Below are 144,179 nucleotides of genomic sequence, written 5' to 3'. Positions count from 1 at the left end.
AGGAAAAGGGGGGGCTGCTGTGGACAGAACCTTTGCTGTTTTATTATTGGTGACCGGAAAGCAGTGAAATCCCCAAACCTGGCTGAGTTGCCCTCTTGAGACAAGTCACGGGATGTGGGGGATGGACCGTTCACGGTATCCAGCAGGCAGGGATTGGGGCAAGCACATCAGCCTGAGATGATGACCCCAGTTAAAACTGTGCTAATAGCACCCATGACATCAATTTATAAGAAAATGAACGCAATAGACAGCATATCTTAGTGTTCCTAAGACAGTCAGCTGACTTCTCATTTGTAAACAGAGTTTGAAAATACATAATCATAATTTCGAAAGCTCAAGAAAAAACTGTAAGTGCTAAGGTGAGCGGTAGCAGAAAAGAGGCTGGAGTAAAATGGCCTTTGAAATCAGACAGATCTGAACCGACGAGCCCCGCTGTACCAGAACTAGCCCCTCCCTAAGGGATCAGGGTCCTTGCCGGGTGTGGATGAGGAGGGTTGTGGGTGGCTGGGGTTCTCTAGGGGTTCATGAAGCCTGGTTGCTGACACAATCTTGTTTAATGAATAATCACTGTTAATGTTTTCCTTTTATGCTTCATTCGGTTAGATATAGCATAATTATTTTTAGAATTAAAAAAAAAAATCTCACGAAACAAAATAAAGGTGGCGAAAGATTTACAGAGAGCAAAGGGCAGACAGGCAGCCGCCCTTTAGACCCGGTTCCGGGAGGCTGACATCTGACCGACAGAGAAAGAGGCAGAGAGAGGTACTCTCTGCTTTCCCAACAGTGAACTTCCTGCCTTTGAACCCGCTCACCACACTCCCTTTACAGAGCTCAGGGAAACCCCAGAGCCACAGTGCAACCCCTCCCCACCCACACAAGCCCACTCCCGGGCCCAAGAATGTGTAGGCTTCTTACTGGGGCTCGAAACAGTGTATGTGGGCTCTAGTTCTCACCCACCGCTCTCAGCCGGGGCTTCCCCAGAATAAAGGATGTCATCAGCTCAAGGACAAACACAGAATTCATTTCTGTTGGTATTTTTCTTTCACCGTCTTTCCTTCCTTGCGCTTTATTTTAAATATTCTAAGTCATTCCATCAGACACACTGTATTTCACCAAAATGTCAACTTTGCACAGTAAAAGGTGATCCATAGAGTAAAAAGACCACCCATAGAACGGGAGAAAAATTTTGCAATTTGCATACCTGGCAAAGGACCGATATCCGGGATATACAAAGAAGTTCTACAAGCCACCACCACCAGCAGTAACAGAAACCAAAAGAAGGCAATTCAATTAAGGAACCACTTGTTTTTCTCTGTAAGTCATAAAAAATGGTCAATAGTCATGACTCAATGCAGGAGTCACAGGAGAAATGCAAATCAAACACGCAAATAGATACTACTTCACACCTACCAGAGCAGTCATCATCGTGCATGAACCATAACTAGTGTTGTAGGACGCCCTGGGCACTGTGGGTGGGAAACAAACTCTGTAGAATACAGTCTTTAAAGAAATGAAGGAAGGAAAGGAAAGGAAAAAGGAGAAATAGAATTATTGCATGGTCCAGCAGTTCCATTTCCTGGTATGAACACAATAGAATATTTTTTCTTTTTTTCTTTTTCTCCATCTTTAATAAATTGGATATTTCTTATTTACATTACAATTGTTATTCCCTTTCCCGGTTTCCAGGCCAACATCCCCCTAACCCCTCCCCCTCCCCTTCTATATGGGGGTTCCCCTCCCCATCCTCCCCCCATTACCGCCCTCCCACACACACAAAAGAATATTTTAAAGGTCATGGAGGTCAACAAGATGGAGGAAGGGCAGGATCTGGCTCTGTCTTCTGGGTCACCTCGCAGCCATTGGTATGCTGTGTGGTGGTGGTCACATACCTCAAGGACATCAATATTTTTTGGCATCAATCCTTCTTGAGTTGTTTTCGCCTTGGCTGGAAAACAACCATTTCTACCTCCCACAGCCCCACCAAGGAAGAGAGGGGAGTCTGAGAGCTGGAGGGAGGGTAACATGCCAGAATATTCCAGAACACAGACAGACTCCACTTCACACCAAAGTCCCCTTAAACCTGCCACAGGCCTCCACAGAAAGGTAAGTTGGAAACATGGACCATTAGAAAGGCCCTGAAGGAAAACACAAGGACAATGTCAAAAGTCTGTGTGTCCGGACCTTTGTGTCCAGGCCTGCGTGTGTCCAAGGCTGAATGTCCAATCCACAAATTTGCCAGGCACCACTATAGACGCACTGGGCCCAAGAGGAGGGCATGGGTTTGAATAAGACACAGGCTCAGCCCACGTTTGACCAAAGTGTAACAGGGAACTCAGACATATAGAGACGGATCACAGAACAGTGACGGTAGGGCATGTGTGCAGAAAACTGAACAAAAGCAAAAACAAACAAAACAGGAAACCCCTGAACTTAGAAGTGGCTGCAATTCAACCCCCACCCCCAAGATGTAAGTGTATATGTGAGGTCTATATGCAAAAAGAGGCAGATGCTTACTCCCCAGGGAAATGCAAATCCAAACCACAGCGAGATGCCACCTTGCACCCGCCCACCGGGTTAAGGGAAGGGACAGATCCTGACAAGTGTTGAGGAAGGTGGGACACTGGAAGTCTCACACAGCTGGCAGTCATAAACATGCAGCTGTGTTCAATAGTTACTTTTTTTAAATGAAAGTTTAGCAAATAGGAAACGAAAGTTAGGAAGGAGCCAGGGTTCTGAAAAGAAACAAAGTCCAAGACTTTACATTGAGAATGCAACGTTGTTCTTTCCAGCAGAAAAAAATGAGGCGCAATCCTATAGAATCGCTAGTCAGTTTATATACAAAATGCATGTAAACTGCACCGGACTTTTTATTATATTTCTAATTTATTTAAATATATGCTGAGAAGAAACAAACAGAAGAACTGTAAAATCAATAGTTTTTTTTTTAACCATGGGATTATTTGTCCTTTAATATTTTATTTAAATCAATGTTCTCAACCTGTGGGTCATGACCCCACAGGGAACAAAAGACCTCATAGGGGTCCACTAAGACTATTGTAAAACATAGATATTTACATTACTGTTCATAACAGAAGCAAAATTACAGTTATGATATAGCAACCAAAGTAATTTTATGGTTGGGGGTCACCCCAGCATGAAGAAGTATATTAAAGGGTTAGGACGGTTGAGAACTGCTGACTTAGATGCTTCGTTTTAACGGGCTAGGGGGTAGCTTTGTGGGCAAAGTGCTGGCTGCAAAACCATAATTTGTATTCCTGACTCTGTAACCTATTCAGGTTGTATTCCCAGCACCTACAAGAAGCTGAGAGCCCTGCCTGTAAGCCCAGCACTGGGCGGCAGTGAATGGTACCCAGAAAGGCCTTTGAGCCTTTCTGGGTACCAGCCTTTGAGCCCAACTGCCACCATCTCAGGAGTTGGGCCTCATTGCCAAAGATCCTCACAGCTGGGTTAAAAGAGGGAGTGGAGAGGGTCACTGGATCCTCACCTCAGTACCCAGCCTGTAATCCCAAGCAGCTATACACAATTCTTCCCTGGTTTCATGTGGTCTTGAGTTGAGGGAGCTAGAGGATCTAGGTGGGGAAGGATGATCGATAGGATCCATCTATGTACACAGAGTGATGGGGGGAAGGGGTCATCCCTGCTGGTGCAGATTTTATAGGATGGTGGCTTTAAGGTTGTCCTTGTTTCTCCCTATGATCTCTCTCTGTCTCTCACCCATGTTCTATACACACACACACACACACACACACACACACACACACACACACACTCTACAACCCAGACTCAAAAGATCACACTTTGCACTGTTCCATTTATATAAATGCCCAGAATAAGCAAGTCCTCGAAAAACTTACTGGTGGCTCGCTAGTGTCTGTGGGTGAAGGAGAAAGGGGTGACCGCTAATGGTCTTGGGTTTATTTAGGGGGTTTATTACTACTCGGAGAGTGGTAATAGCTATGCAGTTCTTTTGAGTATGCTAAAACCACTGAGCTGTGTATGCTAAACACAGTGAACTTCGACTAAAAGGAGCAAATGTTATCTAGTATGAATTGTTTCTTAGTGCAAAGAAAAAAGATACAAGTAACAGTGCCAAGGTAAAGTAACAAGCAGAGTGGTGGGGGCAGAGGTCTCTTAGTGAGGGTTTCTACTGCTGTGATAACTCACGACTAAAAGCAACATGGAAAGGAAAGGGCTTATTTATCTTACAAGTCCTAATCACAGGGAAGCCAGGGCGAGAACTCATGGCAGGAGCTGATGCAGAGACCATGGAGGGTGCTGCTTACTGGCTTGCTCCCCATGCCTTGCTCAGCCTGCTTTCTTTATACCTCCCAAGACCACCAGCCCAGAGGTGGCAAGGTGGTACTACCCACAGTGACACAGGCAATCTAGTGGAGACATTTTCTTAGCTGAGATTTCCTCTTCCAAGATGACTCTAGCTTATGTCATGTTGACATAGGAGCAGCACACAGCACCCGGGCTTTCACGGCTCTGCAGACAGTTCTTAAAAAGAAGGAACTAATTGGACCTGCTTGCCGGGGGTCATCAGGAATCTTCGGATGGAGTGGGGGAGAGGGCAGTGTGAAAGGTGCAGATGAAGGTGGGAAACGTTGTCACTCACTCTGTCAACTACAAGTTCTCCGTGTGTGCATTTTGTTTTTGTTTTTGTTTTTTTTGTTGTTGTTTTTTTGTTTTTTTTAAGACAGAGTCTCGCTCTATAGCCAGCCTCTCACAAAGCTTACTATGTATCACAGGCTGACTCGAACTTGTGATAATCCTCTCACCTCAGCTTTCTAAATACTGAGATCACAGGTATGGATCACACCCAGTTTGTTTTTTTGGTTTTTGTTGTTGTTGTTGTTGTTGTTCTGTTTTTGTTTTTGTTTTGACAGGATTTCTCTGTAAAACAGGCTGTCTTATTACTATTCTTTCTTTTGTCCTCCTCCTCTTCTCCTTGCAATGCTGGAAATGGAACCTAGGGCCTTGCACACCCTCCTTTTATTACTTGAGCGTTGAAGATGGCCCGCTTGGACTACCACACCCTGCATTCAGGAAGGGTTTTGTTTTGTTTCGTTTGTTTTGTTTTGTTTTGTTTTGTTTTGTTTTGTATCAGCAAAGCTTATGCCCAGCTGGGAACCCGGAACCTCTAAACTAGAAATGTCAGCCCCTTTCCAGTCTTGTTTAAGGTGGTGAGAGACTCCGAGGCTGTACACTGAACCAAGATTAAGCTTAGCCTCCCCGATCCGCCCAGGTACACAGAGGTGCCACTGCCGCTGTCTGGTATTTTGTATTTTTGTTTTCGTTGTTTGTTTGTTTTTCTGCCTCTGGAGCTGGACTGTCTCATATCCAGGAACCCAGCACTGATGATATTTGGCGGGGGTGACTCCTCCTTGGGTCTCACTGACAGCACACACCCTGCAGGAAGTGGACCCTGGCAGCCACTGCTGGGGACCTTCCCATATCCTGCCAGGGGAACTTTCTGGTCTCAGAGTCGGCAGTGCTGGGAAAACCGTTCCCCATTCCCCTGACCCCCTGAGGTTTGTGTTCATCCTAGTAAATACGTTTATCTGCTCTGCAAATCCCTAAAGCATCCTTCATCTTTGACCAACCAAAGACCCAGCAGGACTCTCAGAGTGAGTACTCGTGCTCTGGAAGAGTAAAAGGGGAGCGGGGGAGGGTGTTGATTTCAAAATGCCCAGCGTTGCGAATCACTGTAGTATCTGATGTGATGAACTCAGCATAAGGACCACTCCAGCATCCCTCACAGGGTCAAGGCGGAGACCACCTGTTCTTCAGTATTCTGACTCAGTGGCTGAGTCCTGGGAGCTGCTGCAGTGGTCCTGGTCCTCCACATATCCCTGCACTGCCTGCATTGGTTCCTACGCAGTGGTGTAGACTCCCAGGCCTCCAGCCCCACCTCTGATGCAGACACAGAATTGGGGGAGTTGTCAGACTCAAGGCACGGGAGTCAAGGTAGAAGAGTGGATCTGAATACGGTATAGAGTTACAGGAATCGTGGAGACTGGAGATCAGAAGCCAGACATTGGGGCTTCTCAACAGGGATGGTGGATCAAGGAGGCACACAGGCCAGTCCCATCTGCCTTTGCTGGGGTGGGGTGGGGTTGAGGTAAAACCACTTAGTGAAGACATTGACCTGTGCACTGAGGAGGAGAAATATTAGGTGGGGTTAGAGGGTGGAACTTCTGTAGGCAGGAAAGGAATTACAGGGCACTCAGAGTGTTGAGAGAAAGAAGGCCCATGGAGGATCCTGATTGGTAGGCTATTCCCTCCCTCCCACGCAGATGCCTTGGAGCAGGACACAGAGGTGAAAATGGCCTCTGGGTCAGCTGGTCTGGGGGTTTTACTTTGTAAAGAGGATGTTTATTTAAAGAAAATTGCTATGTTTACTCAAAGCTTGGAGCTGTGGGCCCTCAGTGAGGAATTATCAGTGAAAGCCGGGCTATTAATCAATGGTGGGACCTGGCTTCCCTTCCGGAGAGTGGGAGGGACAGAGGCGACAGGGAGGAAGGGAGAGAAAGGGCTGTGTGGGAATGACTGCTCCCCAGAGCAGGAAGGTCAGGAGGGAAGTGGCCTTGAGGTGGCGCCAGGGGCGGGAATGCAGTGGAGACTTGTGTTCCATGGCATGGCTGTCATGAGGTGAAGCTGGCTGGGAATCGCACTGTGGGATGCTGGCTAGTCAAGGCCAGGCTGCCAGAGAGGAAGGACAAGTTTCCTGGACAGACACTGGGATGCTGAGCTATGATGCTATCAGACAACAGAGTTTCTCCAGGTCATATTTCTGGATCTTGCCCAAAGCCTGAGCACAAGGCGTTTTGTAGATATCCGTGCTAGACGCAGAGATGAGGTCCACCTGCACCCTTGGACCCCTTCGCTGCTCTGCCCACGCCTTCCCACGCACCTCTAGCCTGGCCTAGCTAGCCTGGCTGGATGAAGCCGTTGGCCCATACTATGGGTGAGCAGGCTGGGCAGGTAGGATAGGCTCTGACAGCAATGCTTGGCTACAGGGCCTCCCCTGGAGGAGTCTCAGATAAGAGTTAGCCTATAAAAGCATGTATGGAGGAGGACCTACTCACATGTACACCTGGGACTTTGAGCAACTGAGGTCACCCACTCTGAAATGGCCAACAGAAGGTCCTTTTCAGTGGACTTGGACCAGGGCAGAACAGGTTTTTCTAGGAATCTGGACCATAGTTTAGGAGAAATAATACTGTGTGAACTCCAGAAGTGTTAGGTGAGTGGATGGGAGGATGGATGGATGGATAATGGGTGCATGAAGAAATAGATGGGTTGATGATGGGTGGATGGATGAATGGAAGGATGGATAGATGGATGGATGAATGGAAGGTGGATAGATGGATGGATGAATGGAAGGATGGATGGATGGATGGATGGATGGATGGATGGATGGATGAAATGGGTGGATGGGATAGATGGAGGAATGGATGGATGTGAATAGCTGGGTAGATGGTGGAGTAGTGGATGAATGGATGGATGAAGAAATTGGTGGGTGGGTGAATGGATGGATGGATGGATGGATGGATAGATGGATGGATGGACAGAGAAATGGATAGATAGGAAGATGTTCGAATGGATGGGTGAGTGAATGAGTGGCTAGGTATATGAATGAATGAATGACGGTGTGGGTGGATGGGTATATGGGTGGACAGATGGATATGTTCTAGTTTCATTTCTGTTGCTGTGATAAAATATCTTGACAAAAAACAGCATAGAGCTAAAGGGGTTTGTTTCAGCTTTCAGTTCCAGGTTATGGTCCATCACTGTGGAGGAAGTTGAGGCAAGTTCTTCAAATAACTAGTCATACCATATCTACAGTCAACAGCAGAGAGAGAATAAATGCCTTCATGCTGGTTGCTTGCACTCAGCTCAATTTCTTCACTCTTACGCAGTTCAGGACACCTGCCTAGGGAATGATACCTCCCACAGTGGGCTGGGTCTTCCCATATCAGTTAACTTAATGAAGACAGCCCACCATAGACATGCCCATAGGTCAACCCAATGTAGACAATCCCACATTGAGATTCTTTACCCTGGTTATTCTACGTTGTGTCAACTTGACAAAACTGTCATGGATGGGTGATTGGGTGCTCTTAATGATGGTATGAGGAGTAGCTACACTGTTGGCATGTTGGTGAAAAATGGCATTAGAGGTAGGATGTAGGAAGTTGATAGCACTTACCTCACACTGTCACCAGGGCAAGTGTCAGGCTATAGGGAAGCCCGGGACACTGTTCCTCCAGGGGTGGGGAAACTCAGTCTGAGGCAACAGACAGCTGGAGCTGGCTCGGGGGTCCCAGGCCTGCGACACGGCCGGGGCCGTCTGGTTCTCAGGTTCTCGGACACCTAGGTGCCACTGGGAGTCACGGAAGTGCTGAGAATGGAGTGGGAGCCTGCGGGCTGGATCTAGCCCAGGCCAAGTGGGGAGAAGAGGGGAGCTCCAGCTGGTCCCATGGGGAGAGCTTGACAGCTGGAGGCTTGAGCTTGTTTTGGTGGCTGGGAGCACAGAAAGGCCTTCTAGGCCTTCCCCATGGCTCTTCACAGCAGATCCCAATGAAGAGGCAGTCCATGGTTTTAAGACATTTATTGTCATGGCAGAAAGTGGATGTGTAAAACCATACCCCATTTCTAAGGGTGGGCCTGAGGTTAAATACCTTTTGTAGGGAGAAATGTCTGGGAAGGAAAGCTTATTGGCAAGACCCTCCAGGCCTTTAGGTACCTCATTAGCATGGAGATCTTTCTTGAGCCTACGTGACCACAGGTCATGTCCTCTACAAGTGGAGGGGCTTTGGGTGTTGCCCTTACATGACTGATGGCCACAAATCTGTGGGAGACTGCGGCTAGGGACAGGGCCTGGTGCCCTGGAACAAACGAAACGCCCACAGTCTCTTTCAGGGTTTCTGGGGTTTCAAGCCTTGGCTCAACCAGAGATGAGGCTATCTTTCACAGCCCACAAGTAGATGCATCACTCCTTCTGGGAGCTTGAACACAGAAGTCCAGGTTATCAGTAGAAGAGAGGGGCCTCCCACACCAAGTCAGCAACCCCAACCCTCCTACCTCCTTGGAAAGTCTCTTACCTCCTCCTTGAATGAGGTCATCTCATTCAACAAACTCCCCAGTGACTCTTCCTGCCCCATTTATCTATAACATTCTATGGACACAAAATAGCAAACTTAAAAATATGGCCCTGGCTCTGGGCAGGTGAGGTGACTCAGAAGTTAAGGGCTCTCACGGCCAAGCCTGGTGACCTGAGTTTGGTTCCTGGGGGCAGTGGTGGAAGGAGAGAATTGACTCCTACTTGCTGGCAGTAGCATGCAGGTCTGGACTGGTCTGGCTGCAGACCGTTACAACTTACGTAGGCATTTCTTTTCTTGTCCCTCACCCACTTGGACCCTCACCACTGCTCTGAACACAGAAAGATCCGATGTAGCCAGGCATGGTGATCTCAGCATCTGGGAAGCTAAGGCAGAGGCGAGATCTTGAGTCAAGATCTCCCTGAGGTATATTGAGAAACCCTGTCAAGGAAAAACAAGGAAGGAAGAGAGGAAGGGAGGAAGGCTAGAAATCAGGAAGGGAAGGAGGGAGGGTGGGAGGAGGAGAGGAGGGAAGACAGCAATGCAAAAGGCTCCTCGCCTCGCTGGACCCTGGACCGACCAAGCAACGACTAAGCGACCAGCACCGCCTCTTCTCTCTCCAAGTTGGGGGTGGGGGTGCCCCTACTCACGATTGGCTGTGTGAATGGGATCTAAGCTCCCTGTTTCCTTTAACCATTCCCTCAGGAGCCGTCAGCTGCCACTCGGTGTGTGTGTGTGTGTGTGTGTGTGTGTGTGTGTGTGTGTGTGTGTGTGTGTCTGTGTGTCTGTGTGTCTGTGTGTTTGTGTCTGTATGTATGTGTCTGTGTCTGTGTGTGAGTATGTGTGTCTGTGTGTATGTGTATGTGTCTCTGTCTGTGTGTGAGTGTGTGTGTCTGTGTGTATGTGACTATGTGTGTGAGTGTGTGTGTGAGTGTGTGTGTGTGTGTGTGTGTCTGTGTGTGTGTGTCTGTGTGTATGTGTCTGTGTCTGTGTGTGAGTGTGTGTGTCTGTGTGTGCATGAGTGTGTGTATGTGTGTGTGTGTGTGAGTGTGTGAGTGTGTGTGTGTCTGTGTGTGTCAGTGTGTCTGTGTGTGTCTGTGTGTGTGTGTGTGTGTGTGTGTGTGTGTGTGTGTGTGTGTGTGTGTGTGTGTGTGTGTGTGTGTGTGTGTGTGTCTGTGTGTGTGTGTGTGTCTGTGTGTGTGTGTGTGTGTGTGTGTGTGTGTGTGTGTGTGTGTCTGTGTGTGTGTGTGTGAGTGTGTGTGTCTGTGTGTCAGTGTGTGTGTATGTGTGTCTGTGTGTCAGTGTGTGTGTATGTGTATGTGTATGTATGCATGCATGCAAGGCTCTGTGCTAAGCATCCCAGCATGTTCTTTCATGGTGTCTAGCCATCCTGTAACTTCTAGATACAGATGTGAAAAGAGAGAGGCTAAGTAACTTGATAAGGCAACAGGGCTGGCATGTAGCAAAATTAGGATTCATACCTAGAGCGGGAATAAGGGAAAGACATCCTTTCATTTCTGACTGATAGGATCTTGTGTAGCCTGGGTTGGCCTCAAGTTCACTGCCTAGCAGAAATCATTGGAAAGAAGTTCCTTTCTGGATATATGTATTTAATTGTCTTGAACCTTCTTTCCTTCTTTCTCTCTTTATTTCTTAGTTTCTTTCTTTCTTACCCCTTCCTTTCTTCCAGACAGCCTCTCATGCTGGACAGACTCATGGCGCTTGCACACAGCCTCTCTTTGCCTTGTGTGGAGGGGGGCACAGGGAATGCCCACATTTCTCCAGCTATGGAAAATGTGGTCCCTATGCTCTGAAATCCATGGCTTTGGAAAGGAGAGGGCTAGGGCGGGGTCATGTTGTATGTAACACAAACTGACATTTGTGTTGTAACCCAAGCTGCCCTTGATCATGTGCCTGAGAATCCCTCAGATTCTCAAGTGCTGGGGAGAGGGCCTGTAGTGGTCACACCCTAAGACTTCGCTCAGCTGTTCTGACTGCAGCAGGTTTCTGCGACTGACTCCTTCCTGGGAGACAGCAGACTCCTTTACTTGAACATCCATCTGTCCGTCCGTCCACCCGTCCATTCATCATCATCCATCCACCCACTTCCTCTGTGTGTTTTTATGTGCCCAGGAAGACCTGAACACAGAGGATGACAGAAGATTCAAGGTGCCCCCAGCCTGGAGAAATGGGCGGTCACCATTCAGGCAGAGGAGCAGAAGTTTCGGGAGATAATGGGTCATAAACAACCAGGCAGAAGATCAGGGGTTTCTAGGTAAAAGTCAAATGAGTTTCTATTTCCCCTCTGTACCACTTAGCTCTCCTCACAACCACAGGGGGTTTTCTTTGAAAGGGCAACTAGCTTCTCAGGGGACTGCTCCTGCCCCATGGGTCTGAGTCAGCCCGCCCGGCCGGTGATGACACAGCCCTGGACTCTCCTAAGAAGTGCTCTGGGTCACTTCCCTGAGACTCAGAGGTAGGAGAGAAGAAATACCTTCTTCTGCAGCAAATGCCATTCAAGAGCAACCCTGAGTTCTCTGCCAGGGCCTTTCTGCATGTGACACAAAATGCTGGAACACCAAAGCTCTTCATGAACATTTCTCGAGTGTTGGCGTTCTCTTCGCTTTTCCTCACACAGAAATAAATTAGGCTGCACCGAAGAAACGTTGAGCTGGAGCCCAAGAGAAAGGAGGCAGGCACTGTGGTACGCTTGCCACTCACAAGGACAGCGCTGAGTCCACTGCGGTGTTAGAGCTGCTCCCCACCAGAACCCAGAGAGGCAGCTCATCATACAGACAAGACACTAAGAGCTCAGAGACGGCTAAGAAGAGCTCAGTTAATGGCCTCAGAAGCCCAGAGACAGATGGATCTGCCGCCCAGGACTTCTATTTGCAACAGGACAGCCCAGGTCCAGAGAACCCAGACTAGGAAGGGCTGGACTGCAAGCCACTCTAGGAGGAGGCCTTGTCTTCTTACCAGGCTCCTGACGCATGCCCAACTCTGCCCAGCCCTCAGTCCCATCAAATCCCCAGATAAATGATGGGTCCAGGAATCAGTAGACTTCTGTTTTCTTTTCAATGCTAAATACGATGTGGGCCTGTCAGAGACTTTCCCAGTGCCCCGCCCCGGCTGGGCTGGGTAGGAGACACTGTTTTATCTTCTCTCATGTGGAAATGGTCTAATAAGGGATTCGGTTTCTACTTGGGGTAGAAAAATAGAGCAGTAAAGATGCTTTGCCCTCCAAAGGGGAAATCAGATCAACCTCAGTGGTCTGAGTCAGAGGCCTCAGTGAGGAAGAAAGGATCACAAATTTGAGGCCTGGCATCAGAGTGCTAACCAACGTTCCCTAAGGCCCCAGGTTCAATTCCCGGTAGCAGTTTTGAAAGAGTTACCTTTAAAGGGGAGAGGGTGAGATGAAGATGTAACTTAGTGGTAGAGCATTTGCCTAGCATGTGTGAAGACAATTTTGAATCAAAAGCACATGTGCCTCTCATTGCCCGGTGAGTTCCTGTGTATATGGGAGGGGCTAGAAGCAGGGGCTAGCAGGGGCTAAAAGAGGCTGGAAGCAGGGGTTAGCCAGGCTAAAAGCAAGGGCTAGGAGGGATAATGGTTTCTACCAACAGTAATCACCAATGAAAGGCTCGATGAATTCCAGGCAATCTGGGAGGCCTTTGCCTGAATCTCATTTAAACCTTATAGCAGGAGGAAGGTGAAGGCCTCATATTGCAGATGGGGAAACAGGGTTAGGGGGACTACAGCCATTGAATGTCAGAGCTAGGGTTTGGAGTCTGTTCTGACTTCAGAAGTCTGCACACTGAGCCACGAGAGCAGGGTTCTCACCACAGTGAAGTCTAGATCAAAAACTGTGCCTATGGGTTGGGGGATTTGCTCAGTGGGAGTCTCCCAGGACCTGGGTTCGGGTCCCCAGCTCCAAAAAAAAAAAAAAAAAAAAAAAAAAAAAAAAACACTGTGCCTAGGGTCCTGCTCAAACTCACTAAATGAGAACCTCAAAGAGTGGGGTGAAGAAGCTGCCCCTGGCAGGCTTTCCAGTCTTCCTAGGTGATTTTTACACAGATAAACTTGGAGTCTCCTGCCTGTGTGTCAGCATCGACTGTACGGAGACAAGGGGCTGCTGGGACATGAGAACGGTCCTGGGCAGCTGGGGGCACTGTGCTCACCCTCGGGTTAGCCAGGGCCCAGCCAGTCAGCTTCCCGGCCCTAGCCTGAGTCATCTAGATCCACTGATCGTCCTTACATGAGGTATGTGGCAGTGTTCCTGCAGCCAGGACTGACCCCACCTCATCCTGAGCGTCAGTGGAAGCTCATCATCTCTGCTCGGCTGGCCTGCAAGAGCACACCACCGACCTCTCCAGTCTAACCTCCCTGGAGCAATGCTGGCATTACATGTACGGGCAGCCATGCCTGACTTTTCACATGAGACCTGGGGATCCGCTAGGCTTACACACCAAGCGCTCTAACCACTGAGCCACGTCCCCCTTGCACGGTATTTGTTTTTTATCAGACTTCATCTGATCTGGGCGGGCGGACAGAATTTGTTTGCACGGTTCCATTAGCAGGCCTGGGTCCTGTCCAAGCAGAGGAAGGAAGCTCTTTCCCTGATCTTCAGGAACTGGTTGATGAAGAGTTTGGGACCACCAGAAAGGGAACTCAACGTAGACATCTGCAAACCGATAAGTACACCCCACCCCACCACCCCTAACTCAACTGCGTTGCCACATTTTTCTTTGAAAATGACTATTAGTGCTACATATCTACCTTCCCTTCTCTTTTCTTTCCTCTTTCTTTTTCCTTACTGTGTCGCCCAGCCCAGCATTGAACGTGTAATCCTTCTTCTCCATCCCCAAGATGCTGGCTTTACAAGCTAGGAGCACATCTGGCCCAGCACCTTATCCTGCTGACATCTTCAGCCATGAAGGATACCAGCGCTAGACCCCTTTGGAAGCAGCCTGGATCTCTCTGCACCACAGCTAACGCCACCTCCTCCGCAGGTTGCCTCCTCCTCATGTCCACCGGGATAAGGAGGGTGCGGACAGACAGGCGCTCTGCTCTGTCGGTTTGGGGATGGCAGATCCAGACAGCCAGTTCTTTCTCCATCTGGCTTCCTTGGTGAACTTTCTGCTGAACTCCTTCCAGCCTTGTGGGCAGCTCTCCTGCCGGGAGGAGCCAGTGCGAGGGAGAACAGAATAATTGCCTCTCGTGTTGTGCATGCAGAACCCTTCATTAACACATCCCCGGAGTGGCATTTGCAGCCCTCTGTCAGAGCATCCTGCCACTGACTAGCACGCCATTCGTCACCCTCATATTCTCCACCGTCTCGAAAGAGCCAGTCAGCTTTCTGTTCCTGTGGGTGGTGCAGCCTCACTAGGAGAATCCCACCGTGATGGGCTGCTATTTACAGAGAAGAATATTCATTGGCCCGCTCACTCAAGGGCACATGTTAGTGACCAGGGCCCTCCACCCTCCATCTTTCCTCCTACCCTCTACACAAGGAAGCAATGTTTTTGACCTGTGGAGCCCAGGGATGCTGGGCTGGATTCTGAAATCAGAAGTCTTGGAGTTTAGTAGTTTAGTACATCTGTCAAATGTCTGTGTATTTGACCGTGAGCAGGACCATGTGCTTGCTAGGCAAGCGCTCTACCACTGAGCTAAATCCCCAACCCCAACAGTATGTCTCTGAACGTACGTTTTCTTCATGTACAAAGTAAGGGGGCTGGCACTGACACCCAGGGTCTTAGAATACAGCCAGTTTATAGAGAGAAAAACTGAGGTCCAGAGGTGGTCCTTCAACTCATCCAGATTTGGAGTGAGATCAAACAAAAGGTATGTGTGTGTGTGTGTTTGTGTGTGTGTGTATGTGTGTGTATGTATGTAAGTGTGTGTGTATGTATGTGTGTATGTAAGTGTGTGTGTGTATATGTATGTAAGTGTGTATGTGTGTGTGTATGTATGTATGTAAGTGTGTGTATGTGTGTGTGTGTATGTATGTAAGTGTGTGTGTGTGTGTGTGTGTGTGTGTGTGTCTGTGAGCCCCTGCTTCACAGGCTCTAGGGCTTACAGTGGCTACTTCTCTCCCAAGGGTAACTGCCCTTTGATGGGATATTTTTGGGTTGTTATGACTCGAGTGGGAGTGAAGGGGAAATTCTACCTGACTCACTTCTGTGCCCAGACATTGATCATTTTCAAAGGAGGATCCCTGAGCTGAGCTCCCATCACCCCCTCCGCTCTGCCACACTGGCAAACAGGCTCCCAGCTCATGCACATGTGGGGACGGACGATCCATACCCAACCCTCAGCAGGGTGGACACCTATATAAATCCTCTGGGTTCACCAGAAGTACTAAAGAGGCATGATTGATCTCTTTCTACAAATATCAACAGTGAGGCTAAAAGATGCCATGCTATTTCCCAGGTCATGTGACTCGTGAGAGGAGGGCTCTAGGGTTTAACTCCAACCACCTGGTGTCACATCCATGTGTCTTTTGACATTTTTCAAGCTCCCTGGAATCTGCCTGTATCTGTCCACCTCTGTCTCTACACCAAGAGGCAGCAGGAGCCACCTATGGTCTGGGAGGCTCCAGGCAAGACAAGGGGAGGTCACAGACTGTAATCTTGACTCCTTGGCTGTGGGAAGCTCTGTCTTGCACTATGAGTTGCAAGATACCTTCACTGGTGACAGGTGTGCTACCCAAGGTTGCAAGATGTCACATACTCTCAGGCCTGTGGGTTGGTGGCATCTGGAAGCCTGTTCTGTAGGTGCGTTCTGGTATCTTACACTGTCTCACTGAGTGGTCAGTGGGCGATCTCATGCTACAAACATCTGTTTATGAGAGGGACACTATCCTTCTCTCTAGCAGTGACAAGGAACTCTGGCTGGTTAGGAGGGTAGGTGTGGTCTGGGCTAACCCAGCAGAGGACCAGTGTGCCCTTCTGAAAGAGGCTATCCCCTTCCTTCCCAGCCAGGCTCAGCCCTGCTTGCCAAGGTTCTGACGTTATTTCCAAAACTTCTGAGGGGCTCATTCCTGTTTCACAGTGTGGCCACCCAGCCTCTAGTTCACCTTCAGCTCCATCTCAAGGGCCAGTTCTACCAACAAAGCCATCATCTTAACTATGCCTCAACGCCTCCATCTACAAAATGGGACCGTCGCTCAACTTTTTTAAGCATTAAACAATACAGAGAAAAACTAGCTTGAGAGTGTGCTCGGCTCTCTCCTCTCTGGTGGGGCAAGGTGGAAGAGGATGGGTGGGTAGTTGGGAAACGTGGGAGCGGAAAGTGGGTTGGAATGGGGATGGTGGGAAGGGCGGGCTTCGGAGTGAGCCAGTCCCTCCCACTTGTTGTTCCACCTGGAGTCCGTGGTGAAGGGTAATCTCCCCACTGATCGCGGGCAGCGTTGCTCAAACTCGCTCAGCCGTTCTTCTGACTAAACCTGCTGCTCTAACTGCCGTGTGGGCTCAGAATCAGCTCCCTCCCGATTCCATAAGGAAGTGGAACACAGTGTTTAGAAGGCTCCCGGCTGCCTGGCACAGAGGATCTGCCACTGTGTGGCCTCTGGCCAGTCCCTCCGTGTGCAGCCTCTGTTTCCTTGTTTGTTAATGTGGATTGTTAACCTCCTATTGGTTCCCTGGATTAAGTTAGATCCTGTATGGGCTGGGCTGGCTCAGAGCCTGACCTGTGGGCTGTGCTGTATGTAGCAAGCCTGCTAGCTATTCACAATTGTTGTTCTATCAGTCCTAACTACAGACGGTACTCTCAGCCTGGCTTAGTCTTGGAGGCATGTCCGCTGGACCCATCTAGATCCCATCACCTGAGGCGCAGCCAACCGCGCCAGCCTCACTGTGAGGAAAACCAGCCCGGGTGACAGCAAGGGCTGCAACGGTCTTTCCTGGCAGAAACTTCAAAGTAAAGGAAACCATTCAGGAAGGCAGGGAGGGCATTCCAAAAGGTCATCCCTGTGGCCTGTTAGGCAACCTTGCCTGAGGTCACAGCCAAGGGTAAGGAGGAGCAGTGGTTTGACTGTGCTCATGGCCAGTGGATGACAACGGGGAGAGGGTAGGCTGAGACTCCCCTAACTGTTAATGAACTGTCATGTGTACAGGGAAGACAGTGCAGAACACACCAGTCACTGCGTGTAGCCTCCAGCATGCTGCGGTGGCAGCAGTGAGAAGTGTCTCTTGCAGGTGAAGAGGCTCGTCTGCCTGCCGCAGTGTGGGTTTCGAAAGGGTTAAGTGAGCTTACGTGAGACAACCCATTTAGGACAGGGTTGCACGTTGCACGGTCTAACCTCATGATGTGCTCAGATGCTGCAAGATAGAGCCGTGTGACCAGTGGGACAAAATGGAGTCATTGGTGCTGAGGTTGCTAGGAGGTTGGTGACAGCTATTCCAAGGACTGGGCTTGAGAGACCGCTCAGTCAGAAAAGACTCCACAAGTGTGAGGACCTGAGTCTGAACCCAGAACACACATGAAAAGCTGCTGTGGTGGATGCTTCTAATCCCAGTGCTGGGGAGGCAGAGACAGGCAAATCCCTGGGGCTCACTGTCCAGTCAGCCCAGCCTAACGAGTAATCTCCAGGCCAGTTAGAAAAAAAAATCTCGAAATAAGGTTGATGAAACCCCAAGTTACAACCCCTGAAGTTGTTTTCTGGCTGACAAATGAGCACACACTTCACACACACACTCATACACACACACATTCACACACACACTCATGCACACACATATTCACACACACACCATATACACACATATAAACATATATACACCACACACATATTCATACACTCATACATATACACATACATACCACACACACATTTACACTCACATACACACATACACACACATTCACACACACATTTACACTCACATACACATATACACACACATTCACACACATTTACACTCACATACACATATATACACACATTCACACACACATTTACACATTCACACACATTCACTCACATACACATATACACACTCACACTTACTCATACACACACACATTCACACACACACACCATATACACACACATACACATATGTACACTACACACACATATCCATACACTCATACATACACACATACATACCACACACATTTACACTCACATACACATATACACACACATTCACACACACATTTACACTCACATACACATATACACACACATTCACACACATTCACTCACATACACATATACACACTCACATACACTTATACACACACATTCACACTCACATACACATATACACACATACACACCACACGCACTTGCACATATACTCACACAGACACACACACACACACACACACACACACACACACTCATTCCTATAGAGAGTGAAGCTTTGAATACAAACCATTAATGATTGGTGGGGAACAGGGCTGTAGGTAAGACCCAGGCTGACACCCTATGAGCCAAATATTTGGAAAGGGAGAACTGGACATGGACAGAAGTTCTACCCTGGAAGGTCCTGGAGGTTGGGCAGAGGTAAAGGAGACAGTAGTGGGGCGGGGCAGGCAAAGCGGAGCTGGAGGGCCATTTTGGACGGGAAATGGTTGCCAGGTACAGAAATGACAAGGATTGGCTTAGGCAGCAGGAAGAGGAAGTGGGATGCACAGAGCAAAAACGCACAGTTTCCCAGGCTGCCCTACACGGGAGAGAGAGGGAGGGAGGGAGGACGTCACCCACTGCTTGCTTCTGCCTGGGAGACCAAGGGGAAAACCTTGCTGTTCACGGAGATGGTGTAGCCAGGAAAAGGGTGAGACTATGAATCCTCATGAAGGATCTGCAAGTGCCGGGCATCATACTAAGAAGACTACCTCACTCTTGAAATGTCTCTAGGGTGAGCCTTAAACCCCTAACCAGGAACGGAGATCTAAAGAGTGTCCAAGGCGTGTCCGAGCTCAGACAGTCCAGCTATGAAGGCTCCAGAGCTCTGGCTTCAAATTCTTTATCACACTGCTTGTTCATCTCCCAACATCTCACAAATCAACCCCGAGGACTGGGCTCCAGGCCATTCAATCAAATGACAGAAGAAATGCTGTCCTGCTGAACCTACAAACGCCGTCACATTTGCCTTGTTTAGCTCAGCTAAGAACGGCAAAAGAGCATCACCATTCCTGTGTGGTTCGTTCATTACCCCTCAAAATCCTGAGATGGAGCCTGGGTGCAGGAAGTGAAGGGGTGAGCTCAGAGATAAAAATCTCTTTTCTTTTTCTTTCTTTTTAATAAATATATTTCTTTACATACATTTCAAATATTATTCTCTTTCCCGGTTTCCTGTCCATAAGCCCCCATCCCCTCCCCTCCCCCATACGGGTGTTCCCCTTATACATCCCCCTTACTGCCTCCCCATATTTCCCTGCACTGGGGGTCCAACCTTGGCAAGACCAAGGACTTCCCCTTCCACTGGTGCCCCAACAAGGCTATCCTATGCTACATATGCAGTTGGAACCCTAGATCAGTCCATGTATAGTCTTTTGGTAGTGATTTAGTCCCTGGAAGCTCTGGTTGGTTGGCATTGTTGTTCTCATGGGGTTTTAAGCTCCTTTACATCTTTCAATCCTTCCTCTAATTCCCCACAAGGGTCCTGTTCTTAGTTCAGTGGTTTGCTGCTAACATTGATCTCTGTATTAGACATGCTCTGGATGTGTCTCTCAGGAGAGATCTATATCCAGTCCCTTTCAGCATGCATTTTTTAGCTTCATCAATCTTATCTAGTTTTGGTGGCTCTGTGCATTTTTGTGTGTGTGTGTGTGTGTTGTGTGTAGTTTTGTATATATATATATATATATATATATATATATATATATATATATATATATATATATATATATATATATATATATATGGGCCACATGTGTGTCAGTCTCTGAATGGCCATTCCTTGAGTCACTGCTCTAAACTTTGCTTCCATATTCTCTCCTATGAATAGTTTTCCCGCTTTTAAGAAGGAGTGGGAGCATCTGCATTTTGGTCAACCTTCTTCTTGAGCTTCCTGTGGTCTGTGGATTGCATTTTGGGTAAATCGAGCTTTTTGGCTAATATCCACTTATCAATGAGTGCATACCAAGTGTGTTTTTCTGTGATTGGGTTACCTCCCTCAGGATATATTTTCTAGTTCATTCCATTTGCCTATAAATTTCATGAAGTCATTGTTTTTGACAGTTGACATTGTCATTAGAACAAAACACCAACTAAAATCTCTTTCCAGTGTGTCTTGAGAAGCTAGAGAGCTGGGTGCCCAGGGCTCTTGTGGATACCAGGCCTTCCTCCAATATGGAAGACTTAGTCACTCCCAGAGACAGGGAGAACAAACCATTGGCCAATCTGTCCTGTGCTGAGAGAAGGTGCCAGCAGGTGGTACTCCTACCGTAGAGCAGAGCCTGTGGCTTCAGCATCCTGGCACTCGGGAAGAGGAGAATTCACCAGTATGGCATTGTCCTTCAAGGCTGAAGAACCAGAACGTTCTAAGTCACATACACAGGGCATAGACTTGAGGACCTCATGGGTCCAAGGAGCCCTGCACAGGCACTCTGGAAGGATCTGTACCCAAGCCCAGCCCCCATGACATGCCGCTCTTCTTTTGTTTCTTTTCTTTTTTTAGGTCTTGGGTCAGGGTTGAAAACCGAAGGTGGGGTTTGCTGTTTTGCACAAACGACCTGTCTCGCACGTCATCCAAACACCAAGTTCCGTTTGCGGAGGAAGTGAGAGGTGTCCTATTCAGTCATGCAGAACACAGCTGGCTGGGCTGCCGGAAGGAGAGACGAGGCTTGCTGTTACTGTGAAGGTGTGGGCTCAGCTTGAGTCAGGGCAGGAGCCACTCCCGTGTCAGTACCCGGTATGGAGCCATTGTCCCACCGGCCTCAGCCACTCATTCAGGTCATTTCCTCCTCCATCTCTGAAATCCACATGAAAGGAAAAAGAGAAAAAGAAAGGAGGGGTTGGGGAAGGAGAGGAAAAGAAACAGGAAGCTGCCAGCCTGTCCAGCCTGTCCAGCCATCCATGGGTAACGTGGCCTAGGTTGCATCCCAAACCCAGGAGTGGGTGTTGTAGGCTTCATAAGGTGCAAAGACTTGCGGTTTGAACCAACCTTTAACAAAAAAAAGAATACAAGACTATGAAACAAAATGAAGTTAAAACAAATATGTATTGATGGGGGAAGGGAAGCAGCAAATCACTGTCACTGGGAGTCACCTTTTACCTGCGTCTCTCTGGAGGTAGTTTACCACAAATGAAGGATACTTCCAGTTTGTAGCTGACCTCCCTTCCCCAGGATACCCCTGCCCTTCTGTGCTGTCTGGGATCCCAACGCTCATATATCTTCAGTAAATGCACCTAGGATCCCATTATCGGAGAGCTGAACATTGTGGGCTTGTGAATGTCACCCTAACTCTTTCTGGGAATTGAATGACACCCCAAACCCCTTTCTGTAAGTTTCACATACAATTGGAGGGGTTCTTAAGCCCTCTAAAGCACACCTGCGAGTCCCAGGTATGAAGTCTTAAGCAGTACATCCCTCTTGTGCCACATATGAAGCAACACATGTATGTGTACGTGTGTGTGTGTGTGCATGTGCACGTGTGGCTTGCTCACGGTGACCTAGCAGGCTGGAATGGAATAATCAGAATGGGCTTGAACGTCAGTTCCTCCCCCTTTCCATGATGGCTGCTCTGCCTTTAGCACCAGGAGGGGTCTCTGAGGAAGGATATCCTAAATTAGACCCTATCCCCTCAGAAGGTCTTTCTTGTGTCTCATTCTCTTTTTCAGACCTGCATTTTTGCTCAGTGCAGTGCGTAGGGCAGCGACGACGGCATGGAAACGCACAGACAGGAAACAGGAATGCCCCTGTGTGCACAAACACATTAAGAAACGAGAGTGTGTGGGGGAGGAGGTAAGGAGCCTCGCTGCAGAAAAAGAAATGTAGCCCTGGGGAAGTCCCAGGAGAAATCTATCTGACCGAGTACAGCCTGAGTCCTGTGCTCTCTCCTTCCCTCCGGGGCAGCCTTGAGGTCGAGGCAGCCTCAGCGCCCCCACGCTGCGCGGTCTGCAGGTGCATGGAAACTCCTTCCCCTCCTCGAACCCACCACCCCGCCTCCCCCAGATTTGCCTACTTCCTCTTAGCCACCAGCTCAGCTTCTGGCACCTCACCCTTGGCACCTGGCCCTCTTCTGTCACAGCAAAGTGATTTTCAGTTTTGTGTATATCGGTTTCAGATCTGTGTGCCCGATCAGATGTGAGGCTCAGCGTGAGCAGGACCTGGATCCTTGGTGTCTATGCCTGACATGTGGGGCTCTCTGCAGTCGCTCATTAATGTAAATAAATGTCGGCATGGAGTAGTGTTCCGGTTTCCTAACTGTTGCTATGATAAAACACTGACTAAAAGCAGTTTCATGGGGTTGGGGATTTAGCTCAGCGGTAGAGCGCTTGCCTAGCGAGCGCAAGGCCCTGGGTTCCTCCTGGGTTCGGTCCCCAACGCCGGGGGGGGGGGTGAGGAGCAGTTTCATGGAGGGAAGGGTCTGCTTGGCTTACACTTCCGGGTCAGTGTTCACCATGGAAGGGAGTCAAGGCAGGAACTCAACCAGGAGCTTGAACCAGAAACCATGGGGGAATGCTGCTTGCTGGCTTATTCTTAACTAAACTTTCTTATTCCCTACACAGGGAATGATGCCACCCACAGTGGGCTGGGTCCTTCTTTATCAATTAACAATTGAGATCATTCCCCCCCATAGAGATGACTACCAGCCAATCTGATCTGGGCAATCTCTCAACTGAGACTGCCTTCTTGGGTGACTCTTGGCTGTGTCAACTTGATAGTTAAAGCTGAGACATGTGACTTTGGACTTTGGCTCCTGAAATAAATGCCCTCTGTCCCTCATTTCTGAAATCTTAGACAGGCCTGAATGTAGCTGGGTGTTTGCTTCAACTTCTAGGGCACGGAGGAGTGGTGCGTGGTGTCCAGTCCCTCAGAGCTGAGGTTCCATCCAGCAAAGGCACACATCCAGAGTAGACTCTCTGGAGTTCTAGGTCTTCTGCCGTTCTTTAACAGCCTATTGGATCTGCACCTTGCCCCCACTTCCGTTCCCAGCTAGCCTGCCCCCTAACGGTTGAGGGATTGTCAGTCAAGGTTATAAGCATAGGTTTCCCCAGAGGGTTGCAGGTACCAAAGCAGGATTAAGGAACTCGAACAGGTCCTTCTGCCTTCTGGGCTTGCCTGCAAATAATGGCGCTTCGCGGAGAGCAGTCTAGTATTCACATGATTTTCCCCCCCATTTAGTTTGAAGTGGAATATATTCTTTTTTTTTAACCTGACGCCCACAACTCCACGGCTGCAGCTGCGTATAACTCTCTCACACAAGGAGGGAACCCTGACCAAATTCTTCATCCTTCCTCTTATTTCTCTCAGTGTTGCGATGGTAGAGGTGGGGTGAAAGACTTATGCCAACAAAGAAAACAGTGAGGTACAACCCGTTTTCTCCTCCGAGGCTCCTGCGGGGGTTGGGGTTGTTGGGGAGCCCTGATACCCACAGCTGGGGACCAGCCTGCCCTTAGCATTCAGCATCTCTCCTTTCCCCAGCAGCAGCAGGCGGAGTCTGACCATGAACATCAGGAAACAGCAAGTGCAGGGGGCAAGTGAGTTCAGTTCCGTAGGTAGGTGTCTGCTCTTAGATACTGCCTGATTCCTCCTCAGTACGCTCCGCTTCCTTCCTCCCGCCCACCTCAGGTGAAAAGAAGAGCACGAAATTCTTTTGCCTCTTTGCAGCCGCCAAGTCTTTAATTTTCTGGCACCAGTCGCCTTCGCGGGAGGATGAGAAATGTACTGATAGGATATTCAGGAAGTTGAAGGTAGCTGATTGGTGCTAATGGGTGTGGGGCGTGCCTTGTCTCTGTCCCAGCCTCTCTACTTAATTGCAAGAGGCTTTTCAGCAGAGTCCTACAGCCTGGGCAGACTTGAGCCGTCCCTCACGGCCTGGCTGAGTAGTCTCAGAGCGTCGTGATAGGGGCCCACAAGATCCACTCCCACCTTACTCAGATGGTGACTCTAACTTAGATCACTGCACCGTGGCTTGAGCACTTTGTGCTCCGGAAGAGGTTTTGCTCTGTCATTGCTCTCCTCCTCCAGAGGCCAGTGCATCAAAAGAGAGTCAGCACCCTGTAAATAGTTGTGTTCCTAGGTGAGTGGCAGGTGTCACACACGCATGTGTTGCTTGCTGTGACGAAAATGCAATTCGTAAGTAAAAAGAAACAGTTGGTTCTTTGTTACAGCATTCCACACTGGGCTCCGTCCAGCATGACTCCATACCTTGGGCTGGGGGTGGGGGAACCATTGAATACCTAAGATTCCTAAAGGTGAGAAAGACTTAGGGGGGGCGGGGGGGGGAGTGTTTACGCAACCCAGTAGGCAATCTGCCTCTGACTACTATACACTAGTTCTGTGAACTCCAGTACTTGATCTCTTGTTATCCCTAGTTTCCTCATGAGTAACATGAGAACACAGTAATAACTAATCTTATGCGTAAAGCATCTAAAATGTTGGCTAGCACACCATAAGCATGGTACAAATCTGCTATTATGAACACTAAATGTCACTCTGAAGAGTCCCTTACTAATTGTAACTAGGAACTGTGATTCCTTTTCCTTAGTTTTGAGAGAGAGAGAGAGAGAGAGAGAAGAGAGAGAAAAAGAAAAGAAAAAAAAAAAACGAAAGAAAGGAAAATATTTTTATTTTATTTTTATAAGATTATTTATTTTTGTGGCAGGGTGTCATAGCACACACTTAATCCCAGCACTTGGGAGACAGAAGTAAGTGGATCTCTGTGAGTTTGAGGCCAGCCTGGTCTACGTAGTGAGTTCTAAGACAGCTGTGCTCTGAGGTCTACTTACCCAGTGAGTGGCAGTCTGCCCAACTTGTACTTGGTGGGAGACATCCCTCTACTCTTCCCCTGCTCTCCCTGTGGGAGACCCCAACTTAAAAAAATTATATATAATATATATATATAATATCATGTACATATATGTATACACACATGTGAATGAGTGTTTTACCTATATAGTGTGTGCACTACATGTGTGTGCAGTGTTCAAGGAGTCTAGACAGGCAGTTAGGAGGAGCCATATAAGTGTGAACTTGGGTTCTCTTTTTTTTAAAGATTTATTTATTTATTTCATGTATATGAATGCACTGTCACTGTCTTCAGACACTCAAGAAGAGGACATTGAATCTGCATTACAGATGGTTGTGAGCCACCATGCGGTTGCTGGGAATTGAACTCAGGACCCCTGGAAGAGCAGTCAATGCTCTTAACCGCTGAGCTATCTCCCCAGTCCGAACTTGGGTTCTCTAGAGGAATCCCAAGTGCCCATAGCAACTGAAACATTTCTCCAGCACCTGTTTTTATTCTTTTTAATTATGTGTATGTATGTGCGGGTATGTGCACATACGCATGTGTGTGTGACTGTGGAGAACAGAGATGTTGAGTTTTCCTGGAGCTGGAGTTAGAGGTAGTTGTGAAGTCAGTTCCAATTTTTAGACATTCAATCTTTGGACCCCAGTGGGGCCATCTGGTGGAGAGTGTCAAACGTGAAGCACTTCAGCTCTTACGGGTCTCAATTTCCACCATGACTACTCAGCTCTCCTGTTGGAGTGTGGAAGTAGCCTCAGACAGTATGGAAATGATGAAGGAGGCTGTGTGCTAATAAAACTTTATTGACAAAAACAGAAAGCAGGCCAGGTTTGTCCAGCAGGCCATAGTGTGCCCACTCCTGACCTGTTTTAATTCCTCTGACAGACATTGTCTCCATCCGTTCTTTACCATACCATTTTCTTCTGCCGTAAAGCTTACCTATGGGTCTGAGTGCTCACTTCCTCTAAGAGGAAATGACAAAACACACACAGAAGTGGAAACTTGGGGGGTGAAAACTGGGAAGAAATTTTTAATCTGTTTCCTCTTGCCTATAGCAGAGATATAACCCACAGAAAAGATGAGTCGGAAGCCAGGAGATAGGTGTACCGAAACCAATTCCTTCTGGAAGTTTGTCTTTCTTCTACTGGTCCATCTTTACTGCTAGTGTGGTGCTTCCGGTAGGACCCCGATTCCCAGAATTCCATTTTACTACCTTTCCTAAGAAGCTGGCTGAGACAAGCCCCGCCCTCCCCGGCGATATAGCTCCACCCACCCACCGCGGAGCTGAGGACTGAACCCAGGCCTTACGACTTAATGAGGTGACAAAAAAATCCAAGTTCAAGGCACGGGGCAGCCGCTTCATGAGTCTGAGCAAAGAGCTTGAGAAGTCTGTCGGGCTGGAAACGTAGGTGAGTGGGAGTGTTGGTGTAGCACGCGTGAGGCCCTGGGTTCTGTCCAGCTGGAATCGTATAGAATGGACCACAGTGATACATACGCCAGCCCTAGGTAGACAGATGCAGGATGACCAGAAAGAAGTTCAAAGTCACCCTCATCCAGCCTGGGAGAAATGAGTTGGTTTTTTTTGTGTGTTTTTTTTCCCCCCTAAGGAAAAGTAAAAAGGAAGGAAGGTCAAGTCTGGAGACTGGAGCATGTTTTGTTTGACTTGCTCTACAAGGTAGTTTGAAATCACACATGGATTTGACTAGCCAGTTGGCACTCGGAGTCCTGTCTGTCTGATATCCTATGAGTCCTCCTCCTGACGCCTAACACTGATCCTCAGTACCATCTAAGGCTTCTCTGGGCAACTGCTGGTCTGAGTTCTGCCCTGCTACTCACCCTGTGCAGCACTGAGAGACCGCTCTGGGGGGTGGGACGGTGCAGTCTGAGATGTGAGGAAGCCAAAGTTAGCTTCTGGGCCCCCAGTTGCCACTGGAGAACCACATAGAGAAGTCAGAATGAATTTTGGGTGTCCATAGGTCCACGATGGGGCGGGGACCGGGCGCTCCCAAATTCCTGGACATCTTGGCGTCTGCCTATTTGAGAGCAGATTCAGGGGCAGAGGGATTGGGGGGAACGGGAGCTCTGGCTTAGCTCAGCGGTGATGTCCTTAGCTTGGTGGCGGTTGTGGCTGGGAGCACAGTGAGGCCTTCTAGGAGTGAATTAAGCTGCAGCCAGTAGCCAATAGTCTAATGCCTTCTCCATGGCTCCCCATGGCGGATCTTGATGAAAGAGACAGTCCGGTTCTAAAGTGTTTATTGACTGTTCATTGTGGAAAATGGATGCATACCGTGCCAACTTCACAGGGTGGACCAGAGATTAAATCCCTTTTGCAGGGAGGAATGGGAAGGGAAGCTTATTGGCCAAACCTCCGGGGCCTCTAGGTACCTCATTAGCATGGAGATCTCTGTCCTGGGCCAATGTGACCTCAGGTCACATTTCCTTATGTGAGGGGTGTGGCACGTGTTCCAGGCCAGGAATTTGTCAGGGAGTGGGGAGTTTCCTAAGTCTCAGGTGTGTACCCACCAAGTCTCCCGGTCTCAACCCGCTCTACCCTACTAAGCTTCTTGGCGTAGTTTTACGTACCATGGGCAACTACCATCATTTTCTAGGGGTTGTGGTGAATGGATCCATTTTGATAAGGTCCTAAGAGGTTATTATTAATTATCTAGGCTATAGTGTCCCTGGACCTGTGACTCTTGTGGGAATGTTTTCTGTTTCAGTATGATGTGTTTCCCCAGAGATTGTTGGATATTTAATGATTGACCAGCTATATCCTCTGTGGGGATTAATATATTGCCTTGGTAGGGTTCAAGGGCCAGAGAAAGACCACACATGACTATTCTGAAATGTTCTTGAGTCTTTGGTGACAGGAGCTGTATGGAACTGCCACTGAAGGGGCCGAGAGGCAGTAACTTGTTGAGAGAACTCCTCAGCTCCAGCTCTCAGTCCTGTTCTGAGCATCAGGCTTGGTGAGTGGAGCGGAACCATGTGGCTTATGTTGAGTCCTTACAGAACACAGTCACCTTGTGGCTTATTCCCTATTTATTCCCATCGGTTAGAGTCACGGTGTACCCTTACCCAGAAAGGACTGATAATCATCTCTCTAGGGATCAGGGCAAGCCCGGAGACCACCACATGCTGACCCACACTCTGGACAGCCCTGGGGGAAAAAAAGGCGATTCCCACCAACCCTGCACTCAGGGAACCCATGTGAGTTAGCTGGTGGAGACCGGTATGGAATGCACAATACGGTCTGAGGCTGGCCCAAAGTAGGCTCAGCCCTAGACCGCCCATATACAGAGTGAAGTCCCTCCAATTGCTGTGTCAGATCCTGGAAGCCTGCCTGGTCTGGAGGTCACTTTCAGCAGCGGAGATGGTTTCCGATTGCTATCATTGGGTACATCCCACTTCTACTTAAAAATAGCAATGATTCTGAGTAGGTCAGAAAAATCAATGGATCCACAGAAGCCTCGGACAAAGCACAAAAGCACCAAAGTTTCGGGAAACAAGATAGAAAGCCATTCTCCCTATCCAACTAAACCACAAGGCCAGGGCTCCGAAGAAAGAAACGTGAGGAGGGGCTTCACGCGTGAACGGAGTAAGGAATTCAGAGGCGGGGTGGGGGTGGGAAACCCTGCTAACAACAGGAGATTGGAGTCAAAGGGCACCCGGAGGCTGGGAAACTTTCTTCTGCCTGAATGTGGTGGATACTTAAGACCCAGTGAGAAGGGAGCAAATGATGCTACAGAAACCTGCGCGCTGCGTCACTGAGGCATTCTGGGAAGTTCAGCTTTAGTAAGGGGCCGGATTTAACGAAGGAACCCCACTGTGCGCCATCCCTATTCAATAGTTCCTTCGGAAGACACTACCTTCATGCTGTGTTTACCCCGCAATGTTCCCATGGAGGGTAGTTTGGTTTGGAACTAAATCCAGGCCAGGACCGGCTCTACACAAGCACCGCACCACAGGGCTGTGTCCCCAGCCCCTGTAGCCTTAATATTGATCTTCTGGGATATAGTGAGGTCCACTAGGCATTAGGACTCCTCGTGCAGTGTCTCTTCCTGGGTTTTATCCATTTTTGTTGGAATCACCTTTCTTCCTCCCCCTCTCCTCCCACTCCTTCCCCCACCCCCCGCTTCCTACTCCTCCCTTCCCCTCCTCCCTGGATAATACATGCATCACACAAATCTTCACCTATCACTTTACAGCCTTTTCTCATCTTTTCTGTGTCTTTTCATAGAATCTTTAAATTCTTTTTTTTTTTCTTTTCCATTTTTCGGAGCTGGGGACCGAACCCAGGGCCTTGTGCTTGCTAGGCAAGCGCTCTACCACTGAGCTAAATCCCCAACCCCCAGAATCTTTAAATTCTTAACGTCTATTTTATTGCTTCTCAAACTCTATCAGGCAACAGATCCAGTTCGTTGGTTATTGTTTTAATTTCCATAGATGCAAACCGGTATGGTCTAACATGTAATAAGATATTGTAAGGGTCCACGGTCTGCTGAAGAATGATACCCTGACTCAAATAGTATGCAAACACAAAGAGTGTTTTATTCTACAAAAGTCCAGCATGCTGGGGTCTCCCCATTACCAAGATAGACAACCAAGTGAGCTTGCAGGCCTGATTTAAAGCACATTGGGGAATTCCAGGGTAGGTGACCTCTATGTTAATCTGTTGGGTCTATCTATGGACATTCAATTACTGGGGTGTGGGGGCTAGAAACTTCCTGGGAAGTAGCTGAAGTCTGGAAACTGCTGCTGAGAGGACAGGTGGCAGGAAGCTTCTGAGGCCTGGACTTTCCTGGAATTGCCCAGTTCTTGGAAACAGAGATTTAGGCATAGTCTCCTTAACTGCCAGTTTGAAGCCTGTCACGAAATCAGCCTGGCTTTCTCAATATTAAAATTAAAAAAAAAAATGTAAAAACTAAAAAGCGACAAAAAGTACTAAATTTTCATGGAAATCATCAGTGTCTTCCAATGACTTGGGTTTTCTTGAAGGGAAGCACCTGTGCCTCACACACATTTGCATACTCAACAGATGCTTTAGAGCCTAGAAGGGAGAGGATCAAAATATCTATCGCACAGGCCTGGGACCGGAAAATGGAGCCGAAAGAAAAGAAAGCGAGCTGGCAGCCGCCGTCCGTGAGGAGGAACATGGTAGGGACAACGAGTTCTCAGGAAGCAGAGCCAGCCTACGGAGGGACGCTTTCTACCGAGCGCATCTCTTGCCATTTGAGACGGTCCAGAACCTCGTGCCAGCCAGGAGCACGGAACACCGTGATCTTCCTCATTTACATGCCATTACCCAGAATGCTCTGTGGCCTTCTTATTTCCTTTTTGAAGAATGCAGCTAACGTCAGAGCTTGGATACAAAAACAAATTAATTTTAGATATAAGATTATCGATTCCACTTGCTAATGGGATTCTTCATTGACGTTTTCGGTTTATAATAATCCCTGACGTCAACTAATTTGTCCAAATGGTCAGGCAGCTTCTGGAATACTCTCTAAACTTAACAGTTTGGCTCTTGGGAGGTAACTCAGAACGACCCATTTCTCCTTTAAAAGCCATAGCACACGATAACTTTTTGTTGAGTTGCTCGCTTGTCCTATCTCCTTCCTCAGTCACTGGGCAGATAAGGCAGGAAACCAACATTGCAGCGGGCAGATGCCTCTTCTGGCTCCCCGCAAGTTGTCACCCTCTCAGATTGCTGAGCCATAGAGTCAGAGACATCACAGATACTGAGGCCATGTGACTCTCTGCATAAATGCTGAACGTGTAAGTGTATGTGTTGAACCTGCCCATTGCATATTATCTGTCAAGTATTATCAGAGTGTGCTGAGTATGGGTGTCAAGTATTACCAGTGTGTGTGTGCTTGCCTGTGGGTGCGTGTGTGCGTGTGCGCACGCACACGTGCTGATGGGTGTATCGAGGGGCTGTGTATTGATTGTGTTTTGAGTGTCTATTAAATGTCTGAGTGTGAGTGTGTGTGTGTGTCACTGAACGTGGAGTGTGTGTATGAGAGGATAGGGCCTGTGTGGATCTGTGGGAAAGTGTGCATATACACGTGTCCGTGGTAAAAAAAATATGTGGCAAACACACCAAGGGGTTAAAGTAGTCACTGTAGGTCTCACACGTTCCTGGAGTCCAAGGGTTGCTGCTAGAGGCTGGTTTCTTTTGTTTGGTTTGCTATGTCACAAACAAGACAAAGGGAAAAAAAAAAAGGACTGGGCATTCCTTAGTTGAGAGACTTTTTTTTTTAACTAATTAGTCAAAGCAGAGGCCATCAAGGCTGCTCCCCCGTCTGCTACCATCTCCGTCTTCACTGTTGCACAAAGCCAGCCCCTTCTGAGTTAAAAATAAAACTACTTAGGGTCCATCATCGTGACTCAGTGGATAAAGGCTCTTGTCACCAAGCCTGAGTTCAGTTCTTGGGATCCACGTGGTGAAGGGAGGGGAGCAACTCCCACACACATGCCCTTTGATCTCCACATGTGAGTCACGGCTTGCACCCCCCACACACACACAAGTAAATAAGTAAATGTAATACAGTTTCCAAGTTTTTAAAGGTGAATGCTCTCTGTCTCTGTGTCTCCGTCTCAGTCTCTGTCTGCCTGTCTGTCTGTCTGTGTGTGCGTGCGTGTGTTTGTGATCTGTGTTCAGGTGCCCACAGAGGCTAGAATCAGGCATCAGAGAGATCTGTTGGAGCTGGAGTTAAAGGCTCTTGGGAGCTAAGCGTGGGTCCTCTGCAAGAGTAGCACATACTTAACCAACGAGTCTCCAGGCCATAAATTTAGCAACCTTTGTTTTGTTTTTGTGAGACAGGCTCTTAAACAACCACTTATAAAATAAATAAACGGGGGTTGGGGATTTAGCTCAGTGGTAGAGCACTTGCCTAGTAAGCACAAGGTCCTGGATTCGGTCCTCAGCTCCAAAAAAGAAAAAAAAAAAAAAAAACCCAAAAACAAACAAGGGCACAGTAAATAATCACTGACATGTGACCTCCTCCTTTCAGACCATTGCTCTAGGTCATGGTTCCAGAGCCCATGGTCATCAGAGCCACTTGGAGAGAGTTCTAAAGCAGAGGTCTCCATGCAACACCCAGGAACCCAGAAATTCCTTACAGAAAGAACTTACTATTCAAAGCTCCCTGCCCTGTCATGTCCAGCCAAATTTGGGAACCCCTGGCCTTGGGTATGCCAATTCTGTCAAAATGTGTATATTCTGTGGTGTTTGTCCCAGAGGCCTGTCAAGATGCTCAAAATATGCCTCACAGAAGCCAGAGACTGGCTAATCAGAGATGCCACGTGCTGTCCGTCTCAGACCTTAATCTGGAAAGAACTTAAGAGTATCTGTCTACACTGAACTTAACCCCAGCCTCTGTTAGATCTTTCTGTTTTGGGTGGTGGTGGTGGTGGTGGTGGTGGTGGTGGTGGTGGTGGTTGCTGTTGTTGTTGTTGCTGTTGTTGTTGTTGTTGTTGTTGTTGCTGTTGTTGTTGAGACAGGGTCTCACTCTGTAGCCCTGGCTGGATTGTACCTTGCTATGTAGATCAGTCTGCCCTGGAAAACACAAGGATCCATCTGTCTTTGTCTCTTCTGATCCTTTTACTGAAAAATGAAAGGATCTGAACATGTAAAATTAGACTCTAAGTCCTCATGAAATTGTCTCTTGGCACCTTCTGGGGAAAACCTTCATGCCACCTAAAGAGGAGAGATTTTCAGTCTGGTCAGAGCCCAGTCATGGCCTCAGACCCTAGAGATGGGGACCTGGCTCCCCACAAGGACTAAGATCCATTTGCTTACTGAGAGGGCCCTAGGCTTTGAGCTGCAGGAGAACAGGGCTGTTTCCCCCACTCGGTCTTCAGCCAGCTGAGAAACCACGGAAAGAAAAGAACAGAGACAAGAACAAAGAGCTGGGGGTGGGAAGGCGAGGCCTAACCCCTATGGTCCCCATCCAGCCTCCAGGACTTTAAGGAACTGGCTCTCAGAGCAATCTTTCCCCCTTTCTCTAACCTAGAAATAGCACAATGGAGAGCAGTTCCATTTGCGTTCTTCCTGGGGAGAAGGGAGCAGGGAGTTCAGGGCTCCTTGCAATCCGAATCTCAGGAATGCAGGAGAAACAGCCCGCCTCCCTCCTTGGAGCTGAGCCTCTATTGAAATTTGACTCATCCTTAGTGGTTTATTGTGTTTTCTGCTCTCTTTCCTTGTGACACACAGCACTAGGTGAGTAATGCTCTCTGCCTACAGAGAAAAATAGATCCCCAAATGCCTTCCATTATGCTGAAGGCCTTGTCACCAGCTGTGGTGGCAGGGGGTGTGGTGGCTATCCATTAGCACAGGCAGATCCAGAACCCCCAACTCCCTTACTGAGGTTACTTATGATTCTGAGAGCCCGAGCAAGGATGGAAACCCACACACACAGAGAAGGCTAAAAGGCTGCCTGGCAATCTTGGTTAGCCAGAAGGGTCCTTAGCTGCAGGTCTCAAAGGCCCCCTGAAGGGACGCAGTTAGACCTACAGTCTGCTGCCTCACCTGGCCTGACCCCTTCTCATAGCTATAAAGACTACTCTCCCACCCAACTAGAAATAGCTAATATTTATCGAATTCCTGTTACATTCCAGGCACTGGGTGGAACATTTCCCATGTTGTTATGTTATTCACACACACAACAACATGGATGGACAGCCAATATATCCCTTGGTTATATTCGGGTGTTCGAGTGACGATCAAGCGAAGCGAAATGTTGCATTGTTTGCTTGGCTCTATAAACCATCAAGGTTTCATTCCAGAGCCAGTTCTCCTGACAGATGGATACGCTCCGGCTTCCGCAAAGTGATTTTGTGACTGTCAACAAGGAGGAAAAGAGTTTGCAGTCACTGTTAGCAAGATGACAAAAAGTACAGATAACAAATGTTTGCCCTGTGCACACTCACCCTCTCCCACCCTCAGGAAACTCAGGGTTTGGTTTAGTAGGTAAAGTGTTTGCTATTAGCAGGAGGACCTGAGTTTGGATCCCCAGGTTCCTCATAAGGTCTGAGAGCTCTGTAACTCTAGTGCTGGGAGTCAGAGGGCAGAGACAGGCAGAGACGGGAGAAGCTGGCCAGCCAGTCTAACCAAAGCAGCCAATCTCCAGGTTTAATGAGATCCTGTATCAGAAAATAAAGGGAGAAGGTATTGAAGACGCCTTTCCAGTGTGAAACCTCTGACCTCCACATATACTGGGTGGGTGAATACACAGACACACACACACAGACACACACACACAGACACACACACACACACACACACACACACACACAGAGAGAGAGAGAGAGACAGAGACAGAGACAGAAACGTGTTTTTGACAGAAGAGTTTTTAAAACAGGGCCTGGCAGAGAGAAAACGTGTCACTAATCCCAGCACTTTTTGTTTGGATGTTTTGTTTTTAAAACAGGGCCTGAGCTGGGAGATCACAGTACATGTCACTAATCCCAGCACTCAGGAGGCAGAGGCAGGTGGATCTCTGAGTTTGAGGCCACTGACTGCTCTTACAGATTGAGTTCAGGACAGCAACCCATGGTGGCTTACAACCAGATGGGATCCCTGTTTCTGGTGTGTCTGAACACTACAAAAAAACCAAAATGAATAAACAAAACAACAACAAAAAAAAAACCAGGGTCTGTAGGCCAGACTGTCCCCAAACTCCTTAAATGGTCAAGGATGATCTCCATCTTCTGCCCCGCCTCAAAGGCAGGCCTTGTGGGATTGTGCACCCTTGCTTGATTTATAAATGCTGGAGATGGAACCCAGCCCAGGGCTCCAACCCTGCCAGGCAAGCAATCTACCACCGAGATACATCCCCACTCCCGGCACAAGGACACACAGGCTAAAGTGCAATACAAAATTAAAACTAATAACAAAAACAACAAAGCGAACTCCCTCAAGCCCCGGTCTTCTCCCAGGCAGCTGAAAGGCTACTTTGTTAGTTCTGTTACCAGGAACCCTTTTCACCTTCTGGACCTGACCTATTCAGCGGGAGCTATGCTGGGAGGAAATCAAGTGTTTGTCTGGACGGCACTTTCTTATTCAGCTAATTGATTTTCCCCCAGAATAACAGCAATGCTTGAACATCCAAGAACCTAATTATCACCAGCCTTCCTGTCCTCCCTGTCATTAACTTCACAGCTGTCTTGGTGACAAGAAATGTCAGTTCCTGAGAGAAGGATCAGGAAAGAGGCTGGACTCTGATTGTGCCGAGGTCAGGGTAAGCCTCAGCTGGGCTTCAGCAGCACACGTAGGAGAGACCACTGTGGAACAGAAGAGGAAGGATTAGGCGCTGGCCATGTTAAGTAACTTGCCTAGGATCAAACAGCACCTTCAGTGCTGGAAGTGAAGCTCGGGCCTTCTGGTACCTTAATAATTCTCTGTTTTCAGCTGAAGCGTGCACACAGAAAAGTGTACACATCAGAGGTGTGTGGGCAAAGAAATCATAGTTACACGAACACAGGCAAGTAATCTCCAGCCAAGTCAAGGGGCAGCTCATCTGCAGTACCCCACACCGCCTCTGGTGTTCCCCTCCCTGCTTCTGTGAGAGCTCCTCCCAGGAACCACTGTCCCGGGACCACAGGTTGGTTTAACTTGTTCCTGTGCTTTCCACAGAGGGCTGGGCCGGTTCAACTGCTTCACCGCTATTCAGATCTGAAAAATGAACTTTAGGCTAGCAAAATGGTTCATCAGGTAAAAAGAGCCCACTGCCCAGCCTGGAAACCTGAGTTTGATCCCAGGACCCGCATAGTAGAAAGAGAGAACCAGCCCCTGCTAGTTATCCACTGACCTCCACTGTGCATCATGGCACAAGGGCACACACACACTGAAGTGTAATAAGAAATTAAAATGAAAAGCAAACTATTTTCCATGAAATACTAAAGTGGACACTAAGATCATGCTGGAGTGGGCGGGGCACTAAGCTTGTTGGAGTGGGGACAGCTCAGGGGTAGAGCATTTGTCTACAATGTAGATAAATTCAATCTTCAGCACTCAATACAAAGTAGCGAGTCAGTATAAAGTCCTACAAAAGTCCTACAAGAAAAAAAAAAAAAAAAAAAAAAAAAAAAAAAAAAAAAAAAAGCATATCCTCACAGAAAGCCCCATGCCACCTAAGGAGGAAGGCCTTCCTTCCAGGAAGATTGAACTGCTTTAAAGCAAATGGACATGGTGACTGCTGAGCTTCGACAGTGATGGGCATAACCAACTGTTTACTTGTAAATGATTAATTCTGTGTTCTGTAAATTTCATTCCAATTCAAAGACAACCACATCACTTAAGACATGTGTCCTGTTTGTAAATTTAAACTAAAAAAAAATGATCTGCCAGGTGGTGGTGGCACATGTCTTTTAATCCCAGCACTGAGGAGGCAAAGGCAAGTGGATCTCTGTGACTTGGAGGCTAGCCTGGTCTACAGAGCTACTAGTTCTAGGTCAGCTATACAGGGCTACACAGAGAAACCCTGTCTCAAAAAAAAAAAAAAAACTAAACAAATAAAAACTAAATAATATCCAATTCTTGGAAGACGATGGCTTCTCTCTGCCAGGGGCCATCGGTGCCTTTAAGGACTCCCCAACACCTGACCAGGAAGTCTTCTGAGACCCACAGAGTGCCTTCCTTTGGCTTTTTTCTTGCACATGGCTGCCATCCTCAGGCCTTCATCAAGCAGTACCCTACCAGGGGTGTCTTACGAAACTCACGGCTAGGTCTTTGTCGTCCGTCATCTTGGGCAGCAGGTGAGTGAGCGCATTCCTACAGGCAGCAAGTACCTCGTTCTTGAGATGTGTGTAGGCCTCTGTGACACCATATTGGCCTGTTTTTCATTTTCCTCCTTTTTCTCCATTTCATGATCCCACAACGTTCGTAACTATATCCACTTTGTCCTTTAGCTGGGTGATCTCGTCCCCTCCCACCCTATCTGTGTGTCTGTGACTTACAAGTAAGCTTTTCCAGACTAAACATCAGCCCTCATCGCCAGACATGCTCGCCCTGTCTTACGGCCGAGCATTTGTCACCTCTGCTTCAGTGTCTCACAGAGCTGAGACAGATAATGTGAATCCCTTCCTGCCCCCAGAGAGGGACTTCTCACTTTTGTAAATGATACCAGCATTCGTCCAGCTGCTGAGGTAATGTTGAGTCACACTTGAGTCATCCTTCTCCTCGTACCTCACTGCTAACCCATAGCACCTCCTGTTTTCTCGACCCCCAGTGTGTCCGGAACACTTGACTCTCTGCATCCACTTCTGCTCCTCCAACTCTGGTCTAACGTGCCTTATATTCTCTCCTAAGCCCTCTCCTACTCCGCACTCCCCTTCTTTCAATGTGACCATCACCCTTTAGGCAGACTCTCTTCCCAAAGGTAAATCGGGTCTTGGCAACACGCTGTGAGTGCCTCCCGCATTCAGAATGAAGTCTAACCTCACAAGATCTAGGCCACCACCTCCGGGCATCCCTCTAGCTCATTTTTTTCTCCTTATCTCCTCATTCACGGTGTTGTGGCCACAGTACCTTCTTTGTGTCCCTAACTCAGGCTGTTCTTGCTCCTACTTTGGAGTCTTCCTTCTGTTGGGGTGCTCTGCCCCAGTCTTTGAACCAGGCTCTACCTGTCTCTTCTCATAATATCGATACGGCCCCAACTCACCTCACCTCCACAGAAAAAAAAAACAAAACTCCCTGCTTTGATAGTTGTCTCCTGTTTAATCTTAAAACAAACAAACAAAACAAAAAACACTTATTTGTCTCTATTCTATGTTTATGACTGCTTTGCCTGGACATATTTCTGTGTGCCATGCCTACACATCTAGAGGCCAGAAAAGGGCATCAGATCTCCTAGAACTACAGGATGGTTACAGGTGGTTGTGAGTCAACATGTGGGTGCTGGGAATTGAACCCAGATCCTCTAGAAAAGCAGCAAGTGCTCTTAACCACTGAGCCATCTCTCTAGGCTTCTTACCTGCCCTGTTCCATCTTGACAGTTCATTTTCAGATTTAAATCTTCCCCGTGCCTTTACGGCTGACTTGTTGATGACAGTCTCCTCCTGCTGAAATATACATTCCTCGAGGAAGGGACCCTCCTTCATGCTCTCTCAGCAGTGCTCAGGCGAGCACCTCGTGGCAAAAAGCACTGTAAAGGTGTTGAGCTGGACCTCGACAACTCTGAGAAGATGGAAACAACGTCTGTGTGGGTTGTCACACACCTTATCAGACACCTCCTGCTCTTGTAGAGGTCACCTTTATCAGGCTCCTTTCTGTCAGCTGATGCCAACGACAAGAGCTATCAGGACCAAGTCAAAGGCCTTCCTTGTGGTTTCTCCAGTGCCCAGGTTTCACAGTTCTTGAACCTTCCTCAGATTGGAGGCCCTGGCCAGTGCTTAGCACCACTGTTGACCTCTCCTTCCTGGCCTGCTCCTTGGAATCTGCTCTCTGTCAGGCCAGATCTGCCTTCACTTTATTGTGACCCTTCCTCCCAGCGATGGACGCTGCCATTCCCTGGAGATGCTACAGGAGAGGCCATCCTATTGATCAGGCACACGGTCAATGTTAGAATGATCTTAATAAGAGTCCCAGGCAAAACTCTTTCTAAGGGACATTGTCACTCAGTTTAAGGGAGCACTGGATGGTCTTTAAGTAGAAGGCATCCTCACGTTGGCTACTTTACAGCAGGCAGAAGACCTGGGCATGAGTTGGGCCTATCTCTCTTGATCACTTCATATGGAGTCAACACCGTGCAGACCATCAGTAGCCTAAGCTGTTAATCTTAGCACTTAAGAAACAGAGGCACGATAATTGGGAGTTCAAGACCAGTCATTGCTACACAATAAAGCTAAAGGCTAACTTGTTCTAAAGGGCCCTGTCTCAAAACACTAAAGTAAAAGGATGTAAAAAGAAACAATGTTTTCCTAACTCCTTCACTTCACAGCTTCGTGTCTTAGGTCCGGGGGCTAAGATGTCAGATCAGGAGCGCTGTAGCTTTTCCTCTGAGTCATGAACCCAAGGGACAATGTTTTCTTCAAGATCTCAGCTGTCATTTCCTTTCTGTAACTTCGGAAAGTTATCCCAGGAGTCAGGTGAATTCCTGAACAGTGGGCCTGTGGTCCGACCTCTCATACTGGTGGAGCCTACTTGTAACTGTAGAAACGTGAAGCTTGTTTATCTAAAGACGCTGCTAATCTGACCAGCAAGGGAAGCTTTATTCCTACAAGAAGGAAGAATCCCTGAGGACAGAAACTTTGTTTCCTTGGCACTAGAACATCAGTCTTCAGCATATTAACCAAGCAATGGCTTACTCACTTAATAAATAAATAAGTTAATTAATTAATTAATTAATGTCTTTCTAAGCAGAACATTGTCAGGTGACACATGAAATAAGATGAATAAGGGACAAGGGACAAGGTAGCCAGAAGAATACTTTGGTTCCAAGTAACAGACTATCTTAATCAACTAGGCATTGTTGCCCATAAAAAGACAGCCGAATTCAGACAGCTCAGGTGTTTGTTCCACCCACTGTTTAGGACCCAGGTTCGTTTTGATTGGTATGTCTGTGGGTTAGCTCCTCCCAGTGGGTAGTCCAAACAGGGTGGTTCAAGTGTTTCTCCAGAGTGATGATCCCCTGGACAAGAGCCGTGTTGCAGATTCGGCTGCCCAGCAAGCCCTGCACACCTAGCTGTCGGCTAAGGCACGTCCGATGGGTGTGCAAGTAAGGGTGCGTGGTCCTGCAAGATCTATAGGAAATGTCAATGAAGAGATTCTCACAGAATCTGTTCAAAGGAAAAGCTCCCCACTGGGCAAATATGGGGGAAGGAGCTTGGGAGACAGCGGGCCTGAGAAGATGAGTAAGACTTTAGAAGACAGCCACTCGCAGCAGTGCAGCCAGAAGGGCACAGCATGAGCGGGGAAGGAAGAGACGGAACACTTGTCACATTTGTGTCATCTTTGTCAGAGGACAAGCTGATCTCTGGCTCATTGGCATATTTGCCTGTAGGAAAGGGAAGTTTGCTCATCTTGAACCAGCAACTAGAGAAACTGAGGTTCATTTCCAGAGCCCAGTGAACCAGCCGTTCTCTGAGATTCCTGATGCTTTGCCGAACTGTTCGCTAAAGCTTCCCCTTTGAGCACAAGGGGATTTTAAAAGCCAACACCGGGGCTTTCACACACTCGTGTTTCTAAAATCCCGTCCACAGAGTGGAAAAACCCTGTGATGTCATCCCTGCACGCCACCCAATCATCTTCTCAGACAAGACGGCATGGCTACTCTTCCTCAAAGCCAGTGAAGATCAAGAGTCAAAGACCAGGCTACAGCAGTGATTTGGAAGGACGGCGGGAACAGCACAAGGGTACGGGAAGTTGGTATAGGGCTGGCGATTGGATTCCATTCTAGGACTCAATCAGTTCAGATTCCTTCAGTGAGCCAGCATGCCAACACCAGGCAGGGACAAGCTTTGCCGATAACACAGAGAGTGATTCATCCAGTCCCGGCTCACTGAGCCAGGCTGGGACAAATGTCATCCACTCGCTTTGATGGATGTACCCCATTCACAGAAATATGTGAACAGATATTGATTTTTTGAGCTCCACCGTAACTCACTGTCCTTGGCAACTGACTTGCTTCTTTGGCTTAGCTTGGTTGATGCTATTTCTGCTGCTAACAAATTGCAGGTTAGTGAACTATGAAGGGGTCTTCCAGCAGCTAAACGAGAGAAAAGTTGGCAATAGACGCGCCATGTGTGGCATGGGATGGACTCAACCTGTGGGTCACAACCCTTGGGGAAGGGTCACATGACTCTTTCACGGAAGTTACCTCAAACTATCAGAAAACACAGATTTTACTTTACAATTCATAACAGTAGCAAAATCACAGTTATAAAGTAGCAGTGAAAGTAATTTTATGGTTGGGGACAACCGCAACATTGAGGAACTGTACTGAAGGGTCTCGGCATGAGGAAGGCTAAGAACCACTGCTCTAGAAAAACAGTGCCTCTCCCAGGTTTCAGGATCCTTGTTCCTGTATCTGTGAAGTAAGAACTCTGTGCCAGTCAAAAGGAAACTGCAGAGTGTTCTAGGGTGATAATTAGCTCTTGAAACAAACAAACAAACAAACAAACCATGTGTGTATCTTTTAAGTAAGAGCCAAGACATGGGCTGGAGAGATAACTCAGTGGTTAAGAGCACTGACTGCTCTTCCAGAGGTCCTGAGTTCAAATCCCAGCACCCGCATGGTAGTTCACAATTATCTGTAAATGAGATCTGATTCTGATGCCCTCTTCTGGTGTGTCCGAGGACAGCCACATTGTGCTTTTATATAATAAATAGATCTTTAAAAAAAAAGAGTCAAGACATAACCTCTGAAAGAGACAGCTGTCATCTGGGAAGACAGTGAGGAAGAAAGAAAGAAAACAAAGAGATTTCCAAGTACACTGCAAGACTCTTCTATAGTCTACAGAGTCAGTTCCATCTGATTCCTCACCTGGATAATTTTATCTGGGAAGGATTATTGTAGAACTTAGTGCCTAAGAGTCAGATAGGCTCCCTATGGGCGGTCAGTTCCAGCCCTGTCCCATTCGGGTTTTCACACATCCAACGAACTCCATCACCGTCTTTTTGCCATGTTTGGAAGTTCTACAGATAAATCAGATAAATATGGCCTGACCCTAAAGGACCATTGGTGGGGAGGACACCACCACACCACCACACCAAACACAGCATGAGTGAGCAGCACGGGTATCAGTGTTACCAAGGAGCAGGGAGGACACCCAGTCCCAGTGGCAGTGGTATTCTTGAATTGAGGTTTGGGGTGGAGTATCGAGAATAAAAACAAAAACAAACAAACAAACAAAAAAAACAAGTGTGTGGTGGACACGGTGGGATTTCTTGAATTGGAGACCAGCCTGGGCTACACATTTGGGGCTGGAGAGATGGCTCAGCGGTTAAGAGCACCCGACTGCTCTTCCAGAGGTCATGAGTTCAACTCCCAGCAACCACATGGTGGCTCACAACCATCTGTAAAGAGATCCGATGCCCTCTTCTGGTGTATCTGAAAACAGCTACAGTGTACTTATATATAATAAATGAATAAATAAATAAAAAAACAAAAAACCCCAAACCAAAAACAAACCGATCAACACCAATAAACCCCTAGAGGGCGCCACTTCAGCCCATTCCAAAGCAGTGCAGTGGACTGAGACAGGAACAATGTCAGGGATAGGGGCAGGGGACCGCTGAACAAGGTTAAAAAGGGACAGGATCAGAATTGGAGCTTAAAACAACCATTCTACAGTGGAAGGAGGCGAGAGCAGGGGGCTCCCAAGGCACAGATAATAAGGGGGTGAATTTCACAGCATCTGTTAAAGGAAAGATGGAGGGGCTCAGTCATGTGCTGGGGTCCACTGAGGAAAAGCAGAAAGGATGAGGCCAGAGGTGTTCCAGGTGCCCCTGACAGGAGGCTGTGGGAGGTGGCACTTTCACTGAGAAACGATACAAAATGGCGGTGTGGGGGTGGGAGTGGTAGGGGAGGGGTAGCGGGGGGGGGGGGGACAATCCTTTCTTTCCTTGACAGCACTGAGGATTGAATCTAGGACCGACCCTACAGAAGCTAGGCAGTGCCCTACCTGCACGCTGTGCCCAGCTCTGATCTCATTTTGGCCTGGAAGGTCTTCTGCTTTGTTTTTCGGTTTTTTTTTTTTGTTGTTGTTTGTTGTTGTTTTGTTTGGGCTAAGATTTTTTTGTTTTAGGAAATTTTTTTTTTTGCTTTCAAATAGTTTGCTTCTCTTCATTGTGGCAAACATGTTTGTCCAGGTAGAGTTTCAATGTGTTTGTCCTAAGATTTGCTAAGATTCTGGGGTCTAACTCTGTTCCAAGTTGGGAAATTTTTCAGGTTTTATCGTTTATAAACAGACAAACAAACAGGCTCAAAGACCTATTAGCTTCTCTTCATTGTGGATAGCAACTAACACATGTTTAAGATTTTGCTACTTGGGCTGGTGAGATGGCTCAGCGGTTAAGAGCACTGGCTGCTCTTCCAGAGGTCCTGAGTTCATTTCTCTTAACTTCTCCCCACTCCCTTCCTGGCTGGAGGAATGGCTCAGTGGTTAACCCTCTTCCAGAGGGTGGGATCTGATGCCCTCTTCTGGCATCCTCCAAGATATATATGCAGGCAGAACAGATCAAAAAACTTAATAAAAAAAAAACTCTGTGACTTAAAAGAAAATGAGCCTCAGTATATAATTTTTTAATTTATTTATTTTTTATTTATATGAGTACATTGGTTTCTTCTGCAGCTGTCTTCTGGTGAGGACACACCAGAAGATGGCATTGGGATCCTCATTTACAGATGCTAACTGATTAGGCACACCATGACCATCTGAAATCATGTCAGGAAAAACCTAATTAACAGACCAAGGAGAGGATGTGGGCCCCCACAAATTGAACTCAGATTCCACAACAACCCTATGACCTGCAATGGACCATGGACACCACCCCCACACACACTGAAACAGACCTCGGCAGCCATTTTTTGCTCCAGACCTGGCTTGACCTTTCACCCCAAGTGTCAATGCACTGTGTCTTGTCAATTTTGAGACAAGTTCATCTCCAGTTAAACCATTTCGGTCCTTGATGAGTTCTTGAATAAATTCACCAACTTTTCCTCACTTGTCAACTTCAGTCTTCTTGGAATTTCATCAGGTTGATCTCCTTATTTCTGATATTTAAGTAGTAAAATTAGAAGCAATGACTGGGGACCTAAATTATAGGCATGAAAACTATTCAACAGAAAGTGCAATGCAATGGGACAAGTGCGAAACGTGACAAAAAAGGTCAGGAACTTGAAGGAGAGCTATGGCAGGTACACATGCTAGGATGTTTGGAGGAGGAAGGCATAAGCAACCTTTTTCTATTGACCTTTAATAACGCCAAAAGGCGTATAATCTCAAACAAAAAAAAAACAAAAAAAAAGAGGATTGGTCAGTCCCTCGGAGAAGTTGGGAAAAGCCAGAAGAGAATAAAAGAGGAGTAAAAAACACAGTATTTTGGAGAAAAAGATCTTATTTTGTTCACTTCTTCTCCTCCTCCTGATCTCCACCAGGAGAATCATCTCAGTGCCCTCCTTCCATACCATTGGCTCCCCATCTCCTCTTCCTGGCTAGTGGAGGAATTCAACTCCACCCAGTGGTTCAGAGCACTGAAAGCTCTTCCAGAGGGTCCGGTTCAAAAAGAAAAATTAAAACCTTAGTGCCCTTGACATGGCAAAAGGCAAATGAATAGAAAAAACAGTTTCAACCGCCCTGTAACAGGTGTCCTGGAGGAATCTGACATCCTCACACAGATATATAGCTGTTTCTCTTAGGCATTGACTCAACACAAAGCACATCTTAAAAATAGCTAAAAAGGTAAAATGGTGTTTGGTATATATAAAAAAGAAAAAAAAAATTTTTGTTTCTCTTGGTTTTAAAAAAAATATGCTCCCCTGGACTATTGGCTTTCTGGATATGGAGGGGTATAATAAAAGAAACTTAAAACTGTAATTTAGATTCTAGATGTGACATTGGGCCACCCTAGTGAAACAGGTCTAAATTGAGCCATTTCATGGAATTCTTATGCTAGAAACCAGGCTTCTAAAAGAATTTAGGACATTGTCTAGAGAAAATTTTAGCCATTGCTCTCAAATGTAGCTGAGTCAAACTTTACAACATAATAGATAGACTTGTGGTGCCTTGGTCATTCTTTGTTGGAGTTTTGCTTTCCAAAGGTGTGGCTTGCCTGAAAGTTATCTGTATTCTTCTAATTTCCACTGCCTGGAGAACAGTCACGAACTAAGAGCTCAGGTGACCTTGTGGTGGTGGTCTGCTTTAAAGGAGAATTTAAGATTGTGATTGGATTTCAAACTTATTTTCAATTAAGGAAAAATCAGGTAGAATTGCATTGGATAGAGATTGTTACAGGATTTATAATGAGGTTTTAGAACTGATTGCCATTTCAAGAATTTAGAGGGATTGTTTTTTCCAATGCCATTCAGATAGATTTAGAGGATTGTTTTTACGGTTGTTTACATCCTGGCGATTGTTTTTTTTATTTTGTGAGCTTGCTTTATAATTTTAGAGAGCCCAGAGTGATATCATTAAAGGAGCCTTATATTATATAATTTTGACTTCTTCAATGTAAAAAGTTAGAACCTTAAATCCACAGTATATAAAATTTTTGACTACAAATCATAAAACAGAGACTCCAGAAAAGAAGTTGAAACTAATTTTAAGCTACTAAAGATATGTTAATTGGCTAATCCTCACCTTACCAGGACTTAGGTCTTTGTTATGAACATTGGAGATAAAACTCTGTGTTAATTCCTGGGAAGTATTTTAAAAAGAAACCTGGTGAAACATGAGCAAACAGCAATTTAATTGGTTATTACAAAATACTGATATTTGGCCTATTACATATACAAATTTCTGATGCTTTTGTATTTCTGGAGGCAACCCATGAGAAAATCGCTTCCACTGTTTTTATATGTTAAAAATCAAGCTTTCACTTCATGTATACTGATAGTCATTGTGTGGTTTTGTGGTTTACAATTGATTTCAACCAGGTTTTCTGAAATCAGTGATTCAGTGTAAAAACAACTCAAGTGCTCTGGCTCAGAGAACTAAACATAAACAGACCCAGCTCTTTGAAAATGATAATGGAGTTGATAACACACCCTCACGAAAAAGAGGAAGACTCCATTTCACCGGCCTCACCCTGCCAACTCAGATTTCTAAATAAAGGCTAAATCTGGAAGGTTGACATTTCTAACAAGCTTAGAGTAAATAGGTGCTGGGAGAGATGAGTGGAGAGCACTAAATACTGTTCCTTTATAGGACATTTAAGAACTCAAACTGGTTGCCTAGACTCCTTAACTAGGGAGGACAGATACCAGGATTCCACATAAGAAAAAAATTAGTGAAAAAATCTCATTTCTTTATATACAAAACAATAATGCTGGAAACAATAATTTGGTATGATATAAATTATAAATACAAGTGCTCAGTGTCCTCAATTTAATCCTGGACTTATCTTAATAAACCAATTTTAATAAATAAATGGACAATTTAAAAAAATTTGGACCACCCACACATACTTCTGCCTAGGTAGAGAATACATATTGACATGATCCTGTCCAGATATTTTATATGGGGAAGAGGAATGTTTGTGTTTTTTCTACAGGATGCTACAGTGCCCAGCTCCTGGGCGGTTGTTGACGTGATCCTCATTCATTCAGCTCTTGGTTCGGGTCCCAGATTCCTCTGCCCTGAAAGGAAGACGGAAGAGCCCCCCCTTCACCTTTGTCATCACAGAAACGTTGCAGTCAGTGTTACTGGCTGCGTGTGTTCCCATCCCTGACAGACTCTTTCACCCCAAGTGTACCCTGTCCCTTCATTTTCCTGGTGACTGTGGTAACTGGTGTTGCCATTTTGACTGTAGTTCAGAAAGCCACCTGTGTAAAGCTACAATGACTAATGTCTACAGATTCAGAATTTGGTTCCATTGTTTGCTTTTTCCAGAGAAAATGACTGAGAGTTGAAAAAGACCTTCATCTATTGTGCCATCTGCAGACAAAGTTAACAATCTATTGTTTTGGGTGAACTTTCTGGAGTAGTTACTAACAATTGGGAATTCTAAATTTCTGCTTGACCACAAGCATGCTAATGGGAGTGGCTCTGTTTGATGGTTTCATGCTGTGGATCAGTATTCAACCATGGTTTTGTTGAATGTGACAGGCCCGTTATTCACTCAAGCACTTGTGGCCATTGCACAAAGGGCCTCCACTGAATTTGGTTATCTTGCTCAGGACTTACTCTGTATTGGGTTCCCTGCTCCTGCACCCCAGGGACCTCTTTGGACCATTGCACTGGGAGGAGGGGTCTCTCTTTGAATTCTGAGTTCTCTGAAAGACCTGTGGATCATTGCACTGGGATTGAGAGAGACTCAGTGATTTCCTTTGATCAGCCCTCTGAGGTTTCCTCAGGTTTGCTATAAAATTTATAAAAAAAGGTGAGATGTAGAGGGCATAATAACATTCGCCACCACAGAGAACGTGGAAAGGCCAGGTCAGTCAAGATGGTAGCTAGCCTTTTGCGCAACCGGCTCCCTATGGGGAGACATGTGCAAGAGTGCCTTCCTGCCAGGTCTTTGCCCATTTCCGGGCGTGCCTGATGAGGTAATAAGCAAAATCATGAGGGGATTAAAGCGCCTGGCGAAGTAAGCGGGGCTTCCACCATGAGAGAGGAATAGGAATAAAACTCATAGTAAAATTTCTATGTCTGGGCTTCTTGCAGGAAAGTGGCGTGGGACATTCTGTAATAAGCATGAGGGTTTATTGGGGCACAGGACTGGGTTCGAGACTCATATCCCACGCAGGGGCACAGGAGTTCGACCCGGAGAGGCTGGGAGAAAGGGTATTTAAAGGAAGAAGCCACAACCCAAGGGGGCAGGGGTGGCGTCATTGGAAAATCACAAGGAGAAGCTTCTTGTCTCAAGATTGATTAACTTTATGGTCCGCTAGTTCCTAGAAGCTTCCAGCTTCTCAAGGTTGTTCTCTAAGATTTAATCTAACTTTATGGTCAGCTAGTTCCTGGAAGAAGCTTTCTGTTATCTTTACTAGGTCTGGAATCGCATATCTAAGGACCTTATCTTAAGTCCTTTTATCTAGTTCCTGGGAGAGCAGGCTCAAGAAATATGACCTTTTACTTACTTACAGGTAGAGGACAGGGTCTGGAATTTGAGGTATTTAGGGCTTCTTAGGGGTGAGGTTGCATTTTTAAACTTCTGACTTTTTAGCTGCATTTTTTTATTCTTTCAGGTTCCACACACAGAATAAGCCAGGATTGGGCTGGGCCTCCAATTGCCCTTTCCTACTACCCGCTTCTGGCAAACCTGCTCTTCTTCAAGCATCTTTCTGTCTGTCTGTCCGTCTATGACTATACCTACCTATGTATGCCTGTCAGTCATCTTCCCCATGTGTCTCCACATTTCCGTTTACACACAGGCCTTTCTTGACACGTCAGAAGCCAGCCCTCCCCCCTGCCCCAGCTCTGCAGCTGGCTGGCCTTGCACAGCTGGCCCTTCACCAGCACCCACCTGGCTCGTAATTCTTACCCAGTCCTTTTTTGGATGATACTTCCCTGACTGTTTGCTATGAAGTGAATATAATCTATTGTCTCCTTTTCCACCACCTCTCTCTTTACTCTCGCTTTTTTCTATCGAACTGGTTTGCTATCAATTACAGGTCTGCTTTTAGTTTCTCCCTTCCCAACATGTAAGCTCGCTGAGACATGGCCTTTCCAATGCTGTGCCCCAGGCCCAAGGAAAGAGTAGGTGTTCAGTAAATATTTTTCTAATTAAATGACCACTGAAGCTACTTGAATTAAGAGGGAGAATTGCTGGGTATGGTGGCCCACACCTTTTCTGTCAGCGCCCTCAGATCAGAGCTCTGTGAATTTCTAGGCCACCCTGGTCTACATAGCAAGTTCCAGGTTATGGATACATAGCAAGATCTTGTCTAAGAAAAAAGGGGTTGGGGAGAATCAGTGGGTGGGGCCTGGAAGCCCTGTGGTTCGGGTGTGTCAAAAAAAAGGAGAAAAGGAGAATGGAGGGCAGGGTGGAGGGAGAGAGAGAGAGAGAGAGAGAGAGAGAGAGAGAGAGAGAGAATATATCCTGGTGAGGGAGGAACAAGGTCTTATAATATGGACAGAAACCACACAGCCAAAGGTCTAGGGGAAATTAATGTCATGAAAGCCACAACCCATAAGGAAGATGTAAAATATTCAGAAGATTGGCTGAAGCGGAAACTGTAGTGGCCTTGGACAGTTACTGACTTGGTGACTTTGGGTATGACATTATTTGGTGATGCTGCAGAAAAAAAAGAGACCACAGTGGGATATGACGCAAGCAGCCAACAGAGACACGTGGCCAGGGGCTGGAGGAAAGGGCAGGAGGGAAGTCAGGCTGAAGCTGCGAGAATAGACTAGGGAGAGGCAAGAGTGGAAGTGATAATCTCAGAGGAAGAGGCATGGAAGGAGGCTTAGCTTTCTGTTTCATGCAGGGTCAGGGCTGCTACATATGGCTGGTACTGTCTATGCCCTAGGCCAGCTCTAGACCAACAGGAACCTTCTGTTCTCCAAGTCACAAACCCTGGAGAATAGACATGGTTTTCTAATGTAGTACAGAAGGCATTACCTCTGGCAAGGGAGTGCCTGCTGGAGGGTGCCATTTCCTACAATCTAGGGAAATGGCCTTATTTAGAATTCATATATTTTAGGTAAATAATGATGAGGATTTTAGTGAAATATTCCTCCTCCTCCTCCTCCTCCTCCTCCTCCTCCTCCTCCTCCTCCCTCCTCTTTCTTTCTCTCTTCCTCCTCCTTTTCCTCCTTGTCTTCTTGAGATAGGGCTTCTTTGTGTAGCCTTGGCTGTCCTAGAGCTTGCTTTATAGACTAGGCTGGCCTCAAACTCACAGAGATCTGCTTGCCTCTGACTCTGCCTCCTGATTGCTGTGATTAAAGGCAGCTGCCACCACGGCTGGGTTCTTTTATTTTCTTAAACATGTTAGGCATATGTATGTGCTGAACCATTCCATCTGCCCTCTTTAAGAACTTTTTTTTTTTTTGGTTCTTTTTTTTGGAGCTGGGGACCGAACCCAGGGCCTTGCGCTTCCAAGGTAAGCGCTCTACCACTGAGCTAAATCCCCAGCCCCAAGAACTTTTGATTGACATCTTCGGTTGTACATGTTAATAAGAGTTCAATATAGTCATTATCTCCATTTTTTTCTGCTAATTAACTCATTAACATGGTCTTGATAGTTTACGAAGGGTGATGTTTATTAAACTCATGATTCTGCAGGATAAGGAGGTTCAATTTCAAGGTCTGAGTCAGGTGCTGGTCTTCTTGTTGGGATTCTGCAGAATCCTGATGTGAAACAGGACATCACGTAATGAGAAGGGACTGTCCAGCACAGAGGGACAAACTGGCTTCTAGGGACCAAGTGGAGCCATAATTCATGGCTTCATCAGTTCCTGAGGGTAGAAACCTCACAGCCTAATCACCTGCTAAGGTTCATCTGGCCCAACTCCTTACAACTTCCAATAGGAACTGAAGTTCAACTAAAGTTTAGGTGGGGACATTCAAAGCACACCAGTGTTTTCATGTCTTTTCACGACTTTCTAGGGTGACTCTGCACAACTTTAGATGCGTGTGAGGGGAAGAGCAGACACCAAAACTCTCTGTATAGTGACCACTCTTCGCTGTGTAAGGCAAGAAGGAAGGGCAAATGTGTCAGAGACAGCCAGAGTTCTGAGCTTCCTGTTCCACATCAGATGCCTACACCTAGGAGCAGATGGGGTCAGTGGGAGGTGGGGGAGGGATGAGCTAGGATTTCATGTGTGGAACTCTGTCTTACTGGAATTTACTAGGAAAGGAAGAACAAAAGCCAGCCCTGCTGTGGCTTCTGGGGTGGGGGTAGGGATGAGTAACTGTCCATGGACTGGATCCATCAAGGAAGACAAAAAAGCTTTTCTATAAACTTAAGTCTTAGGGGTAGCAAGGAAACATTACTGAGGAAATACAGGCCTGCTGAAGCCACCGTCTCTCTGCTGAAGTGATCTCTGCTAGAGAAGAATCTATGCTAGGACTAAAGACCCCACCTGCATGCTGTGTTCTAGTAATGGAGGATGGCAAAGTGTGTATCTTTGATAGTAAGCTAGAGATCTGGGTGGTCATATGTGGTAGCCCACGCCTGTACTCCTAGCACTTGGGAGACTGGGGACCAAAAATTCAAGGCTGGTTCGGTCTACATAATAAGACTGTCTTAAAATCTTATTATATATTACTTGTAATGCTTAATTGTAGCTGCTTGTATTCTAATGCTAACTATGTTCCCCCAGAAAACTGTTTGCATGAAAAAGTCTGTGTAGCTTCTGGAAACCTGCCTCCAGTTGGTTCTGATAAACTTGCCACCAGCCAACAGAGGTCAGATGGGGGTGGGGGGGTAGGGGTGTTCCCGGGCTTGGGACCTGGGGGTGGGGGGAGGAGGAGGAGGAGGAGGAAGGAGAAGGGAGATCTGCTATGCTGGGAGAGTGTGAAGGGGGGGAGAAATGCTATGTCTGAGAAGAGTGGAGGACAGAGAGGTGTAGCCGCCATGTGAAGGAGCTCGGAAGTATGGATGGGAGGCAGTGGAGGTTAGGCTGCAGCCCAGCTATTGTGTGGTTTTATGCATATGTGTGTGTGTGCCTTTCATTCGGGAACATAAACCATTAAGGCAGGTAGCAAACTGGCCATCAGGATTTGTTAATTTAAGAAAATTACTCCATTTTTATACCATATAATGTCTTCAGATATTATTACATATGGTGGAATATTTAAAGTAACAATAGAGATAGCTAAGAACAATACACAGAAGAAAAAATAGATCAGTAACAGCAGCAGCAGCAGCAACAAGAGTCCATGGCTGTTGCAACTGTTGCTTATCTATGCAACCGTGCTTCTGGGCTTTTCGACGGCTAAAAGCAGTTAGTGCATTTACAGACATTTTCATATTCTTAGTCATGTGTGACACAGAGAGGTAAAGACTTGACCCTGGTCACGTTACAAGTCATGACAAAAAGCCAGCAAATGAACATGGCTTCCTATGAACCCCAAGACCACTAGGCACTGACACCACACACACCTTCCTGTCTGGGTTGCATTCTCCTTCAGCTTGAAGCCAAGGAAAACATGACAAAAGGGGGCTGCCTCTCACAACTTATTTTTTAGACAAAGATTTGTATTTTTAAAGATTTATTTCATGTCTGTGAGTAACTGTTGCTGTCTTCAGACACAGCAGAAGAGGGCATCAGATACCATTACAGATGGTTGTGAGCCACCATGTGGTTGCTGGGAATTGAACTCAGGACCTCTGGAAGAGCAGTCAGTGCTCTTAACTGCTGGGCCATCTCTCCAGCCACGATTTGTATCTTTAATCGTATGAATGGGGGTTCGTGCCCACAAACGTAGGTGCTGAGTAAGTCATTGAGAGCATCAGGGAGGTTCAGATGCTTGGGAGCCACCCAACATGGGTGCAGGGGAACTGAACTCAGGTCCTCTCCGATATGATGCTTAGCTGCTGTGCCATCCAGCCAGCCAAGCTTTCGGTTTGTAGAGTGAATAGCTCTGCAACAAAACTTACACAGGAAGGAGGCTATCTTGCCTCCTGTGGTGTCCACTACGGTCTGCTGCCCACATTTTCCTTCTGAGTGAACGGCTTGAGCTTCCTAGCACCAGGAGCTCTGGCTCTTCACAGAAGCAGTCCACTAATTGGTTAATGGATTAGGAGTGGGTGAGGGCTACCCCAGAGCTAGAGGTCCTCCTATGGGATTGCCTAGGGCTCCCAGAGCAACTGCCATCCCTGACTTCAGAGGACCTGAAACAGACATCTAAGTGAAGAGCCCATCAGGACCACAGAGAGCCTCTCAGGAGCAGCAGTTACAGAGGATGAGAAGGGTGCTAAGAAAATATCTATCAAATGTATTAGGGTCTCAAAGTGAGCCATGTGTCCTGTGTATATTTTAACAACACAAAGCTGTGAACCATATATGGTGATATGAAGGTTTAGTGGTCATCTTAGTTAGGGTTTTACTGCTGTGAACAGACACCATGACCAAGACAACTCTTATAAAAACAACATTTAGTTGGGACTGGCTTATAGGTTCAGATTCAGTCAGTATCCAGGTGGGAGCATGGTAGCGTCCAGGCAGGTATGGTGCAGGTGGAGCTGAGAGTTCTACATCTTCCTCTGGAGATTGCTATGAGGAAACTCCCTTCTAGGCAGCTAGGATGAGGGTATTAAAGCCCATACCCACAGGGACACACCTCCAAACAAGGCTACACCTCCTGATAGTGCCACTCTCTGGGTTAGGCATACTCAAACCACAATGGTTTAATCAAAGAATACATGAAGTGCGTTGAAGGATCACAGCAAACACATGATCTGTAATAAACCGCAGTCAGGACTGAGTGCAGGTGTGTGTAATCCTTCATTTAGTCAGTTACTATTTGTTAGTACTTGCCAGGGTTAGTGTGCTTATTTATTTTTTTCTTCCTCCATCTTCCCCACAAACTACCCTTTGGCAAAATTTCTACACCGTGGCACCACCACGTTAAAAATTTAATTAATTAATTAATTAATTAATTAAAAAAAAAATCAGGTATCCGATGCAGCCTGGATCCTGACTGCCACCTAGTGGAATTTTTGAATATTAATGTATTTAGCAATTGTTTTCCGTTAAATGGCTAAATATGGCCATATCAAATTAAGGCTACTGGTCTTGAACATGTGAAACTCTGAAGCTCATTCTGTTTTTTATAAAAACAGGAGTTGCTATGGTCTTGCTATTATCTTGAGAAGTTGTTTAGTACAGTGGTTCTCAACCTTCCTAATGTTGTGACCTTTTAATACAGTTCCTCTTGTGGTGACCTGACCCCCCAACCATATCTACCGGGGACCAGCCTCAGCTAGGGAGATGGTCCTGAGGAAGGGGTGTTTGGGAGCTGTGGAAGAAATGACTCGGAGCCGGTGATGGATACAAACTGATTTTCTCTGGAGATTTTCTCTCTTGCACACTGAAGTCCAGTCTTTTATTTTGCATAAACTACTTCCTTAGGAATTGCATATCAATTCAATCATTAACCACAGGTTCCCTTTTGATTCGCCCACAAATCATCATTTTATGACCATAGCCCCTTGATTCTAAAGACAGAGCCACAAGGCTGAAGCTGCAGAGTTCTGCTTGCTGAACTGGAACCTGACCCCACTGTTAATACATTATCACAGCTTTCTGTTTTCCAGCTCCTTCACTGTCTAAGCTTGGCTGTCCTGGAACTTGCTCTGTAGACAGACTGGAACTCAGAGATCTGCATGGCTCTGTCTCCTGAATGCTGGGATTAAAGGCATGTACCACCACCATACCTGGACCTAAGCTTTTCTTCACCTAGAATGTGCTCTGTCCCAGGCTGGCCTTAAACTCAGAAATCTGCTTGCCTTTGTCTCCTGGGATTAAAAGGTGTGCACCACCTTGCCTGGGCCTAAGCTTTTTGAGGCCACTATTCCTCAAGATCTGGATCAAAAGCTTGTGTCTTCCAGCCTTAAGATTTGGGTCACAAATGTGCCCTCTATTTCTGGATTGTGGTTCATTCCAGTGTGGAGAGCTTTTGTTTTGGGGCCCCTTGGTAGGAATTTGACATTGGACCAGGACAAGGAAGTAGGGCTACTCCAGCAGGAATTTGACATTGGGCTCGGACAGGGAAGTAGGCTCAGGTATGTTGGTTATCTTGATAAGCCCTTAGAAACAATAATCACCGGACTTTGTTTATTGTCTTGCTTGTTCCCTTATCCTAGAACTGACCTTATTACTTGCATGTAATTAAAATGGTAAAAAAGCAGACTAGGAAAAAAATAAACCCACCTCAGCCTCAGAACTGGCTGGGGTTATGCTACAAGGTTGTCTGATTGTCTATTTTCTTTTTAATCCTCACTCCTGCCCTGGAGAACCTGTTGACTGACTGAGCTGGCTTGGTCAGTCCAGTTAAAAGGATACTCTCGGGAGCTGTGATACAGAGGAACACAGTAACCACACTTTCCTTTCCTTTTCTTTTGTCTTGTGTGCATTAGTGTTTGACTTGCATGTATCTCAGTGTGAGAGTATGAGATCCCCTGGAAGTGGAGACATAGGCAGTTATGAGCTGCCATGTGGTTGATGGGAATTGAACCTGGGTCCTCTGGAACACTAGCCAGTGCTCATAACTGCAGGCTGAATGGTTAAGCACCAGTGACTCGACTTCCAAAGACCATTTTAAGGAGTTGGAGAAATGGCTCAGCGTAGGAGCACTGATTGCGTAGCTCTTCTGGAGTACTGGGGTTTGATTCCCAGCATGTATGTGATGGCTTACAACCATCTGTAATTCAGTCCTAGGAGGTCCTCTGCCTTTTTTGGCAACTGTTAGCACTGCATGCATGTGTACAGACATATGCAGGCAGAACACTTGTAGATATAAAATAAATTTAAAAACAGCCAGAGACCACCTTAAATAACTCTCTCCACCAAGTACTCACATTTTTCTACTAGCCTTCAAGGAACTCCTGAAAGATCCTAGCTCGAGTCTCAGGATGGCGCGCCCCAGGAAACACCGATCCCGGACGAGCCCCCAAATGAAAGATCCCCGAAGAGAGAGACCCTTATTCAAGTCTTGGGAAATCGCGGACCCCAGACACAGAGAGACCATTTTGGATGTAATAAGCAAAGGCGAGGTTTATTACGGAGATCTATTATGGAGATCTCTGGGCCGACACGTATCCTGCACAGGAGACAGAGGTGTCGACCCCGAAACTCAAAAGTCAGGGGTTTATATAGGGAAGGCTAGGGGGTTTGGCGCGGTTACACACAATTGGCTAATTTCTGGCGCAGCTATAACTGATTGGCTCATTCAAACATGGCAGTGAGATTACAGCACAGCAGAAGAGTACGTGCTGACTGGGCGTTCAGGATTTTAGAAGCTAGGGGAGTATCAGGGTTTGAAGGACATCTGGTTAAGGTGTGACTCTGAGTAAGCTGGGGGAGGTGCCCTTCTGTATCTTTATGGCCTGTCAGTCTTGGCTGTAGGGCAGGCCCCGCCCTGCCTGGACAGTGTTTAGAAACTTACTCTTTTAATTTTATATTTTAAACCTTAAATCTGTATAATTTTCTTTTCACTCCTAGTGTTCACTGCCTTCCCTGCTGTCTGACCCACCCTTCTGTCCTTGGTTTCTGAGGACCACATACTCATCTGTAATCTCTCACTTTCTGTCTGCACTTACCAAGCAATCCCCCAGAGTGTTCCTCCAGTCTCCTCCTATCATGGCCAACGCATGTGCACATGGACAGGGACACACACACACACACACACACACACACACACACACACGCACATGGACACATGTGAGAGGCCAAGCCCACTCCATCTTAAAAGAAAAAAGAGCCTGAGAACTTGACCTGCAGCTGAACCCAAGCTACACCCAAGTAACCCATGGCTTGTCCTTTGCTCATACCCCAGAGTTATTCCTTACTACTTCCTAGCAACAGTCAATCAAAATTAGTCTGGTTGTTTCAGATGTACTTTCAGACTGTGATTGTTCATGGTCGCAGGGCACCTACCTTTCGGCTTACAGCAGTCATTCAGTGAGATGCTTGCCAGGTTGAAACCCTCTTGATTGCTTGACACTTCCTATAAAACCTTGTTGCACAATAATAGTAGGAGATTTCAACAACCCACTCTCATCAATGGACAGATCATGGAAACAGAAATTAAACAGAGACGTAAACAGACTAAGAGAAGTCATGAGCCAAATGGACTTAACAGATATTTATAGAACGTTCTACCCTAAAGCAAAAGGATATACCTTCTTCTCAGCTCCTCATGGTACTTTCTCCAAAATTGACCATATAATTGGTCAAAAAACAGGCCTCAACAGGTACAGAAAGATAGAAATAATCCCATGCGTGCTATCGGACCACCACGGCCTAAAACTGGTCTTCAATAACAATAAGGGAAGAATGCCCACATATACGTGGAAATTGAACAATGCTCTACTCAATGATAACCTGGTCAAGGAAGAAATAAAGAAAAGAAATTAAAAACTTTTAGAATTTAATGAAAATGAAGGTACAACATACCCAAACTTATGGGACACAATGAAAGCTGTGCTAAGAGGAAAACTCATAGCTAATTTGAGTGCCTGCAGAAAAAACAGGAAAGAGCATATGTCAGCAGCTTGACAGCACACCTAAAAAGCTCTAGAACAAAAAAAAAGCAAATACACCCATGAGGAGTAGAAGACAGGAAATAATCAAACTCAGAGCGGAAATCAACCAAGTAAAAACAAAAAGGACCATAGAAAGAATCAACAGAACCAAAAGTTGGTTCTTTGAGAAAATCAACAAGATAGATAAACCCTTAGCCAGACTAACGAGAGGACACAGAAGTGTGTCCAAATTAACAAAATCAGAAATGAAAAGGAGACATAACTACAGATTCAGAGGAAATTCAAAAAATCATCAGATCTTACTATAAAGCCTATATTCAACAAAACTTGAAAATCTGCAGGAAATGGACAATTTCTAGACAGGTACCAGGTACCGAAGTTAAATCAGGAACAGATAAACCAGTTAAACAACCCCATAACTCCTAAGGAAATAGAAGCAGTCATTAAAGGTCTCACAACCAAAAAGAGCCCAGGTCCAGACGGGTTTAGTGCAGAATTCTATCAGACCTTCATAGAAGACCTCATACTAATATTATCCAAACTATTCCACAAAATTGAAACAGATGGAGCACTACTGAATTCCTTCTATGAAGCCACAATTACTCTTATAGGTAAACAACACAAAGACCCAAGAAAGAGAACTTCAGACCAATTTCCCTTATGAATACTGATTTAAAAATACTCAATAAAATTCTGGCAAACCGAATCCAAGAGCACATCAAAACAATCATCCACCACGATCAAGTAGGCTTCATCCCAGGCATGCAGGGATGGTTTAATATACGGAAAACCATCAACGTGATCCATTATATAAACAAACTGAAAGAACAAAACCACATGATCATTTCATTAGATGCTGAGAAAGCATTTGACAAAATTCAACACCCTTTCATGATAAAAGTCCTGGAAAGAATAGGAATTCAAGGCCCATACCTAAACATAGTAAAAGCCATATACAGCAAACCAGTTGCTAACATTAAACTAAATGGAGAGAAACTTGAAGCAATCCTACTAAAATCAGGGACTAGACAAGGCTGCCCCTCTCTCCCTACTTATTCAATATAGTTCTTGAAGTTCTAGCCAGAGCAATCAGACAACAAAAAGGAGGTCAAGGGGATACAGATCGGAAAAGAAAAGAAGTCAAAATATCACTATTTGCAGATGATATGATAGTATATTTAAGTGATCCCAAAGTTCCACCAGAGAACTACTAAAGCTGATAAACAACTTCAGCAAAGTGGCTGGGTATAAAATTAACTCAAATAAATCAGTAGCCTTCCTCTACACAAAAGAGAAACAAGCCGAGAAAGAAATTAGGGAAACGACACCTTCATAATAGACCCAAATAATATAAAGTACCTCGGTGTGACTTTAACCAAGCAAGTAAAAGATCTGTACAATAAGAACTTCAAGACACTGAAGAAAGAAATTGAAGAAGACCTCAGAAGATGGAAAGATCTCCCATGCTCATGGATTGGCAGGATTAATATAGTAAAAATGGCCATTTTACCAAAAGCGATCTACAGATTCAATGCAATCCCCATCAAAATACCAATCCAATTCTTCAAAGACTTAGACAGAACAATTTGCAAATTCATCTGGAATAACAAAAAAACCAGAATAGCTAAAACTATCCTCAACATAAAAGGACTTCTGGTGGAATCACTATCCCTGAACTCAAGCAGTATTACAGAGCAATAGTGATAAAAAAAACTGCATGGTATTGGTACAGAGACAGACAGATAGACCAGTGGAATAGAATTGAAGACCCAGAAATGAACCCACACACCTATGGGCACTTGATTTTTGACATAGGAGCCAAAATCATCCAATGGAAAAAAAGATAGCATTTTCAGCAAATGGTGCTGGTTCAACTGGAGGTCAACATGTAGAAGAATGCAGATCGATCCATGCTTATCACCCTGTACAAAGCTTAAGGCCAAGTGGATCAAGGACCTCCACATCAAACCAGACACACTCAAACTAATAGAAGAAAAACTAGGGAAGCATCTGGAACACATGGGCACTGGAAAAAATTTCCTGAACAAAATGCCAATGGCTTATGCTCTAAGATCAAGAATCAACAAATGGGATCTCATAAAACTGCAAAACTTCTGTAAGGCAAAGGACACTGTGGTTAGGACAAAACGGCAACCAACGATCTTTACCAATCCTACAACAGATAGAGGCCTTATATCCAAAATATACAAAGAACTCAAGAAGTTAGACTGCAGGGAGACAAATAACCCTATTAAAAAATGGGGTTCAGAGCTAAACAAACAATTCACAGCTGAGGAATCTGAGAAACACCTAAAGAAATGTTCAACATCTTTAGTCATAAGGGAAATGCAAATCAAAACAACCCTGAGATTTCACCTCACACCATGAGAATGGCTAAGATCAAAAACTCAGGTGACAGCAAATGCTGGCGAGGATGTGGAGAAAGAGGAACACTCCTCCATTGTTGGTGGGGTTGCAGACTGGTACAATCAATTGAACTGCCTGAGGATCCAGCTATACCTCTCTTGGGCATATACCCAAAAGGTGCCCCAACATATAAAAAAGACACGTGCTCCACTATGTTCATCGCAGCCTTATTTATAATAGCCAGAAGCTGGAAAGAACCCAGATGCCCTTCAACAGAGGAATGGATACAGAAAATGTGGTACATCTACACAATGGAATATTACTCAGCTATCAAAAACAATGACTTTATGAAATTCGTAGGCAAATGGTTGGAACTGGAAAATATCATCCTGAGTGAGCTAACCCAATCACAGAAAGACATACATGGTATGCACTCATTGATAAGTGGCTATTAGCCCAAATGCTTGAATTACCCTAGATGCCTAGAACAAATGAAACTCAAGACGGATGATCAAATTGTGAATGCTTCACTCCTTCTTTAAAAGGGGAGCAAGAATACCCTTGGCAGGGGAAGAGAGAGGCAAAGATTAAAACAGAGACTGAAGGAACACCCATTCAGAGCCTGCCCCACATGTGGCCCATACATATACAGCCATCCAATTAGACAAGATGGATGAAGCAAAGAAGTGCAGACCGACAGGAGCCGGATGTAGATCGCTCCTGAGAGACACAGCCAGAATACAGCAAATACAGAGGCGAATGCCAGCAGCAAACCACTGAACTGAGAATAGGACCCCCATTGAAGGAATCAGAGAAAGAACTGGAAGAGCTTGAAGGGGCTCGAGACCCCATATGTACAACAATGCCAAGCAACCAGAGCTTCCAGGGACTAAGCCACTACCTAAAGACTATACATGGACTGACCCTGGACTCTGACCTCATAGGTAGCAATGAATATCCTAGTAAGAGCACCAGTGGAAGGAAGCCCTGGGTCCCTAAGACTGAACCCCAGTGAATTAGACTGTTGGGGGGGGCGGCAATGGGGGAGGGTGGGAGGAACACCCATAAGGAAGGGGAGGGGGGGGTGTTTGCCCGGAAACCGGAAAGGAATAACACCAAATGTATATAAGAAATACTCAAGTTAATAAAAAAAAAAAAAAAAAAAAAACCCTTGTTGCACTGAGGACTGGAGGCTGCTTCACCCTTCGGTCCTGCTGTGTCAGGGTCAGTGGTGAGCAAGCTGAGCTTGAATGAGACCCTAGTGCGATTGCACTGGAGTCAGCTTCTTGGTGGTCTTTGGGGGCTCGTGAACAAGGTACAACCCATGCACATATGCATGCATGCACACGTGTATGCACACACATATGCATAAAACCATTCCATCTGGGCTGGAGAGATGGCTCAGCTGTTAAGAGCACTGACTGCTCTTCCACAGGTCCTGAGTTCAAATCCCAGCAACCACATGGTGGCTACAACCACCTGTAATGGGATCTGATGCCCTCTTGTGGTGTGTCTGAAGACAGAGACAGGGTACTTATAAATAAATATAAAAAAAAATTCCATCTATTCTTCCAGGCTATGAATACTATCCCCATATATTCATTTTGAAAAATGTCAAGGGGTTGGGGATTTAGCTCAGTGGTAGAGCGTTTGCCTAGCAAGTGCAAGGCCCTGGGTTCGGTCCCCAGCTCCGGAAAAAAAAAAAAAAAAAGAAAATTGTCAAATATTCAGGAAATTAGAGGTTAGTCCATGAACTGTTATATTATGTTATGTTACATTACTATAACATATATTAATGCTTTCCATTAAATTCACTATTTGTAAGCAGTTTGCTTTTTAAATTTCATGTGAACACTCATACATGTGTATATATATACATATATATATATATCTGTCTATACATGAGTTGTATAGACATTTTACATAATTTTTGTTGAGAGTTTCATGTAGCCTAGGATAACTTTGAACTCACCACATACCTGAGGCTGGCCTAGATTTCCTTATCCTTATAACTTCACCAAGTGTTGGGATTATAGACATGTGCCACCATACCCAGCTATGCCATATAGTATTTTGACCACACCACTTGTAGGTATCCCTAAATGCCTAAGCACTGGCCTTTCCCTGAAGCAACTATAAAATACATTTTAATACATTTTACACCTAATAAAACTAGCAATTTAGCATCATATAATTATCAAATCCTAGCATCATCTAATATTGTTTATGTTCCAATTTCTCTATCTGTGTGGATGTGTGTTGGCTTTGGTGCTAGGACCTTGTAATTGTCAGCAAGCACATTACCTCTGTGTCAATATCACCAGCCTGGCATGTCCACAATTTTTTAATTATCATTATTATTTTGTTTTTTCGAGACAGGGTTTCTGTGTGTCCTGAGTATTCTAGAATTCACTCTATAGACTATAGACTATAGACTAGGTTGGTCGTGAATTCACAGAAATCCAACTACCTCTGCCTCCCGAGTGCTGGGATTAAAGGTGTTTGTCCTGGGGTTGGGGATTTGGCTCAGTTTTAGAGCGCTTACCTAGGAAGCGCAAGGTCCTGGGTTCGGTCCCAGCCCCAGAAAAAAAAAAAAGTGTTTGTCCTACTGCGTGGATTGTCCACAATTTTTATAGCCTTATTTTTTTTTTTTTGGTTCTTTTTTTCTGGAGCTGGGGACCGAACCCAGGGCCTTGTGCTTCCTAGGTAAGCGCTCTACCACTGAGCTAAATCCCCAGCCCTATAGCCTTATTTTTAAAAATTAAGATTGCAATGGCTATTCCTGGTTGTCAACTTAACCAAATCTGGAATGAACTACAATCCTGAATCCAGGATTCACCTCGATCTCTCACCTGGATCGCTCACCTGCAATCCAGATCTCGAGGCTGGGAGAGACAAGTTTCTGACCTGGATCTTGGCATGGAGTTGAGGCATAGTGGCCATGAATCCCAGGAGACTAAGGCAAGGAGATCTCTGAGCTCAAGGTTATCTTAGGACAAGTCCCAGATGCAGACGTGGTGGTACACACATTTAGGCTGGGCCACACCTTGCTGGAGACCTACATAAGGACATTGGAAGAAGGAAGATCTGCTGCTCTTCAGCCGGCACCACCGTGTTCATCTTTTTCTCTTCTAATCGAAACAGTCCTTACTCCTTTTAATAGCGTTATTTCCTATTCTTGCTGTGATAAAACACCATGACCAGAGCAGCTTAACGTTTTTATTTTAGCTTGTGGTTCGGGAGTGAGTCTTTAATGGCAGGGCAGAGGCAGCGGGCCGAGGGCATGAGAGCTGGAGTAATTTGTTGGGAGTTGGAACCAAACTGCAAACACAAAGCGAGAGCTCAAACTACAAGTGGTGTCCAGGGAGTACCTCTAAGCCACTCCAAACAGTATTGGAAAGAAGTCTTCAAATGGCCAGGGTGAAGGTAGGCATTTCTCATTAAAATTACGTTACCCTTTTGAGTATTTAAGTCAAAAGAACACCACACATTCTGGATAGGTGGTTCTTTCCTGACACGGCCATTCAGTGTAACGCTTATATTTCGTTTAAACTGAAAGGCTTGATTATCCTCATAGATGACAAGTTACTTCATGTTGACCGTTACTCGGCCAAGAGGTCTCACCTAAAGTAAGGTCGTTTTACAATTACAGATGCTTAGGCTGATCACTGGGTAAGTGATCGCCAACTTTTCGTGGTAACTGTTTTTCTTTTGTGGGATATGCTTCATACTTGGGACACCTTGACAACCTCCCTTTCTCTGTTTTCTTTCACCACGTGGCTTTTAGCTACCATGGGTGATGCCTACGCACCTGAAATGGTCACTGTTCCCATTCTATGGCTCAATCTATCTTTTTTTTTTTTTAGATTTATTCATTTATTATATATAAGTACACTGTAGCTGTCTTCAGACACACCAGAAGAGGGTATCAGATCTCTTTACAGATGGTTGTGAGCCACCATGTGGTTGCTGGGAATTGAACTCAGGACCTCTGGAGGAGCAGTCGGGTGCTCTTAACCGCTGAGCCATCTCTCCAGCCCCGGCTCAATCTATCTTTATTGGCTATATTTTTTTTCTACACAACAAAACTTTCCTTCTCTTGACTTCAGGGTCTCCCTATGCAGCCTCAGTCTCAGACCTGCCTGTCTCTGCCTCCCCGTGAGACACAAGGAACGCGCCATCTCTCCCAACCCATTCGCAAATCTCCTTCTCATCAGGAACACCCCACAAGAGCGCGCCAGCCACCGTTCCCACTACGAGGCGGAACTGACGTAAGACGAACCTGCCTTCTGCTCCTGGCGCAGCGCAGACACGCCACTTCCTGCCCGTTAGACCACACCCACTCCCCCTTCCGAAGCCGCAATCGCAGTTTGCTCAAGAGGACGGCGGGGGTCACGTGATCGGGGGTGCCATTTCGCGAGAGTTTGTACATCTCGCGAGATCTCGCTCGCCTTGTCTTTTCTTCCTGCCTGAGCCCGGCTTTTCTCCCCTCCCCCCTCGCCGGCGGAGTTTTTTCTTTTCCGACCGAATCTCGTCGTGGTGGAAATTTCCCCTGCTGTAGCTGTCCCTGCCGCCGCTCGGCTCGCTTCCCCGACCCCTGCCCGCTGTCCCATCCCCAGTCCCACCCAAGGTAACGAGCTTCTGAGGGAGGGTCAGGCCTAGTCGGGCCTCAGGGCTGGAGTTGAGGCGGAGGCCTCAGCGGGGCCCGGCTCGGGCAGTGTGGGGAGCCAGCGGCTCTCGCACCCCCAGTGGGTGGCCGAAGCGGCGAACGTGGCCGTCCTGGGGAACCTGTCGGGTGGGGGAGACGCCCGCGCCGTTCCGACGAGGTCCTCTGTGAGGGTGCGGGGCTCGGCGGTTTCCATGGAAGCTGAGGTTTCCTGGTCCGAAATGATGGACGGAATGATGGCGGGCTCTGGGGTGCTGTCTGACTGGGAGGAGGGCTGGCTTGTCTAACCCCTCAGACTGGAAGGCTCGGCCGGGATTCCAGGCTTCCGGTGGGCCGGAATGTTCCGGAGGTGGTCCTCGGAGGACCCGTATGTTTAGTCTGCGTACACTTTACGGGACTGGTCGGTTCCCGAGGACGCCGAGCTGTGTTTGGCAAAAGGCAGGTTGCTAAGATGACCTCTGTGTGAAGAGTTTGCCTCCTGAGGAACTGCGAACACCTTTAGTGGGATGGTAGAGAGGAGTTTGTGTGCTTAACTGAAGACGTTTTGTCTGTGCTAGTTTTCCTGATTTTGACTTTCTCAACTTTTAAGAAGTGTGTCGCAGGCTTTATTGTCCGGCCGTACACTGCCTTCCCATAATAGTTAAAGGAAAAGCAGTTTTTTTTCCTTTTTTTTTTTTTTTTTTTTTTACTAGCATGATTTTGGGGGGGATCTTTTTTTGTGTAGAATGTACCAGACATGTTTGCAGTCTTCAGAATTTATTGCCTTGAAGTCTGTGGATTGGCTAAAGCGGAATAATGTAAAGATGATGGTGACGACCAAAACCACCTCAGTGTTGTAGCAAGAGTGGTTGAATTAGGCGGGTCAGACAAAGATTTTTGTAATTTGGTACTTGACTCGCCTTAATGGGCCTTCATTTTCCTCAGATGTCAGAGGATCTAGCAAAACAGTTGGCCAGCTACAAAGCTCAACTCCAGCAAGTAGAAGCTGCTCTATCGGGAAATGGAGAAAATGAAGATCTGCTGAAACTGAAGAAGGATTTGCAAGTAAGTATAGGTGGACAGTTGTAGTTAATGTTATTTGAAAAGAATATTTGTCTTTTTCAAATTACGCATTCAAAATTCATAGGCACTCAAAGCATCTGTGAGGAAGGTGCTCCCACTTTGTGTGTGTGTGTGTGTGTGTGTGTGTGTGTGTGTGTGAGAGAGAGAGAGAGAGAGAGAGAGAGACAGATACTGAGGCTTCTAAAATTATTTCCTTCATTTGGTGTACGTCAGAATCACCGAAACACTCAGGGTTTTGTAAATCTTGCGTGTGCTTATAGGATTTCATTAGAAGAAACCTTATTACGGAAGGAATATGCTTTTATTTTAAAAGACTTGACAAGGAAACTTAGTTCAAAAGGGTAACACTATTAAGGGAGTAATATACAATCGGACTAAGGTTCTTTTTAATGACACTAAATTATCTGAAAATGAAATGCAGCCTTGTTTTTCAAATCTAATGGGGTATACCTTTTATTAAGAACATGCCATGTGTTAAGAGATGACATTCTGCCTGTAAGAATGTTATATAGGTATTTATTAAGAACACGCCACATGTTAAGAGATAACATTCTGTCTGTAAGAATGTTATATAGGTATTTGGATTTAAGAGTAGGCTTTGTAGTTGTTAAAGTAGTGTGAAAAAGAGATTAACTTTTCATGAAACGTTTAGGAAGAACAAAACATCTAAGGACATGAATTGGGAGTTCAGGACTTTAAATACCCGTTGCTTCTCAGAACACCAGATTAAGAAAAGTACCATATATAATTTATAAGTATTGTATATGAAAACTTTGATCATAAGGATGCTCTTAAAATTCTGAACCTGATACTTCAGAAACGTTCAGGGTGTTTGATGATTTCTTGCTTATTCTGTGTCCCTTCTAAACAGTCACTCCTTATCTTTTTATTAAAGATTTATTCACTTATTTCATGTATGTGGGTACACTGTTGCTGACTTCAGACACATCAGAAGAGGGCATGGGATTCCATTACAGATGGTTGTGAGCCACCACATGGTTGCTGGGAATTGAACTCAGGACATCTGGGAGAACAGTCAGTGCTAATGACCGCTGAGCCATCTCTCCTTATCCTTTTGATGACTGTTAACACCATTCATGTTATTTTGCCAGCTGTGAATGTACACCTTTAGTCCCAGCCCTTGGAAGCAAAGGTAGGCAGAGCTCTTCTTGAGTTCCAGACCATCCAGGGCTGTATAGTAAGGCCCTGTTTCAAAGAGAACCCCACCCCAAACACACACACACACACACACACACACACACACACACACACACACTCTCTCTCTCTCTCTCTCTCTCTCTCTCTCTAATGTAACTTTAATGGGCTTAATACATTTGGGATTCTGAAAGATCTTACCTATAATTTAAAATGAGTTGGACATTTAGACTTACAATAAAGTATATGTGGTGTTTTGTTTTGTTTTGTTTTAATGCAGGATAATTTTACTTTGAAAAATACTGTCCCTTCAGTGTTTAGAAGCCAGGCCTATGGAGTGCATGTGCCATTCATTAGAGGTACTTAGGAAACCATTTCTCCCACTCCCAGATCGACTGTTCTGTAAGCAGAAACCCAGTGTTTGCTGCCTGCCCATTTGATTTGCTCATCTGTACTGAGTGCATGAAGGTGAAGTGACAGACTAACCTGCCTCATCTACCTCTGCGACTTAAAAGTAGTCCTTCGTTTTCTTTGAAGAAACAACATTTGTCTGTACTTCGTGGGCAGTGGAAGGAGAGGTCTCTGTAGAAATGGTAGAGGGAGCCTAGTTTCAAACACTATTACTACCAGGTCTTTCTAAATGTTTCTAGGGTAAATAATTATCTTTGGAGTATGGAGTCAGCTATCTTGATAGGAAGTCTATAATGGAAAGTATGACAGGCAGAAACCCTTAGGTTAGACCCAGTTTTTAATCTAAAAGACTTATCTAGGCCTCAGTTAATAATGATCTGGTGGCTAGAGATACAACCGCTTAGAATATACAGGCCTTATGGTTTAATTCCCAGCACTGAAAAATAAAGTCAAAACAAAACACAAAAAGCAAATCAGGCAGAGGTAGTAGGCAAATCTCCGTGTTTGAGGCCAACCTGGGCTACATAGAGTTCCAGGCCACCCAAGGTGACACTAAGATCTAGTTTCAATTAAAAAGCAAACAAACAAAGCACTAATGACTTTGAAGTCATTTGTTTACAAAAGTATCTTCCTTTCTGTAGCTAGTTAGAATAGCAGTGTGTGGCAGAGCTTGCTTTTCTGATGGTGAGCATGGTCCAGTGCCACAGCCACTGCCACAAGTAGCCACTGGATAATTAAATAGGGCTAGGGTAATTGAGGGGCTAATTTTTAATTTTTTGTTTTAAATAGCTATAATTGATTAAATATTGGATGGTACAGGTTTACAAGCTTAAGTACTAAGAATACCTTAAGTAGTGTCAGTATAGAATAGTTTATCTGACCAGTCTTCATTATTTTTTTCCTCTTACTGTATTATGAAAAGTTTGGTTTTGATTACCAGGTGTGGTTTGAACTTAAAACTATTGGAAGATGGAAATCATTTCTTAAGATAAGGTAAAATTACAGAAAGTATTTGAATGTATGTTTCTGACCTAGTTTGCATTGAGACTAGAGAGTGACTTCTGTTTCCGTGTGGGTCTCACCTCCACCCATCTGCTCACTCCTTTGGGGACATAACTATATCTTGTCCCACTATTTAAATCCCGTCTGATTAGATTGGTTATTCAGCTTGTGGCCTCTGCATTTTTTTTCCCAGGGGGACAGTATCATAATGGCTTCTAATACCTTATGTATATTTTTCCAATAAAGTTTCCATCTTTCATATGGAATGATAAATTCAGGCAACACATTAGTCTTTTGAAGTCCTAATTGCACTTTTTTCGACTTAGAAAAGAAAGTAGATATAGTAAAATCAGGCTAGCCAGTTTGTTAGTTCCCTGGGCAGTCTATAGTAATCACAAAAGTCAATTTATTAGGCTGTATTGCTGAATAAACTGGTTCTAAAGGAGGCAGGGGTCAAGTCACTTGTCTCATATATTACAGTGGCTCTCTGCATCCCCGAAACGCCTTCCTTCAGTAAGCAGAGTGCTTGAGTGCACCCCCTTTGACCTGCTGCTATGTAGATCACAACATCTGATGCTTCCTGGAACTGCCGATAACTGTAACTGCTGCCCATCTGTCAGTGAAGGAGCAGTTTCAGAACTCAGACTTGGGGGAGGAAAAGTAATTAATGGTATGTACTTTCAAGAACCCCCTCATCCATAAAATAGTTTTTCTAATACTTTGCTCCATATACACATGTGAAGACAAAAGTTGAGAAGTTTCTTCATAAATTACTGGGAGGGACATGTAAGGTGACAGAGTTATAGGACAGCAGGAGAAAATGCTCTGGATTTTGTTGTTTACAGAAAGGGCCATCTTTGCACAGGGTTTGGAAGATTGTGCACAGCTTTTCAGGACTCTTTCTTTGAATGTTATGAATGTGGTGGGGAAATATTCTGTCATATAAGAGGTTCTCAACCTGAGACTTCTTACAGTAGAGTGCATATTTGTGCTTTAAATATATGATCCCTGGAAGGGGATGCAAATAGTGATAAAGACTGTGGGCTCTGAGCCAGGCCTGTCAGCTAATATCCCTGGCTCTGAAGGTAGTTAACAGAATTGGTTAAATTACAATTGTTTAATTAAAAAATATTTGAGGGTTACAGTTTCGACAGTGTTGGGGCACTTTCTGGTTTGCACAGGACCCGAGGTTCGGTCTTCAGTGTGCAGAACTAAGCTGTGTGTCACCTCCTGTGACTTAGAGCAGGGGAAAGGTGACTACTTGGCCAAACTCAGAGGGGGTTTTTTGTTTTTTTTTTGTTTTTTTTATTTTCAACTCAAGTCTAGTTTGGTCTGTTTTGATTCACAAAGCTGACCCTTTAAGTATTTAATCTTTTTTCTTTTTTAAAGGTACAAATACTAGTTTTTCAAAAGTAGCCAGGAAGATTTAGAATCCTTAGGAGGGGTAATATTTAACTTTTCTTGGCTACTGAGCCAAACAACCATTACAAAATCTCAGTGCGTGCCCAAAAGAAACTAAATAAGAATTTAATTTTGCTTTATTTGTCCTCAAACATAGATAGAGTATGATGTTTTAAATGCAATATTGTGGTAAACCAGTAGGCAAGTTCTTTAAAAATTAGATAGTGGATTAGTGCAAGAATATAGCAGATGAGTAGTTAAGCACCTGTCTATATTATTTGTCAAGTTCTAAACTATTGAGTCAAAGACACAGAAGCCTGAATTAGAAAATATCTGCCACACAGGGGCATTATCTGCCGTGTGAGTTTTATTTTCTGTAAAACCAAGCTGTGCTACTGTGCCTGATAAATAGGGTTAGGCTATTTTTAAATCTAACCTGATGTTCTCCCTTAAATGGGGTGAAAAATTACCAGTTTATTTATGCTATAGATTATTTTGGCAGAAATGTGTATAAGTAGGGACTCTGCGTGTTAACGAGACTGTTTCCAGTGTTTGAAGTCTTTGTAGAAGAGGTATATTGGCTACACAGTTGAGTGTTTCTGCCAAGAAATGCCTATAAAACTGTAGTTGCATGAAATACACATGGTAGTTGTAAAAGTGACCTTGAATCAAATTTAGTCTTATTTCTCATCTGTAGAGAAATCTGTCAGTCACAAAAGGCATTTTAGAAGTCAGATGTGGCTGAAACTTGCCTACTTTATTTCCAAGAAGTATTTACAGTTAAGTTGAAGATGCCTATCTTCACTATTAGTATATAATGTTCCTTAGCCTCTATATGGGCATAGAAACAGTATTCCCAATATGACTAAGAACTGTACATGTAACGTGCATAACTGTGTTGTGATATAAGACCTATCATTAAAAACCAAAGAATGTAGTTGGTAGTATTAAAGTACAAATGTACAGCTCCTGTTCTCTTTTTTAGGAAGTCATAGAACTGACCAAAGACCTTCTGTCAACTCAGCCTTCGGAAACTCTCACAAGTTCAGACAGCTTTGCTTCTACTCAGCCCACTCATTCATGGAAAGTAGGGGACAAGTGCATGGCCGTCTGGAGTGAAGATGGACAGTAAGTGTAGAGAACCACCCTCTAACTATAACCTGAGTTAATAAGATGCAATGGTAAGACGCTTCTGTTCAGTCTGCACTTTAGTCATCTGTGTAGTGTGGTTCTTGGGTGGTTGCCATTAAGCTGCTTAATTTTAGGTTGAGTGTAAGTTTGAGGAGAAGAGTGGTTGGCTCCTAAAAGAAAAAAAGATGAAAGAATGTTTTCTAAAATGATGCGAATTGTTTTCTCAAAATTAAAAAGTGAATGACTGGTATTCTCATTGCACTCAAGTGCATGCATTGATATGAATCATTTAGGAATTGGCTTTTCTCAGAGATTTAGTACAGTGAGGGGATGTGTAAGACCTTTCTGTTAAATTTTAAATTAGGACTTTTAATACCAGGTGCCTTTTAAACCTCTCATTTTTGTTGAAAGGGCCATTTGATTGCAGAAGTTTATTTTAGAGACATGATAATTGTGTCACTGCAGTATAAGTCTTGTAGGCTGAGTACTAAATCTTTACTCACCTGCTTACAGCCATGATATCTTTACAGGTGTTATGAAGCGGAGATCGAGGAGATCGATGAAGAGAACGGCACCGCTGCAATCACCTTCGCTGTCTATGGCAATGCCGAAGTGACTCCATTGTTGAACCTCAAGCCTGTAGAGGAAGGAAGGAAAGCAAAAGAGGACAGCGGCAACAAACCCATGTCAAAGTAAGTGACTGTTTCCCCAGACTGACAGACTGGCTGTGTGGCACAGGCACAGGCCAGCTCAGACTTCTCATTCTTAGCTTGGTTTTTTGAGTACTACTCCGGTTATAAGCAAGGGTCTCTATATCTGGCTAAAGCAGCTGACTAACTTGAAACTTAGAGTTTCCTCCGTTTGGGTCCTTGAAGTAATCTGCAAAGGTAATGCACGTAGGCTGGCTGCACTGAGCAGAGTTCAGTACTGTTTAACATTGTTGTGAACAACTGCATCAGCGTGTGTGCCCAGCTAAGGTGGAGACTGTACCTTACTGATGCAGTCAGTAAAGAGGATGCTAGTATTAAGAGCATCTGCTGTGTTTTTGTAAGTCAGGTCCTAAGACTAAACAGTGAAGGCCATCTTGAAACTTGTTCCTGCTGAATCTATATTCAGAAAAGAACATATAATTGAGGAAGCCTTCTAGGGCTAAGGATATAGCTTATGTGTGGAGCCTTGCCTGGCAAATATAAATTCTTAGGTCCACAAAAGAGGGAGGGACCGTAATTACCAGAAGAGTTTCCTTAGGAAAATGACATCTGAAGTAATGATGGAAACAAGAGGTAGCAAAGTAAACAGTGAAGGCACTGTGACATTGCTTTAGAGACATATTTGTGCCTGACCCTTCTCTAATTGATGTTGAACAAACTTAACATCTGCCTCATCTGTGAAGTAAAATGTGTAACAGTTCTCGTACTGTTTGCTAAATGTCTCCTCTAAAGAGCACAGAAGCACTTCTGATTTTAGCAGTAACAGTTTTTTGGTAAAAATTTGGGACCATAGGTGGATAGACAGATAACAGGAGACAAAGTTCTGAGTCTGTGTGCTTTGCGTGTGTGCTTGTGTGATTTTTTTTCAAGGCTGAGCTGATAAATGTGTTTCTGATTTTGGAAAAATTTCCAAAATGTAAGTTGGTACATAAATATACTTGAATTTAGAAAAATACCACTTGTTAAAATAACTTATTTAAACACCCTGATTAAGAAAATCACATTTTAAAACCTTGTTTAATCTAATTTCTTGTTTCACTCTTGCTTTCTGTATTAAAAAACAAAACAACCCCACACATTCAGGCTGTAGGTTGGTTATTTGGTGCAGGGAATCAGGATTTGTTCCTTTTAAAAACCTTCCATTTCATCGGTTGCTGTTAGTAAGCAGAGATCATTGGTAGCTTAGGCCCTGGTTATACTTAGAATCCTACTTTTGACAATTCAGTTTCTGCTGTTGGTCTTGAGGATATGGGTAGGCCATTCATTTCTCTGGTCCTGGTTGCTCTCTTCCTCCAGTGTAGATGAAACAGTTTATAGTCATTAAATCACTTCATACAGTTTCTCCAGGTGTTACATACATTACAGCACTATTTTTAGAAATTGGTAAAGGTTTTGCCAGCCATTACAGTGTATGTATACAAAGTTTTTGTTGTCATGGGCAGAGTCATGGTCTTGGCATGCTTAACAAGAATGTTCTACCACTGAACTCTATCTACCTTTTTCTGAAAGAACATGTCTTAATAGTATTCAGTGAATGGCATTGTTTATTTTACATTGATTTATTGTATAGATTCATGTAGACATCAGGACAGCTAAGGAATTGATTCTCCTGCTACCTTGTGGGCCCCGTGGTTAAACTCAGGTTAGCTCATGAGCTTGGACTGAGCTATCTCTCCTCAGTCCTGTTTTTCTTCCTTAAAGATGGGGTCCGGTGTATACTAGACTGGCCTCCAGGTTGGCAAGCCTCCTTTGAACTTCTGATCCTCCTGTTTCTACCTATAAGTATGCTATATACTACACCTAGAGTTTGGCACCTAGAGTTTGGCATTGATTTTTAATGAAAAGTTGTACTCTCATTAATAAAACTAGTTAGTTTGTAAGTTTTGTTTTTTGCACCATTTCAAGGAAGTCATCTTGTAAATCTTAATAATTGACATTTACGTCTGTGTTTTCCACACAGAAAAGAAATGATTGCCCAGCAGCGTGAATATAAAAAGAAAAAAGCTTTGAAAAAAGCACAGAGAATAAAAGAGCTTGAGCAGGAGCGAGAGGACCAGAAGGTGAAATGGCAGCAATTCAACAACAGGGCGTACTCGAAAAACAAGAAAGGCCAGGTTGGTACATCCCTCATCACTTTGTTGGTCTGAAAATGCAGCTGCCGTGAAAATAACTTCAAAATGAAAAAGGAGGTGTAGATTTTCCAGAGGACATTATTTTAACCAATTCTTGATAATATAATTAATCTTTGTCGGTAGTCATTAGGCACTTTTTGCAATAAAGCAGGCTTATGTAAGGAATTGTAAGACTGTTTGGTGCCTTCAGACCTTTCAGGAAATACACTGAGCTCTGCTCTTTAACATATTTCTATTCTGGGTTTCTATTTAAAGGAACGTTTAAGTCCTTAATATGCTTTTTTTGCCTTGAAAATCACTGTAGAGTTCAGATATACAGATGACCTGACGCTCACCCATAGTTTAATTCTTCATTGCTGTCAGGGCAGCCAGGTCAGTGGATGTGGTTGCTGAAGAGTAGTGCTTCCTCCTGTCACTTTGTACCACAGCAGGTCTCACCATAAAATCCCTTACAGCCACAGTTAGCTCACCCTTTAAATGACAAGTAAGCTTTCTATTGGTGGTAATATGTAGTGTGGTATTTTCTACAAGATAATTTTGTAAGCAATGAAACATGGAGTATATGTTAACATTAAAATTTTGTTAGAAAAAATTTTTGTTAGGTTATATGTTACAGAAATTTGTTTTCAGAAACTGATCAGAAATGGTTTTGATTTTGTTCCCAGGTAAAGAGGAGTATTTTTGCTTCGCCAGAAAGTGTAACGGGCAAAGTCGGAGTAGGAACTTGTGGAATTGCTGACAAGCCCATGACACAGTATCAAGATACATCCAAATACAATGTCAGGCATTTGATGCCTCAGTAGTGAGGAACTGTTGGATTTCATCTCCGCAGGGCTTTACATTTACCTTTTTATCCTTATATTTTTCTAAAGGTAAATTATTTGTTAGATGAGTAAGGAAGATACGTTGTTGTCATTGTTTGGCTTTGGTAGGATGAAACTTGAAGACATTTGATAACTGCTACCATGTAACTTTCCATTGCTACTCACCACAGCTTCCTCAGTATGTTGAACAAGGCAACTTTTCTAGCTAAGTGCTGCATAAGTCGGCACGTAGATGACTTAGGAACGTCAGGCCACTTAACTGATGTTGTGTGGACAGTTTGTAAGTCCTAACTTGGGATTTTCAGATGCTTTGCACTTGATATATTCCAACAGTGCAGTGGAAGGAACATCAAGGCAAAACGCCAGCCTGCTGAAGAGAGCTGCTTCCGTTTACAACCTGGCACTGTCCAGACAAGCCCAAGTATAGGTTAATTTATAAACGGCAAAGTTTATTTTGAGGTTTTTTTCCTTGAATTGTTTCCTGGGACTATTAGGTCACCTCTACAATTGACTCACCTTGTATTTTTTGTCATTGAGTTTGAATTTTATATTAAAAAACCAAACAAACCATGTTTAGGATGTGCTCCCCTTCTCTGTTTATTTGGTGTTTTCCTTTGTTGACTTCACTTGTGGTAGTGGTACCCGTTTTGGGATGTGTAATGTTTATATGGGAAGACAAAGCTGATGTACAGCCCTGTATACAGTGTAGATACTATTTTTGTAAAAAGCAAAACAAAACCAAAAAAAAAAACAAAAACAAACCAAGGCTAAATTAATGAACAAGAGTACTGAATGTCTTCACGATTACATTTTCCTGTATTTCTTGTGCATTAATCTGACCATAACTTCCCTGTATATTATGTTCATGTAGCTGAGTTTGTAATTTTTATTAACGAGATCAAGTTGCCAGCATTTGTTGGCATAAGTGAAGCACCACAGCTATCCCAAGTTGAGTTTAAACAAAGCAAAGGTAGGGAAAAAGGGTCTTCCTGTTAATTGGAAGAAGATAATTTTTAGAGTGTGTGTTAATTTCAGTTTTGTATGTTTAACTTTAATAAATAAAGTTTGTAAAATCTCCAGTGTGTTAACAAAGGGGTGCAGTCTGCAGCTCCTGCCGTCTGGTGGAGTAAGCCTTAGACGTGTACACAGAACTCCATTGCTAAGAATGCTGAGTCTGGTAAATGGTTCATAAATCTGTAGGAATTCCTTCATTGGGTATAAGAAATGGAGTCATAAAGGATTAATTAATGGGCATGTATAAGATTATGTGTAAATTTCATTATTTTGTAAATTTTGTCTTGGTAAACTGAAATTTTATAGATAGTGGTGAGGTGAACTTTTCCCTTTAGGGTTTCGTGCTGAATATGTAGGACAAAAAAAAAAAAAGGCATGGGTTGCATAGAAAAGGGGCCACTTGGCTGCTGAGTAAAGTGTTTGCCTAAGGTGCTTACAGCAGTTAGCCCCCCCCTAGCAGAGACTTGCGGGGGTAGAGGGTATTCAATCCCGAGAACTCCTGCAGTCAGTGCTCTTAACCACTGAACCGTCTCTCCAGCCCCCCCCCCCCCCGAGAACTCCTAAATGCAAAGGTCAAAGTGGACTTAACAGTTGTAAGGAGATGCTTAGATGAAAACATAGTGACAAGTGACGTGGTGTGATTGTGCCCCCCCCAATGGTTGATCTGGCCTTGGTATGCTAATGGTATAGCCTTGGTATGCTAATGGTATGCTAGCCTTGGTATATGCTAGAGCAGGACTTTGGTTGATGCTTGCTTACATCGGCAGTTCTGTGGTGACTGAGACCACTCTGCCATAGCCTATGGGCATTCTTTCTGTGTGTTTTCCTTAAGGGCTTTGCCTTAGTAAAGGAATGGAAGTGACCTTATATTTGTTCTGAAAATCAGTATTTCAGTCTTGTGTCAGATCTAGAGGTGTGGCCCTTTGGGATAGCGTAGTGTTAAGCTGTTGGTTTCTTTGGACTAAACTGAAAGGGTTAGAGGAGCAAAGACTCTAGAACCAGGCTGTTCACTGCCTCCTGACTCACCACTTGCTAGTGTGCAACCTCTCAAGAATTGAGCTAGTGTGTTTTAAGAGGGACAGTATCTGACATATGAGTGACTTAAGGGATGTCTGCCATTTACTCTGGAAAGACAGTATCTGGTGTCCTTAAACAGCAGTGTATAATAGCTACTGGATGTCATCACATAATCCCTGAGCTTTAATCTTGACACTTGAACATCTCATGGGAACTGGTGAAATTTATAACAGAAACCAAAGAATTCCTGCCTGGGTCTCACCCCAGACTTACCTAGACCTTGGTGAGCCTGCTAAACATTCAGGTGATTCTGGTATGTAGCTGAAAACTATGCTGTAACTCAGATTTTAAAGTACTGGTAAAGGACTTCCGGCCATCTTGGTGTGGTGTGGTGTGGTGTGAGTGCTCAACTTAGCTCTCCTTAGACATACTTGCTGGGTGACAGACAGGTGACTTTCTCAGGACCTGTGTCAGGAGGTTAGGGTTGGTAATTTATAACCAGACCAGCTAAAAATTTACTCAAAAAGTTTGATTTGGCTTTTTGCCTAGCTCGGATAGTAACAAGTACTAAAATGAAAAGGTATGCTTAAACTAACAAGATTTTATATTTGTTTAAAACTTTTACAGAGGTTCAACAGGTCAGTGTTTAGTAATTTATAAACATTCTTTATATCTAAGGGTTTGAGGTGCAAATTAAACTTAAGTTTTTACTGCAATCGGGAGGGAAAGCCCAACAGGGAATTCAATAGTTTTAATAAGAAACCTAATTACTGAGTTCCTTTCCTGTCATTTTTAAAATGCACACATGTATGCACAGGCTTGGACAGAAGTGATTCTGAAACTGGTACTATAGATGGGACATATAAAATTTGGTCTAGCCAATGTTCAGTTTACCTTCTGTGAGGTTTTCCAGTTGACTTCTCAGCTTATGTATCTATGAAAGTGGTTCTTTTGTGCCTCAGTTCTGAGAATAGTAGGTCTGTAGTGGTTGACAACTTAAAATTAGCTAATACCAAACCTAAGCCTTGGTCATGTAGTTCCCACAGTAAACATTGGTAGCTTCTACGATGTATGGGTCTTAACAGTTAATTGTATGAACCCAGTGTGAGTCTCTGGAATATTTAGTTTATAAATGTTTCCTAAGTCAGTCTTAGAACATAGCCAGATGAACTCTTGATTAAACTAAACTCATCAGGTTGTTGTAGAAGCTGCTTTTCCAGCTTAGGGACCAAAGTCAAGATTATCAATTTGCTGGTTCAATTCCCCTTTCTTGGTAAAATTGATGTTTTCCTACCTGCCCCTTTCAAGCTGTGTTTATCACATTTTTTTAAATTCAGTGAATTTCTGACTCAAGAAAAGGAATTCAGACCGGGAGGAAATATTTGACTCATATCCTGGAAATCTAGAGTTGAACACCAAGATTTGCAGCTGGCCTAGTCTTTTATAAATGATATTCAGGTTTTTTTTTTATTATTTTTTATTTTTTTTATCAGAAGTAACAGGAAGGCTGACATGGTAGTGTGCACTCCCAGCCAGTATTTGGGAGGCAGAGACAGGCAGACCTCTGTAAGTTCGAGGTCAGCCTGGTCTACCGACCAGGTCCAAGACAGCCAGGGTTACAGAAACCCTGTCATGGGGTGAGGGGGCTGCAGGAAGGAATACCACATCCCTTTGGTTTGGCCTGGCATTTGTTCCTCCAAAAGCAGTTAGGATCGTGTGACCTAACTTACAAAGTGAGTTGACACTTCATTTACAACCTCAGAGTTGTTTTTAACTGTGTCTTAGACACCTATAGCCTGTGCTGCATTTTAAACAATGCTTTTTTGTGTCTGGTGTGAATACTTCGGTATCCCAGTTACTGCCTCAAGCAGTGTAACTTCTAAGCGCTCTTAATTCACTTAGTTTTTAAGTGAAGTTTGTTGGCTGCTGTCTTTGTTGAGGCAAGGTACCAGGTAGCCCAGGCTGGTCTCAAGCTCACTGATTATGGAAATGACTCGGTCTTCCTGCCACCTCCTCTCAAGAGCTGATTGCAGGCCTGCATCGTCCCGCCCAGCTTATAGGATGCTGGGGATAAAGCCCATGGATGTGCACTTGCTAGGCAAGCGTGTTAACCAGTCCAGTTGGCGATGTTTGTAAAAGTGTTAAGTCATGGCTGAGAAGGGTAAACAACCAGGTCAAGTCGTCTGGTATCCTTGTAACTGCACAGCTGCACTGGTGTATTGGTGGGAAGAACATTAACGGCACTTAGGTCAGCTTTAGCTTCAACCCCTAGCATCACAAGACAAAAAAGCAAGAAGGGCAGGCAGATCTGATGCATAAGTCAAGACCAGTCTGTAGTTGAACACATCACTGAATATTGACCAGGCACATTTAGTTATGCAGTGGTCGTTATCACTCGTACTCAGCCTTGGGTTAGGTTTCAAAACAATAGGTGCTCACTTGCCACCTATTAATGATAATTTATCTTCCAAAGTTAAGTAAGACAAAGTGAGGTCCATAGTCACGTCTATTTAGAGGTTGAGGGGGATCATTTGAAGGAAATACAAGTCCAAGTTTTTATGTGTATGAACCAGTATCTAAGAAATGGGACTTTTTGGTAAAACAGCCCACATAAATAGTTTGAAATTAGAGGTGGAGAAAATAGTGGGATTCGGGGCTGGGGGTTTAGCTGGGAAGATGGTTCATTTGGTAAACTATTTCCCTTGTAAGTACTGGGACCCAAGTTCAGCTTTAAACCTCATGTTTTGGTTTCTTTGTGTTTTGTTTAAAAGCCAGGGAGTCAGACAGGGTGGCACATATCTTTAATCTGCCTCTAGGAAGCTGAGGCAGGTGGATCTCTGAGTTGGGGCTACCCTAGTCAATAGCAAATTCCAGGACAGCCACTGAGACCCTTTCTCAAGTGAATATTAAAAAAAAGAAAAAACGGGGTTGGGGATTTAGCTCAGTGGTAGAGCGCTTGCCTAGGAAGCACAAGGCCCTGGGTTCGGTCCCCAGCTCCAAAAAAAAGAACCAAAAAAAAACAAAAACAAAAAAAAAAAAAAACAAGCCAGTAGGTTACAGAAGATGGTTCAGCTGTTAAGAACATTGGATGTTCTTCTGGAGGACTGGAGTTCAAGTCCCAGCATCCTCATGGTGGTTCAAAGTGGCTGGAACTGATTCCACGTAATCTAAGGCCTTTGGCCTCTTGGCATCAGGCATACACATGCAGGCATACATGCAAGGAAATCGTAAGTAAACAAAACTGTGTGGGTGAAGTGTGTTTGTAATCCCAACACCAAGGAGGGGGAGACTGGAGGTTCCCTGGGGCTTGCTAAGTTCCAGGCCAATGAGGGGCTCAGTCTTAAAGATAGATGGGAGCTAAAAAATGATGCCAGAGACGTTTGGCTTACAAACACAAGTGCACGTACCCGCACACGGGCACACAGTCACCTCTTCTTGATTTAAGCTTTTCTACATTTCAAGACTGAGTAAATCAGTAACTGTAGTAGGAAACGGGCTCAATGGAGAAACAGGTCATTTGCCCCAGGCTCTATCCCATGTTGGGGCTGAGTAAAATGGAAAGTTTTATTTTGTCTGGTTTTATCTTGGGAGGTTTTTTTTTTGTTTTTGTTTTTTTTAAGATAGGAATGGTAAAAGGGAAAGATAGTGGCTTTCAAGGGAAAAAATTGAGTATTTTAGGGTCAACCATTCCTCAGGATATATGAGCCAAGAAACCTTATGGCCCTGAGGTTAAGGGCTCTGCCTCAATTCTCAGCTTTTAAGAATTTTTGTAGTTCAAAACAAATAACAAAGTTCCCTTTACAGCCGTTACCTCTGCTGATCAGAGACTGAATCAAAATGACTTTGTCAGGCTCCTTTGGTATATAAACAGGTATGGGAATTAACCTGTACCTCTTCATACAAGAACATAGGTAGAGGCAGGAATTTCCCTAAAGTTGAGGCCAGCCCGTCTTAAAGAACAAAAATACAGGCATTAGATAGAATACCTTAATAAGGCGGTGGGAATGGGTGGGCTTCATTGCCTATGGTGGCTGAAGAAATCCCAAGAGGACATCTTTGTGATGCTTGAAAGCTGTTACCAGTTGTCAGCACAGGAAAATACTAGTCAGGTTGTATTGAACTAGGGTAGATAATTGTTAAATTTTACAATAGGAATGGTGGCTGAAGTTCATACTGCTATTATAATTTCTGATATAAAGGCAAAAATACATTTAGAAGGTAAGGGCACTCAAGAAATTTTACCCACAGAGGGTGCCAAGCAGGTATCTTTTATCTGATTTCTATTTCTTGCATAACTAGTCTTTAAGCCAGCCTGTCTTTTAGAGTTAATATTTAACCACACAATCTACCCGTGTGTCCTCCTTCCCCAAGAGCAAACTGGGGAAGGAGTAGTGTTGGAACATCTAGTTAATGTTATGTGCAGGTTTGTAATGAAGGCTTGCAGCCCATCATCCTATATAAACACAAAATGGCAGCATAGAGTTTGTCTGAATGATGTTCCAAATTTCAGTCCTGGGCCAAGATGACGTCAGTTAACACCATGAGAAAAGGAAGAAGCTGTAGTTGGACGGTAGTGGTGCACACCTTTAATCCCAGCACTCAGGAGGCAGAGACAAGTGGATCTCTTGAGTTCAAGGCCAGCCTGGTCTACAAATTGAGTCTGAGGGCTGCTAGGGCTAGAGAGAAATCCTGTCGTGAACCCTAGCTCCCCGCACCTTCCCCAACCCCTCAAAAAGGAATAGCAAAACCACACAATGGCTTCCATTTCCTTTCCATGGTAAAGACACACTTTAGAGAAAGCTCAGACAGCTAAGCCACAGAGCACATCTTACCTGGCCGGGAGTGACTGAGGGAAACCAGAGGGTTTTTCCATTCTCTCCTCAGCACCTGAAGGTTACAGCCAGAGTAACTGGAGGCATGCACTGTTTCACAACTACTTCAGAGGACTTCACTCAGACACAGCCCAAGCAAGGACGGAGTACTTTTTGCAGGTACAGAAAAAGCACTGGGTAGTGTGCTGGGCCCTTATGTGTGACCAAGACGATGCTTTTCCTGTACGGAGACGTGCTATTCCCGGAAGGAAGCTCTGACATTAACACACAACTCGACTGCACTGCTGAATATGGTTGTTTTTATTTTCTTTCTCCTTGCCCAGCCCTATCTAAACATAAAATAAAACTACAGGACTGAAATTAACAACCCATTAAAATCGGCAATAAGTTATGAAAATCATAAAGCTTTTTTTTAAGTAATTAAGGGTAGTTAAATTATTTAAAGAATACAAAGTCCGAACAGCTTGGGGTAAGGTATCCAGAAAGGCTTCCCAGAGCAAAGCAGTGGCCCAGAGGGAAACCTTCGAGTTTGAAAGGAGGGGGCACATGACATGGAGTGCGGCTGGAAGTCTCACCCAGAAGATAACATTTCTGCAGGTATTTGTGAGAGCAACAGTAGCACCTGCACAGTGGGATTGTGGGGAGGAAACTGCCTGTAGAAAATGCAGATCTTTACATTAAATGAGACAAGTGCGGAACGTAACTATGTTAACTAGGATAGTGTGCCTACCATGGGTATCAGACGGTTAAAAGCTGGTAAAAGGGAATGGTCCTAAAGAAAACAAAAACAGCATTGCCTTCGTCTACCCAGCCCAGACCTCGTCCGTCCTGCGCACTGAAAAGAGTGAGGCGTGAGGTGTTTATCATTATCAAATGCTGCATCAAAATAGATGATTTCCCCCACGTGTTTTATTCCACTATAAAAGACATCTATGTTTACTTATGGACAAGCTTTAAAAAGATGTCATTTTGGTTTTCAACACATACAAACAGTTATCAAAATCTCAAATAAAAATGCTGTGGTGGCTCAGACCTTGGCCTGCTACACTGCGTGCACAGCTCCTCAGATCCGCGCAGACACCGAGGCTCGCACACGGAGCTGTTCCTCCTGTGATTCAGGCTGTCATGCATGGGCTGCCCCTACGTGGCCGAAGGGTGGCGAGCGGGTGCTTGCCTGCTCTAGTGCTAACAATGCAGGTAAGGTTAGCTGGCTTAGCATGGAATCCAACAGAAAGCTGAGCTGCATGATGATCTCGTTCAAAAGGCTTCATGGGAGTCTCTCCTTTTGTAGAGCACGATATGAGCTTTTTAAAAATTCATTTTTTAAAAGAATTGATCATCCACAGGCTTCATGATACACAGAGGCTGAGTTTTAATAGCTCTTTAGCTATCCAAGATTAATGCCTGATTATCCTGTCTTCTCCTTACTCTAAGTTTGATTTTGTTTCTAGGGCCAAGAAGCTCAGGAAGGGTTCATAACCCTATCCTTAAATGTCTGCTCAACACGGAGTGAGCAAACTACAACAGGAGAATGGAGTCTCCATTGTCTCTTAAGTCAACCACGTCAACTTAAGATAACCACACACATTTCTTCTGCTGTTAGAAACTGTATTCTTTCCAAATATAGGAATATTTGTTCTACCAGGGAGGCTCTACCTCACTTTTTAAGTATTTGCTTAAATACAGGTCTTCTGACCCTTTTGTTCAAGTATAGTTTTTAGTTTTAAAGAGGAGACTGCGTCATGAACCCAATTTGAGAGACGGTATTGAACTGGCCCAGTGAGCACTTCGCCCTGCACTGTTATGTCATGCTGGGTTCTAGGACGTGAAGGAGAGTTTGACACTGGCACTGGAGTAGCCCTCGTCACTCCCAATACTCTGCAGGCTGCTGTGGTCGTCGATGTCGCTGATGCTGGTGGTACTGATGTTGTCCACTTCTCCATGGGAGAACTCTGTGCTTTCCACATCCACTTCAATCTCCTCTGCCGAGGGAAGAGGAAAGGAAAGGAAGGAGCGTCAACAATCTGTGTGCGCACTTGCAACAGTCAGGGTCACTCAGCGGAGCTATCAGTGACCTACGGGGACCAGGGACTCTTCCGCGGAGGGCAATCTGGGGCTCTTAATTTAGGGAGCAAGTTTACTAAACCCTTCGACGCCAGTCCGTCTGGACCTCCCACTGACAGCACCGGGCCGATTTGGGAATTAGTACTTAATATTAAATCCCAACCCAAGTGGTTTAACACCATCTGTTTTACATTAAACCAAAAACTAATTCCCAGTGCTGTTTATTAATCAGGGCTGCTTTCGAGAGGAGGTTGGGTTATGGAGAAATAAGATTAAAGACAGAAAGTTTACGTTTATGCATCCAAATGTTTGGTGCTCCCACTCTGTCTCAGCTCACAGATGCATTTCTACGATCCATTACAAATTCCGAACGGTAACTAAGGTTAACCGCAAAGGCGGTTTAAGGGTTTGCTTTAGATTCTCTTGCATCAAATGTAGCTTCAGACCATGTCTCTCTCCTGGTAAGAACTCCGTATTTTCTTTGTTTCTCCCTCCCTTCCTTCCTTAGATTTACTGTTTATTTTATGTGTGTGAGGACACTGCAGCTGTCTTCACACACACCAGAAGAGGGCATCAGATCCCTCACAGATGGTTGTGAGCCACCATGTGGTTGCTGGGAATTGAACTCACGACCTCTGGAAGAGAAGTCAGTGCTCCACTCCAGCCCCTAATAACTTGGCATTTTCTAAACAAAACTTTTCTGTAAGTTTAAAATTGTTTCTAAATAGAAAATATGTATATACATATGTGAAAAAAATGTGGTTCACAAAGGCACTGCCAGAGAATTTTAGGGTGCATAAGCCCACATTTGGGAGCTAGGAGTGTGCCAGGCAGAGCCCACGCGTGCTCCGCGCTGGCTTTGCTCTCCAGCACAAAGCAACAGAACCCAGAACTACAGCCTGGTTAACAGACGCAGTGTCTGCAGTCTCCCTACCCCTTTCAGAGACACCCGGTATTTTCTTAGAAACAGAACTGCCTACCTCGCTCTGAATCCGAGCGATCTGAGGAGATCGTTGATCCAATGCTGTCCATTCGTATCCGCTCCATCTCCTGAGGACCCTGCAGCTGTTCCAGTCGCCGCTTTAAAAATCTCTGTTCTCGTTCCAAGTTCTCAAGCTGGTGCTGGCTCTTCCTTTCGGCTTCTTCAAGTTTCTGAAATGGAGACATTTTATTTACATCTGCAGTCCAGTCTGAAAAAGTACAACTAACTTCTGCCTAGCAGTTTTCTTTGGCAAAGAAAGTATGAAGGGGGCATATACCCATATACATACTTATATGTGGGTACGTATGTACTCTTGTATATATAAGCACGGATAAGCACTTACTTTTTTTTTCTTTTTCTTTTCTTTTCTTTTTTTTCGGAGCTGGGGACCGAACCCAGGGCCTTGCGCTTGCTAGGCAAGCGCTCTACCACTGAGCTAAATCCCCAACCCCAATCACTTACTTTTTAAGCATAAAACCAGTTGTCTTTTTTGCGTGTGAACGCTACATTGCTTGAACGAGATGAACTATAAAAGTCTGTGAGGTAACCTCCACAAAGAGAAACCTCCTGCAGAGTGGTATTTGATGGAAAATTACTGAGAGAGAAAGCCAAATGACGGCGTCTCCACAAGGGGGCGCAACTGCCTTCCTTCTGGGCATCAGAAAGGTCACTTATTTCCCTAGCATTCTCAGGTCAAAAATACACTTTCATTTATCACATTGTGCTGCGCCATTGGATTGGCTGGTGAGACTTTACAAAGGTTTCTGTGGAGGGCAGTTAGCAAAGAGGACGGCCCAGTGAGCTGGACACAACACAAACAGGAAGCGTTGCAAAGATGGGAGCGAAGATTCTCACCTTGATGTGTGCTTTGGCTTTGTTGAGCAAACCAAGTGTTGTGTGCCTGGTGCAGTCTGGGCCCAGCGGGATCAGAACTTTTAAGCGTTCTAAACACAGGCGCAGGTGAGCTCGTCTGAGGAAGAAATCATCTGATCAGCACAGCCTGGATATCCACTAGACACACACGCTCTAACGACAGCGACTCTGAACCGTTAGCCAACAACCATCGCACTCCCAACTCTTCAAAGTACCTGCACCTTTGGGCCTCCCGCCCCACCGCTTTGTGCCCGGCAGACACAAGTCACTTTGTCATCCCCCAGGAACTCTGTCAGAGACCGTGTATCTGTTCTCTAGGCCCCTTCGTAAGCTCCCCACTGTGCTGTTAGAGTGAAAGGGGTGCCGAATGCCTAAAACACAGGCTGGAGGAGGGTGCAGTTACAGTACCTCAGAGGAGATAGAAAACACCAAGGTTCCTATCTCCTTCCACCTTCTAATTACACGTGCGTGCACACGCGCGCACACACGCGCACACACATGCACCCACACTGTTCAGTAACTGTAGCCATCCTACAGGCTTGGATGCTGTTTATGCAGTAGGCAGAATGACCTGAACACTTCCTGATCGTCACACACTGCAGTACTTCTAAAAAGGACAGTTCCATTGATCCAGCACAAGGCCTCCACTTGTGCTGGGAGCAGACTGCTGTCGGTTACTTTCTCCCTTTCTCTTCCCTTCTCACGACCTAGCCTAAGCTCTACACAGGGAAAACAGGTGACAGAATTACTCAAAGGCCTAAATTCTCTGACAGTCCATTCTCTGGGAAAACCAGAGGGCATTTTTTCCTAGAAATGTTTCCAGAGAGCCTCACGCACTTGCGCTCTCCAGCTGTGACCGCGCGTATAACGGAGACGTTAAAACACTGCGCTCTCCAGTCTGAGTCTGCTTTACCAAGCATTAACAGTTCAGCGGTGTGCGGCATGTGGACTCCTTTGGGGCTGTAACTGAACTTTCTACAACAGTCTCAACTGCATCAGGATAACGCAAGGCCCCCTCTTTCTCTCAAACGGGACTAGAATAGTCTCATTAGCTCACTGGGTCTTAATACACAACAAATGATGTCAAGTGACAATCTCCAATGTAGCGTTTGAGAGAGGGGCAGGAAAGGTGACAAGTGGCCAGCTGTGTCACTGACAAGCAATGGTGATTAAGGGCAGCGAGGCCAGAGGTTTGGCTGATGATGGCTGGGCCTTACAGCATCCACAGGCCCAGCCACGGTGATTGAACGATCGGAAGAGAATTTCCAGTCTTTACTGAGCCTGTCCTCTCAAGTCTAACACTTGACTCCAGGCTGCAACTGCATATACTTAATGCGGATGAAGGGACGTCTGCACTTCTCTCTGCTTAACAATTTAAAGGTCGCTCCAAACCTAATTCTCTCAGCCAAGGAGTTGCATTGCTCAGGTCCCTCTTGCTAAGCAGACCAGAATCAACACCCAGACCACACACACGGGGGAGGTGGCTTTATCTTCTATACTAGATCCCCGCGGTTTCTGCCTAACAACTTTCCTCAGGAGACATGGCTCAAGGGTGAGACACAGGCCGGCCATTCTCTTAAAAATTAGAGGCTCTGTTCTGAATTCAGCCTTCTACAAAAGTAAAGAGAGCAACCAGAAAAATTAAGGAAGTATGTTGGAGGAACACTTCTGACGATATTGTTCGAATTACTCAATTCCAAAAGTTCACCCATGCGGCAAATTATCTTTTAACATTTTAGGTTTTAAACCAGTCTTTCACTAGGCTAAGTCACATTTTTGTTTTGTCATGCTAAAACCTTTACCGAAATGACAAACCCGAGGATGTAACTCAGTAGTAAGTGCTTAACCAGCAAGGTCCTGTGTGATTCCCCACATGTCAAAATTTAAAGGAGAAAATAGCAAACAGGGTACTATTAACATCTCCCTCTTTCTCAGATTATTCGGTTGTGTATTTGCCATGTCTCTTTTGTGTACTCAAATTATTTCAGGTATTTCTTTGGTTGGGGAGAGCAAAAAATAAATAATAAAAATTTTTAAAAATTAAAATTTTTGAAGGAACCCGATTCCCGAGTGTCCCACTAGGCATACACCAAGCAAGCAATCCAGGTGTGGGGACATCCGCAGGGGGAGGTGGCAGACCTTTAAAAGCAGGTGAAACTTGCCTTTAGAGATTTAAGGGTCTTGAATCTGTCTATGAAGAAGCGAGGACTTTCCAGGTAATTAAAGGAGGAAAAGGGGATCTGACTTGAGATTACAGGCTGGAACCCAGGGTAAATGACCTCGGATCATGCACATGGTCCTAGCTCAATGCCCAGGGCTGCAAACAGCTAAGCAACAAAAACCCACACAAACAAAACCTGTGAGGTTAACAATGCCTCGGTTTCCCTCACACAGGAGAAAACGGCTGAGATGCCCTTCTGTAAGGAAGCACCATGTTCAGTTTCAGGGTCTTAATAAATTCTTAAATTTATTAATAAACCAAGTCAAAAGTTTAATGCCCAAAATGGATAGGCAAGGCAAAATTACATTCCGGAAGGGTTTTTCCTCGGCCACTGTGAACATTTCTTTAGGCAGTGATTATAAATGCACTCCAAGGTGCAGCACACGCCGAGAGGACACGCCTGTCTCTGTATGAAGGATGACCAGTGAACAGGGCGCCTTACTTACTAAGGTGTCCCTGTGGAAGCTAAGTATCACTTCCTACAGTTTTTGTGTTTCAAAGTGAAACACAGCAAAGGATTGGTGGCAGCTGCCAGCTGACCAACAGGGCTGTGCTGTCCCAAACTCCTCGTGCACGCACATGCCACTTCCTTCTAGGAGCGGCGGTGCACCCTGACTGTCAGTGTGAGGCGAGTCACCTGCTTTCCTAGGAGCGCCGGGTGGCTGTTGCACCTCCTCTGTACCCTAGCCCCACGCCTCTGCTGGTGACCGCAGACTGGCCTGCCTTTTGCCATCTGCTCTTTCCCACCTCCATTCTGGTGACCGGTGGCTCAAACCCTCCTGTTAGGGGGTTGCCCAATCACAGGCCACAAGAGACACAAAAGGTCTAGTTTGATCTGAAATCCATCCTCACTGAGGAAAACAGAATCAAATACATAGTGACGTTTTCCGAGGTCTCTACAAAGGACTGGTACCCAGAATAAGGATTTGCAAAAGGTAGAATCCCGCACGTCAGATTTTAAAATCAAGGGATTGGACTTGGCAGGTTTTTTTTTTAATGTTAATTTCCTGGTTATCGGTGACTTAACTTTTATTAACACACGGATACTCTGTAACACTGAGTTAGCTCCAAATATAATATGTTAACATCTCTGGTAGGTCAGCGTGAAAACAAATCCTGCGGAAGAGGCTGGCGCTAAGCAAACCCCGTCTGCCTGTTAAGATGGAGGCTGAAGGATGGAGAGACACAGACATACTCTGAGTTTCAAAGCCACTGTGAAGTCCGTCTTAAAATGAGATCTTTCAAGTACACAATTCCTAGCCAACAGCTCTTACTAGAAAGGTCCTATCAAAATGGCCCACATCTTCAAAATGGGAAAGAGGAGGTGGTGCCTGCCTTTATGTTGGTCGGGTGGGATCATTTTCCCTGAAGAAACCTTCTGAGCTCCACTGACAAACAGATATCACAAAACATGGAAGGAAGAGACTTGCTACAAAACAGGGCACTGTGGAGGGAAGACGCATCAACTAAGAGCGCATGCAGCTGTGGGAAGAATTCCCTTTCAGAAAAAGAAAAGCGTAGAAACCAAACCAAAGCTCCCACGGCAGTGCTTTTCAAGTCCTCTCTGGAAACCGATCCCCCGGCCCAACAATGAGAAGTCCAGCCCCGCCTGGCCCCACAAACAGTGCTGGCTGATGCCCTCGGAGGCCTGGCCCTTCATTCTTCCGCCCCGGGACACCGAGACTTTGCCAAGTAGCTAAATCAAAATGGAAAATAAGCGGAGTGATAGGGACAAGCTTGCCCTCTCCTCTCTGCTGTGTTACGCAACAGGCTGGGAGTTCTCCCAGGAGCCGCATTCTTCAAGCTAGGCTGGCCAGCTGCCAGTCCTCACTCCCTCCGCGCTCCTGCACATGACAGCCGTGAGCTGCTACCCTACACATTCTATACACTCAAGTTTCCACGCAGTTTAATGTATTGAGAGTCTCTAAAGATAGGCGAAAATCTGTCTGCTTACTTTAAAACATGGCATTAGAAATGGATCCAGATAAATCAAGCACACGGCTTTCTGCTCATGAATTTTATTTATGAAAACATATATGATCATATCCCGTTCACCTCGTTCTGTTTATCAAACAAGGGAGCTAGACAAGCTGCTCTTATAAACCAGTGTCTGGTAACTGTGCTTCCCCGGCAGCTCACAGTGGTAACCTGGCAAGGGGAATTTTCCCACTGTGAGACTTGACTCTGGGAGCCATGGGGCTCGGTGATAACAGAAATAAACACGGAGGGGCTGGGACCCTCTTCATATCTTTCAAAAGGAAGCTGCTTTTACTTCATATTCTTCTCAGTCAGTGTTGTAAAGTAACCACACAGAAGCGTGAACGAGTGTTGTAGTGAAGTCGTAGGCACACACATCTGACACACGTCAGCGTTGGCAGGAAAGGGCTCATCGACGTACGCTGGGACTTGCGATATAGCCAAGCTTGCCTCAAATTTATGACCCATCTGTTCTCCTACCCCCAACGCACTAAGGGCGCCAATATATCCACTGTGAAGTCCTTAAAGACCACTCTAAATCTAACGTTCAGAGGGGAGGATAATGTACATCCTGGAGGTACTTGTCTCAGAGAGCGAGAGGTTAGATACGGTGTCTTTCAAAAGTCATTATTTTCCTTAAACTGATCTGTAAAAATATTTTATATACAAATAAACAGACATAATACAAAATGAGCTTATAAAACAAAAGCTGTGGGACTGGAGAGATGGCTCGGGGCTTAGGGGCAAATGCTCTTGCTGAGGGCCGGAGTTCAATTTCTAGCACCGTGCTGCGTTGCTCCCCACCGCTGTAACAGGAGCTCCGGGGACCTAATGTTGACCTTTGAACTCCAGGGTATCTGCATCTACGTGAACATGCCCACACAGGGGGATCACGCATACATACAATTAAAATAGGTTTAATTAATAAAACTAAATATCTCAAGACCTCCAGAAATCTGCTACAGAAAACTGCTAGCAGTTCCAGCTGATAAGTAGGGTTTTTGGACTTAAGGATGGCATTTCTGACTCATGGCTGAGATTATGTATCCCCAAGACTTGGAGTATAGATGAGAATGGGCAGGGGAGCAGGGTCAAGAGGATGTGAGAAAGAGACAAGGTAAAGGGTGTCTATGTGTGTGTGAGTGTGTATGTGTGTGTGTGTGAGTGTGTGTATATGTGAGAGTGTGTATGTGTGACAGAGTCTGTGTGAGTGTATGTGAGAGTGTGAGTGTGTATATGTGTGAGAGAGTGAGTGTGTGTATGAGTGTGTATATGTGTGAGAGAGTGTGTGTGTATATGTGAGAGAATAAGTGTTTGTGTGTGTGAGTGTGAGTGTGTATGTGTGAGGGTGTGTGTATGAGTGTGTATATGTGTGAGAGAGAGTGTGTGTGTATGTGTGAGTATATGTGAGAGAATGTGTGTGTGAGTGTGAGTGTGTATGTGTGAGTGTGTATGTGTATGAGTGAGTGTATATGTGAGAGTGTGTGTGTGCATGAGTATGTGAGTGTTTGTGTGCGTGAGTATGTGAGTGTGTATTGTGTATATGTGAATGTGTATGTGGGAGTGAGTGAGAATATGTGAGTGTGAGAGTATGTACGTGGGAGTGAGTGTGAGAGCGTGTGAGCATGTAAGAGCGTGTGACAGTGTGAGTGTGAGAGTGTGAGTGAGTGTGTATCTGTATGTAAAGGAAGTGATATCTGAGTTCTCCACTAATTGTGACAAACTTGTACTCTTTTCAAGAAAGACTTTGTGCAGGCTGCAACGTTACAACTCTCAGGTGGGAAGAAAACAAGTGCCAGAGGGTCAGAAACAATGGCCCCCAGTAAACAGCTGCCCACCCTGTCACACCTCTGAGCTCATTCTAGAAAGATTTGTGAAGCTGCCTGGAGTGATCCTTGCCTCTTTGAAGATGGAATTCTGCCCTCTGCTTCCCGCCTCCCTGGCCACACATCCCATGATCCACACCCTCGTACAGATGATCCACATCCAGACTGCTTCTGCCTGTGCCCATTCCACAGAACGCCCTTATCTCCAGGGTCCAATGCTGAGCACTTCACTCACTTTTGTCTTTGGAATCCTGCTATATAAACCAGGCTGGCCCCTCTCGATCCACTGTCTCCTGAATACTGCAGTTTTAAGAGTGCCACCACACCTCACCAACTGTTATCAATTTAGCCCACTACTGTGTCCTTCATGTGACCTTCCTTACATATGCCTTCAGATCGTTAATACTATTTATATTAACTATGTTGTATTTTTAAAGGAAGACCCTGTGTGCGTGCTGCCCTTATGCATGCTGCCCTTACGTGCACCACCATGTGTGCAACGCCCACAGAGGCCAGAAGATGGCTCTGCATTCGCTGGGTCTGGAGTTAAAAACCACGTAGATCACAAGAACGCTGGAAATCAAACACCAGTCCTCTGCAAGGTCAGCAAGTTCTCTTAACCACTAAGCCATCTTTCCAGCCCCAATCATATCATATTCTAGTTGGGATTAAATTTGTACTCTTTATTATTTTAATTTTTCCAATATTCAACAGAATGAGCACATAGAAGGGAGAAGAAATACAATTATTTTTACATGCATCTGGAACACTCTGGCTTGCCAAAGTTGATCTGATAATCAATTCGAGAGTCTCTCAACAGTATAATCATATACTAGGATAATATCTGTGCGTGCCAGAACCCTGGACACCGCGTTATTCTGAATCTGTTGCAATTCTAGTCAGCAGCATATATTATGGTGTGATCTCAGAAAATGAGAAACTGACAGGCTTCAGCTGAACTCCTAATTAGGGTTGCGGTCTCTTTCACTAAATAGTAAAGTGGAGGGTTTAAGAATGGCACTCACGGCCGCACACTGTGGTGCACACATTTAGTCCCAGGACTCAGGAGACAGAGGCAGGCAGATCTGTGAGCCTGGTCTACAGAGTGAGAGCCTGGACAGACAGTCAAGGCAGAGAAACCCTGCCTTGGAAAGAAAACAAAAGAATGGCTCTCCTGACAGGCTGGTGGGCTTACTGCTCTATTAGAGGACCAGGGGTTCAGATACCAGCACCTACATGGGGGAGTTCATGGATGCCTGTAACCTCAGCTCCAAGGGGAACCCAATGTCCCCCTCTGATTACCATAGGCACCCACAGTCATATATTCATATTCATTCTCCCTCTCCCTCCTTTACACACACACACACACACACACACACACACACACACACACACACACACTCACTCACTCTTTAAAAACTTTACCAATGAACAAAGTATTTATGATGATTATGGGCTAAATAATCAGCACTGTTAAATGAAATTTAGAAATTAAAGTTTGTTAAAGTCCATTTTTGGTCAATTTCAAGTTTCTGACTTTGTACCTTCTAGAAAGTAGAAAATTAATCATTAACTTTGAAATTTTAAGTTCAAGGGCTGGAGAGAGGGCTCCAGGCACACATGTGGTGCACAGACACACGTGCACGCCAGGCACTGAACAGGTAAGACGTAAACAAACACATTTAAAAGAGTTTTAAGTCCAAGTAGCAGTGACCATTATAACGGCAGGAAGGCAGAAAACAGGAAACAAATAATTCAGAAACCCAGGCATAAGAGGACAGCCTAGAAATTCGTATTTGGTGATGCAGGAGGAAAACAATAATAAAACCTGATAGCTTTAATCTGACCCTTTTTCAGCTTTTTGTTTGTTATGTTTTGTTCGAGACAGGGGCTCTCTGCATAGCACTGGCTGTCTTGGAATTCACTATGCAGACCAGGCTGGCCTCGAACTCAGAGATCCACCTGCCTGTGGGTGTGTGTCGTCACGCCCAGATAATCTGATCTTTACATGGGGTTCACAAGGTAGGCGGGGAGAACACATACACGGTTACTCTATTCTTTTTAATGTTCTGTACTCATCTCTAAAGGAAAACAACTGGGGTATCTCATGCAGCCAATGCTGCCCTGAAACTCACCCTCTCTGCCATCAGGGAGCAGCTCGGTTTACAGACGTGACCCCCATGCCTTCGAGGCTTCACTTTAGACAGCCTGACTCGCTTGGGGAAAAAAATCATTAAGATCTTGTTCTAGAAGCAAATGCTCTTCAGTGGAACTCCAACCAGGAAGCTCCAGAGGGCTCCACAGAAGCGGCCCTCACGTGCGTTTCCAGCCAAGTCTACTTTCTATGCACGCATCCCCTCTTATCTGTTTATAAGGATTTCAGGGTTGTTTTTGGCTTTCTTTTCCTTTCTTTTCTTTAAACAAAAACAAAAAACTAGCTTCATCATTCATTCAGCATATTTCTCCAGTCACACAAGAACTTTCTGTATTCCAGGTTTCAAGGTCTGGGAAATAGGGCTATGTCGCCGGAGAAAACAGTGGCAATTTGTTCTAAATACAAAATAGCTTATTTTCTTTTGGCAACCCTCCAGGGATTTGGGTGGCGGGAAAGGATACTCCTCTCTGGGGAGATCAGCTCCGGGCCTGGACTACGGTCAAAACTTAGCCGTGGGTGGGAGAGAATTTTTTTTTTTAATTATCTTTCACATCAGTTTGGAAACAGATTAAAGATTTCTGCCTTATTAACAGTTTTCTATTCTTTAGCCTTTTTTTGTTGGTGTTCATCCCTTTTCTGGCAAGCCCGCATTGGCTGATTTAATGGTACCAAGGGGTTGAGAAGTATTACTGTCCAAAGGAAAAAGCATTCTCTCACAAGGACTGGGAAAGCAATCTGCAATCACAACAGTAGCTACTTGTTAATTTTCTATTTGAAACACAGTGATGTCAATAGTATTGTACCCTGCCAGCAACCATGGGGTAAAGTACATTTTGAAACCAAAACAGACTTCCTACGTGCTGGCAAGTCAGATGGGAGACACAGTGATAAGCTGCTGCGAGGCCCTGTCTTCTTTTTATACACAACATGTACACAAGAACTAAATCTCTTCCACACAAGTTTGTGTCCACCTCTCCCGCACCCGCATCCCCACCCCCACCGCTCCAATCTAGAGCCAGGTGGAGGTGTTTCATTGTTTTGAATTACTATTGGGATGACAGAGAAATGAAACTGTTACTGATGCCAATAAAGCCAAGATCCTACACAGCACAAACAACCTTGAAGACTGCTTTATAATTTAACTGCTTAGAAGCTGGAAATGAAAACAGAAACATGTATACTTAAAAACGGCCCCTCTTCCCAGATATGTTGGTGTAACCACTCATTTTGAGGGGTGTATAAATGTAGGAGGAGGCCCATGTTTTATTAAATGATCAAAAAAGCAGGCGGAGGAATCAATGCATCCTGGAAATGTGAACCTTCCGTATGCACTGAGAAAGAGCGAGCTGAAGGGAGAGCTCAGACCAACAGTGGGTGCCACGCCTGCCCCTCAGCAGATGGCAAATGCTTCGACACTGCTGGACCCCGGCCAGTTCAGTCATGCTAACTAGGGATCATTTTTAAAGATCCGTTTTATTGTATTTTTCCCCAAATCAAAATGTTGTGGTTTTGTCTGGGGAGAGCAGGCTGATGAAATTTGGGGCAGGCAAAGGACAACACAGAATGTTGTTGGCCCATGTGTTTGGCTTCATACACTTAAAGCATTAACCTTCCATTTAGAGCCTCTGGGAAAATCAAATTCACAGAACGTAAGATATGCCAGTCTTGGTAATGACATGGAACTGATGTTTTGATATACTGTCTCGTTTCTAAATTACTTAACTGTGTGAGTTTTATCTTTCATTGTCCTGTGTCCCTGCAGTGCGTGTCCCCTGTGCACAAAGAGCCCAAATGAAAAGTTCTTTCTGAATTTCTTTTGAGGGCAGCCTAGCATTGCAGAACACCTGGCAACAGTCTGGAACACTCCTTTGGTAAACCAGCTTGACAAGAATGCACAGAGAAACCTTGTGTCGAAAACACACACAGACACACACACACACACACACACACACACACACACACACACACACACACACACACACCAAAGAACTTAAACTTTTTCTGAAAGGAGGAAGGTGTTCAATGACCTAAAGATTTGAGTCAGTATGGGATTCAAAGCACACAGCCATAACACTGTGTTTGCTTCTGTTTGCATCTGTCTGAATCTTAGTAGGACTCCTCAGGGAACGTGAAATGAGGGAACGCTGACAGCTCCTGCTTGCACTCCGTTCTCAGCTCAATGCTGTTAATTTTCTGTACAATGTTTGCTTTATGAGGAAGATTTTCTTTTTAATTGACAAATAATAATTGTGTACTTTGATTACATCAAGAGCTCTGGAGAATGACATAGAAAAATTGATGTAATTCTATGGATTTGAGAAAAAGGAAAAGGCAAGTTGGGGAACAGTTGCTCCATTTGTTAGGGTAGCCAATCAAAATCCTCACCGTTTACCATGGGACACAATAGGGCTCTCTGGCCCACATACACCAAAACAACAAGGAATAAAACTACTCTTCCAACTAAAAAAGCCAGTAGGGCTTAGAGATTATGTTTGCTTAATGCTTATATTTCCTTTCAAATACTGTAGGAGCAAAACTCCTGAAACAGTATTCGGGGTCACCAACATCTCTTGTCTTCAAAGATATAGGCAGGATCCTTTGAAACGGTGAGAGATAATACTCAATATTTATTTATCTGGCTTTCCTTTTAAAACATCAGAATTTAACACTGTAAGCCAAGAAAGCCATGTTCCCTACCCATGTGACTCAGTGACACACAGCAATGCATTTCAAGTGCTTTCCAGAGCGCGTTAGCTTCCTTCCGGCTGCTTTAGAAGAATCCTCACCTTCACAATTCACTCAGCCCAGCCTGCAAAGGTGGAATTTCTAATTGAAAAAAACCCCAAAAACCTTAATCGGAAGAGACTCACTTTTTATAGCTTTGCAAAATACAAGCCATTCTATAAAGGAATAATTGTGAACTGTGCCAGACTAAAACGAACCAAAAGTTTAAAGACGTGGACATTAAAATCCTCCTCCCAGCAACAGTCCAAACGCCCAAGACTGCAGTGGTCTTAACAGCTCAGAGAGGTGCTGACCTGGCCATGACCACACATTATACACACTGTCTATCTTCTCTAAAGCCCCAAAACATTGTCTGAAAATGAATTTAAGGGCTGGAGAGATGGCTCAGTGGTTAAGAGCATTTACCGCTCTTCCAGAGGTCCTGAGTTCAATTCTCAGCAACCACATGGTGGCTCACAACCATCTGTAATGGGGATCTGATGCCCTCTTCTGGTGCATCTGAAGACAGCAATAGTGTATTCATATACATAAAATAAATAAACCTTTAAAAAAATGGATTTAAATTTGCTTTTACTTGTGGCAATAAGGCCTTTTATAGTTAACAGACACTGAATTAGGTAGGACTGTCCTTTAAAAAACAAAAACTGAAATTTCTCTTTTAGGCTTTAAAGTTTCCATGAATTTTAGTCACAGTTTTAGTGAAGAAAAAAAATCTGTATTCTTTTACAATTTACAAAATAAGTAGCAAACTGGACTTGAACTCAAAGGAGTATGCTGAAACAAAAGACTGGTTTTGGAAAACCCCTGGAGTGCCATGCAGACCACAGAAGTAAACATGTGTGACTGGGCTGTTTATACCAGCTTTCATCCACAATAGTCCCCCACCCACCCCGGATCAATTTACCGTAACTCCCGTCTGCTACACACAGAGCCCAGCACGTAATTATATTCTTTAGAGGGGCTTTGTAATAATATCTTTGTCTTCTACCTAGTTAGGTTATCATTGAGAGCTGGACCCAGGACTTCTGGTCTCTCTCTGATGACTAGAAGAGACCAGTGTCTGGTAAGTGCTTGTTGGGGTCGGTTTGTAATTGCCTTGAGCCGTCTGTCAGTGCCAGGGACTAAGGCACTTCAAATAGACTCCTGTTTCTACCAAAGGCTTCAGATCAGAAAACATCATCTTGGGGTTAATGGTATACAGGACACACTAGCAAAGATACCTGACCACTGCCTATCATAGACATCCTAGATTGTGTTCAAAGGGACTTCAAAAGAAACCCAAGAAGTCTGAGAAAAATGTTAAACCTACATTTTTACTATTTCCTACTTATTTTACCTCTGAATGTGAATGCAGAAGTGGGGGGCAGAGATCAGATTGTATTTTACTGGGAATAGTGAAGTTGCTGTTTAACTGCTGCCCACTGTGGACCCGTAGTGACATCCAACCCTCTCTGTGCTCAAAGACTCCAAGCTCTGTCAAGGGCACTGAGAAACCCCTGAATAGCAGGCTTCACTTTTGCAAAATGAAGGCCGGGCATGTTTACAATTCGGATTTCCCAATCCGAACTAAAAAATCGAGACAGAAGTAGAACACAGTTCTTTATACCATTTCCAAAAGTCTCTCCAGTGAAGGACCTTCCTCTGAAAAACAGCTTTTTAGAACTGAAGTGGTGAGTGCCTCTGATCTCCAAGCTAGTGTTTAAACACACTTCTGTTGCACTCGGATGTTGTGAAATGAAGTGCGGCTGCTGCTCTGTGTGTGTGTGCGCGTGCGCACGTGTGTGCATGCGTGCACAACACGTGTGAAGGCCAGGGAAGGTAACAGGTGCCCCTCTCTTTTTCTGCCTTATTCCTTTGATGACCTTAATTTGACTCTAGAATTCATGGTGGAAGGAGGAAACCCACTCCTCAAAGTTGTTCTCCATATTGCGTGCACACACACTGACACACACAGACACACACACACCCACACGTTGCAACAACAACATTGTAACCACCAGGGTGGCTGGGAGATGGCTTTAATGCCTATTGCTTAAACACAAGACACTGAATTCGGACCCGAGAACCCAAGTAAGAGCTGGGCACGGTGGCAGATGCCTGAGACTCCAACCTTGCAGAAAGAGGTGGGCAGACACAGACAGGCGGCTACCTGAAGCTCACTGGCACGCGTGCGCACATGCACAGATGGCTCGGGTTAGCAGCTCTTGCTGTGCACCCATGAAGACCTGAGTTTCGGTCCAGCAAGCGCCTTTAGCTGCTGAGCCGCTCGCCGCCCACTTCCTGACAGCTTTTAAACACGGGGAATCTTATTGTTTTATTATGGTAAATTCTAAGACCAGATTAAAATGGATGTATATTACACTCATCTATGTGTGTGTGGGGGGCAGGCATGTGCCATGTATGTGGCGGCCATGTGGGGGAAGCTAGTTCTCTCTCCGCCATGTGGCTCCTGGGGACTAAACTCGGGTTGTCAGGCTTGGCGCCTGCAGAGCCACCTCTCCAGCATCCAATTAAAAATGTAAAAATCAGGGGCTGGGGAGATGGCTTAGCGCTGGCTACGCTTCCACACCGTCCAGGTTCGGTTTCCAGTACCCACGTGGCAGCGCCTAACTGTCTGTAACTCCAGTTCTAGGGGATCTGACACCCTCATACCAGTGCACAAAAAATATTAAATAAATTATAAAAATATTGGGGGGTTGGGGATTTGGCTCAGTGGTAAAGCACTTGCCTAGCAATCGCAAGGCCCTGGGTTCGGCCCCCAGCTCCCAAAAAAAAAAAAAAAAAAAAAAAGAAAGAAAGAAAAAAAAATTGGTCAACTTAAAAAAAATTAATGATAGGTAAATGCCAATTCATTTTTAAAAAGAAAATCCTGTAAGCGTGTGTACTTGCGTGACAATACATGCACACGAGTGCTGGTGCCCAGAGAGACCAGAAGCAATCGATCCCGCTAGAGCTGGAGTTATGGGCAATTATGAGTTACCTGATTTTCATGCGAGGAACATAACTCAGGACCTCTGGACAAGCAGTGCAGAATCTTAACCACTGAGCCATCTCTTCAATTTAATCTATTAATTTTTTTTTTTTTTTTGGTTCTTTTTTTCGGAGCTGGGGACCGAACCCAGGGCCTTGCGCTTCCTAGGTAAGCGCTCTACCACTGAGCTAAATCCCCAGCCCCTAATCTATTAATTTTTAAATGAGCCAAACTGTTGTTAGGCTAAATAATGACTTTAAGCACAGTCTGTGCTACATAAAAGAATAAAATAATGTGAATAAGTGAATAAGTGTGTATGTGCATTTCCTTTTCATGCCGAAAAAGAGGGGTCTTGGGTTTTTGGTTTTTTTTTTAAAGATTTATTTATTATACATAAGTACACTGTAACTGTCTTCAGACACACCAGAAGAGGGCATCAAATCCCATTACAGATGGTTGTGAGCCACCATATGGTTGCTGGGATTTGAACTCAGGTTCTCTGGAAGAGTAGTCAGTGCTCTTATCTGCTGAGCCATCTCTCCAGCCCTGGGGTCTTGGTTTTTATGGCATTTATAGTAGAAGTAGAATTATAACTGAGTACTTGGTTAGCTCTACCAACTGAAATTTGAAAGAAATGGACCGTAGCATCTGTAAAACCATCCCACTCTAGAGGATCTGTCCCAGGATCCACCGCGTTAGTGGAGGTCCCCATTATGAAACACAGTCAACCACATACTTCCTAAGTGGGTCACATTACCTAGAATATACTATGGGGACAGGCTGTTCTCTCTGAAGCAGGGGTAGAGAACAAAACTATTTTTCTTGGAAGGGGAAGATGTTTTCAGGGTTGCAAATGTCTCGCTTTGTGTCTTCCTAAAATATTTTCTATCTTGAAGTGGCAGGATTCACGAAGAGGAGGGGCAAGAACAGAAGAGCACGAGGAGGCACAGCTAAATTTGACTTGCATCTAGCTTTTTTCTCTTGATCTAACAAAAGATGTAACCTGCCACAGAAAGTTATTAATTCCCTGGGAACCTGTTAGTCCAGGCGCGCCAGAGACAGCAGCCTTGTGCGGTGTGTGCAGACCAGAAGATACAAAGTCTCTAAAGATACAAAGTAGTGCGGACTACGTCACACAGCTGACACAGAGGGCACTTTCGAGAGTTTAGAGGCCACTGTGTCTAATGAGGAGGCTCTGTGAGAAACGCGGATTTTCTACGTGCCTAGGTGCACTCCAGCTGGCGATTAGGGGACCTAACCTAGGCTTCTACTGTAGTTCATCCTTAACCAGCTTGGAGGGGCAAACAGTCAGAGAGAGAGACTTTAGGTTCACAGCTAAGTTCCTTGCTACAAGGACTCTGAACAAAAATAAAGGCAACATGGTATCTTCCCCTCCCTCTCACTCCCTTATTACCTGGAGAGCCAACATGACAAGTGTCCTTTTCTGTCTTGTGCCTTCCTCACACACTTACATACACAAATAAAAGTGTGCTTTGTGAGGCAAACATGACACAGGCTACAGAAACCCACTTGGACTGTGCTGTAGACACTATTAGCCCAGGCATTACCGAAAGTTCTGCTAGCCGGCTTTTGTTTTTCCTCCTAATAAAACAAATGTTCTTTTCTCCCCCCAGAATGTTTGCTGCGCATAACAAGTACACAGAACCTGCAGCTAAAAACAAGCAAGAAACGCTTCTCCCACCAAGGAATTCTAAACAGTCGGATGATGAAGGCAGTGGACCCAAACAATCACTTCGTTGAAATGGCGGCATCCACGGCCTCTGGGAATAAAACTCTAATTTAGCAGCATGTATAAAGAAGGCCAGTGCCGAGAGGAAAGTCACGTTTACCTCAGTGTCCACGGGGACATGATAAGTGCCAGAAAAAAACAAAAAAACAGAAACCATATTTTCATGACCAAGCATCTGTGATAAACATCCAAAAGTCTAAGGTGCCTTTCGTCTCGGCAGGGAGGAGGCAGCAGAGACAAGTGACTGAATCTCTGGGAGTTCCAGGGCAGCTAGGGGTCTGTGGTGAGATCCTGTCTTAAAGATGATAAAAATGAAAAACAAGCATTTAAAACAAAAGTTAAAATTATTTCTGGGATTTTAACTCTAATGCAGGTTTTCTTCATTAAAAGAATCACAAACAACAGAATGAAAACCGAGTGAGATCGCACAGAGCACATCTGCACCCAGGACACTGGCGCCTCAGCTGTGGCGGACCTTGTTTATGTGTTCCATACACACAGAGCACTGACATCCAGAAACGGTGACTCCTTAAAACGTTACCCTTATAAACTTTCCTCACGTAATTTGTTTACGTTTCGATAATTCGTTAAATCTTCTATCTTTCTCTATGTAATTATTACTCCTATTGAGATCTCGAGAGTCTTCTATGTATTCCTCAGTTTTCATTATAGATAAGATTTGATGAACTGACCAGGTAGACAGACGGTGTGCACAGGTTTGAACCCAGGGCCATACAATGACATAGAGGAGATGGCCTGAGGACTGAGAACCACAGAAGGATGAAGAACTATAGAAAAGGCTTCGTAACAGAAGGGATAGCAAGTGTGAAAGTCCTAGGCTGGGGTCAAGCATGGCGTTTTGTGAGGTGAGGTGGCTCCTATGAGCTGGGCCACAGGAGGTGGGGACAGAGCGGAGGGGCCTTGCAGGTTCTGTGAACTTAGTTGGGAAGCAGGGGAAGGACTGCGTGGAGGGAAATGCCATGATCTAAAGTACACTCTGGGAAGATCGTACTTGCTGCTCTGTAAATGAAAAGGCTGGAATATTCCTCTTTAAAGCACACTTTCCTCATCTCTCCCCAGAGCGCCTGAACCCTGGCTCGTTCTTCCTTTACTTCACGGGCCACCTCTAAAGCACCCACGCTGGTCTCCTGCCTTCTACAGTCATGTTTCATCATCCATCCAGATTGATCTTGTGTACCAAATGCTGGCCTCAGAATGGCTGTTAGTACAGGCTGGCCTTCAGGTCCTCATCCTTCTGCCCCCACCTTCTAAGTACAGGGGTTTTAAGCACCCATCACCAGCTAGTAAGGCCCCTCCTCTACCGATCTTCCCTACAAAAACTCAAATCCTCTGGGTTGGGTGATCACTTTGGTGGTCAACACAGCTAGGAGGAACCCAGCTCCAGAGACCTCCAAACACGTGTCGGAAACTACTGAAAGGTCCTTAGCCAGTGAGCTGCAGGTGTCTGGGTAATGGAGATTTGGACAAAGGGCTATGGGTGTCCCTGGCCCCGAGTCTCCACTGTTAGGCTTTGAGATCTAGGAGAACAAACCTCACTTGTTAGCTATTGTCTCTTCAAGGCCAGAACCCAGGCCTTCAGCCATCTCAGGCTTTAGGAGAACCATCTGGAATTTCTCTACTATTCACCAGCATTGTATACCACCTGCTGTGACTTAGCTGCATTTGCCTCAGTGAAAACCCCACTAACTCAAGGAGCTTTATGTAAGGATTTTAGACTAAACTAAAAGAAAACATTTCTTCTGACATGAATTTAAAACTGTAATATTTATAGTTTTATATATATACATATACATATATATGTATACATATGGTGGCAAAACTTCAAGACTACAAATTACTCCAAGGATGTCTTTTCAGGACAAGACAAACTGAACCGCTGCTTTGATACTGAATAGCTTTCCTCATTTAAGGTCAAGTTCTAAAGATGAAGGGAACCAAAGCCAGAATTCTACTTACCTTAAAAGTCCCAAACTCCAGGTGGACCACAATGCTGACAAGAACTTGCCTTGGAAATAGCTTGCTACTTGGAAGTTACGTGCCACTGAGTAACCACCGAGGATAAACTCTCAGACACCTGGGCTGCCTTTCTGCTGGGCATCGCCCTTTGAAATAAACAAATCTCCTCCCGTCTTGCTAGACCTCAAGCTGAAACCTTTCCAGAGAGGGTACAGGCCAGCGAATCTGACTTTTCTTTACCCACTGGCTCTCTTACTCAGGCTGCTGAGGCAGGATTTTATTGCTAATGACAGAAATCCTTTTGAAGAATGTGTCTTGGAAAGGTTACTGTATCACCTTTCAGTGATACTCAGAGAACAGAGGGAAGGAATAAAACAGTCCGACAGACAGCATGGAAAAGCAGGGGAAGTCTGAGAAGACCTGACCACTGTTACTGTCAGCAGACGACTGGACACGCCCTAAGGAAGGTCCTAGGAGCGACCTGTGCACTGGTATACCTCTGTCACAGTGGGACACTGGATCAAACAACTCACAGGGTGTAGTGAAGTAATACAGGAGGGATAGACGCCACCTTCACACTTTATGCTGTGATTAAGTCAGAGGTAAGATGCATTAATAAAGGAAATTCCCTTGGAGACTTTAAAAGTTCTTACCCACAGTACTAAACAGCCTCTTTACCCGTGTCGAAAGCTTTTTTTGCCAGGTTTCTAATGGAGACCTACCAGGAGCCACATTCATCTAGATGCAGTGATTATAAAATTCACCTTTATCAGTGTTTAACCCATGTGGCCCTCCTAAGATATATTCTAATTTTCTTTTGGTTTTATTTTATTTTCGTGATGGAGTGTTGTGCCTGCATGTGTGTATACACACCATGGGTGTACCTGGTTCCCTGGGAGGTTGGCAGAAGGCTTCAGGTCCCCTCAACTTGGGGTTACTGGTGAGGGGCGCTGCCATGTGGATGCCGGGGACTGGACCTGGACTATCGGGAAGAGCAGGTACTGCTGGCTGCTGAGCCATGGCTCTCACCTCGCTTGTTTTTGAGACAGGACCCTGCTTCACAATAGGCCAGGTTGGTCTTGACCGTATTACGTAGTCCAGGTTAACCTTGAACTCAAACTCCTCTTATGTCTCGGGTCCCCAAAGGCGGGAATTTTCCGTGTGGGACGCCATGCCTGGTACTCTGTGCTCTAGGATTTTATTTTGTTTTATTCCATTGCATTGCTGGGCCTTGAGGATGCTCTGATCTGTGATAGCATATTGGACCTCCTGCTGTTGTCTAAGGATACAGTGCCCACTCACGGTCCTGCAGTCTTCCAAGACTCTCAAAGGACAATTGTGGGCTTCCAAAATAATCTTAGTACCCACTGCTTCTCCATTACCATAGCCAACACGTTCTCACCCATAAAACTCGAGCTCCTTAGGGACACACATGACCTTAAACATTCTCCTATTTTCTATGCAAACTACTTGGTATATCTGGCAATGAGATGTTATAGTTCATAATTGATAAGCATTCGCTGAATGAATGAATGAATGAATGAATGAATGAGTAGGCAAACTGCAAAGATCCAATGACTCAAGTTTGTGACATTTATTACCTAATCCAGAAACCTAACCTTTTAGTAAATCCATGTTTTTAAGTCATTATCACAGATAGTCCATTCTTTTTTTCTTTTTTTCCCGGAGCTGGGGACCGAACCCAGGGCCTTGTGCTTGCTAGGCAAGCGCTCTACCACTGAGCTAAATCCCCAACCCCCAGATAGTCCATTCTTAAAGACAGAAAGGAAGCCACCCCATAAACTCAAATTCAAATGAGCTCAGTAGATGCTTTACTCCTTAAACCTTTTTCCCCAGAAAATACAATGTATCACAATCCTGATAAGCTATGTATCTTAGAAATAAAATAACAACTGCATATTCACTACCAATCACTTTAATTTCCCATGCAGAATGGTAAGTTTGCTTTCAAACAAATTACAGCTACACGTCATTATGGACTCACCGATTCTTTTCCAACTCATTGTGTGTAGATCTAAAAGAGGAAGAAGAAGGAAAAAGCATTAGCAAGCTTGTTGATGAGGTTACAGAAAGGCATACCAGCCTTAGTAGTAGTGCATCACAACTGAATTTAACAATACAACATACAGACGTCTACATTCATTCATCTGAGTAAAGTTATACTTTAATCACTGTTGTAAGGGCTAACAAACTTACACCGAACAGCAAAATACAATGAGCTCACTGTCCAGACCAGAATTGTTACACTAGTTCCCTGAAGTGCTACTGTTGCAATAATCCAGAATTTAAAAACATGACTATGGTAAGGACAGTGTGTTCCTAGTGTTAGAACTAAAACTTTGATCATTCTACAGCGTGTGTGCACCCATGTGTTTACTACAGAGTCCAGGAGCCCTCACACTCACTGTGTAACTGAGAATGACCTTAAACTTCTGCTTCTCCTGCCTCTACCTCCCAAGGGCTGGGATGACAGACGTGACCACTACGTCTGATTTTATGTGCTGCTGGGACTGAACCCACTGGTGCATGCTGGGTAAGCACTCGAAGCTGAGCCGCAACCCCCCCCCCCATATCATTTTACATATCTTTGTCAATGCCGAGTGATTTCAGAATACTGTATTACAGACTGCTGTAATTTTATCCCCCAACCCATCAATGTTTAAGGTGAGATTCACAAACCTTAACAAGTAAGGATTTTTATGAGCCCCACAATTTGTGAGAATTTACCTACTGTCTTGAGTTCGACAGCCAGAGGGCTGAGTGTCTGTCTGTCTGTCTGTCTGCCTGCCTTTGCTTTATTGGCAATCTCACAAAGTTCCACAGAAACTCATCTTAAAAAGTTATCTTAATAAAAGCACTTCTCCCTCAGGAAAAAAAAAAAAGGAGAAGAGTCTTACGAAGTCTTAAGAATTCAGTCAAATGAGCAGCAAACATACGCACAATCCAGGCAGAACAAACTATAAATCACGCAACCTGTAGCTCGGCCACCAGAGCTTAAAGTGCAATAAATTACAATGAAACCTCCGCCAGTCTGTTTATTAAAAGTTCGGATTGTTTTTGTTTGCGTGAAATGCTCAAGCAGAAAAGTTCAAAAGGACAACAGCATATTTAATTACTTATTCACTGTTAGTATTTACACGTGTGTCCATGTGTGAGCAAACGTGCCACGGTGCACGTGGAGACCAGAGACTCACTCCACCTTTATGTGCGTTCCAGGAACTGAACTCATGTCACGGGCTTACACAGCAAAAGCGATCTCAGTAGCACCCCCAAAAGGAGCATTTTGGAAATTTAACTTTAAAAAAAAATAAAATCCTTCAAAATTAACGGTGAGATTGCCTGTGCCCTCCTGACAAGCGAGTTTGGGTTTCGTCGCCTTTCTCTAAAACCAAAGCTGACAGCGGGTAAATCGCGAGTAAGAGACGATCTCTGTAAAATTCCACGGTGCATGATCGGCAGCAAGATGTTTATAGAAAAGTGGATGCTAGTTTACCATAAACCTATTCTAAACGATCTGGAAATACCACTGATCGCCATTAAATGCAAAAGGATAATATGTTCAACGATAACCAGCAGCGGAATTCCAACATTATACCGAACCTATTATAAAAAGCTAGGACCAAAAGAGCATAATCGGACCCACCACTGTGAGCGAAATTAAAACAGCAGGTCCCTTCTGCCTCTCCTGAACACACTTATTATTTGTCTTATTAAAAAAAAAAAAAAAAAAAAAAAGCTAAGACTCCCACCCTGCTCACTGACACAGGAAACACACGACACACGTCTAGCTGCACCACCACGGGTTTTACAAGATTCCCAAATGACAAGAAGCACAACGATCGCGAGCACACTAACTTGTTCTTCCGGTGTTTACTCCTGCTTTGTTTACCTTTTACGTATACTAAAGTTAGCAAATACTGAATGCTCTCCGTGTTCAACACTGACTACGAGGAGCGAAAGAGCGTCTGGCTGGCAAGTTCACATGTACAGGAGTGGTTATAGTGAAAGGTAAAATAAGTTTGTATAGAAAAGGCAAAACTGTCTCGGGAGTGTAAAGATCACGGGCTTTACTTCTGAGTGGGGCTACTGAGAACGGCTGGGGAAGAGGCGGCTTTGATTTGGGGCTTACATAATAGGCTTGGTTTCAGTAAGGTCTGGAGCCGACTGGAAGGGACAGGGAAGCAAGGAGAGCTGTGAGGCCCCGAGCAACACCAAGGACTGGTGGGGCACAGAAGTCACGCAGACCCAGTGTCAGACAGCAAAGCCTTGTGCTCTGTACTGACTCTGTCACTCACACCGGCTGCTGTCAAGCTTTGGGACAGATTACTCAACCTGGTTCGCAGCTTTCCAATTTATAAAAGTCAAATATCATCATGCCTTGCTAGGTTACAGTGAGAACTGGAGGGAGAAAAATGCAAAAGCACCCGGCACATGGCAGTCAGGAGATATTAGGTCCTAACTGTTTTGAGGCCCAGCCTGGCCTGAAACCCCTCCGGAATGCTAGTTACAGGCTGCACTGCCCTGTCTAGGCTTTTATTTATTTTTTAGTTTTATGTGTATGGGTGTTTTGCCTGCATGTATGTCTGGATACCACCTGTGTGCCTAGTGCCCTCAGAGGCTGGGAACTGGCATTGGATCCTCAGGAACTGAAATTATAGAGTTGTGAGCCATCGCCCGCTGCCACCTGGCTGCTAGAACTTGGAACCCTGGAGCTCTGGAAGAACAGCCAACACTGAACCACCGAGCCACATCTCTGGCCGCAGTAACTTCATTATACAAAAAGAAAAAAATGTAAAAACAAACCTACTCTAAACACTGTTAAATATACTGCACAAGACGATTTGACAGGCATTCAGTAACCCGTGAAATTCACCTGGAGATAGGGTAAATAACCCTAACAAGGAAAAGAGAAACTGAAAGACAAGCGACCGAAGCCACCTGGTCATTTGGCCAACTGTGCAGACGGGACAAGGTTCAGCCATATGAGACAGAGAGATGCCTGGATGTGTACACAGAGATACAGTGGTTCAAACGGTAAATGAGGGATGAGCCGACTGCACTCACACGAGATCCCCAACAACCCTTTGACGGCTGTGTGCACAGCCAAGCCCTTCCCGTGTGTCACAAAACATTAGTTACAACGTTTCCACGGGGCTCAGATGTTCTAGACCCCCGTGTTTTCTGATTATAATGTAACTCTTAACACATGGGGGACTCTTAAGGGACTGACGAGAGGATCAAACCCGCACAAAATGGCCACATTTGATTCAGAAGGATCACTGGCAAGAAAGGAAAACAGAAGCCTCCGTCACCAGACTGGGGAAGACATATCCTGGCTAACTAATCAGCCAATCTTCACCTACTTCACTGGCGTCCTAAACCTTCAAGGACCTCATGCAATGAAGTAAAGATAACCTATGAAGCCAGAAGTGTCTTCTCTCTCGAAACTTAAAGTGTAATCCATATGTGAAATATAATATATAAAATATTGTTATCGAACACACACATATATATATAAAATGGTAGAGGAGAGGGTCTCTGAAGTCTATATTCAAAAAGGGATGACAAGGAAACCTGGGAATCACTGGAGCAAAACTTCCAAGTATACTTATTTATATCACTCTTTATTGATTTTTATGGACCACACCCAGCTTTTACTTTCTTTTTTTTTTTTTCCTTCGGAGCTGGGGACCGAACCCAGGGCCTTGCGCTTGCTAGGCAAGTGCTCTACCGCTGAGCTAAATCCCCAACCCCCAGCCTTTACTTTTTTAAATGTTTTACTTTTTTGTCTATGTTTTCACTGAATATATATCTAATATAGTATTTTATGGAAGGGAGTAAAAGACGTTAAAGATGATAAATTTTGAATTGTGTAAACTTTTGCAGGGGAAGGGCTTCATGTTTCTCCACAATATCCAAGCCTACAACCAAGACAGTAATTCTAGCCACCCCGTGTGATTATCCTTGTCTTAACCACCGATGGGCTGCTGGACGTGCCGACTGTTTCCAGCTTCTCAGTGACTTTGAATCACAGGCCGGGACTGTTCGTCTGTAAGTGTGAGTGACCAAGGACTGCACACCACCTGGGTCTGACGCTTATGAACGTGGCCAGGACGGGAGGGGCACACTGGTATTCAGTAGGTAAATGTTTTGTTGAAAGGTTAAAGAGAACATGTCACTCCATGTGGTGGTTTCTAGTAATGGTCAAATGGCAGAATGTAGAACTGCTTGGAGGTAATTTCCCAGGCCTGTCCATGAGGGATCACCTGGAGGACACTACTGAGTCAGGGTGGCCCATCCTAAGTGTATGTGGTCCCAGTACGTAGGGTGGGGTCTTCACCGGCACAAACAGAGCACTGCTACTCATCTCTCTCTGCTTCGTACCTGCAGACACATGCCTCACTGCTCAGCCCCTGCTACCCTGTTTCCCCACCTTGAAGAACTGTACCCCAAACTGTGAACCAAAATCATTTCCTCTTCCTTCACGTTGGCTTCTTCTTGGGTCACAGAAATGAGTTAAGTAACACACCCAGCTATTCCTGGCAACATGAGTCTCAGACTGTGAGTGGTCTGTCTGCCTGTCTGTCTGTGTGCGTGTGTCTGTGCATATGTGCACATGAAGGCCAGAGGTCGACACAAGGTACCTTCCTCAATCGCTTTTCAACTTCTGTTCTTTGAGAAAAGGTCTATCAGTGACTAGAATTTGTCCAGACTGGCTTGCCAGCAAGGCCCTAGAATCTTCCTGTCTCTGCCTCAGATTTCAAGTGTTTAAAAAGAGAAGAAAACTATCTCAATGAGTTTTAGAAACTAAAAATAAAGTGAAAATTAACATGAAGATTTTTAAAACATTTCTAAATTTCTTTCACATAAAGCGATCAACTAGGCCCAAGTTTCTCCAGCAGTCTTCTTAATAAAGTCTAAACATCTCACTAAAAGTCTGATTTCCGTCATGTACACGACAAGATTCAGTATTTACTGAGTACCTATATACACTAGGAATATAAATACTCTAAAATTACAGAGTTCTCCCATCACTGAGCTCATCTCACACTGACCTGGGATAGAAGGAAATAGGGTAGGACTCATTTCCAGACCAATCACAGAAAAAGAAAAGGGAAGGAAAAGGAACTGCAGGGTCTGGAGAGACGGCTCAGTGGTTAAGAGCACTTGCAGCTCTTACAGAGGACCTGAGTTCAGGCCTCGGCACCCACATAAAAGCTCACAGCCCTCTGTGAGCTATCCAGGGGGATCAGATACCTCTGTGTCATCCAAGGGCATCTAAACATACACACGTATGCACATGGGGAAAATGCTCATACAAAGAACAGCCAGCTGTGGTGGTGCACGCCTTTAATGCCAGCACTCCGGAAGCAGAGGCAAGCACGTCTGAGTTACAGATCAGCTTGGTCCTTATAGAGAGTTCCAGGTCAGGCAAGGGCTACACAGTGAGACCTTCTGTTAAAAAACAGTAATACAGTAAGAAGGAAACTAGCCACATACTCACTTACATTTTTAGGTAAGTACCACAGATTATAAAACATTTCTATTTTACATAGGTCAATCTTGGTTTCTGTAAAGAATCCCAGGATTACTATGATAATGAATTGATAAGAACACTTGATTGGAGCTTTCACGTTAATATCCCCAATCGACAATGACTCTGTAGGAAAACGAGAGCCGACCATTTTTCTTTATCTTCAGGAATATAGTGTCCCTGCAAAAGTTGGTTCCGAATGTCAACGTCACTTAAAGCAGAGTCACCTGGGAAGGGAGGAGTCTCAATGAGGAACTGTCTGGATTAGGTTGGCCTATAGGAAGGCTTTTATAAATTGTGCTAACTGAGGCAGGAGAGTCACCCTGAATGAGGGAAGGCATCATTGCCTAAAAAGGTGATTCTTGCACTGCTGGAGAGTGGAGACGTAAGCTTCGTGCACATCCACGTGATCCCTCACTTCCTGTCTGTGGCCCTGCTGGGCTGCCTCTCTGCACTGACTGGACTGAGTCAGGCCTAACCAACACTTCTCCTAAGCTGACTCTGTCGAAGTATTTCATCCCGGCAACGAACACAAAACACACTGTGCTCAGAGGACAGCTAGTTGGGAAACATGTTAAAGAGAGAATACTGCTGCCAGGGTGGTGACATATGCCTGTCATCCCAGCATGTGGGAGGCTGAGGCAGTAGGACAACTTCAAGTTCTGGAACAGCCTGGGCCAGAGTAAGATCAAACATTATAATCTTACCACATCCAGTGGATGAGAACACACAGGTCAGTTTTTGGAAAGGCTGAAAATCTCTTAATTCTATGTGTTGGCAGGACAATGGTGGGGGGTCGAAATCAAACACCCGAAAATCTCACTTTTCTTCTTAATATCACGGCAAACTTACTGCATATGACCTTGAAATTTCTCTTATCAGAGGGCCTTCAAAGATTTACTAGATTGGTTCTTTAATTAAACTCACAATGCAAGATAATCCACAGCTTTATCAAATTTTGACTCACCAAAGACAAGACCGCAGTTTCACTAGTTAACGAAAAAGAAAATAAACTATAAAGGCTTAGAACAGCACTGGTGGGCGGCACCATGACGTCAGCCCCGGACCACATGATCCAGGCTTCGGACAGAAAAGCAGAATGCTGACCTGACACAAGTTTGAGCCACCAAGTCTTAATTGTCAGGTAAATTATTACTAAAAACGTCTTTGCTAATCCTAGAGAAACAAATCTTAGGCCTTGAATTCATCCTCTAGTTATACCTAGGAGTGCCTGAACTACAAGTACAATTACTTAAAAAAAAAAAAAAAAGAAGAAGAAAAAGAATCCACCTCATACAATTCTCTGAAATCAAAACAATGAGAGATACATGTGTGATAGACTTTGTAAATGCACAGCTATCATATTACAAGCAAATGGTAATAATTGCTATTTTTATAAGGCAGAGCCTACCTCTTTTTCCTTTTTCTTTCTGAGCTATGGGTCTAACTGTGTAGCCAAAGCTGGCCTAAAATTCACAATCACCCTGCCCCAGCCTTCCCAGTGCTGGTAATACAGACGCGCACCTCTGTGCCCACTTGAACGCACCCTCCGCTGGCATGTAATTTTAAATTCTCATGTTTATAACAAACATGAAATATCAAAGGTACAGCGGAATTCGGCTCTGCCTGGAATGACAAGACACACCTCTGACTTCTGAATGTCATTGAGACAACTGGCTTAATAAACTACAGCATGCGCAGAGTAGAGCCTCCTACAGTAGCTTAAGGTGTCACAGGCAAACGTGAAAAAATGTTCAAGCAACAGAATTTCTTGGGCCATGAAGGAAGATGGAAATTTTATAGGAAAACAGACACAACTGCAGATATCACATTAACTGTAAGCCAGTTTCAGAAACACCAGTATGGCTTATGGCTTCCCTTGTATAGCTGTTATACACACACACACACACACACACACACACACACACTAAATTATATATGGCATGAGTAGACGTGAACTTGTCTAGGCAAACAGAGGGTACTAACTGGACGGGGAAGGAAAGGGAAGGTAGGCAGGGATGGGGAGGGAACGCAGCACACAACACATCCTTGTGTGAAAACTTTTTAAGAGTAAGGCTGCCAGGGTTGGGGATTTAGCTCAGTAGTAGAGCGCTTGCTAGGCAAGGCCCTGGGTTCGGTCCTCAGCTTGGTGGTTGGGGAGGGGTGGGGGGGAGTAAGGTTATGATAGGTTCCAAACCATGAAGCCCTCCCTCGGGATTTATCATCAGGCCCTGATATATACCTCACTGGATTCTGTTTTTCCTGTTATAAAGTTCATCATATTTTGAAATAATAAATTCTCATGCTTATTTCTGTCATTAGATAGTAAGTTTCATGAGAACAGAAACACTGTGTATTTATGTAAAAAAACAAATATATCTACATATTCAAAGAGGGCAAATGTGTCAATATTTTTAAATAGAGATGTGCTGGTTGGTTGGCTGGTTGGCTGGTTAGCTGACTGGTTACTTTGTTTTTGTCAACTTGACAGACTGGGTTCATCTGGGAAGAGGCAACCTCCACTGAGATAATGCCTCCATCGGACTGGCCTGTAGGCAAGTCAATGGGGATTTTCTTGATCAGTGATTGATATGGAAGTAGTGTCAACATTGAGCAGGTCATCCTGGGTTGTAGAGAAAGTGAGCTGAGCAAGACAGTAAGCAGCGCTCCTCCATGGTCTCTGCCTCAGTCCTGCCCCAGTCTCCTGTCTTGACTTCCCCAATCACGGACTACAACTTGTTAAACTCTTTCCTCTGCACAATGCTTTCAGTCACGGTGCTTTATCACAGCAACCAAGAGCAAATCAGGACAACAGCAAATCAAAACATAAAACACAGGACCAAAAAAAGATAGGCAGAAGAGAGAGAGGTTCTATAATGCATGCTTAAATTACATTAGTTCTGTAACAACGTAAACAGAATCTGGAAATATAGTTTGTCAACCATGTGCTATCAAATGAATCTCTTTCATTAGATTAATATTTGGAAAACTATCCCCACCAGAAGAAATAAAGAAGTGTATCAAAAAGGAAGGAGACAATGCTGCCTCATTTCTAAAAAGAAATCAAGGCAAGAAAGTTTTTTTGAGATCACAGTCCCTTCTTCCAGGTTCCCATGTGGCCTTAAAAGCTCTAACATTTATACCTGCCTATAATGTGCTCTGATCAAATCTACCTCCATCCCCAGTCCTCCAGCCTCACTGTTTCACTTCCCCTCACAACTTCATGTACCTTCCTTCTTTTTTAAATTTAGTGTCTTCCAAATCCACTTACTGCTACCTGTTTGGGCATGGGTATGGGACCATCTACTAGAGAATGGGTGGCCTCTCAGAGCCAGAATCCCTGAGAAAAATGGACTTCTTCCCCTAGCAGGGATGATAGCTCCTCAGAGAGGAATGGAATTTCTGATCCCTTCCTCGATCCCATCTGTTCTTAGATTCTGGCCAGCTTGATCCTGTGCAGGTCTTATGCATGTAGTTGCAGCCCAACACAAGTTTCACATGTTCACCGCTGATGTCTACTACCTCTGGCTTTTACATTTTTTTCTGCCCATCCTTTCTGAGATGGTTACTGAAACTCAGGGATCTGATACAGATGTCCCATTTAGAGCTGAGTACTCCAGTCTCTTATTCCTCCTATATAAACCAGTTGTGGGTCTCTGTGTTAATCGCCATCTACTGGAGAAAGAAGGCTGTTTAATACGATGTCCAGTTAGCTGACTTAGTAATAAGTTCTCTCCCAGGGTCTATGCCTTACCCAGCCACAGTTAACAGGCATGGGCTCAATTTTGTGGAGTGGGCTGTGAACCCAATGCATAAGTGGTTGGTTACATCCATAACACATGTGCTACTACTGTACGTGTGCACCTATCGTATTAGGCCAGTCGTTTTTTTAGCTTGAAAGGCTCTCAGCTCAGTAAGACTACTGGTAACTTTTCTCTCTTGGTAGAGCTTATTTAACCCTGTAGATCTCTATGAGAGCTAACCAGTAGACATGATGCTTTTAGGTCAATATTGCCTTGATTTCTCCAGGTCTTATGTCTCAAGTCTATGGTATCTTCAGCAATAGGGTCCAACCATCAAGTTTTGGAGGGTCAGCAAGAGCAAAGGCAACAGCATATAACACTGGGGAATCTATGAACCTTACTGATCAACAACTCAAAAAGAAGTCCAAACCAGGCCTTTTACTGATCAGCATTCAGTGTCTAGGAGAGGCCCTGTCCCCACATTATTAAAGTTAATCACTGCCTGTGGTACAGCTCAGTCTTAAGCAAATCACTCACAGTGTCTCTTGGCCACATACGACTTAAAGCAGAGAACTCCTTCAGATGAGACCTAGAATACCTTTTTAATATGCACTCTTCTGTGTCGTATGTTTACTATTTGGACCAAAAAAAAAAGTTATCTCTTTAAATAGGGAGATGTTGTCGTCTACTGATCTACAAGAAATAATCTTTTAAGTCTTTGAAACCTAAGAGCAAACTTGGGCTTCAATGAAGCACTGAATGGAAACCCTAGCTTGTCTATTGTAAGACACGCCAAACAAATTTCAAAGGATCCATTTGTTACTGAAATACTGAAGAAGAGAGTTGACATCACTAAGAATTTACCTGCGAATAATCTGCCATTTTGTGTCCTAAAACTGGATGAGTTTCTACGGCACACAGACCCAGAAACTATTTTTAAAATCTGAAAACTAGGAATTTCGCAAAAGCAAGTCTCCGTACAATTCTCCAGACATCAGGAACATTCTTAGAAACAAAACACACAATTACTACCACTGAGAAAAATCCTCTGTAACGATCCTTTAATAAGTGCTGGCCCCATGCTGGCTCCAGTTCTTCCAGGGTACCCGACACCCTCATCTGGCCTCTGTAGACACTGCACACACGTGGTACACATGTGTACATATGGGCAAAACATCTGCCTTTTAAAAAAGGCACATTTTTAAAAAAATCTTCTTTTAGGGGTTGGGGATTTAGCTCAGCGGTAGAGCGCTTGCCTAGTGAGCACAAGGCCCTGGGTTCAGTCCCCAGCTCCGGAAAAAAAAAAAGAAAAAAAAATCTTCTTTTAAACACACTGGGCATAACGCCACACATCTTTAACCCCAGCACTCGGGAGGCAGAGGCAGGCCATCTCCAAGGTCTGGAGGCCACTGTGATCTACAGAGTTCCGGGTTAGCCAGGGCTATTTAATGAGACCCTATCTCCAAGGGGGAATAACAAGTCAGCCTCCTTCTCTCTCAAAAACTACCAACTTCTGAATACAGTCAGAAGGGAGAGAAAGCTATAGTAGGATGAAAAAAAAATCTTTGTGTTTAAAGATTATCAAACCAAGCCCTACAAACAGGAGAGAATCTGGGGCTGTTTTTTAATTTCCTAATCTTAGCAGTTGCAGCTGGGATTCCACTGGTGTTCCGGCACTCCTGAATACCCACGCGACAACAACTCAAGTCCAAGTGGGCCCTGGCCAGTGGCCTCTTCCCAGCTCAGCCTAACAATGCAACAAACGGCCCATTTGTCACAGGTTCACAGCAAGGATTTTTGCCAAAACTGACAGTTCTTTTGATAGCATTTTCCTGTGACACGGGGTGACAGTGAGTGTTTAATATTAACACTCTGTCATCTACATACTATACACTACATACATACTACATACACTTGTTTAGAAGAACACGCTGTTTCGAGTGGGAAGTCATCTTCATAAGCGACACACGGCTTACCTTTCTCAATGTACTACTCTTAACATGCCTGACCACACAACGTCATACAAGAACTCGCCAAAGCAGAGGGTGTACTTTTAGCCTTGGTTTTTCCTCCTGTCTGTGTTATGGTACAACACACATACATACACACACACACACACACACACACACACACCCCAAAATACAGTTTCCTTATAAGGCTGTCAACATGGACTCTGACCATCCTCCACTCTTGAGCATCACCTACTCTGTTTTACACAGAAGGGAGAAGAAGGAAGGAAACAAAAGACACTTGAACCTTCTCCTTATGGAATTTTTAGCCTAACAAATGTGCCACAAATATTAGAAACAATTGGATGACGCTACTCCTGCATGTATAATGAGTATTATACCGTGATGAACATGTATTCATGGGATATATAAAGATCTACTGCCCATCACATTGGCCCATGCCTGGATTCTCAACACTTGGTAGAGGGCAGGAGGGTCAGGAGTTCAAGGGCAGCCTGGCCTCAAAGCAAAGCTGATGGCAGCTTACACAAAATGCAACCCTGTCTCTCACGGAGATCTGATGTACTGTCAGAGATTAAGAACGGCTTCTCCGAGGGTGTTAGCACTGAAGGGAGAGTGCTAGAAGACCGGATAATTTGGCAAGGAGGGAGGAAGGCGACTGCCAGTGGGGAACTGAGTACATACAGGCCTTGGAGTAGAAAGAAATACGATATGTTAGAGGTGTGGAAAGACAGCCAGCCCATGCAAGTCATGAGGATCGTAGCTGCAAGTGCGTGAGGGAGGAAGGTACCACACTACACTTGTTCAGTTCAGATGAAGGCTGAGCCTGGGAGACTCAGGAGAGCCAAGAGATAAGAAGACATATTTGAGAAACACCTAGGAATAAATTAGTGTGGCGCTAATCAGTGGCTCATTAGTAGTTTTAAAGATGATCGCTCTTGACTTCTCTTCTTAATGCGCACTGGTGTTTTGCCTGCATGTGTGCCGGTGTGAGAGTGTTGGATTCTCTGGAACTGGAGTTTCGGACAGTTGTAAGCTGTCATGTGGATGCTGGGAATTGAACTCAGGACCTCTGGAAGAGCAGCCAGTGCTCTTAACCGCTGAGCCATCTCTCCAGCCCTGGAAGTTTTTTTCAGTTGAAACCAAACAGCGTGTTGAGCTTCTGAGCTTCCTGGCTCCCAAGGAGACAGATGACTTCTGCAAGTTTCTCTAAGAGCAGTAACATCAGGTGTGCCAGAGAGCTGTGACCAAGATTCCAGTAAGACCAAGCCTGTATTTAAAGAGTAATTATACATTACAGGACCCACCTCCCGACTGTCGGACAAGCTCACTAGCATTTTCAAGGTGCGTGTTTATGATACCACATTGCATCTTTCATTTCTTTCCCCTTTGTACTTCTGTAAAAATATTATTTTGAGACTTGGGGGGGGGGAAAGAATAGGGGATTTATGTGTCATGAGTCAAATAGCTCCCAAGGTAAGTTTACAGAATAACATCTGCTTCAGGAATATCACAGTAGACCTGAGACCATCACTGCGAAAGTTAGCCACTGTATCTTCAAGATGCCAGAGTACCGAAAGATAACTACTGCTTCGTGACCTGTGGTGTCACAGCATTGGTAACCTAGGACGTCAGTGTCGGGCTGGGTACGGCTCAGTGGCGGGGTACTCAGCTAGCACAGGCAGAATGGCTGGTAACCTCTCCTTGGAGATGATAAGGTAACTGAAGTTTCTGTACACCATCTGTCTTACATAACCAGTATAAATAACAAACACTGGGGAAAAAAACAACAAAACAAAACAAGCCAGAAAAGAAAAAAAGGGGAAGAAAAGAGAAGGTAAGGGAGGAAAACCTTCTCATGAGTGAGTTACAATGTCTGCTAACTGTAAGCTGTTAGTAAGACGCCATGTGTACTGACGGGCTATACAGGCAGTCACCTATGGTCACCAGGCCCTTACGCTGTCAACTCAGCACTCAGGGCAAGAAGGAATCTTGGGAGTATCTAATACAACTCCTGATTTCACACATGAAAACAGTAAGGGGCAGAGAGAAGTGGACTGAGGTCATGTACCTGACTTCTAGGAGACTGGGATTCAAACACTTGTGACCATTTCCTAAATGGCACTCTGTCCACGCATATAAAAACAAAACAAAACAACCAAAACACTTTTTTTTTATTGTTCAAATTTTATTGTGGCTTGAATAACACACATACACACACACACACACACACACACACACACACACACACATGGTAGCACTGTTTGGGAAGGATTAGGGGGTGTGGCCCTGTTGGAGGAGGTGTGTCACTGGGGTTGGGCTTGAAGGTTTCAAAAGCCCACCCCATCTCAGTTGAGATCTCCCTCTCTGTCTTGTGCTTGTGGATTAGATGTGAGCTCTTAGCTACGGCTCCGGTGCCATGCTACACACCAGGATGGTCATAGACTCACCCTCTGAAACGGTAAGGAAGCTCTCAATATACTCTGTCTTCCCCAAGCAGCCTTGGTGTTTGTCAAAGGAATAGAAAAGTAACTACCACAAATCTACATATGGGTTAAAAGATAAGTTCTTGAACACACTTAATTCCTAACAAAATAACCAGAATCATCAAACATGCTTTTAAATGTCATTATATGTGTGTGTCTGTGTGTGTATGTGTGTATATGTGTTGTGTGTGTATATGTGTCTGTGTGTGCGTGTGTGCATGTCTGTGTGCTCATGTGTATGTGGGTATGTGTATGTGTGTGTGTCTGTATGTGTGTGTGTGTGTGTGTGTGTGTGCTGTGTCTGTGTGTGTGTGTGTGTGTATGTGTGTGTGTGTGTGTGTGTATGTGTCTGTGTGTGTGTGTCTGTGTTGTATGTGTGTGCGTGTTATGTATGTATTTAAACACATATATGTATGTATTTTATGTATTTTATATACATATTAGACTAAGGGGCTATTTAGCTCAATGGTAAAATTTTTTTTTTTTTTTTTCCCAGCTCCGAAAAAAAAAAAAAAAAAAAAAAAAATACACACACACACATCATCTAGACCCACAAATAAATATCCCATATTAGACTAAAGGCTATTTTTACAATTTAAAATTTAAGTTTAAAAAATACCAAGCTATCTTGAGAAGGCAGGCAGCTCTAAAGGCACGAATAAAGCGGAGAATGAATTCAGTTTGTCCCAGGGGCGTGAAAATGAGCCGTGGAAAGATTGAACATGTGACTTGCAATTGTTATCTACAGGAGCCTAAGGTTTTTTGCAGGGAGAGCTTGGATGACACACTCTGCTCTCAACTGCCTAAACCCAAGGCACCCGGCTGGAGCTCCCCACAGCCTGCCCAATCCCAGCCAAACGAGTCCTTCTTTTTAGTCTGTAAACAGTGGTCCCAGGATGAGAAAGAACGGTCTCCTTTAACTTCCTCCTATCAATGGAAAATACCCTTCTCTTAAGGTTTCTTGAAAACTGCATATTGACACAAATCCTTGAATCAAAATACTCAAGAATCAGCCAGACTCTACCAAAAGCGGAAGTCAGTTACGTCTCAGCTCCTCTGAACAAGCACGTTCTGGAAAAGAAGTCCATCCCGGAAGGAGTCTTCTTTATTTCTGCTAAAACCTCCGTACTGACCACTTTCCATTGAGTAAGATTCAAATGTTATACAACAGGGTCCTTCCCCTCCTCCTTAACAAATGGGCCAGTCCCATTAACATAGCTAGATATTTTTATTTTTTTAACAAAGCCCTTGATTCTCTTTTACATCTTGCCGGGGCTATTTCTAATTTTAAAAGATTCTTCTTGGACTATCCTGAACTTGGAGAGAAAAACGAAAGCTGATCCAAGATTACTCTCAGCATGTGGCTAGCATGGGCACAGGCTAGCTACCAAGTCTCAACTTACCGTCCTCTAGTGATGGGGACCCCCTACTAACCAGCAAGAACGATTTCAGTTGCCTCTGTGGGGTTAGATTCCTTTTTTGCACACAGAGCCAGGGTGGTGTTAGAGAGAAAACGGATCTGTGGGATTAGGCCTGGAGTCTGAGCCCCTCCACGCCTGTCCCCTCACGCCCCCTCACGCCCCCTCACGCTCCCTCCGCCATCTTGCTACCTGTTGGCAGTGCTGGTGTTGCTGCTCCCACTGCTGTGTTTCTGTGCCCGGCTCAACCTCCGTGGGGGCTTTGAGTGCTGTAGCCGGGGGCTCGGCATGGAGGGGAATGATGAAGCGTAGCCATGTTCACACTCTAAAAACAGTAAGGGAAAAAAAAGTTTAAGAAAAGAATACAGGCCGGGGTTGGGGATTTAGCTCAGGGGTAGAGCGCTTGCCTAGCAAGTGCAAGGCCCTGGGTTCGGTCCCCAGCTCCAAAAAAAAAAAAAAGAAAAAAAAAAAGAAAAAAAAAAAAAAAAGAATACAGACACCCAAATGCACGGACCCATAGATCCAAAGGCCTCGTAGTAACACTTTTTTTTTTTTTTTAAGTAGAAAAGATAAAATGTTCCTATTCTTTGGTTAGAAGATAAAATCCCACTGTTTAGCTAAGGTTGGTACGTCCCCTTTAACCCCAGCACCCAGGAGGCCAAGTCCAAGGCCAGCCTGGGTTACAGGGCAAGCCCCTACCCAAAGGGGGAAAAAAAAAACCATATACCCGGCCCACTGCCAAGAGAATGTATTGTGAACTCTTCCAAACCAAATTTCTCCCTCCTCTCCAAAACCCTCTCCTCCGAGAATTCTTTAGGTTTATTTTTTTTTACATGTGCATAGCTGTTCAGAAGCATGTATATTTATGCATGTTTTCTGGGAAGCCAGAAAAAAAAACCATGGATCTTCCTGGAACTGGAGTTACACGCTGCAAAGAAAAGCCCAATATGGGTACTGGGAACAATCCTGGGTCTCCAAATCAGTAACAAGGGCTCTTAACGGCGGAGCCATCGCTCCAGTACCAAGAATTCTCTTTTAAAATCCTAATTTCTAATACCAGCTACCCACCCATTCACTCGCCTTAGAAAAAAAAAATCCCCCCAGCCAGGTGGTAGTGGTTGTTGCTTTTGATCCCAGCGCTCCAGAGGCAAAAGCAGTCGATCTCTGAGTTTGAAGCCAGACTGGTCTACAGATAAAATTTCAGGACAGTCAAGACTACACAGTGAAACCTTGTCCCGAAAAACCAACCAACCAACAAAACAAAACAATCCGAAACCCTTGGTTTAACTACAGTCACCTTTTCAGTGCCTTTGTAGCCTCAACGTTTTTGCGTGCCCCAGCTCTTTTGATCACAACGTCTCGGTAAGGACCTCCTCTCTCCTGACAGCAGCATTTAGGCTCTTCACACTCCTTCCTCTGTCTTCCTATTCCTCCACCTATCTTCACCTCCAAGGCAACACCATCTCACTGTACCCCATGCTCACAATAGCAGGGAGCCCCTCCCGCAGCTCTTCAGCCGGCATTACCCCCACTCCACTCCGCCCCCGGGCTCGCACAGACCCCGCCTCCTGCACCCACACCTCCCCAGCTCCCACCCCCTTCACTCTCCAGTGCGGTCTCAAGTTGCAAGAGCTCTTGGTCCAGCGTCCTCCGCCCTCTCCTCGGGTCCGCTCAGCAGCTGCCCCTGCGCGACTGGAGAGTCCTTCCCTTGCAGCCCAGAGCCACCGGTCCTCCCCTAAAGCCCCCTCTCCCTTGCCCAAGCTCCCACTCACACCTCATGCACAAGTGCACACACGCCTGCTCTCGCTCGCGAGCTTCTTGCACGCCTCCACTCCGGAACTCACCTGCACTCCAGAGCAAACCTCCCTCCCGGCGCACCCACCTCTCCAACAGCGCGCGGACTTCCACGCTCGTGCACCTCACACGCACGCACATTTCTTCCCACACGCGCGTGCTCCTCTTGCCGCGCGCGGGCGCGCGCCTCCCCCTCACCGGTGCACGCACTTCCACACACACGCGCGCACCTCCCCTTGCCAGCCGCGCCGCACTCCCCGCGCGGAGCCCGAGGCTGTGGTCGAAGCGACGGCGTCCAGCCGTTACCTCGCTCCCTGCGCTCCAAAAACTCCGCGGCCTCCAGCAGGCGCTGCACGTTGATCATCCGCACCCGCTCCATGGGCTCCGCGCTCCCGCCCCCGGCCGACAGGAGGCGCCACAGACGGCTACAGTCCCACGACGACCCTGGACATGTGCGGCGGGCGGGCGGGCCAGCTCGGCTCCGGCTCGGCGCGCTCTCCGCCGCCCTAGCCGTGCCCGCCGCGCCCGCCGCGCCGCCTGCAGCCCGCGCGCGGTTTGTTTACTTCTCCGCGCGAGCACGGGGGAGGGACCGGAGCAGCGACAAGGTCCCGCCCCTGCCCGCCCCTTCCGCTGCCCCATGGGAAATGTAGTCCCGCCCCCCAAGCCAGTGCACGTCGGGTGTCGAGGGAGGGGGCCGCCTCCATGCGCTTGCGCGTGGAGCACTCCGCGATGGCCTCTGGGAGATGTAGTCTTTCCTTGGCTTTCCTTTCCAGATTCCAAGAATGGCAAGACTAAAAATTTACATGACTTTGCTTCTGAGGAAAAGACTTGGGTCTTCTCCCAAGGAGACTCATTCCTTAGATGGTGCTCTGGGCCTAGAGTTCTCTATCTATTGCTTTCCTGTGAAACGTCAGTGTCTCGGTACTCTCACCCTCTAAAAGAGGAAAGCAACATTATTTATAAGGACAGAGCCACAGATACTCTGACGAACAAAAGTCGCAGTTCAGAAACATGAGATCATTTAATGAGAGCCAGAGAGGACGTCCATTCGGTCCTTCTTTCCCTGTTTCGACACTCTGTATTCTTCCTCCGTGCCTCATTGGTGTTTTTAGACAGAAAACCTGTTCTGATGATATAAGGAAAGGACGTAAAGATTTGGTATTGTATTCATAGTGGACCCCAAGCTTTTTTTTCCCTCTCCTATAAGATGAATTTATTTCTTCCATGTATTCACAATGTTGAGGACCAGACACATGCCAGGCACTGGACCAGACTCTATGTAGACGGTACTGAGAGAAACAGGCATGGGCCTTCCTTGTTCCCAGGAAACACCTATTTAGTAAGCTTCATCGTGAAGTCTAAATGAAATAATCCCATCACTCAGTGCTTTCTACTGGCGATGGTTCCTCCTCCTGTGCTCTCCTCTCTTGAAGTGTAACTGACATCAGAGACATTAACAAGCAGAGAGCACACTCAAAAGCAGCCACTTGCTGCTCTCAACCACCACCCTCTTTCCACGTCCCTCTTCTAACGGATGTCTTAACCTTGGCATTACTGATACTTGGGACCTGTTAGTTCCTTCTTGGAGCTGGGTTCTGTTCTGCGCACTGTTGACTCCTCAGAAGCAGCCCTATCCTCCACCCACTAGATGCCAGTAGCTCACCACCAGCCTGGGGCATGACAACCAGAATACCTCCAGATATTGTCACAGGTCCCCTGGGACTCAAAACCACCGCTGACTGAGAACTATCTGGGGGAAGGGCTGCCCGCTCTAGGAGCCCCAGCTGTGGAAAAGAGCCATAACCTGTCTCACTCTGGTTATGTTGACCTGCTGGTGGACGTCCAAAATGACAGACCTCTCGGTGAGGAGACAGTGTTCCCTTCCTGTGGTCATGTTATTGGCTACTGAAAAAGAAAAAAAAAAAAATCTATCTCTGGATGGATCGATTACCCTGTCACGAACATCCTGGGGTTTGTGCTACATGTTAAGGGCCTCTCTCCTCTCCTTGGTCTCTCTTTTTTCCACATTCAAAGTGAGCAGTATCTCCAGTGAGATCACAGGCTGCAAAATTCTGTCAGCCCTTTTAAATATCACACTCGGCACAACATTGAAGAAATGGATGTTCATCAAATTCAGGGAGACCCGAAAGGAGAAGTAAGTATTCGCAGGCCACAGTGGGGGTGGGGGGACTTCTCTAGACTTTGAAGAAGGGACTGCTTTTTTCAGGAGTTGGCTAGGCCATACGGGTTTTCCCATTGTGTATTGGTAACAACCACCCCCATCCCAGCCAAGGACATTACTGGATAGAGGTGGGAAGAAATTCTGCTCCCCACCCCCACCCCCTTTTATTGGACACTCTGCCAGGTGTGGTGGCTCCACACCCTTAATCCCAGCACCTAGGAGGCACATACAGGCAGTTTTCTATGAGTTTTGGTCTCTATGGTGAGCTCCAGGACAGCCAGAATTACATAGAAAGGCCCTGTCCCAGAAAACAGAAACAAAAAAGCTAACATCACTCAGAACACCTGTTAGTTGAAAGTCAAACCTATATAAGGTCAGGTGTGTTGGTGCAAGCCTTTAATTCCAGCACACTCAGGAGACAGACAGACAGATCTCTGGGAGTTCAAGACCAGCCTGGTCTACACATTGAATTAGTGAGTTCCAGATCAACCAGGGCTTTATTGTGAGACCTTGTCTGGGTTGAGAAGAAGAAAAGACAGATGATGAGTCTAAAAGTTCACTTCCACCACTGACAGAATTCCTTAAAGTATCCAGCTGCAAATTCCAAGGGCTCTGGGAATGTAAGTCACTTTCACAGCGCCTGATAGTCTAAAGGATCCACTGACAGGTAAAGCCGGTGTGGCCCGCAGTGGGGAAATGATGAGGAACCTGAGCATACCCATGAATTGAAAATGCCTTTGGTTTTGAAACAGAACCAAAGGAAAAAAAGGCTGGACAGGTGTCCCAGCTGACCCCACAAGAGTCCCCAAGAGGCCACCTGCACATGAGGAAAGTGACAGCTGATACATGTACAGAAATCTCCAGCCTTTTCCATTTGCAATTGAGCAGGCTGCAATGCACGAGCAACACACACACACACACACACACACACACACACACACACACACACACACTCCAAACTCTGTGTTAGCCAGGGGGAGCCCAGAGGCAGCCATGGCTTTGCAATAGTTCAGATGAAGCCAATTTGCACTACAAACGTGGTTGGGAAAACAGGAAAGCAAGAGTTTCATGTCTACAGAGCTGAGAGGTTCCCAAGTCTCCAGTTCCACCCTCTCAGTAAGGAAAGTCAGTCTCTCTGTTTCGGTCTCTCTGTTTCCCTTCCTCTATCCCTCCCCCTCTCGCTCTCCATTCGAAAACTGTCCCGCAGCTCTACCACAATCGAGGGAGGATGAGGACAGTCTGTCTCTGAAGAGGCAAGCCAAGCTCTCTACTCATAGGGTCCTTCCTGCCCCTCCAATCGCTAGTTCAGTTCAGCAGATGGAAATTTCCAAGTGATGTACTGCAAACGCATACGCGGAGGCTGATTAGCATATCATTCTGTGAATAGGTGACGCAGAGAGGAAGGAAAGTTCAGTTCAATTTTAAGTCCATCGTATTGTTAGGGACACCGGAGTTGTTGGTGTTCTGGTCTCCAAGAGTTAACACATGACTGGCTTTCAGCGATAATCTTTGTTTTCAATTAATCAAAGGTTTGGACAAGGGAGCATGGGTTCCAGGGGTCTTGTAATCAATATATAACAGATTCTTGGGCACTCACCTCCCCCCGCTCCCATGCAGACGTAGCCCTCTTCTCTTCCTCAGGGCTCAGAAACATGAGGCACGAAAGTCTAGCTCTGCCCAGTGGAATCAGCCTTGTCTAACTTTGTGTAGGCTCTCTCAAGTCAGCAGCGACTCAGGAGCAACAGGGCTGTGTGCCAGTCAGGTAAATTTGCTGGAACCTAAAGGGATGGCATGTTGCAAAACCGGAGGTGGCTGCGTCTCCCAGAATCAAGTCGCCAGGGCTGCCGGCTGACTTCCCAACCACATGGAAACGCACCAAGCGACCCAGGTGCCCAGGCTGGGGAGACAGGGAGAGGAGGCAGGGGGGGTGGCGGCAGAGAGGCGGTGGTGGTCAGATCGCTTTGAGATCTGAACTTTTTTAACTCCAGTTTTTTCTGGTGAGGATCAGACTTGCTTGGCTCAAACAGCTACTTGACTTCCATCTAACCCATCTCTTTGCTGAAAGGGGCTTTTAAAAAAAATATTTTTTATTCCAGTCCCCTCCTGCCCACCCCAGCTCCTCCTCCCCCTTTCTCCGAGGGCTTACATTTATTAAATGGCATATTTGATTATTTCGGTGATATGCTGGTGAATAAACTCCTTCTCCTTATTTTTTTTTTGTTTTTGGGGTTTTGTTTTTGTTTTTTTTTGGTGGTTTTTTTTTTTTGTTGTTGTTTTTTTTTGGGGTGTGTGTGTGTGTTTTTGCCTCATGGGTCAGAAGTCTGCATTGCAGGATTCAGTTAATGCGCCTAAAACATACTTTGAGAACACCCCCTCAGGCCGGGCTGGTGGGGGCACCATGGGGCTGGTGGGAATTAGTAGAGAACTGGAAAAGAGGTTTGCTAGAGTGGCTGTCCAGATGATTCTAAAATGTTTATAGTTTGCATTGTGGACGTTTCCTCAATGATGCCCATCTTCTTCAGTTCAAGACATCCAGGCTCGGAAGGGGCCTCACGTGCACCAGCCACACACAGCTATGGCACACTGGTGGGGAAAGAGATTGAAACCTGAGCCTAAAGTGTATGCTGCAACAACATACAATTTTCTTTTTCTAGACAGCTTATGTTTAAAGAAAGGAGAAAGGTAGATGAGACACACACACACACATACACACGCTTTTCATCTAATGAGATTAGGACACCGATGTTTAGACCAGGTGGGCTAACCTCAATGCTTTAAATATTACGATTAAATTCATTCTAAAAGGGTCCCAAGGCATCCCCAAATCTGCTTTTACTGTTCAGTTCATTTTTTTGAAAGTTCTCCATAGCCTCCTCTTCTAGCGCTGATGACCACAGCCTCAGATGCCTGGAGATAATAAGAATGACCATTAGGTCCTGCAGCCCCAAGCCCGCCTTCCTGAATATCTCTGCAGGGCCTGCTCAACCTCCGTGGTCAATGGGGTGCCACGGAACCCTCCCTCCCCCGTAGTTTTGTTTTTTTGATCATTGGTGCTCATGATGTCAACCAACATGAACCACCTCAGCGATGGTGGCTTTTGAACCTTGCTCAAACCTACCATTTATATTTTTTTTGTTTAGAGTTTTCACCTGTTCAGATGAATCCAACTAGAAAAAGGCAGGGTGTGACAAATTGGCTTTCTTTGCCTTTATAAGATCATGGATTTATACAACACCACAAAAATAGATAAATAAATTGTTTTGTTTTGTTTTAGACAAGGCCAATGTAGCTGATCTGACGCAAACTCACTATGACCAAGATTGACCTTGTGTGTCCTCTTCGCCATCCACTACAAAGGGGCTTCAGAGCAGTGTCTACTTTCATCATCATTTCTTCTTCTTGCTTTATGTGTGGCTGTTTGGTGGTTGTTGTTTATACATTTGCTAGTCACAAAGACACTAAGAACTTGTTGTAATAAGCATGCATGTGTGTGCATCACTACACAGGTGTCCTGAATCTGCATGTTCAGAGGTCAGGGACATGGTGTCCACCACTGCCTTCTCTGCATCTTCCTGGAATAATTCCACTGAACTACAGGGCTTGCTGGCTTGGCCAAGCTGGTAACAAAGACTGTTAATCCTCCTGCTCTACCTGCAACCCATAATTGCTCCCAGGTTACTGAACTTTCCTGTGAGTGCTGGCTGTTTGATTTACCTACTATTCTTCCCCCACCCATTAGGGTGACTTGATTTTGACAATAAAATAATGACAGCATTAAAAAATAAAGATAAAGGGGCTTTACAGGCGATCTTAGGACACCTTTAATTCAATTAATTCAGAAGGCAGGCTCATGATTAAAGTCCATTCAGTCTCTGCCTGCCAGCAGTTCTCTGGGTGGGCTTCCAAAAGTTATGTATTAGTTCCATCTTGGCAAGAACCGATTGACTTAACACAGGCCATATTACTCAAGACTCATTTGAATCTTGCCAGCCCCAGATCCCTTGGCCCTCCTTTGAGCAGTGGCGGGTGCTATTCTGTCCTCTGCAGCCTGCGCTCTTTCTGGTGACTGGACATACTAGCCCACACCGCTTCCAGGTGCAGCAGTTAATAGAAATACAAACCACCATGCAAAATATGCATGTTGTCCGCCGCCCCCTCACTTTTCAGCTCCAACCTTGACCCTTGAACGTTGAGTCTCCCAGGAGCCTAGAACACACACCAAATGTGCCTTGATCAGGTGTTCATTTGCTGTGAAGAACCTTGTGATTTATAATGACTCTTTTTGTAAGGAAAACATTTGCTGGGGAAGCAGCTTTGGGTTTCAAGGGTTGGTCATATTGTCCACTTCAGAGCATGGCATAAGCCACAGGCTGACATGGTGCTGGGGGACAACTAAATTCTATCTGGATCTGCAGAGCAGCAGAGGTAGACAGAGAGAGAGAGACAGTTGAATGAACAGACAGACAGACAATGCAGGGCTCAGCAGACATTTGACCTCAGTTCACTTCCATTGACACCTTTCTCAGACAAGACCACTTACCCGTTCCAACAGGCCGCCTCCCTAATCCTTTAAAGTTGTACCTCCCTAGGATTTGAGACGTGCTTTCATTCAGATGCATCGCTGTACTGCTTGCCATCAGCTCTTTAACCATCAGATCTCTGAGATTCTTGGCTTCCACAGATGAAGTACGAAGGTAACTACTTTGCTCAGAGGTCACGAGACAACAACTAGATTCAAAGTCACCCATTCCTCTGACATACCCACCCAGCCAGCACACACTTTTTTTTTGAGCATGGGCTGACCAGGAAATTGGCCTCTGAATGGCTTTGGATGTCTTGGAATGGTTTTCCATCATACAATATTCAGATGTCCTCCTTTGCCATCATAATGGCTCCCTCAGCTTCCGTTTTTCTTTTTATTTTGGAGGCTTTTCTCAGAAGACAAAATTCTCATATTAAACTATCCTAAAGCTGTAATAACCTGGCCTCCATGTTCGAGAAGTCACTCCTGCCTCAGCCTCTGATGCTGGGACCATAGCTATGGCCACCACAGGCGTCTTACAATTCGTTCTTATTAGCGCTGGATTCCAAAAAGCCCATCACTCCTTAGGTACCCTCTTTTACTAGCGCTTTGCATGGTGAGAAAGGTTGCTCCCACCTGTCACAGACTCATCTCAGCACTGAATAGCGACAAACAGGTAAAAACAACAAATCATGGTGGCAACATTTAAAACACAGTAAACAAAGGCGGGATCGACTTAGTAGGTGTAGGGTGGAGCACGACAGCTGAGACACAGAAGCCAAAGGGAGACAACCCATCCGGAATACTCGTGCTCTCACTTGGGTCAAAAATTATGGCAGGGTTTGGGTTGGTCTGGTGAGAACTGAGGAAGCAATGCGATCAGACAAATGACCCCAACATAGACCCAATTACATTTTAACATCCTTACATGTTTCCAGGCTCTCCTCAGGACAGGAGGTCAGCCAGCCTGTGCATCTGACAGACCATCTGAGCCACACACCGTCACACGCAACAACTGGGAGGGCTGGCCCATCCTGAAACCCACACTGCCTTTGTCTTTTGCCTTCTCTTGGAAGCCCTTGGCAGTACTGCTCCAGCCAGTTGCCCTGGCTGGGGGCGTCCCAAGAGAATCCTGGAGCCTCACAGGGTGCCGGATCCACAGCAGCCTCCACAACCCAGGCTGGTGTAGTGCCACAGGTGCCCTACTGGCCGGGTGAGGTTCTCAGAGGGTGCTGGGAGGTGGCTAGCAAGTAAGCAAAACTACCCCAGACCATCCAGCCTCCAGGGAATGGCTGTCCAATGCTGGGGGGAAACCCTTGAAGCTTCTGGTCGCTTCTCTCTCTCCACCCTAGGATGAATGGGAAAAAAGGAAGTCCCCTCTGGGGAGATATCTTCTGGAGCCCCTCAGCCTGTAACAACTCAAACACTCCAGACTCCCATTCTTTGCCTCTTTGTTAACCGGAGGCTCTCCCTGAGGCTTCTCTCCCAACCCCCCTAAGGAAGAGCAGTGGGGTTTAAGTTCCACGGGGCCCCTGTTGCTGTTAGCATGTGGCCTTGGGAAAGTCAGCCAGCCCACTAAGCTCAAGCTCTGGGCAGCTATAAAAATGGAGGTAATTCATTTTGCACCCACTTGGGATGGATGTTTTGTGAGGGACTTAATGCAGAGTGCAGCACATGGTAACATGGAGTCTCAGTAAAAGGGGGGTGTTAGCACTTTCCCCCTCAGGAGCTGGAGAGCCACACCTTGTCTCTTGGGAGGCTGAGTTGGGTATCACTCCAGGAGGCAGCCTGGGAGAGCCTTGTCCACTGGTTTCCTGTTGGCTAACACTTGAACCAGAACATGCACCTGACCTGGAGAGCTTCTGCTCAGGGTACCAAGCAGAGTTTGGCTCCTGGCGTTTTTAGATATTTCTTGTTGCATTAAATTCCATGATTGGTTAAAAAAAAAATGAGGGAGAGTTTAGGTTGAGGCAAGAGTTTAAAGACTAAGAGACATGGCTGGGACCGTCAGGCTGCTGTAGGAGGTAACTGAGGGGCCATTCTGTGGCTCTGGCCCCTCAGGAGATAAAAAAAACAAGGAGTCCATGGTTCCCTGGCTGGTGAATTACAGCCCGCCTAGCCTACTCTAATACAATAGATTGCCTATTGGAGCTCAAACCTGTCCTTACTTTTGTGTCCTTGTAGCAACAATAAATATGGAAGTAAAGCATTTCCAGCTTAACTAGGATAGGCCAAATCTCTCCCTTTCTGATTTAAGCTTGAATTCCCTTCTAATCACGTCCCCCCCTCAGGACAGCCGTGGTTGCTCGAATTTTCTGCTTTGTTCCTCAGGGGACATCGAGCTGGGTGGCCAAGGAGGCATGCTATGTGGGCAGTGGGTGGTAGTGTGAAAAAGGCGGCTCAAGTGCAGAAGGCAGCCAGATCTGTTGAAGTTAGGGTCAAACAAAAAAACACAAAGCATTTTTAAATGTTTATGGGCTAAGGGGAGACATATAGAAACCCATACACATACACACACACACACACACATACACACTCACACATATACTCATTCCCACACAAAAACATACACACAAACTTACGTGCATGCACAAACACACACAAAAAAACACAAACACACACACATACACACACACCACACACACACCACACACATACCACACACACACCACACATACATACCACACACACACATACACACAACACACACACACACACACACACACACACAAACACACACACACACACATGCACCCACACACACCTCACACATACACACACATACACAAACACCCACACATGCACACATGCACCCACACACATACACACACACACACACACACACACACACACACACACACACACACACGCACACACACACTGCACACACACACACACATGCACACACATACACACACACTCACACACACACACACATACTCACACAAAGGGGTTTCTCTGCAGTCCTGAACACACTCCTGTAGATCGGTAGCCTAGAATTCAGAGCTTCAGCCTGCCTTGCCCTCCCCAGTGCTGGGAATTAAAGGTGTGCACCACAGTGTCTGGCCGGGACTCCTCTTGGGAGCTTCCAGGATGAGTTTTATTCTCTCATAAAGGGGAACAGAGCCAGGCACACAAATCTCAAATCAGACCCTGCACCCCACTGTTGGTCAGGACTCTGCCTGGGTTCTTCTGAATTCCCCTTAGAGAGATGTGGCTCAGCTCAGTTGGTAGGCACTTGTCTACCATGCATGACTCCTGTGTTTGATTCCCCCAGCACCCCATAACGGATACGGGTACAACCTATAATCCCTGCAAGGTGAACTGGCTAAGTCAATGTCATCTTCTAGTCACAGAGTTTCATGGCTAGCCTGGGTTACATAAGACCCTTTTCCTAAAGGGTAACTAAAATCTTTTAACCTTGACAGTGAAAGGGAGTACACACCTCCATGAAGGTAACAACTGCTAGAACCTAGCATCAGATTACCTTTTTTACGTAGTAAACTCGAAATAACTGGATTTAACAAACAAATGGCTAACTTGGCAGTGAGTTAGGGAGAAACTCCTGTCTACTTTATAATAACTCTGCTCCTATTTAAACTTTTTGTTGCCACAAAGCCTTGAGAGGCATTTCTGGTCTAAAAATTTTGAAAAGGTCCTGTTGTGTGTGGGAAAACTCTTGCTTAAGCAAAAGAGTCACCTGTGCTTTCAAATGTTTCACAAGTGAGGGCCAGCCTAACATCCTGCCCAGATGGAGGAAACAGAAATGGAGCCTCAGCCCAGGATCACAATGGCAGGTGCCCATCAGTCTGACCCAGAGAATGAAGCCAGCCTTTGGTTTTAAGACCTCTTGACCATGCCGCCTGCCCAGACGACAAATGGGGAGGCAGTGGCTGTCAAGTTTGAAAAACACCCAAAAGAGCAGGGCCCCCTTCTGCTCCCCATCCTAGTCTTTTCCTTCCTCTCTCTTGTCTCCCCCCTCTTTTCTCTTCTCTCCCTTCCCCCCCAGACTGGAGTCAGAACCCCCACCCAATGTCCTTGGGTTTCCAATGGCCTCCCGGTCACCCGGCCTCCTGTCTCCCTCCCCCCACCCCTCATGTGTGAGAGAAAATATTTTTCTTAGTACAGCAAAGTCAAATTAAGCCATTTTGAAAAGACTACTGAGAATGTTGCAATGGCCTCGGCCAACCGACACGCCCTGGGCTCAATAAACCAGGCCTGAGAACTGCTGGGGTTTATGAGCACTGAGCCTGCAAAAAGAGCTGCTGGTGGGGCTCTCTCTATCACCCAGTCTCCTGTCCACATAGGATGAGAAACACAGAAAAGGCCTTGTTCTGCCTCCGCTCTTGTCACTGTGGACTGTCACTGTCCTGCTCTCTGGCCTCACCTCAGTGCCCTGTGGGTGAAGATGCCCTCCCTGTGGCTGCTGCAAAGGGGCAACCTGTGTCCAGAGCTGCTTTACCACCTGCCTTTAAACCCAAGCCTTGCGGAGGCAAGAGGAATGGTTCCTGCTTGGAAACCCTCTTGAAGCTTCGTTCTTTGGCTCCTTTCTTACTCAATTGTCTCTCTTTTCCTTTCTCCTTCCCTTCCTTGAAAAAAGAAACCAAAAAAAAAAAAGCCACAAAACCACAACTCTCCCAAACGGTCCCTTGGGAAGCCAGGGCTGTGTGGGGTTAAAATAGGCCTGACATGCTGGTGGTATCTAAGCTTAAGACTAAGCCAGGGCGAGCATGTATTTTCCTCCAGAAACCCGGGTTTAAATCAATATTTATCCAACTGTATTTTATAGAAAGTGGTGGTGGGAATAGGTGGGAAGGGAGGAGGGCAGGGGGATCTAAAACTATACAAACCACAATGACTGATGTAAATCTTAATCTTGGTGGCCAATTCCTTCTGCAGGACCCGGCTCTTTTTTTTTTTTTGGCAAAGACTCAGCATTTCACGGAAGCGCTGTTGACCTCAGTACCATAGCAACACCCTAGGTCCTCTCTAATATGCCCACAGGACAGACTAGGAGATAAGGCCACAGGAGGGGGCGGTAGTTAGTGTGTTCCTGGGAGCCCTGAACTTGAGTTAAGGCCAGGATGGTTGAATAACTAGGAATGGGGGGTAGGGGAGAACCAACCTCTGTTGGCATTTACTCTGGACTTAAGTCCCACTTTTGCCACACAAGGTTGCATAGAAGACTTTGGAAATGCAACAGGGTGTTCATACCTCAGCTCTGTTCACGTTGCTGGGTGACCTGAGCAAGTCTTCAAACCTGCCTGGACTTCATTCCTTGGCCTAAAAACGAGTACACGTGTATGCATGGTGAAGCTATATATGGGCTCTCTGGAGCTGGAGGCCCAGGTGGCAAACAGCTCTCCCACCTACTAGCCACATGATCATTGGGGAAGTTACCCAGCATCCCTGCACCTCAGTTCCTCAACCCCTACTGCCAAACAGAGGTCATAAAACTGCACGTGCTACGGGGTGGCTCTGGACTGGGGGAAGATAACTCCTGGCTGGTCCTCACGCTAACCCCTGTCAGGATTCAGTAAATGGTAGCCAGCGCTGGTATTATGCAAATGTGGTTGGAAGTCACAGCCCTGATATGCTGGCACCTTCTATTTCCCCCCCTCTAGACGTTTGCTTAGCCATTCTCAAATGAAGACCCATTCCTGGGTGGGGACTTGATGAGGTGTGGCGTTGACGGACAGGATAGCGGATAAGCGTGAGTACCTGTTGCTTTTTGATGGAGCCTCCTTCCCCGAGAATCCTCCATAGTGACAACTCAATTTCAACCTCTTTTTAATTTCCTGAATTCCACCTTTCAGGCCCTAGGCGCCTTCACACAGGGTACCCACCTGGAAAAACTCTGGAGTCCTGAGCCATATTCCCCCTACTTCTGCATCTACCATGTCTTAAACCTGCACTCAATCCAAAACTCAGTTTAAAACGTGGACAAAATGGGGCCCTGACTTCTAGCAATGATCTTTTACGTCTTTAAAAAATGACCCCCTACCTCTCCACCCCAACGTGATTCACCCCACAGAGTTTGTAGTGAAACGGCGATCTGAATAGATGACCCAACGGTGCTGAGTTGGATCAGAGGTTCATCCAAGATGCCTCCTGTGTAGAGCTGTAACCTGTTAGAACATCAATGTCCCTGTTTCCACAGGCTCATTCAGTGCCTACTTCTAAGCAAGGACTTTTCATTCTTCAGATCCACAGCTGTTGTGCAGATTAAGCTGGGGTGGGGGAGATAGGCAGAGACAGGTAACTCAGGGAGTTCACACAACGATTCTAGCCAATCACTAAGCTCCAGGTTCATTAGATTGATCTCCAAAAGATACCTCCCCAATTCCACGGGCACACATGAGAAAGCGTGCACACACACACCTAACACACCACTGAATGTCTGTATATACCACACACACACACACACACACACACACAGACACAGACACACACACACACACACACAAGATGTTGTTATTTTCCCTGCAAAGACAAAGCTAACACCTGGGAAAAAAGTAGAAACTTGTGAGAGCCTCAGGGGATAGCTTTTAAACAATGTATATATGTGACTTCTCTCTCTCTCTCTCTCTCTCTCTCTCTCTCTGTGTGTGTGTTTTTGTGTGTGTGCCATGTGTGTGTGTGTGCATGTACCAAGTGCATAGAGGTGCCAAGGAAGGTATTGCATCTCCAGGGGCCAGAGGCAAGGCACAGACTGACCAAGTCAGCCATTGTGTGTTCAGAGACAGGACTGCTCATCTGTAAAAGAAGCGCAACCCGTGAACTGCCAGTTTACATCTCTCCAGCCCCATAAGTCACCCTTAGCTGGGCACGCTTTTGTGCTTTAGGGCTTGAAATGTTAAACTGGTGATTCAGTCGCTTCTGTGATGATGTAAGGGAGGTGTTATCATTATGTCACACAATGCAGCCTCAGAGAGGCTGGAGAATCTTGTGTCCAAACAACATTAGGAATCTGGACCTTGATCTTCTGACGGACCGCATAACCTCTCAACTCATCTGACTCGAAATGAATCCCAATGAGCTGAACAGCCCATAGGTTTCAAGGAGGAGGAGGGATCAGCCTCCGTGAAGAAGGAAGGGTAGACACAGAAACCCTGGGAGTAGGAGAATGAGGTCCTCCACTGAGTCAAGCACTGGGGTCATGACGCAAGCCTGCTACTGGTGGACCCTTGCTGGATTGGAGTTGAGATTTTGGCCCAGGCAGAGGAGATTGAATCAGGGAAGGCAGGTGGGGCCAAAGAACAAATCACACCGGAAGTAACTCCACCACCAGCCTTGCACCCAACAGGAAGAAGCTGCTCTTTGGGCCTACCTGTTCCCCAGGAACACACCCTACCTGTTGGGCAGTCTACTCAGAAAAGTAAACTGTGGCTTCTTATTCCCACCTAATTACTACTTTCCTGTCTGATGTGCCTCCAAAGACTTGCCCCCAAACACTGGGCTTCATCTTGCCCTCCAGGTCTAGGGCTACCACCACCTTGGGGGCGGGGGTGGGGTGGGTACTTGCCATTTTTAGGACTTATATGCATGTTCACACTTGGCATACATCTGTGGAAAGGCCCACGGAGACCAAGTGTTAGGGCCTCCTTGGGGCTTTGAGTTACAGGTTTTGTAATATGCATGTGGGCATCGAGATCTCAAGGGCAGTGTGCTCCCTCTTTAACTACAGAGACACTTGATGCCAGGCTCATCTCTGGGTCTGCGATAACAGGGCCACTGCCTACATGTTAAATATTTCTGCAAGCTTTCTTTTTGAGATTCATAGATTCATACCAGGCATATTTTAAGAGTCTTTACCTATATTCCTTCCTTGCAGTTGCAGGGTCAACACTGGTAACTTATTTGAACTCCTCCTCAAGAAAATCACCCTATCTCCTTGGAAATAATTCATCACGGCGGCCAAAACTTGGTGAACCTCCCAGTACGGAAACCTCAAGAGGCACAAAAAAGTTCTGGCTACAGTGGAAAAATAAGTAAGCTCCTGCCAAGTTGAGTGCTTTGGCAAACAGTGAGAAAACAAACGTTGAACGCGTGATCAGACGCTTCATGGCGCATCTCGAGAACAGCTCAGCGAACCCGGAAATGAGTCGAAAGGGCAGGCACTTGTCTGAGAAGAGCCTCAGAAAGACTGGACCAGCTGGCTGCACTACAGCGCCTAGTGGTTCCGGTTCACATCCTGGTTCTGCCCCCAGCCTCCGGCCTCAGCAACGCGTGACGTCACGAGAGGCGGATGCTGCCGATTGGCTGGACGATACAATAGGGCAAGTCCAGTCGGAGGAAAGAAGTTTGTCTCCATGTGGAAACCATGTGTCTAGTGCTGGGAGGGGGGAGGAGGAGGAGGCGGAGAAACTGAGATCAAGTGATTACAGGAACTCGCTGCTGAAATGAAGGCGGGGGAGGTTGTGCACCTGAATCAGCCAGCCATACTTTTTGCAGTAGTGACCTAAAAAAAATAAAATAAAAAAAAAAGACTCACACAACAAAAAAACAACAACAGCAACAACAACAAAAACCCTGCACACCCACCCCAGCATAATAACCACAAAGCGTAGGTGAGGAGGGTTTTACTTCTTCCAAAAAGCCAGGAGCAGCGAAAATGCTGGAATGATACTGAACGCCTAAAATGTACACCACCACCATTACCTGCCCCCAACAACTGAATGGATGTAAGCGTTTCGGAAAGCAGAACCTGGAGCAAAACAGCCCCGCGCGCGCGGAGCGACCTGGCAGTGCCCGAGCCTGGCGCACGCACGACCCGCCTGGACTTCGCGTATTGCTGTGCACACGCGGACCGCCGTGACGCGCGGGCATTGTGTGCAGGAACAGAAAACAACGGCGAGCGCCGGCTGCGCGGAGAAGCGCCCCAATAAAGCGAGACAGATGTAGGGTCACCGTTTTGCCGTCACTGGGGGGACCCAGTCCGCGCGGGGAGGAGGAGCGTGGGGCGAATAAAGTGGGGCCAGAGTGAGCCGCTTGTTAGCAAAAGGTGGATAATCTGGTGTCCGACGGGTGGTCTCTCGAGTTTGCGGGAGGTCACCTCGCCTGCGTGAGCTGTCGCGGAGGGAGCGAGGGCCTGGAGCCGAGTCGCTGCAGCCGAGCCAGGGCACGGCGCAGCGCCCCACGCTCTCGGGGGAAATCTGGGGGCTGTTGGCATCACGTCATTTCGAGCCAAAGCAGCGGCGAAAGACGCGAGAGTGCTAAAAATTCCCATGGGGAGCCGGTCGAGGAGGGGGGCTGGGGCCGAGGGACTGATTACGCACATGAAGTTGACTTTGACTGGGGTGCAGAGGCTCTCGAGCCCCTCTCCACGGCCGGCCGCCTTGCAGAGCGAACACTCAGGGAGAGGGTCCGAGTGGAAACCCCTCAACTGCACCGGCCTTTGGAGCCTTGGCTCGGCCACTACGGGCCCGCCCCGCGCGGGGCAGCCCAGCCGGGCGCGCCCGGCTCTCTGCTTACGTGACTAGTGGCCACGCCGGAGCCCCGACACGGGGTAAACAAGGAGGTGGAGGCGGCCAGGGCGCGGGGGGGTGGGGTGGGTAGGTCTCCGATTGTCTGCGGGTATGAAGTGGGGGGGGGACGGGACACGAGAGGCTGGGGAATCTCTGGCTACCTCCTTAATATTCCTCTTTGCGGGGGGTGGGGGATGAGGTTCGCTGAACATTGCCAAGGTGCCCTCTTTGGAATTTTGCACCCCTAATTTCTTTGAGTCGAGCGCGCCACTGACAGACTCCAGAGACAGGGGTCGGGGAGGGGACGACTAAAGAAAATCGCGCCCCTCCCCTGCAACAAAAAGCAACACACCAAACAAAAACCACCTCTTCACCCAGCTCCCCTACACTACCTGGGCTTTTCAGAAACTATTCTCCAGACGAAATACTTTAACCCCCCCTACACACACTCCGGGTGAATAATCGCTCAGCGACTCGGCTACACAGGCTGATTTGCGATGTGCCTCTGGCAAGCCAGGCAGGCACTCCGGAGCAAAAGAGGCGAGCGACAACAAAAAAGAAAAAGAATGCACCTCTTCACAGACCTCCGACAGAAATCCTTTGAGTTTTGGTCTTACCCTGTCCCCACAATTGCGCTGGCGACACTCAAAGGTTATTACTTTTAACCCTAAAGGCCCAGTATTTGTTGCTGAAGGTGTTTTTGTGTTTTGAGGGCTGGTTGGCAACAATGTGTGTGTGTGTTAATGTGGGGGGGTCTTGCAAGATCTGACACGCTGCAATCAGGTCTCTCATTGATCTCCTACTTGTTCTGACAGATGATTACACATCCTCGTTTCCTCTACCCTGTGAGTCTTTCTCCCCTCGGCCCGGTCTTCCTTCTCCCAGCATATTCTGATGGTGCTAAGATGCAGCACACACTTTTGCCCCCGTTGGGGTACTGAGTCGAATGCCTGGCGAGAGCTGGGGCCCTTGGGCAGGGACAAAATGAAACAAACACAGAGAGGAAGCCCAGGCCCAGGTGGGGTTCCCAGCATCGGTCTCCACCTGGGGGAGGCGGTGTTGGGGGGGACGGAACCCAGTAGGGCGTTTGCCTTGCTCTGCCCTGTGCGTCTCAGAGAAAATAAAGAATGTACACAACAGCCCACCTTCTTCCCCAACTATTGTTTCTGCGGAATCCAAAGTTTGCTTTAGCCACGTCCCCCGCCAAGTCCCCCCACCCCAGCGCGCGCAGGACCGCATGTGTCCAGGGAGTGCTGCTGGCGCTACCAGGTTCCCCTCTGGCCTGTTTCTCCTGAGGAGACCAGAGGCCGTGGCATCCCAGAGCCAAGGAGGCACAGGAACTGTGTCTGTGGACACGGGATGGCCTGGGCCCCAGTCCCGCTGTGAGAAGGAGGAAAATGAAGTAGGCAGGAAGAACCGGGTACGGCGAGAGCTGTTCCCGTGGTGGTGGTGGTTGTTATTGTTGTAATGTGTGTCTGTGTTTTTCTTTCTGGAAAACCCCTTTGAGCTCTGCTACGGTTTCCAACTTTCCTTCTCTAATCCCCACTTTAACCCTGGAACGAGCGACAAAAACAAAAACAAAACAAAAAACAAAAAATCCAAACTAAAATTTGTCTGCGGAGAAGGCCCGGAGAAAAAAGGGTAAAAAGGAAGAGGCGAGAGACGAGCTCGCAGCCTCTCAGCCCAGTTGTCAGCAAACAACAACACTCCCCCACTCCTCGGCCAGGCTGTCCTCCGGCCTGTTGAGACCGACAGACCGAGGCACCCGGGATCCCTCTCTCCCTTCGCTGTCTTTTTTGTTACATCTTTTAGCAGCTTTTGTGCGTGCGTGCGTGTCCTTTTCCGGTGTCATCGGCTTTACTGCTGAGGGTGTGTGTGTGTGTGTGTGTGTGTGTGTGTGTGTGTGTTTGCGTGGTTGGGGTGGGGCGGCGGGCCGAGCAGGCGACAGGGGTCACCAGGGGCGAGAAAGAAAGAGCTGGGCGCAGGAGCAGCCAGGGCCCCCCAAACTGCTTTTTTTTCTCGATCTGCTCCAGGTAGCTGGCTGCCTCGAGCAAATCTGCACGTTCTGGCAGAAAAGTGTTGATGTGTCTCCATCGAGTTCTCGCTGGTGTTGAAAATGTCCGGAGAAGGGGCATCGGGGTTGGCCCCCTGCCGGCTCCCTCGGGCTGCGCTGGGGCGCTGGGCGGCGCGGGTAACGCCGGGGCGACGAGGGGACCAGCCTGCCCGACGGCTGCCTTGCGCGGCCGCCCGCGTTTGTTTTGCCCATGGAGGCACGGGGGTCCGCCGAGCTGCTCCCTGGTCCTGGGCAATGCAGCCGGCCGAGCTGCGGGTCCCTGGGACCCGGCCTGCTGAAACCGAGGGAGGCGCCGGGGCAAGGAGTCAGCCTGACTTGCCGAGCCTCGCTGCGTGCCGGTTGTGGTGTGGTGAGTGTGTCGCTCTCGCTGTGTGGGTCATGTGTATGGGAGATTGAATGAACCTACAGGACAGACAGGCGCTGTAACCTGGGGTCCTAAGTGCGAGCCTGTCGCCATCTGACCGGTCAAAATAAATGGTGGCAGCTGAGGTAGTGTGGCCCACCTCGCCCATCCCAGCACCCTTCCCCGCTCTCCACCAAATCCTAGCTGCGTAGACAGCACTGCGCTTTAATACGAATGGAAAAAAATACTCCGGATGTCTCTAGAGTGGGCCAGGAATAAAACAATTTTTCTTTACAATAAGTCACATACCCAGTACACAGTAGGTCCCTTAATGAATGATAGCTGCTAGGCTTTTTTTTTTTTTTTAAATAAAAGCCAATTCTCGAGTCTCGAGTTCAATAATGAGAGCCAATATAAGACCTTTATTTCAAACTCAAACAATAAAAGCCCAATTCTGACGGGAAGAATCGAAACATCACATGTATTTAGAACTCCCTCCTAACACAAACATTTGCAACAGACTGAACATGCACGTGGCCCCAACACACACACACACACACACACACACACACACACACACACACACACACACACACACACACCTGTGTGTACTTCACACAAGCAGAGAGGAAGTTTCTACTACCCGTCCAAGTGTTGCAGATTTACCCACCCTTTGCAACCCTTCAATGCAAAGTTATTTTCCAGGAAGAGGGAGGAGATGGGAGCATGTCTCTACACTCACAGTCCAGCTGCAAAGCCACAGCAGGTGTCTCAACTGCCTCCTTTGTAGTGTGACAGAGTGGCCCTGAGACAGAAGTGGCAGCCTAGGAACCTCTTCCCTCCTTCCAGCCGGATACTCCCCACAACTCAGACCTTTATCCCTACTCCCTCAAACACAGTTTCACTGCTGCCCATGGGAGCCACCAGGCCTGCCTGACCAGAATGTGGGAGACACCTGGGTAGCTGAGAAGTGTTCTGAAGCCAGGTAAAGAAGGCTTAGGAGTTCCCTCCTACTACATGTAGATCGAACAAGTCCAAATCCTCTAACACTTCCTGGCCAAAGTTTCCACATCCCCGAAACCTCTGATAAGATGCTTGGGTGAACTAAGTCAAAACTGCACCTAGACCATCTTGGGACATATTAAGAATTTTTGTTTTGTTTTGTTTTGTTTTGTTTCTGAAGATCAAAGCTTTGTGCCTGCTGGGTACATCAGCAGCCCCTTCTTGAGATCTTTTTCAGGTCCCCTTTGCTGATGTAACTTGAATCTAAGTCAGAATGAACGACTTTTCTGCACTTCGCTGGAAAACAGCTCTAAAATGAATCCATCCAGAATTTCACCTTGTAAGGGGACCTGGGCATTCTCTAGGTGAGTCACTTACACAAGGAGTGCTGCCCCTGAAGTTGTGTCATGTCTTGCCAGCCCAGGAGACACTTTTGTCACAAAAGATACATTTGTGACAATAAAAGACTAGAAAATGGAAACTTTAAACAAAGACTATTTTCTTTTGCAAAAAATGCTTAACATTTACAGGGCTGTGTGTACAAACCCACATGGAGCCTTCTAGGAAGGCCTTTGTGTAATCTGAAAAAATGTTATAAACCAGGCTGTGGATATAACACAGCGGTAGAGCAACCTGTTTGCCCAGCATGCACAAAGCCCCAGGTTCACATCCCAGGAACAACATGTGCACGTTTAAAAAATAAATAAATAAATAAATAAATAAATAAATAAATAAATAAATAATGGGAAGAGGTAATAGAGGTTAAGGGCACTGGCTGCCCCTTCCCCAAGACTCCAGCATCAATTCCCCAGCACCCACATAGTAGCTCACAACCCATGTAACATTAGTTCTAGGGATCAGACCCCTTCTGACCTCTGCAGACCCTAGGCACATGTGGTGCACAGACATGCATGCAGGCAGAACACCCAAATACATTTAAACAGTTAATAAATGAATTAAAAATATAGGCCAGGGGCTGGAGAGATAGCCCAGCAGCTGAGAGCGCTTGTTGTTCTTGCAGAGGGCCCAGGTTCAGGCTGGCATCCACAACAGACAGCTCATGACTGCATGCAGCTCCAGTTCCAAGGAGCAGCACTGTCTCCGCAGGCACCCGCACATGTATGGTGCACATACATACATGCATCCAAATACGTGATTCACATACAAAAATGAAGTAAAATCTTTTTTTTTTCTTTTTCTTTTTTTTTTCAGAGCTGGGGACCGAATCCAGGGCCTTGGTTTAAACAAAGGCTCTACCACTGAGCCAAATCTAACCCCGAAGCAAATCTTTTTTACAAAGATTTTATGGTCAGTGAGATAGCTCAAGCAGGTAAGGCCTGATGACCTAACTTCAACCTTTGGAATCCACATCCTAGAAGAGAGAAACCTCTCACAACAGCCCATCTCCACAAGCGTGTCATGGCACATGCATGTATGCATGTGTTGCCAGGTGGCGGTGGCAGCACACGACTTTAGTCCCAGCACTTGGGAGGCAGAGGCAACAGATCTCTGAGTTTAAGGCTAGCGTGGTCTACAGAGCAAGTTCCAGGGCAATTAGGGATACACAGACAAACCCTGTCTTTAAAAGCCAAAAACAAGCAAACCACCACCAGCCCCCCAACACACACACACACACACACACACACACACAGGCATGCATGTGTCTATATTACAAATGTGTGTGTCCTGCACATACACACTTGAGGTGGGGGAGAGAGAGATACTTAAATATGTACTAACTTGCTTATATGTCAGGAACAAGCAATATCTGGCATTTAGAAATAAACACATTCATTTTGATCAGAAAATAGCAATCGTCCCCTCATACTCTTTGCTTTTTTTATCATCTCATGGTAGATTTTCATGGTTGAACTCCACACACTTTTTGGCTAGAGTGAAGCCGTGACTTCAACGCTCATAGTCCATTATCAGAATGATTACTGACTTTTCTTCTGTTTCTCTAAGAACCCTCTGACTCTGAACTGTTCATGTTTAAATATCCACAAACATCTAAAGACTAAAGCCTTGTATAGGCCCAATTTCCAACAAGCTGGGTTTTTTTGTTTGTTTGTTTGTTTGTTTTGTTGTTGTTTTGTTTTGTTTGCAAAACCTGATACTTTTTGAAACAGCTCTGATTCCCTGTGCCCCAAATAGAAGGTAATTGTGAGACAATGGGCCAGCTAACAGCTAACCCAGAGTTTCACTTTAATTCTTTAACGATGGAATGGGTTGCCTATATACAGTACTGCAAACCACATGTATGTGTGCACACACCCATGGAGACAGACACACCCCGCCCATGAGTGTTGGGGTAGGGAAAGGGTGTTTCGTAATTATTTATTTATCCCCGTTCCATCTCTCATAGGTCTGCAAGCTTTAGAAAACCCACTGGGAATCTTCAAGCTGGGCCACGGATCTAACCAAAGCCAAAATAAACAATGGCTTGAAGAAAATCTACCATAAAGTGCTGATTTGCACTATTCCCACAGTCAACCATGGCTCCCACCATCACTCCCATGGAAAACACCACTGCCGGTGCCAAATCAAGTTTTCCCCCCATGGAAGGGGCATTGTTTTTTGTTATTCTGTGAGTTCTTAGCGCCAGACAATGGCACCACAAGAGACACAGTAGAGGCAGGAGAAATGCCTTTTTGTTTCACAGAATCTTTTTGCAATTGTGCCCCCAGCGTCTTGCATGAAGTTTAGTTGTATGTATTCATTTTGGTAGCATGTATGTGAACAATGAACGCGCCAGGCTAAAGCCTGGAGCCCCTTCCTTATTTTTTTTTTCAGAGCCTATCAAGTGTTAAATCATATTAGCATCGCCTTGCTCTCTCACTCTCGCGTGCTCTCTCTCTCTCTCCTCCCCCTCGTACCCCCCAATTAACAGATTCTCTAATAAAGTTTGGCCCCTGCAGAAAGAGAGGTACTTCAGGGGTTATATCACAGGACAGGCATCCAGGATGCAGGGTTACAAGCTCAGCTCCATTCCTGATTAGCTTTGCTTCCCAGGAGGAACCATTCAAGCCCTTTGGAAAACCTCCCATCTCTATCGGGCTTTGATTCCAGAAGTAAACAGGGCCTCTTTGGAAACTTGCTGAGAATATCTGCAGAGAACAGGTAGGGGACATGGACGCAGACGCCCTGATAAGAAGGTGTGTGGACTGGGGAAGAAAAGCAGAAATGTCTAATGAGGCCATCTAGGACCCTCTGGTTGGCCGGGGGAATGGGCTGCCTGCTCAGCCTAGGTCTTGTTTGCCCAACCGCCTGTTTGTTGGGATTGTTTGTTTGTTTGGTGGTATTTTTCTATCAACCTCGTTTACATCGTGAAGTGAGATTGTTCTCTATTTATCCCTCTTCCCCTAGACATTCTATACTCTTACTTCAAAGGAGCTGTTTTGCCTGTAATTATGCCTTTATGCACGCAGAGCCTGGTTAATTACTGAGAGAGCGATGGAAGGGCTGCCCTGACATTCTCCATCT

At 45.7% G+C, this 144,179-nt stretch overlaps 2 protein-coding genes across 4 annotated transcripts; one reads left to right on the top strand and one right to left on the bottom strand.

Annotated features, from left to right (window-relative positions):
* Nucleotides 1–63,660: 63,660 nt before the first annotated feature.
* Smndc1 (survival motor neuron domain containing 1) lies at nucleotides 63,661–74,813 on the top strand. 3 transcript variants are annotated; one of them, XR_004386825.1, is made up of 6 exons: nucleotides 63,661–63,872; nucleotides 64,833–64,952; nucleotides 69,925–70,067; nucleotides 70,584–70,762; nucleotides 72,741–72,894; nucleotides 73,578–74,813. XR_004386825.1 is itself a non-coding variant. In XM_032892189.1 (6 exons), exons 2-6 carry the CDS (start codon nucleotides 64,833–64,835, stop codon nucleotides 73,713–73,715), a joined length of 717 nt encoding a protein of 238 aa, XP_032748080.1. In that variant the 5' UTR covers nucleotides 63,669–63,872; the 3' UTR covers nucleotides 73,716–74,813. The 3 variants fall into 3 exon arrangements, 2 of the variants coding, with proteins under 2 accessions (XP_032748080.1, XP_032748079.1); XM_032892189.1 differs by having other exon boundaries at nucleotides 63,669–63,872; nucleotides 70,601–70,762; XM_032892188.1 differs by lacking the exon at nucleotides 63,661–63,872 and adding an exon at nucleotides 63,953–64,346 and having other exon boundaries at nucleotides 70,601–70,762.
* A 6,063-nt stretch (nucleotides 74,814–80,876) lies between these two features.
* On the bottom strand, nucleotides 80,877–121,648 carry Mxi1 (MAX interactor 1, dimerization protein). The gene is made up of 6 exons (XM_032892187.1): nucleotides 121,413–121,648; nucleotides 119,505–119,637; nucleotides 104,146–104,175; nucleotides 84,501–84,615; nucleotides 83,644–83,815; nucleotides 80,877–82,581 (listed from the first exon to the last, which is right to left on the bottom strand). The coding sequence occupies exons 1-6, from the start codon at nucleotides 121,483–121,485 to the stop codon at nucleotides 82,418–82,420; spliced, it is 687 nt and encodes a 228-aa protein (XP_032748078.1). The 5' UTR covers nucleotides 121,486–121,648; the 3' UTR covers nucleotides 80,877–82,417.
* Nucleotides 121,649–144,179: the final 22,531 nt, after the last annotated feature.

The sequence above is a fragment of the Rattus rattus genome, chromosome 2 (assembly GCF_011064425.1).
Source record: "Rattus rattus isolate New Zealand chromosome 2, Rrattus_CSIRO_v1, whole genome shotgun sequence".
Taxonomy (NCBI): Eukaryota; Metazoa; Chordata; class Mammalia; order Rodentia; family Muridae; genus Rattus; species Rattus rattus.
The sequence above is the reverse complement of the archived record's forward strand: the minus strand, read 5'-3'. Positions and strand labels throughout refer to the sequence as shown.

Bases quoted from the DNA above. Each gene is read 5' to 3' on its own strand.
- Smndc1 (XM_032892188.1), top strand. From the start codon at position 64,278: ATGTTTAGTCTGCGTACACTTTACGGGACTGGTCGGTTCCCGAGGACG. The intron at 70,068-70,600 runs GTAAGTGTAGAG...ATATCTTTACAG, and splicing joins GTCTGGAGTGAAGATGGACA to GTGTTATGAAGCGGAGATCG. The intron at 72,895-73,577 runs GTTGGTACATCC...TTTTGTTCCCAG, and splicing joins CGAAAAACAAGAAAGGCCAG to GTAAAGAGGAGTATTTTTGC.
- Mxi1 (XM_032892187.1), bottom strand. From the start codon at position 121,485: ATGGAGCGGGTGCGGATGATCAACGTGCAGCGCCTGCTGGAGGCCGCG. The intron at 119,638-121,412 runs GTAACGGCTGGA...TACTGTTTTTAG, and splicing joins TTTGGAGCGCAGGGAGCGAG to AGTGTGAACATGGCTACGCT. The intron at 104,176-119,504 runs GTAGCAAGATGG...TTCCTCTTTTAG, and splicing joins AACACCAGCACTGCCAACAG to ATCTACACACAATGAGTTGG.